The sequence below is a fragment of the Barbatula barbatula genome (genome assembly GCF_947034865.1).
Source record: "Barbatula barbatula genome assembly, chromosome: 17".
Lineage (NCBI taxonomy): Eukaryota > Metazoa > Chordata > Actinopteri > Cypriniformes > Nemacheilidae > Barbatula > Barbatula barbatula.
This window is the reverse complement of record NC_136780.1, coordinates 13239361-13383539: the sequence shown is the minus strand read 5'-3', so window position 1 is coordinate 13383539 and position 144179 is coordinate 13239361. Positions and strand designations below refer to the sequence as shown.

General features: G+C 38.7%; 2 protein-coding genes across 4 annotated transcripts in view; both read right to left on the bottom strand.

Annotated features, from left to right (window-relative positions):
* Window positions 1–41687, bottom strand: part of cntn3a.1 (contactin 3a, tandem duplicate 1) — a 60650-nt gene extending 18963 nt beyond the window's left edge. The window contains exons 1-10 of the mRNA XM_079479108.1: window positions 41395–41687; window positions 34656–34795; window positions 29422–29551; window positions 27034–27209; window positions 20743–20838; window positions 12893–13096; window positions 12706–12808; window positions 9934–10118; window positions 8501–8640; window positions 1702–1831 (exon numbers count right to left, since the gene is read on the bottom strand). Coding sequence (XP_079335234.1) covers window positions 1702–1831; window positions 8501–8640; window positions 9934–10118; window positions 12706–12808; window positions 12893–13096; window positions 20743–20838; window positions 27034–27209; window positions 29422–29551; window positions 34656–34710 — 1219 coding nt within the window. The 5' untranslated portion in view covers window positions 34711–34795; window positions 41395–41687. The remainder of the gene's footprint in view (window positions 1–1701; window positions 1832–8500; window positions 8641–9933; window positions 10119–12705; window positions 12809–12892; window positions 13097–20742; window positions 20839–27033; window positions 27210–29421; window positions 29552–34655; window positions 34796–41394) is intronic.
* A 51505-nt stretch (window positions 41688–93192) lies between these two features.
* Window positions 93193–142387, bottom strand: chl1a (cell adhesion molecule L1-like a). 3 transcript variants are annotated; one of them, XM_079478353.1, is made up of 29 exons: window positions 142342–142387; window positions 122505–122671; window positions 122186–122294; window positions 121480–121670; window positions 119451–119576; window positions 118718–118888; window positions 118344–118376; window positions 117830–117929; window positions 117581–117762; window positions 117166–117300; window positions 116294–116434; window positions 115709–115820; window positions 114250–114416; window positions 114010–114169; window positions 112865–112989; window positions 110344–110445; window positions 109905–110102; window positions 109560–109630; window positions 108195–108417; window positions 106063–106178; window positions 105598–105802; window positions 105217–105339; window positions 104394–104567; window positions 102702–102842; window positions 102455–102559; window positions 101077–101235; window positions 100636–100761; window positions 99385–99457; window positions 93193–95935 (listed from the first exon to the last, which is right to left on the bottom strand). In XM_079478353.1, exons 2-29 carry the CDS (start codon window positions 122611–122613, stop codon window positions 95740–95742), a joined length of 3873 nt encoding a protein of 1290 aa, XP_079334479.1. In that variant the 5' UTR covers window positions 122614–122671; window positions 142342–142387; the 3' UTR covers window positions 93193–95739. The 3 variants fall into 3 exon arrangements, with proteins under 3 accessions (XP_079334479.1, XP_079334480.1, XP_079334481.1); XM_079478354.1 differs by lacking the exon at window positions 142342–142387 and adding an exon at window positions 130452–130561; XM_079478355.1 differs by lacking the exons at window positions 101077–101235; window positions 102455–102559; window positions 102702–102842; window positions 142342–142387 and adding an exon at window positions 130452–130561.
* Between the last annotated feature and the right edge of the window lie 1792 nt (window positions 142388–144179).

Here is a 144179-nt window from a genome sequence, read left to right as displayed (position 1 = left end):
TCCATTTATTTATCATTTGAGTTTGGGTTCCTCGCCGTGTAGGCTTGCTCACCGGGAGACTGCTGATATTAGATTAGCTTAAAGGTCCGCTAAATTCTGTTAACATCTCTTTATTATAATGATCTTGCTTGTTCTATAAACAACATGCACTGTTCTGTGTTTTACCTTTTCTGTGTTTATCTTATTTTCTCTTATTTTCTGTAAAGATGCTTTGGAACAATGCACATTGTGAAAAGCGCTATATAAATTACATTGAATTGGGCGAACTATCCTTTTAAGATTTGTACATTTTGTTTATTTTTACCCCCCCAAAAATACAGATCATTTATAGGCCAGTGCTGCCTGGTTTTACATTTTGTATCTAATCCTACGAAATCCATTAATGTTTGTTGTTTAAGGGTCTGAATACTTTTTGCTTTGATGGTTTTTGGAAACACGTGAAAGGTATTTTCTTCCACACAGCCTGTCAAATTGCTTTATCTCCATCTCGCTCTCATTTTCACTAAATCTCATCGTCTGCTCACTTTCCACCGGCAGATGAGGAGGTAAAGTTTTTTAATGCGATATACTCACTTAAGAGCGTGCTCAAAGCTCCACGCTATCCCCCCACGCCGCTAAGTCAAACCGAGTCAAGCCAGCCAGCACAAACATAAAGGAACTGAAGTGCAAAGACTGTCTACCTCACATCTTCCCCAGGCAGCAATTTCAGCATACTAGACTTTCCCGCCTGTTTGGCATCCGTCTGCACTCAGCGCTGACAGCATCAAAGCAGCCATTATGCTGACAAATGACAAGAAGGGGAAACGGAGCATCCCCGCTTGTCTGATGCACGATGAAATGGCCTCGAACATCAGCTCCTTTAATCTTCGCCGCAGACATGGGTTTGATCATTGATCTGTCAAAAGTTATCCTGCTCCCCGAGATTTTGGGTCAACTGTTTTTAAATCCAGCGCAAAATGCCGTGGTAAGACTAATGTGGGTTTTAGCAAAAATGTCACTGGAATGAGAAACAAAACTGTGCGCTGCTGAACCAACAAAAACGACTTAGAATTCATGTCATTTGTCGTCTTCATACAAGTCATGCGCAATTCCATTTTATGACACTTGAGGGATGGGACATAATGTATTTTGTACGTATCTTTTCTAATTTTATCCGAATTTTGAAAATTTTTGACACTTGCTTGGATGCCAACTGTCAGAAAAAGTATTTCCAGCTGCTACCTGAAGATCTTCAAAGGTAGCTGGACAAACACCCACTGTGAAGATCTTTATTTCCCTTTCAAAATAAAAGTTAGCTGACATCTGCTTACAGTACATTTAATATATACAATTACAGCTACCGCATCCTAAAGAGATTTTTCATTATAAAAAACAATAACTGATTTTCTGTTTATTTGTAACAAAACAAATGTGCAGCTTTGAGTTAAGACATACATTTTTTGGCCTTTTTAGGGTTCAGTAGCTGTAATTTTTTATGTTCAATTGCACAAAAAACCTGTATTAAAACTGTCTCTTTACCTTACTTGGTTTACAACAATGAGCTTATGATAAGACACAACAGATTAGTCTTTGCATATAAAAACGTATCCGACCAACTACATACTGTGAGATCTGTTCGGCGACTGTCTTTATGGCATTCTTTCAAAGCAGATGCTTTCTTGGGCAAGCAACTATTAACTTAGTGAGCATGAAATCACTTACCGATGACTCTGAGTTCAGCGTTGGCAAACACTCGGCCGTGCCGGTTCTCAGCAATACACTGATACATCCCTGCATCTGACAGAGTCAGACTGTTGATGGACAACGCACCGTTCACCACCTGGATCCGGTCCTGGAAACATAACAACCACCACACAAGAATGCAATTGTGACATAAAAAACAAACCAGACTTCTGATTTTAATGTTTAGCATTTATCAGAGGAGTGATGCCTGCTCGCTCTGTCTGTATTGCCCATGAGTCATTTTATAATGATTTTGTCTATATTTTTTCACAGTACGTGCATGTCAATGTGTTCAAGTGGTTCTCCTCCACTTCCTGTCCACATATGAGGGCCCCTTCTTTGAATTTGGAAAAACACTTTTATTTGATTCATCTGTTTAGTTTTGAGACTCAAGGAATGTTTTTTATCGGAGTTAAAGCGCATTTCTTATCTGATAAAAAGAATATATGGATTACTTAAGCGCGTATATCTTTTAGGTGCATTTTTTGAATTGATGCCCACATTGGCGTTTCCATCAAACGTTTTATGCGATATCCTTTCATATAATATAATATAATAAAATGGAATAAGATGTAAAGATGGCTACTGTCACATAAAGGTTTGTAGGTGTCTACAACAAAACATGTGCAACAAAACCCACACTAGCCGTGGAGAGCCGCTGATGGGCGGCTTGTAATTTTTCACCCTGGCAAAACATTTACTCGTAAAGCTCGGTTACGCTGCTATTGTGCTCACTCGAGTGCGAACAATATGAACGGTGCATTCAGGTTGAATGAGCAGAGATTTAAATTGCTCAGATATCCACACTTACGCTCTGCGTGTTGGCACATCAGAGTTCTCCGCCCATGTGACCCGCTCTGACAAGGAGTGTGGTATAATCTAACCGATATCACACAGAGACAACTTCGTACAGCATGTGTGCTCTGTTGACAGGGGCAAGACAGAGAAGATCAGCACAGCCTCTGGCAGCGGAGACAAATGCTGGCATAAATCAGTTTTATGGGGGTAATTAATTAGGGGTGACATTCTACTGAAATCAGCACTTTCCCCCCTCGGCGGGGGAGCGGCGTGAGTGTGCTGTACTGCACCAGACTGATTAAGTTGCCCACCCGAATAGACATCGCAGAGATTGCCCTAACAATATGGATGTTGACTTGCATGAGTGGTACTGTTGCTGAGGTAAACATTTACACAAACGGAGGACGATTTGGCATATCAGCGAAAATAATATTTGTCATAAAGAAAAGTTTAAAATGTGCAGTCTTTCAATTACGATTAATACACTTCACTTTTGGTTTAATTATTTATTTTAGCGTTAGTTTTTTTATTAAAAATAGTTTTTTTAACAGTTGTTTGCACACAGAGTTTGTTCAGTTCTAGTATGCTTGTTGCGATAGTCGGTGACACCGGTGATACACGGTGTCCACCCGCCAACCGATTACGTACTTAGAGCTTTTATAGCAATAAATCACTTAGTTTACGTAAAGACCGGACTGCGAATCTGAACGCAGCTGCTGCATTCTGCGAATGCGGAACAAGTGTCGCAGCAAAGATCGGCAGCAGGAGTCAGATTTCATTCATCATGTGACAAGACGATGGCTGAGGCTTTTCTAACGCTAAGATTTTTATACTGGTAGTCTTATTTTTTGCATCATGTGTGCAATGGTTGTTCATTCTGTAAGGTCCGTGTTTAATAAAAGCAAATGTCATTCTTTACACGTGGATTAACCAGTGGGAAGATTTCATCACAACCACATCCCTACTACAGAGATTTCCAGAATAAAATTTCACTAAAGGCTGTATATTCTGTACAGTATACGTTATAAATACAAATCTTACTATAGTAATAACAAGTTTTCACATCTTCTCATTGGAAGATCAGAAAAGGACAAAAGAAAAACACAGTAGCTGGCTATACTATCTTTACATGTCTATACTGGTGGTGTACAGCTGAATCATGAGTTATGTTTTTATACATAGAAATGTGAATATTTAATTTATTTAAAAAACCCATACAGCTCATGCCATTTATTTATCGGGAACAAAAATGATCTTAATGGGGTATATGCACACGGAGCGATGATCAAAAAAATCTGCCCTCCGGTGCACGTGGCGTCCATTGAAAACTGTCGTGAAACAGGAGGAAGAACGCAATGTCATGATTCCGCCATCATGTCATGTTTATTCTTGGTCTTGCAGCGGAGTCATGGCATAGCCTTAGGTTTTGTGTGAGAAAGACATGGCTTTGTTATGATTCTGACATGCCATGTGCTTTCTCGTGTCTCGTCAGTGTTTCCCGCCCTTTTGTCTCGTTAGCCTTCCCATTAGTGTTTCATTACCTTCACCTGCCCCTTAGTAATTATCCTGTGTTTGTTCCCCTATTTAATGCCCTCTTGTCTATTGTCTTGTGCTCGTTCGTTGTACCTGTGTACGTGTTACCTTGGATGTACCTGTATACCTGTATGCTGTTCATGGTCCCTGTTCATGTTTCCGGTAAAGTTTATGGTCTTGTACACTGTTTGTTTAGTTCTTAGTTGTTTCTTTTTGCCCCCCTTGTGGGAAGTCTTTGTTTTTAGTTTTGGATAGTGTTTTCTCCCCATTGTGGGTGTTTGTTTTGTGTTTTATATTAAAGTCTCTGTTTAACCCCTTCATCATCCGTGTCTGCCTGCACTTGGGTTCTCCCCTCACAATCCGTGACAGAACGAACGAGCCAGAACTGAACCCAGTAGGCAGCAGCAGCATGGACAGCTCAGCATCGTTCCTGCGATCTCGCCTTGCCCACTTGCTGTTTGGGTTCCGTCAGGGGGATCATGGGACGCGGGAGTTCGCCAGGGCATTTTCTTCGGTGGCGAGGGATACGGAGTTCGGTGATGCAGAATTAAAGGTGATCTTTGATGGCTGCCTCACCAACCGTCTCACGCCATCGGAGAAGAGGATGCTTAAGCCCCTGGGATTCGACGATATGGTCAGGTTCGTGATCAACCGGGACGAGGCCAGAGTGCCAGTCGGGGTACCCGCCCCATTGGCTAGCGTCCCGGAGGATTGCGTCCTGACTGTCGCCGCCCCGGGGGACTCGGCTCCGCCCGGCTCGAGCTCCGCGGCTCATGTTCCGCCTGGCTGCATCCGCGGCGAGTGGGTGGGGGGAGATTCGGGGACGATGTCCGCTGACTCCTCGGGTCGCGGCCTGCAGGTTGGGGTTCTGGGCATCCCCACACCCTCTGCTCCACCACCTTCAGCCTCCCCACCCGTAGTCAGCCTGGGTGGCAAACGGGGAAGGCGTGAATCCTGGGGGTCCTCTTCGGAGGCCTCCAATCCGGAGCCAGACCTGCCCTTCGTCTCCTTCCTTCAGCCAACCACCGGACGGGTGGCCCGTTTGAGAAGGAAGAGGCAAAAGATGAGGGCACGGAAGCAAGCCCAGATGGCGCTGCAGCCCGTGTACAGTGCCCAGTCCAATCCTGCCCAGACGTCAAGTCCGGTGGTCCCGTCAAGTCCGGTGGTCCCGTCAAGTCCGGTGGTCCCGTCAAGTCCGGTGGTCCCGTCAAGTCCGGTGGTCCCGTCAAGTCCGGTGGTCCCGTCAAGTCCGGTGGTCCCAAGTCCACCCACCCCAAGGTCAAGTCCTGCCCTGCCGGCCTTCCTGCCGGCGTCAAGTCCTGCCCTGCCGGCCTTCCTGCCGGCGTCAAGTCCTGCCCTGCCGGCCTTCCTGCCGGCGTCAAGTCCTGCCCTGCCGGCCTTCCTGCCGGCGTCAAGTCCTGCCCTGCCGGCCTTCCTGCCGGCGTCAAGTCCTGCCCTGCCGGCCTTCCTGCCGGCGTCAAGTCCTGCCCTGCCGGCCTTCCTGCCGGCGTCAAGTCCTGCCCTGCCGGCCTTCCTGCCGGCGTCAAGTCCTGCCCTGCCGGCCTTCCTGCCGGCGTCAAGTCCTGCCCTGCCGGCCTTCCAGCCGGCGTCATGTCCTGCCCTGCCGGCCTTCCAGCCGGCGTCATGTCCTGCCCTGCCGGCCTTCCAGCCGGCGTCATGTCCTGCCCTGCCGGCCTTCCAGCCGGCGTCAAGTCCTGCCCTGCCGGCCTTCCAGCCGGCGTCAAGTCCTGCCCTGCCGGCCTTCCAGCCGGCGTCAAGTCCTGCCCTGCCGGCCTTCCAGCCGGCGTCAAGTCCTGCCCTGCCGGCCTTCCAGCCGGCGTCAAGTCCTGCCCTGCCGGCCTTCCAGCCGGCGTCAAGTCCTGCCCTGCCGGCCTTCCAGCCGGCGTCAAGTCCTGCCCTGCCGGCCTTCCAGCCGGCGTCAAGTCCTGCCCTGCCGGCCTTCCAGCCGGCGTCAAGTCCTGCCCTGCCGGCCTTCCAGCCGGCGTCAAGTCCTGCCCTGCCGGCCTTCCAGCCGGCGTCAAGTCCTGCCCTGCCGGCCTTCCAGCCGGCCACTCCGAGGGCCACTGGGACTTCGCGCTCTCGAGCGCCGCCCCCCAGGGTGTCCCCTAAGTCCCCTGGGACTCCGCGCTTTCGAGCGCCAGGGACAAGAACTGTTCCCCCTTGTCCCAATCCGTTTGGACTTCCCCCCATGAACTTTGTTGTTCCCCCTCCCCCCCTTCCTTGTTTGTTATTTTTATTATGTCACCCCAACCCCTTTGTAATTTATGCTTGTCTGCCCTTGATCTTGTTTACAGTGTTTTGCCTTGTCTTGTCATTGTCCCAGTCTGCCCTGTCTTGTTAGTCTACTCCTTGATGAACACCTGGTGGTGTTCATTTAAGGGGGGGGCTTATGTCATGATTCCGCCATCATGTCATGTTTATTCTTGGTCTTGCAGCGGAGTCATGGCATAGCCTTAGGTTTTGTGTGAGAAAGACATGGCTTTGTTTTGATTCTGACATGCCATGTGCTTTCTCGTGTCTCGTCAGTGTTTCCCGCCCTTTTGTCTCGTTAGCCTTCCCATTAGTGTTTCATTACCTTCACCTGCCCCTTAGTAATTATCCTGTGTTTGTTCCCCTATTTAATGCCCTCTTGTCTATTGTCTTGTGCTCGTTCGTTGTACCTGTGTACGTGTTACCTTGGATGTACCTGTATACCTGTATGCTGTTCATGGTCCCTGTTCATGTTTCCGGTAAAGTTTATGGTCTTGTACACTGTTTGTTTAGTTCTTAGTTGTTTCTTTTTGCCCCCCTTGTGGGAAGTCTTTGTTTTTAGTTTTGGATAGTGTTTTCTCCCCATTGTGGGTGTTTGTTTTGTGTTTTATATTAAAGTCTCTGTTTAACCCCTTCATCATCCGTGTCTGCCTGCACTTGGGTTCTCCCCTCACAATCCGTGACACGCAAGTGCAGGCAGCGGTGAAGGGGTTAAAAAGCCTTTAATCTATACACAACAAAACAAACACCCACGATGGGGGACAACACTAACAAAACTAAATACCAAAACAGAAAACAAACACTTCCCACAAGGGGAGCAAAAATGACATCAACAACCAAAAAGAAGCGCTTCAGGCTATCCATTTCAAGCTACATTCACAAATAAAAAAAGTCTACTTTTGCATTTACTCAAGGCATGTAGGAATGTTCAGTCGTAGTGTTGTCTGGTTTTTACAGATTTACTGGAATTTGAATGTTTTCTTTCTAAGCACATTGTTATCACGCAATTACCTTGAAGTGGCTTAGCTGGCTGAGATTTTAGCGGAAGTACGCCAATCGCCCCGTATGCATGAGGTGGATGGTATCAAACTATTACATCCATTTGTAATAAACCTACAACTAATAAAGCTAAACAAACCCAAATTTTTAAAGGGGAAATCATATTATTTAACATCAAACAGTATTTTACACAAGGTCAAACATAATATGCGCTAATGTCAGGTTGATGTCAATTGACCTAAAGGTAATTGTGTAACCTGTGAGTAATATGCAATTTTACGTTATTAACAAAGATCGCGATGCAGAGGCAAACGTTACAGACTGGAGCTTTCAGTAAGACATAACATTTTTAAAAAGCAGAATGTTATACAAAGCCAAGATTGCCACTTAAGGGATAACAGTCTAGGAAAATATGCAAACAGCATTGGCATGAACAAAATGTGCCCGCTCGGTGATGTAGTGTTTTGTCATAATACTTGCAGAAAAACCAGCTTGTTACTGGGTGTCTGGTAAGGAGATAAAGGGGCTTTGTCTGTTCATTGTAATCAAATAACAAACGACACCCCCCCCACTGCTCTCCCTCTGACTACATGGATGACCTTTGGTCTTGAGATTGATCAAATGCTGAGTTGGCTGATCGTGACATTTACAAAATGCTAACACCTCAGCTCATTAAGAGTGCAGCCCTCACACTGTGATTCTCTCCGAGTGATAAAACAAGCTGTGTTGTACATGATATTAAAATGCAGAACGGAACCGCTGTGAATCTTATGAAAGCTAAAAGGAACCTAGAACGCATCTTTTAAAAATAGAAAAATTGTTTTGCAAGATCAAACACTCCATGGTTTCAATTCATAGTTGGGTCAAATATGGACACACCCGAACTGTTGGCATTTCATACCCGTATAACTTTCTCTTGCAAAGCCCCAATTTACTTTAATTGTATAAAAAAAATCACAGAGACATTTCTCAAAATATCTTCTTTTGTGTTCCACAGGTTTTGAACGAGGTGATTAAACAATGACCTTTATTTTTGGGTGACCTGTCCCTTTAAGTCAAAGGTTGGGTTTTGTCAATTTGTAACTTTTAAACAACCATCAAAAATCCTTTATCACCTTCCGCCACATTAAACCTCAATACTCAGCAGACCTCTGGCTCTCCAACACGAATCACCCACCTCAAATGACTCCAGCGGTTCTCCGTTCTTCAGCCACCTGTAGGAAGGCTTCGGCTTGGCGCTCGCCTTACACTCCCACAGCAGAGATTCATCAATGGCTTTCTGCACATCCTGAGGCTTCTCCAGCAGATGAGGGGGAGCTGAGAGCCATCAACAAACAGACAACACACGCCCGTTGTCAAAAACACACAGAGCGCTGCGGATGAAAATGAATTTTTCAACAGCTCTCCTGACTACCAGACAGACTTCCAGTTGAGTATTGAATAACCCCTTGGAGAAATTGGTAAACCAAGCAAGGGGTTTATGAGCCAATTAATGAATAAATCCAGATGATCAACAAGGCATCGGAATGAAAAAATCATATTACCACATGAATAATTCATAAGGCTATTTATTTAGTCAATATTTATATCGCTTTATGGAACAACACCACCGAAAACACAAATCATTTTTTTATAGTACCAATGTTAACATAATGACTTGACTACTAATGTCTTACTAATAATTAATACTTTTACATAACTGCAGAACCTTCAGAACAGACAGAGAATCTGTCATAGCATGTGTATTGGAAGCATAGTTAAAGTTTATTGGGTATCATTCTCACTTTTGGACCTCATCATTTGGGTTCTAGCCATTATGTAATAAACAACAGTGGCTCATATTGATTATTCCATAGCCCCAACGGCAGTGATAGATGTCTTGTAAAGCAGAGACTATGGAAGATTATGGATTTTTGACAGCCAAATCATTGAAATGACAAATAATTACAACAGGATAGGATAATCATGAAAATCTGACATTAAGGTCATAAAACTTCATTGGGTAATGAATTAAACCACAATTATTGATTTGATCAATGATAAGACCATATATCAAAACATTCATAAACACCTCAACCATTACGGTGCAGAATAAAGAAAGAGAAAGCATAATTTACAGAAATAATTTCTGTGGCTTGTTAAAAACAAGACTGAACTGATAGTGTGGTTGTCTCAACGTACAAACCGTGCTTGACATATAACATGTGGATCACTTTCTACTTTATGCAAGAGCTCAAGCTCCAAGCATACCGGAGAAACGTTTGTTCTTTTATGTTTAATTTTGTGTTCTTTTGCGTTTACAAAAGAGAGAAAGTCAGGTGTGGATCTACACCATGGGATTTAAATGATGACAGATTTTTTATTCAGATTCAGTACTCAGAAATACGTTCGGAATGCGAATGTTTGGCATGTCTGCCCTGGCTCATTGCGTCTCATTCATTTTAATGTAGAAAAATAAATGTCCTATTTATTTGCATGGTGTAGTCGCTATATTGGTAATGGCGCTGTCATGTACTTTAAGGGGAAGATATAAAAGTTCAAAGTTGTTGGATTATTTTCTAATTACACATCAGGCATAAAATCTGCATAAAATCTGTATTTCAGATTTACCGTAGAATGAAAGGCGTCCCTTTACAGTGTTTCTGCCTCTGGAGTTTTCAGCCACGCATTCATACTGTCCTGCATCCTCCTGTTGGAAATGAGGGATCTCCAACACTCCACTGGATTGATTAACATCCACTTTTCTGGGAAATGGATTTTCATCGGATCTTCTCCAGCTGATCACAGGAACTGGACTGAAACCAAGTGAGAAATCTTATTGTTTGATGAGGCTTCAAACTAAATTCTACTGGATAAAGAGATTTTAAAACTAGTCGAATAATAGAAATTTCAGTATATCCAGAACAATTGTAGTTTCCTGAAGTGTGTCATTTAAACTAGGCTTGTTGCGATAGTCTGTGTCGCCGGTGATACATGGTGTCTTCCCCGCCTACCAATTAAATCACTTGTCCACCGCGGCAACGACCCCCACCGCCATTTAAATTTTTATAGTAATAAATCACTTTCTGTGAAAATATTCTGTGAAGCGGATCAAGTGTTGCCGAAAAGATCAGAATTCATTTCTTATTCGCTTCTTATTTATTTAGTTCAATTAAATTTTATTTATATAGCGCTTTTCACAATGTGCATTGTTCCAAAGCAGCTTTACAGGGGAAAATAGAAACCGAAAAACACAGAAAGGTCAAAAACAGTACATGGTGTTTATATAACAAGTTAATAGATTCTAGTAAATAATATCTAATAAATGCAGTCTCCCTGTGGTTTATATAACATATGAGTGAATACTTGGCTGAAAAGATGTGTCTTTAATCTAAATTTAAATTGGGTAAGTGTCTGACCCTCGAATAGTGTCGGTAAGTTAATTCCAGAGTTAAGGTGCTACGTATGAGAAAGCTCGACCCCCTTTGGTGGATAATTTGGCAAAAACATTTTGGTGGAAAAAGGCTGTTTTTGTGACATTTGAGATGTGATTTCGAAATGACAGGTTTCTGTCTAATATAACGCTGTGGTGAGGAAGGCGGGACGAGAGCCATGACGCGCGGCCGGTGGCGGGAGTGATAAGTGCAAGCAGCTGTGCGCGCACCGGTCCCGCATCTTATCACGGAGGAGATTGGGAGCTTAAAAGGACGATCGGCAGGACGGTTGACGAGAAAGGACCAGGCCCGGACATATGTTTAGTTTAGGTATGTTTTATGGCCGGCAGTCTACCGTGAGGTAGACTGAGGCATGCTGTCGAAGAGCCCTCGCTGCCGAGGGGCATCGCGGTGCCGAGGAGTTCGGGCAGCACGGACAAGGGACGTCCGCCAGTGGCTGCCCGAGGCGGTGGTGCTGTAGCAAGAGGAATCGGCTGGGACGGAGAACTCGCGGCGTGCGCCTGGGTCGAGGTGGGGTGGTTGCCGTTGGAGCCATCGCCGGCCGCCAGGGCACGAAGACCTCGCTGCCGTACCCTGGGCCTAGGTGGGGTGGCGGCCGTAGAAGAGGGAGCGGAGGAGTTCGGGCCGTTTGCCGTTGGCCGGAGCCTGCTGCCGTCCACCAAGGAAAGGGGAGGAGCAGGGAACGGAAAACTTCCTTCCGGCTGCCCTCAGCCAAAGAAGCCACCGCCAACCGCCAGGGGGCGGAGGAGGAGCGGACCTTCCCCCCGACGTCCAGCACTACCGCATTGCACCGCGAGGAAGAGCCTCTCGGCTGGGCTGAGGACCAAGCGACAGCATGTCAGGGAACCGGACAATTATTTTTTTCTTTTCCTCTCTCCCCTCTCTCGTCCCTGTCGCTCCGGGGGCTCCCGTCTCCGTTCTTTCGTCTCGCCGGTGCATACCCCCTGCCGACTTACTTTTACTGTATTTGTTGGAGTAACAGTACATCCTTCAACTTGCAGGTTATTATCCGAAATATTCGGTTTACATGTCTTTGGTCCGATAAGCAATAGTTTTATTCGAATTTAAAAGAAGGAAATTACAAGTCATCCAATGTTTTATATGTTCGATGCACTCTACTTATTTGGATAACTGGGAGCAATTATCTGGTCTTGATGAGATGTATAGCTGAGTATCATCTGCATAGCAGTGTAAGCTAATTCCATGATTTTTAATAATGTTTTCAAGGGGCAGCATGTATATGGAGAATAGCAAGGGTCCTAGAACCGATCCCTGAGGTAATCAATAATTGACTTACGTTAGATTTGATGACTCCCCATTTAAATGGAAAAACTGATGTCTGTCTGATAAGTAAGATCTATACCATTGTAGTGCTTGTCCCTCAATACCGCTATAATTGTGCAAGCGATCTAGAAGTATGTTATGGTCTACAGTATCGAACGCAGCACTAAGGTCAAGTAGGACTATGAGTGAATTTTAATACTGAAAGTAAAATGCGTCATTCGCACAGCCATAACTTCGACCACCCCACAGCAAACCCATCACCCCCTGTGTCACCAGTACAACCTGTGTTTTTACACATCGTATAACCGGAGGGAAAATTTCATCATTGCAAGATCCCAAATTTAAACTAGTATTTAAACTAGTAGGAACGTAGAAAAGAAACAATACCTCTCCATGATCTGAATATTTTGGATGATTACACACATTATCCTTGAAGTACTTTTAGAGCATTCAATCTTGTTACGACTCATCCCAGATTAGTCTAGAAATTCCTTTAGCTTTCTTTATACATAATAAATATAGCAAATTTAGAAGACAATTACTAAGGATGACATAATTTCTCACATGACGGTAATGAAGAATGCAGCAGAAGTCATTTAGCCCCTACTTGCATGTACAATTCATGAAAACACTCTTACAGAGACGACAACTGTAATGTACTTACTTTCCCAAAGCAAAGCACTCCAGTTTCACTGTTAACCCCTTAGCAACAGCCAAGACCTCAGGGAGCTGAACTTCAATTTTTGGCTCATATTCACCCATGATGCCTGAAACACAGCATCATTTTACATAAGAAATTTTACAACCACATAAAAGTCATTTTATAAGATGAATTCACAAATGGACATCACCATCGCTGCGGAGCACAAGTGGCGTAGGGGGTCCCTGTACTGTGGTATGGGTCACAGTGTTGGTGACAACACAAGTGTAGTTTCCAACGTCCGAGGGTTCGACTTTAGCGATGTACAGGTTGCCGGTTTTCTGAGAGACGAAGCGCCGCGTGTCCTGCTTCACAAATGAGGGATATTCATTGAAGATCCAAGAAAAGGTCAACTCTGTTGGAAAGACAGGAGACAAATATCAGCTTTTCTGAATGGGCTATACAGAACCATGTTACTTCAGAGATGTAAAAAAAAAGATAATATTAATACAGCTCAAAAACCTTTTGATGAGAATAACAAAGTCGCTTTAATGCAGTTGCTGCCCAAATTCACAATGGCAAAGAGCAGTGCCTGTATTCTCAATACAGCTGACAAAAAAGACTGGAATCTTGAAAACGAAGGGCAAGTTCACCCAAAAATGAAAATGCTGTCATCATCTGCTCACCCTCTTAAACGTTTCAAACCTCTTTGGCTTTAACTTTCTGCAAAACAAAAAAGCTGATATTTTGAAATAATTTTGGTAACTAGGGCTGTAAATTACAAACGATTCTTTTGATAATTGACTAATCTATCGATTATTAGGGGGATTACTCATCGATTAATAGGGGAGATTAATCATCGATTATTTCAATGACTAATCATTTGATTTTAAATGACTATTCAGCTTTAAAGCAAATAGTTAAAACTTTGAGTTATACATATTTTAACTGATAAACAAACACAGCCAATTACATCAGCTATTGAAATTGTTGTTTTAATAAACTTTGAACCAACTATACAGTTACACATTATCTTTTTGTCCAACTGAAATCACAGACAAATGCTCTATAAGCATTGTTTACTTTTTCGATCTCTTTCAGAGAAATAAATACAAACAAATGAATCTGCTGCATTACAGCAGTAACATTAAAATCACGGGAAACTGACAGTGTATTTACGTTGTTAAATCATTCGACTTTTAATACTGGTAGTACAATTTGATGGGGTATTGCACTGTAAATTAATCCTACATGTTTCTTTTATGTTGGAAGCACAATCTGACAGCGTATTTACGCTGTAAATTTATTTGATGTGTTTATTTTAAGCTGATATAGGACTATCTGACAAGGGTATTTTGCATTGTAAAATCATCCTTCTTGTTTATTTTGTTGAGATTATATTAAGTTTTGCCCTGCGGTAGGAAAATCTGACAGGGTAGGACAATTCACTCTATGCACATCTAGCTTCTGGCGTGCTTACAACCAATGCTTGTCTAACGTTTTAATGAGCTGCCGTTAGGACACAGCAATATTGAATTGTTTCCCATTCACGACGAAGGTATTTAAGCTTCTTGAACTCATTACTACAATGATGTATTGATAAAATATATAATACAGGTTTGCAACAAACGTTAATATATACTGTATATATAATATAATGTAATTAAATGGAATCGCTAGTTAATCAAAATATGTGAATATAATATGCGAATATGTGGGAAAAGACCACGCTAGGACCTTGTTTTGCTATGGGAGAATGCTATACCGGAAGCCTGCGTAAAACTGAGATATGGGTGGAAATGTGTAAGCAGCAGGACGCACATAGAGTGAATTCGACAGAAAATCAGGAAGTTTCCTCTTCAAGTCTTCCATGCACGTTGTGCTCCCATGAAATGCAAGTTCAGTCTTGCAAGTATTGCACACAACAGCATTCTTGGTTGTAAGATTTGTGAAACTTTCCCAAACCTTGCTATTTCGGAGTCGTTTGCACTCCATCATAATTCACGCTGTGTTTTCTTCTTCTGCAATCGCATTTGGGAAGGCTGCATTATACACAAGCGCGACAACGGCGTAGCGGTCAAATCACGATCATGCATTTAGTCACGACTCGACAACACAGAAATAAGTCGACAATATTTACTGTCGACAAATCGTTGCAGCCCAAACAGCGGTGGAACTGGAACCCATTGACTTTCATTGTTTGTTTTTTGTTCGTACAATAGAAGTGAATGGGTAGCTCTGTTTGGGTACAAACATTCTTCAAAATATCCTCTTTTGTTTTCTGCGGAAGAAAGATAGTCATAACAGTTTGAAATTACAGGATGGTGAATACATAATGACAAAAGTTCGATTTTGGGGTGTTTCTTTGACAAGCTCATTGGCTCTTTGTATTTTGGTATATTTCACTGTCACGGTTTGTGAGGAGAAGAACCCAATGGCAGGCAGACACGGCAAATACAGGGTAACACTAACTAGAGACAAGAAGCAAGGGTAATCCAAAAACGTATCCGACAAGGAAAGCAAACAAAGTACTGTATACAAAATGCAAGGTACAGCAAACACGACCAAGGTACAATATACAATGAACGAGCACAGGACAATGAACACGAGGATGTTTTATAGGGGAAACAAACACAGGATAATTGACAAGGGTCAGGTGCGGGTAATGAAACACTCAGGGAAGGTTAACGAGGAAACGAGATGGCGGGAACAAAGACACGGACCAGAGAGAGAGCATAGAAAGCCGATAGCCAACATCTCTCTCTCACATGAAACACAAGACTTTATCATGAATCTGCCTCAAGACCAAGAATAGACATGACATGAAGGCAGATTCATGACAGAAGCCCCCCCTTTAATGAACACCTCCAGGTGTTCATCAAGGGGTAGACTAACAAGACAAGGCAGACTGGGAACACGACAAGACAAGGCAAAACAAAGAAAACAAGATCAGGGGCAAACAAGCATGCAAAATCACAGGGTTGGGGTGAGACAATAAAAATAATAAACATGGGAGGGGGGGTGGGGGAACAACAAAGTTCACGGGAGGAAGTCCAATAGGGTAAGGATAAGGTGGGAAAGTCTTAGTTCCCGGGGGCGCTCGCGAGCGTGGAGTCCCCGGGGACTTGATGGGAGCAGTCCTGGGTGGAACTGTTCTTGTTCCCGGCTGAAAGGCCGGCTGAGCCGCCGGCTGGAAGGCCGGCTGAGCCACCGGCTGGAGGGCAGGACTTGACGCCGGCTGGAAGGCCGGCAGGGCAGGACTTGGTGCACGACTTGACGCCGGCTGGAAGGCCGGCAGGTCAGGACTTGGTGCAGGACTTGACGCCGGCTGGAAAGCCGGCAGGGCAGGACTTGGTGCAGGACTTGACGCCGGCTGGAAGGCCGATTCATGGCATACCTGATAAGGTCGGTGAAGCCCAGCGGTCTCAGCATTTGCATCTCCCACCCCGCTAGAGGTTGGTTGAGGCCGCCATTGAACAGGACCATCTGTTCCTGCTCACTGTGGACCATCTCCCCTGCCACCTCAAAGAAACGGTCCGCAAACTCCAATACGTCGGAGTGTCCCTGACGTAAACCCAGGAGGCGACGAGCCTGGATCCAGGCCAGCTGACAGTCTTGCCTGGGCCCGGGACAAGATAATCTTAGATGGGCCCCCCGTGCCCAGATCTCTCCTTTTCCCTTGCTCTTCCTCTCCTCTGCTCTCCCTCTCCTCTGCTCTTCCTCTCATGTTCCTCTCCTCTGCTGTTCCTCTCCTCTGCTGTTCCTCTCCTCTCATGTTCCTCTCCTCTGCTCTTCCTCTCCTGTTCCTCTCCTCTGCCCTTCCTCTCATGTTCCTCTCCTCTGCTCTTCCTCTCCTCTGCTCTCCCTCTCATGTTCCTCTCCTCTTCCTCTCCTCTGCTCTCCCTCTCCTCTGCTCTTCCTCTCCTCTCATGTTCCTCTCCTCTGCTGTTCCTCTCCTCTGCTGTTCCTCTCCTCTCATGTTCCTCTCCTCTGCTCTTCCTCTCCTGTTCCTCTCCTCTGCCCTTCCTCTCATGTTCCTCTCCTCTGCTCTTCCTCTCCTCTGCTCTCCCTCTCATGTTCCTCTCCTCTTCCTCTCCTCTGCTCTTCCTCTCCTCTCCTCACACCTTTCTCTGCAACCTATTTACAGACTATGTTGATCTTGGGAAATAATAAATAAGATTTAACAACGCTTTAACAAGGCTCAACAATTAACAATTCTGTTGTACTACAGCTGCTGATACTAAAACTTACTACAGCTGCTGAAACGTCCACTTTAGGAATGAATTAAACAATCAAGTTCAAAGGCAAGATTTGCAACAGAAAGCAAAATCCAAACCATTGAGGGTTATTTTAAGTTAAAAAAAACTAACCAAATGAGTTTCCAACCGAATGAGGCGTCAAGCGCGAGTGATTTACATGTTAAGTCAATGCAAAGACGCGATAGACGCGCTTGCAGACGCGCTTGCGGCGCGAATAGCGCAAATGAGGCGGCGCGAATGACGCGAATTTCACGCGCGAATGAAGCGAGTAAACACAAAATGTTCAAGCGTCCAACTACTCGCGAATAGCGCGTTTTCGACGCCTCTTTGGCGCTCGATGTGAACACACAGTCATTCGCGCTATTCGCGCCGCAAGCGCGTCTATCGCGTCTTTGCATTGACTTAACATGTAAATCACTCGCGCTTGACGCCTCATTCGCGCTCGATGTGAACACACAATGAGACCTGTAACTTGAGCAACAGCGCAAAGCCGCGAAACACGTTCTGAATATTTTAAAGGCGTAACAGCTGATGAAAAAGCAGAGACGATTGTAGACGAAAATGAAGAGAGATTTTATCTTAGTTTTTATTTTATGCAAAACATTTTCGTCTCGTCTTTTTTCGTCAACAATAATGCATGTTAATTTAGTCTTAGTCAGCGTTTTTGGACAGTGGTGCCGTCTTGTCATCGTCTCGTCTTAGTCATGAAAAAAAAGGTCGTTGACGAACATATTTCGTCTCGTCTCGTCTGACGAAATTAACACTGCAAAGCTCGTAAACGTTGGCTGCGCTGTTTCTTACCTTGCTCTACATTGACTTCACTAGTTCCAGCTTCACCGTCACCACCTTTTTTTAAATATTTGTTTAGAAAATCTCTAAGGCCTCTATTTTCTTCTTCTCTTCTTCTCTTTTCTTTCCTTTTCTGAGCACCGGACTTGTGCTGACCGGACATTTTGAGCGTACCGAACTTCAAATCTACTGACAACTTCAAGTTTTGATCAGTGGCCAAACCATTTTTGTGTTGGGGGTGGGGGGGTTCTTGACCACTATTTTAAGGACAATTAGGAAGAAAACAAATAAAAAGCTTTATACAAGTCAAATATATTTTTTTTTCCACAAATATGCCTATTTTAAAACATTTTTTTTTAATTATTCCATAATTTAATGAGGGCCCAGTTCTGGGCCCCCCCCCTATCCTGGGCCCGGGACAACAGACCCGTTTGTCCCCCCCTATCGGCGGGCGTGCCTGGATCGCTCGCCTTGCCTCCAATCTGTCTGCTGGGTTCAGTTTTGGCTCGTTCATTCTGTCACGGTTTGTGAGGAGAAGAACCCAATGGCAGGCAGACACGGCAAATACAGGGTAACACTAACTAGAGACAAGAAGCAAGGGTAATCCAAAAACGTATCCGACAAGGAAAGCAAACAAAGTACTGTATACAAAATGCAAGGTACAGCAAACACGACCAAGGTACAATATACAATGAACGAGCACAGGACAATGAACACGAGGATGTTTTATAGGGGAAACAAACACAGGATAATTGACAAGGGTCAGGTGCGGGTAATGAAACACTCAGGGAAGGTTAACGAGGAAACGAGATGGCGGGAACAAAGACACGGACCAGAGAGAGAGCATAGAAAGCCGATAGCCAACATCTCTCTCTCACATGAAACACAAGACTTTGTCATGAATCTGCCTCAAGACCAAGAATAGACATGACATGAAGGCAGATTCATGACATTTCACATTCAAAATTTCGATTGAGAATTTTCTCAATCGACTACAAAGCTAACTAAAAGCATAAACAAAAAGGTTACTAACTCAGAAATGTATAAAGAATACAGCAACAATCTAGCTGTCTCGTAAATCTAGTAAATTTGCAATAAATTTAGTAAATTCTAGTAAATTTACAATAATTTAACAAAAGGGTTTAGAAGCTATGACCTTTTTTCTTCCAACGACACAAGTGATTTTTAAAAGGACCAGAAGCATTAAAAGGAACCTTGGGTATAGAGAGATGTAAGGCTTAATATGTTTACAATGGCATTGACCTTATAAATGTGAAATTAAAAAGTGTAACTGTCACAGTATTCATAAACTTGTGCTGTACTCGGAGGCCGCCATTTTTTTGCATCAAAATCTGTGACGCCGAATGTTTGCATCCTAAACCCGTTCTCTTAACGCTACAGCAAAGCGCACACACTGTCCATATATAACAGTAAAATATGAGACGTCAAACATAAGATCAGATATATAAACACACAGGGAAAGTATGTGGCGGTATGTCTTATTGACACAAGCCAGTCTGCCTGCCATGACAGAAGAATGCGCATTCAGTAAGCATCTGTTCAAGGTAAACATGCATTAAATCATAAATCATAACTAGCATCTTTAAGACAGTAAAGACTATTTAAGACATCATCATCCACCATTATCGTACACTTTACTAGAATACGCCAGCAACCATTTTACGTCATTTGTTCCTTATAAAACAAGTGTTACATTTATTTTTATTTTTAAAGAAATACAAATATTTGATGTGTTTGCGACAAATGTTAGTAGTGTAAGGCTATTACAATTATTAAGCCATCCATCTCTCTATACCCAGGGATCCCTTTAAAGAAATAAGGTCTGATGTGTTAGGACTAACACTAAACACAGTTATTAAGCGCAGGCTCGACCAAAAGCACATCAAGGCAGCATTGCTCACCTTGACCAAGCTTTTCGATGACAAGTGACAGCCTTGATACGGTAGATTCCATATTATAAATTTTCTCTATGTTGTGTATTCTTTATGAATTTTCATCTGCTTAAACAGAAGTCTGTTGCAACAAGGCAAACCAAAAATACATCTAAAAAGAATAACAATATTTGACAGATTAAACACATTGTGTGGGAAAAGACACAAACTAAACGTCCTCCTTTTCACCATGCAAACAAATAGCGCTTGACCTTATTTTTGTTTTGCCTATGTACTTCGGCTAACAAGCTCTCCTTTGTAACTTCTTTTAATAGAACGTGTTTTTCAAAACTGCCCTATTTTTAAGATCTTAAAGGCAAAAAGTTCTCTGCTTAGAAAATGTAAACGATCTGAATCACGACAAAATTGCAACTAATCTTCGAACCACTTCCAAAGTAATAAAACGGACCAAGCCCCTCATAGAGTTAACAGCAAAAAGCAAGTGAAAATTTTTACCTCACATAACATTTTACTTGAGGTGTGTATAGTGTGCCACTTAAAAGCATTAAATCAAGAGGGTGCTGTGGGCAGTGAGGTTGAAAAACCTTTTATGCTTCGAGTTAATTACAGAGGACCATAATTGCTGGTTAGGGCAGAACGCAAGAACAAACGCAAAAAACTCATCATAGTTTTATTTCTGGCTTTGCGACCAGATAACATATGTACATATTATCATCGTACCTAAGGAGGACAAACTCGCACACGTACAGAACGCAGGGCATATTGCAAATTACACAAATTACATATTTCAAGCACATTAAATACCTCATTCGTCTCTGTTTTCATATTAATAAAGTGATAGTTTGTATTTCAACCATAATAACAAGACATACGTTTACTTCAAATTATAAAGTGAGAACTTAAGTTCTGAAATAATGTAAAGAAATAAAACTAGCACAGCTAGAAGTCAATAGTGTTTGGATCTGACCGCACAGTGGTTGATCAGCCATTGAGAATTGTGAACTGCAGTACTAAATATTGTCATTATATTGACGGTCAGCGCCTTGCTTTAAAAGCAATACAAAATCAACAGGCTGTTAATATACAATAAAATGCCTCACCTCCCATATGTGGTGGGGGACCACAGAGGAGGACCACACCTTGACCCTCTCTGACATTCACTGGACTTCTCCTCTGAGTTTTAAACTCCTCCAGATCTAGAATAAAGCAACAGAAACAAACAGAAACCTTTCTTAAAATATATCAATAATACATATTTTTCCATTGAATCAGAATTCACAAAATGTGGAAGTAGTAAAGACGGTTTCATCGGACTACGGCCTGGTCCGAGCGTAACTTCCGGTCTGTTTAGGTTATCTTTCATTAACATTAGTAAAAAAATATATAAATATTTGTATTGTATATACATTACAAAATAAGAGCACAAAATAAACAGCAGAACTCTGAAATGACTTTCTCTTTGCTTGGTTTTCAAAGCACATGAGGACATCTATACATGAATAATGAAAATAAATCAACAAATAAAATGAAAAAATGAGTGAATCTTTAGTAACAAATAGAGAACAATTGTTGAGAGGATGTCTGAGTTTCACCTGCATTGAATTCGGTGAGGGGGCTGCGTCTGGAGAACGAAAAACTCAAAAGGAATATTCATGAAAAACGCATCCACTCTCAGAACACGACAATCCCCTCACGCTCCATCCTCAAAGTGGGGGTTTTAAAGCATCTCTCTGGTAGGAAAAGGAACTTTTTGCAAATTTACACTCAAGTTCTGCTCAACTACCAGCATCAGGAAAACATTTCTTCCAGAATGTTCGGTCTGCAAAATGTTCACCTCACGTAACATCTCATTACAGAGTTGTTACAATGAGGCCAACATACATCAAATGACAGCTCTCTACCATACATATGCAATAAATGCGTCTTCTCTATTACATACTGTACATACAAAGCATTCATCAGTAGAAAGACACACTCCAGTGACTCTAATTGGCTTCTCAGTTATCAACTATACGTTGTGTTCTGTTCATGGCTCTCGGCAAAGTAAACACGCCCTTGTGAAGCCACAGTGACTGAATACAGTATTGTATTGTAAGTAATTACCTGTAAACCTGTAAAATATAATTCTATTTCTATCCTGAAATACAGTGTGTATCAAAAACAAACTTGATGGCAATTCAATCAAAATATTGCATTCGAAATAAACAAATAAATAGTATTTCGGGCACCAAGTTTTACACCACCTGTCCGCCGATTAGATGAAACTTCATGTCGTAATGTCTTAAACGGGGAGAATTACCTGCGAAACTATCAGGGTTGGAGTGCAGAAGGCACTAAAGAGACCCTTAAGACACATTTTTTATTAGAAACATGGCTTGAATTCCCCAAACGCTTGCTCTGTTCTGAATGTGGTATTTTTAATTTACTTGCTATGCAAATATTTGTTTAAAAGATATAAATGTTGCTGAAGGTATCTAAAACTGACTTATGTGTTGTTTAAACCGAATTTATAGAATCGTGTGTTGGGCAGGTATTTTTTCATGAAATATTTTAATTGTTTCGCAATTGCTTATTTAAATATTATACATCGAAAAGGTTTGTGTTTAAAAAGCATGTTGGGGCACAGTATACCCAAGACTGAAAATTATATCATCATGTATTTACCCTAACGTCATTTCATACCTGTATTATTATTTATTTCTGCAGAACACGAAAGCAGATATTTTAAGGAATGTTTGTTACCAAACAACATCGGACCCAATTGACTTCCACTGTATGTAAAGTACAAAACCACTAAAACATTTCACAATATATCTTCTTTTGTGTTCCACAGAAAACAAGAGTCATACATTTGCTGTATACAGATTTTGAATGAAATGCGCGTGAATAAATGATGACATTTCCAAATTAAATTCAGCTCTGTTCTTGTCATCACGCTGAAGGTTAGGCTAACAAACTACTTTTTGAAACATCAAGAATCCATATCTGTACACTAAAGTATTCCCTAAAGTTGCTTCGCTCCTCTGCATGTCCTCAGCTGTCTCCAAACCCCCCAAATAAATAGTGTTAAAAACACACCTGCTCTCTACCATGTGTAAAAGGTGTCGTTACCGTAGCCTTGCCGTTAATGAGCCTTGTCGTTATCGTAGCCTTGTCGTTACCGTAGCCTTGCCGTTAATAAGCTTTGCCATTAATGAGCCTTGTTGTTATTGTAGCCTTGTCGTTACCGTAGTCTTGCCGTTACCGTAGCCTTGTCGTTATCATTTTGTTAATTAAATCCGGTTATTCTATTTTCTTGTTTTGCCCCATCGTGGTAAGTCTTTTGTTTACTCCCCATCATGGGATTTTTTTTATATTATTAAAGTTATATTTATTTCACTGCTGCCTGCGCTTGGGTTCTTCTCCCACCCCACAACCCTGACAATAAATTGTTTTGTAGGCATATAGCCTGTTAGTCTTTAATTAATTTATGCAATATAACGTGCCAAACCTGAGAATGGATTCCAGAGGAATCCAGCATTCCTAGATAAGTAGTTTGTAGCTGTCATTTATAGGCGGGGATTATGCTAATTATGAATAAGTGTTCATGCACACATTATTTATTAATTATCGGAATTAATTAACATACACACATTTTACTACCAAATCTGACGTTTACGATTTATTTGTGAATCTGGAGGAGAGTTTTCAGGCAGGTCCGTTTTACACGCAAATCAATACTCGTATATGTACGATTGTTTCATAAATGAGACCGAAAGAGCGAACCAAATTAGTCAATATATATTTTGTTGCCAAATGTAAGTGAGTATCACAAGTTCAGCATTTAATAATAACTAGATTCACTACTGCACTTACAACATTACTGGCTTTTGCAATAAAAAGAAGGAAAAGTTCTTGGTTCTTACAATCATTATGAATAAATCTAAATCTAGTCTGTTTGTAGAAAACGCCTCAAGGTCTCTCAACAAATAAACAAACATCACAAAGATATACAATTCACCTCCCTTCTGAGTTTTAAAAAAAGGCTTTTGTTCTTTTGAAGCTTGAGACGGCAGGCACCATCCACGCCTACCGTAAGCCCCAAAACATATTTTAAAAAATCTGTTGAATTTTGAATCCAAACATCAAAGAAAGCCAGCAGGGTTTTCAATGTCACAAGGGTGAGTAAATAATAACAAAAATATATCGTTTTTAGATGAACTAACCCTATAATATTTTGTGTATTGAAGTTTATGCTGTTTATGCCGCAAATGCACACATACAGTATATGCCTAATATCACCAAGCACATGCACCAAATAATCATTAGCTTGTCAAACATGTAAGAACCTTGCTGGCAACTAGATACTATACTCAACTCAAATGAAGCAGAAAAGCAAAAGAGATCAACATGATATGTTAATAACAGAAAGTAAGCCATAAAAGGCTACAGTACACCAAGTGACTAAGAAGGCTTAAGATATCTAAGTAACATCAATGACTAGACTGTAAAACTTTGCTGTTGTTACTAACTGTAGATTGAATTGCCAATTTATTTTGAAACTTACCTAGTTATAATATTTAGTTATAATATTTTCTTTCATTAAACAAGACAAAATCTCTTGGGTTAATCTTCTTGTTATGTAAATGTATCTTAATTTATGAAGTTTTAAATATTTTTACTGTAAAACAAATAAAAAAGAATGAGACCAGTCTCTTCTTGCTCATTTTGAATATAAAAAGTCAGAGTGTTTTAAATCTGATTAAAGTAAAGTTTATTCAAATTAAAAAAGTACTTATAGACAAATATTAAGTAGTAGTCAAATCTACAGTAAGTTACTGTCTCTTAAACTTTGCTGCAGTTTTGCAGCAGGTTTGCTAGTAACGCACTGTAGATTTATTTTACAATTTTGTTTTAAACAAACTTACCTAGTTCTTATATTTTCTTTCATAAATCAAGACTAAATAGCTTAGGTCACTTTTCTGGTTATGTAAATGTATGGTAATTGATTCATGAACATTTTTACTGGAAAACAAAACAAAAGAACTTAGGAATAATGTCAATTTTTGCAGTGTTGCTGTGCTAATGACAGTAAGGAGATTAGTCTCTTCTTGCTCATTTTTATTCTCATAAAGTTAAGTTTAACTCAAATTGAAAACACTATTAATAGAAATGTAGTGTTAAGTAGTAATCAAATCTACAATAAGTTACTGGCAGACGTTTTACAGTATCATGTAGGTGGTTTGTATAAAACATAACATTTTCTTTAAAATGTGTCATTTGTAACAAATTGTGAAGTCCTATAAAATGATTATGTTTGATTTTTATTTCATTTTCATAATAGGATTCTAGGTGGAGATCCCTGGCTCTTTCAAGGTTAAAAAATCAAAACTCCCATTTCATACAACACTTGCAGGCTTTTTAAGGTCACACTTAAAAATGTATGAACGTCATTGCATGTCATTAGATAATAGAATATCAAATCAAGAAAACAAATAATGCTTGACATTCTCAACTTAAAACATTTATCGACGTTTAATACAGTATGTGTGTCATTAATCTATTTAGTGTGATGCATTTTGTTTGTCTGTATTGGGATCAATCTGAATCATTTACAAACACATCTGCAACAGCCCACATAATGATGCCATGATACAGTAAAGATAACTGCTCTCACGCAGCAACAAACATCTAAAAACAAAGCTTTCCTGTTGCTCAGTGGTAAGAGCATGGTGTTAACAACGTGGGTTCGATCCCAGGGGATTGCACTACTCAGAATTAAACGTATAGGAAGAATGCAATGTATGTCGCTTTGGATAACTTCGTAAATGTAAAAGGTTTCAAGCCAGCTTCTGAAAAAGCTCTCAGGTTTACAATTAGATCGTTGCAATATGAGAACGATCACTTTGGCAGCTATGGCAGGTTAGATCCAGGTAATTGAGAGAAAACGGTGAAGACATAAAGCCTAGGGACTGACATGTGTTCCACCCCTTAACTCCACAGAAGTGTTTTAAAGATCACACTGGGCTTGGCAGTAGGAAACGGATCTTTGAACTCAATCTCTACTTGCATCCATCACCATCACATCAAATAGAGAAGCACCAAGTTCAACTTGCCACCAGAGAGCCACCAGAAATCGAAGTTTTGTAGAAGAGACTAAATAAGTTGTGTAAAACAAGAGTTCCCAGAGCTTTTTAATGTTAAAGACGTCCTTTTGAATATACAGCAGCGGAATTCATTTAATTTCATTTAATCGGCATTTCTATGTATTGTGGCCATTTCAGACCAGTGTTTGCTGTATTTCTACAAAATCAAACCTCAGGAGTGACACAGAGTCTTCCAACAGCAATGTGAAAGACTGACAGCATGACAAGACACATGAACACTGTGATAAAAATCAAGGTTATCACATTTTAGAAATGAAACCGGAAACTGATATCCCAACATTGTAAAATATTTACCATGCCTGTACATTGAGAAACGTGTTTTTAATTCGGAGCTCACACACATAATGCAGATTTACCATCATATTATTACTAACGTCATAATACTTGACAGTCTCTAAATCATATACAGTATCTGACTTGCCGTCTGGGGACCTTGTGAAAACTCGAATAAAAAGAGACATATACTAGTAATAGTGATACAGTAACCCTGAGTATACAGTATCTGTCAATACTAATGTGATAGCGTTACTGTTAACAATGCAGTTGTCGTGATGCGATTTACCTAGCCATCTAAAAACATAACACTCGAACTGTGAAAGAAACATTTTACTTGCATCCAAATCTTTAAAACTTGCTTTTGTGGTTTGAGCCAAACAAAATCCTGGCGATATTTTATCAGGAATTACTTTTCTTTTCAAATCATGTTTTTTTTTACCATAAACAATGTACCTTTACTTTGTTGAGCTTGAGTGGCGTAGCACAAATAGACCCGCATGTCTACCTTCATTTCATTATAAAAATGAATGAATTGAATCATAACACAACATGTAAACAGGAGTTATGTTTACATGTTTCATGAGAGAGGGAAACTAATACATCATATTAGTTCCTTCTCTCCTGTGCCGGTTGACTGAATAAATCTAAATTCAGATCTCATTATTCAGAGCAACAGAAAAACTGCGATGACCCCTCGTCTGTAACTTGCATTACATGGACTACAAAGGGGACGTAAAAAATGCGGATAAAATGCAGTCGAAAATGTTAAGATTCTCATGATGTGACCCCTTTTATTTCTTGGTTTGTGTAGAGTTCCTTTTTATGCAATATACGGACCATCTGCCCTCTGCAGTGCTATTTGTAATATTAACTTGAACTATATTCAGAGCACATATATATCACCTTTTCAGTGGTATATCGCTTTCAAGTGATTTTTTCCAAGGCCAAAAAACTAAAACAGTGACTCACAGGCGATGTGGAGACTAGCCTCTCTGCTGAGAATGGTCCCGAAAGAGTTCGAGGCCAGACATTGGTAAATACCAGCATCTTCTTCTTTATTGAGCTGGCTGATTCGCAGGTTTCCTCCTGAGATGCTGTATCGAGAGCCAGGTTGAGGAGAAATGAAGCTGTCATTCATTTTCCACCTATAGAACACAAGGGGAAGTTAAAAGAGAAGTGGAGAGTGAATTGAGTCAGATTTTTCGTCTCTTTTTTGGACTGCAAACACAGCACAGCATACTTCACAGTGGTTTGGGATACTTGTATGAAAACTGAATTTCATTTACATTCATTTGTTACAATTCTGCCATGATTTACTCATCGAACAACGGCAGTACCCATTCACTTCTATTGCATGGACACAAAACCAATCGGTTATTTTGTGTTCTGCGGAAGAAAGAAAGTCATAAAGGTTTGAAATGACAAGTAAATGATGACAGAAGTTTCATTTTCGGTGAACTATCCCTTTAAGAAAAACATTTCTTATAACAAACTTTACTCGTAAAAGCCATTTTTGCGTTGACTTTGAATCAACTGATCTTTTGTTCATGTTTAGAAGATGTAGAAATGATAACCATGCTCCGAAAAGTTTTGTAATCAAATTGTCTCCCGACATTTTTTGTCTGGATCTACCAATGTTTTATAATGAATCTTTCTTTGAGAAATGTGTTACAAATACATTTTATGTCCTTTTTGAGCCAATGTATGTCACAAAAGATGGGACAGCAAAGGGTGGTAAGCAGAATTCAAAAACAGATCGGTGACCTAGTCCAGTCACCCCTGGCACATTTAAAGCCACAACACTTAAGAGAGACGGCGTAACACAGCTACTAAAGCCCAGTTTGTACGTCATTACACAATAAATCCATATAGTCGAGTAACATAATCACTGCCTTCCTTTTTATTAAACTGTAATCATTGGAAAAAAACAGACCTCCATGTCACAGAGAAATACAAATTAGAACAAATTAGTCTGCTTTGTGTACAACAAAGCAAATGAGAGTTGTTTTATTAAAGAAACTGATGTAAACGGTGAATGATTCTCCATCATACACTGGCCGTCCGGATTTAATTCAGACAGAGATGTGATCCATGTCAATTACCTGTCTGATTATAGGTACACTGAAAATCAATACAGCACTCATGAAACGGTTGATAGCATGAGGTCATGTCTCCTCGCCACACAAGCTGAAGAACACGTTACGACTTTTACATATCGATAGAAATACTGTGCTGCACCAGTTTATGCATCTGACTTGGGCGAGGTATATTTGCAGTCTACTGTTGGCTCTGCCTGTCACTCGGTGATGCTTCTTATAGAGAAATAGATTAGTGGACTAGAATGGCATTCTGGGATTGTGCTCTAGACATATTACATTATGAATATATTGAGTATGTTTGCCTGTCTCCTCAGATGAGTAAATGTCCAAGCATGGGTGCTAGAAACATTCCACTCTTTATTATTTCAACCAAAGCATGTATTCATATGCCAAAAATATAAACATTTATAATTTATCAGCTAAAGGGAATTAGAAAAATCCAAGGGCAGAGACACATATTTTGAACACGTCTTTATTAATATTCAAAAACTCTGCTTAAAAGAACGCAGTGTCTAGCATTTCAAGAATCATCTTTGACTTGAACAGGTATTTATTTTCAAATTTAAAGGGATAGTTCAGCCAAAATAAAAAATTCTGTCATCATTAATTCATGCTCGTGTTTTTTTAAAACTGTACAAGACTCTTTCTTCTGTGGGACACAATAGAAGATATCTTGAGAAGTGTCTTAGTGGTTTTGTGTTCCTAGAATGGAAGTCAATGGGGACCGATGTTGTTTGGTTACCAACATTCTTCAAAACATATTTTTAGTTTTTCTTTCGTTGTGCCCTCATCTATACGTTGTGGTCTGGTACACCATTGAGATGCTCTGTGATATAGCGTACTTAATTGCTATCAGTTGTACCATTGGCATTACCAACATGTCATCATGAAGTGGGCATTTGGATGGGAGGTGAGCCTCTTTAGTAAATAGCTAAATCTGCTTCGAAAAGGAAATTAAATCCAATTAGACTCAGCATGGGTCTCAAACCAAATAAATGAATGGACGACAAAGAAAGGCCAATCCATCTTGCTTAGATTGTTTTTGATTTCTAGATAAGATAAATCAATGACAAAATAAGTCTTGCTCTATGAGAAATGAATGCGTCCTTGGATTCTCTTCTTGGAAAGAAACATCCAACGTATACTGTATTCAATGCAGAGAAAAGTGAGGTTTTACAAAACGTAACAGAACATTAATCGATTCATATAGACAAAAGAAATGATCAAACCAAGCGTGTCTGTTGTTCGGGGGTCTCACCTGTAGGACGGGGGTGGATGTCCCTGGGCTTCACAGCTGAAGGTGACCTCCCGACTGGGCTCATTAAAATGGAGAGGGAAGACGACACTCCCCGGCTGTTTGGTGAATACGGGCCTCAGAGGACCGCTGCCTTCAAAGGTGAGGAAAAGAACTCTGAATTACCTTGCTAGTCAATGCTAATTTAAGTAGGATGTATGCTAGAGCTGGATAAATCTTTTTAGAGCAAAGGAGTTGTGGAAGGTATCTGTTTATTGGATGATAGCCTAGCTGTCAATCATGAGCTGTGGGCAGCAGAGCTTTGGGCTAATCGAAGTACACATGAGATTATTGTTGGCAGGATGCTTGTTATACTAGACTCAAGATGCTTATATCATAGAGATCTTTATGAGCAAATCACATGTTAAAATGCACAACACGTCAGCCTAATTTACAGTGCACGGAGTAAAAATACCTACATAGAGTAACATGTAGTTTTATACATACAGTAACAATCTGCAAGTAATGCATCAAGTCTCTAAATAACAAAAATACCAGAAAAAACACAAGGTCCCACTTAAGCTTGTAAATGCAATTTCCTCACACCACAGACACTGACTTGGAGGGGAGTAGCGTAATTATGTGGATTGTTAAAAGCGGAGAACTTTCGTGGTCTATTATTTTCTGTAATAACATGTTGATGGTTAAAGCAAAGCCCTTATTCTGTTGTATTAAGCACAAATGGCCTTCAGCGAGCTGAGACACTGACCAAACAATGAGCAGGACAAAGAGGTTTTATGCAGGAGTGAATGCAATTTGCATAATCTAAACCTCATTGTTTTATGCAGATTAATGCAGTGGAGCCTGACGTTTCTGCATTGTACTAAAACATCACAAATGTTTTGTTTAAAACAGAACATGTGCCAAAATGGATTTTGGGTAATATTAAATGAGGTGCAATTCTGAGTTGAGACTGTATTGTACTTCATCTGTATATCTATTTGGGTGCTCTGCAATCTCTAGTTAGCGGGTTTCAATTTTAGGACCCTCAGTTTAGACCCTCTGCTGGTCCCAAGGTCTGGACCAGCAGATGACTAGTTCAGGAACAGGTTAAACCAGCTGCCATGCCTCAAAATATACAAAATATTAATTATATACAAAATATATTAATATTTAAACAAGTTTAGTCCCTGTCTGACCCAATTCTGGGTTGAAAATAATCCAGATTAACCCAGCGTTGGGTAATAAAGGGACACGCCCAGTCGTTGGTGTAAATTAGCATATGGTTTAAATTTGACGTAACAATGGTTTAAAATAACCCAGCATTTTGGGTGAAAACAACCCAGCATGAGTACATTTACAAGAAAATTGTTGGGTCCATCCCTTTTGACCCAACGCTGGTTTGAAACTAAGACAACATTATTTAAAGTGTTTCTAGAATCAACATCGATTTGTGATTATTTCCTAAACTTCCGACCACAAAATTGTATTCTCATCTGACCTACTTGATCAACATCGAAAAGCTAAATTTAGATTAAAGGCATCCTCTGAGACATTTCTAAAACGAATCACACGCTGCATTTCAACATAACTTGTTTATTCACCTTCAGATACAAAGTTCTAGATGGGTGTGGGCATGAAATTAATGCATCTGAAAATAATTCAAAACAGTTTTTTCTGCACCACAAACACTAAATTGCTCTTCCTAGCGTTCAATTAGCATCTAACTTGAGCCGGAGAGGTGGAGTTCATCGTGTTCATCTGGATGATAATAGAGTACAGAAGAGCTCTCGGTGGAAGTGTTTGAAATCTATTGAAAGGGGAATAAACTGCACCAGGGCTAATTTCAATCTCGCTGTCAACAAGGGCTTTAACTCTTAAATGCTACTGGAAAAATGAGAAAATGAGAAAACGTAAGAACGAATGATAAAGTGATACTTCACAACCATAATATTGACTCAGATTTCCCATTAGCCACCAAAGTGCAAGTTGCATCATATTGCTAACAGCTTGGCTTCCCCCCATTGCATCCTCTTATATGATTTTGTTTTTATGCTAAAAATTGCCGTCTGCGCTAATCCTGTTACCGCTAACCGTACGGCTAAACAAAACATCTGCAGCACTTAATTTGATTATCAACATCCGTGTGTGCCGATGTTTAGAATCTACGCCTCATTTTTGTGTATGGGATTCACATGTAACCACCAAAATGATCTTATGCGGACTTATGATGCATGGGGATATTAAAGCTAGGAAACAGATCAATTGTCGAGTGACTCAGCCAAGCTAAACAAAGGCCGCATTTATAATTATGGCTCTTAAATGCGTCAGATGCTAAAGCGTCTGTTTACATAGGCGTCTGTTTAACGTAAGTTTTGCTTTTTAATGCAATGACTAAATGAGACATTTGGTACCAAATTCTGGACATGGGTGTTTAAATAAGACATATGTGGATTCTGGAACCAAAGGCTGAGCTCGGAGCTGATGCAAACCTGTGAAATTCCCCAGAGGTTCTGCTTTTATCATACAAGGAATTCATCTGGCAATTGAGGTTCATGTTTGCAATTTCGACAACACTGTGTAATTACAAGGTTTAGGGACACTGCAAACATTGCAAAACGTAATAAAAGCATTGATGGGTAGTAAACTAAAAAGCATGTCAATCCTTGGGATTTTATGTCACATTGTAAGAGTACAACTGTGGGCTGGCAGTGTGATTTCTCTCAATGTACCACAGCTGTCTAAAGAGAATGAGAAATAATTTTGTCGGGTTCAGAGCCGAATGCTAACAAGAACTTTACAAAAAGCCCAAAACCTTGGCGGACGGGGAGGTCATTATGGAGGAAGTTGAAGAAAGCAGGTCTCTCTCTCTCTCTAACTCTACCTGAGGGAAGAATATATGTTGTAACAGACAACAACAAACAGTGCTGAAGAAAGAGGCACGGAACAATTTAGGAGCCCAAATAAAAACTAATCTTAGATGCAATAACATCTGACAGGCGAATGAATTCGACCAGCTTACCTCAGCAGGGCGATAGGGGGAGAGGGAGGTTGTTTAAGTGTGGCCTGCAATCTATGTGATTCTGATTCAAGGGTTCATCACATAGAAAAGCCAGTCAATAAACACAACAAGCACTCACGTGTACACAAACAGCGGGCCATGGCGTTCAATGTGAAAAGAATCATGATTTTTAAGAATTAAGTGGGATGTTCAACTAAGAAGTTCCCTTAACCCATTTTCAGAAAGTTGATGATTATGAAATGTGTCTCTATGTAATTGTTAAGAAGGAACTTCACGATTGTTCTGCTAAATGTATTATTTAAGTGTCAATCAAGCTAAACATATATACGTGTACAATTTAAGTGTCAATCAATGTTTGATATAACTTCTATGCAACTATGTTCATTCCGGTTCATTTTCCTTACCGAGAAGCAACGCACGTTATCTGAACATTAGCCGTTAACTGATAAGATTTGAATATTAAATTGGCATTGAATAGGTTACTGAATGAGGGCCTTTACATTGAGTTGTATGAGCTGTAGGTTGGAATGCTACTTGAGACTTTTTTAGTAGTTTTCCTCTCTGGAAAACATATTGAACATGTTTTGCATATAGATATAATTTTTCTCAATCAAACCACATTAAATCTGTTTAAAAATGTGCGTCTATTTGTGTCAGGTTGCAGTTCCAATTACCTGATGCCATATTTTGAGTACATCAACATTACGAAACATTAAGAGTAAACTGTTTAAATTGATGTTTACAGTTTTCAGTTATCTTTTGAGAGAAGATGAGTTCAGGGCATTAGAGGCCTCTTATCGTCCAGACGTCATTTTGATACAAGCTACAGGTGTGCTAGTATTTTCTCTAAATGTAGTTAAGATATCAAATAATAATTTCGAGAAGGCCGGATGTTCAGTTGAGGATTTCTGTTTGTAATGTTTACAAATTGAATGCAATTAGTATTTAAGTGGAACAAATAAAACCTCTCTACATGCACCCATAAAAAATACAGTTGCTCTTTAAAAGTTCATACAATGTATAAAGGTCTCATTTATGTTTCATTAAGGTTTGGATTTTGTATCAGATGTTTAGTGGAAGAAATAAAAATATATAATTGTAGACATACCGTTGAAGAATAATAAGGCTTGCCACATTATTCAAATCGGTATGCGGAAATTACACTTACGCATTTGATGGACGCTTTTATCCAAAGCGACTTACATTGCATTGCCCTATACATTTTTTTTCTGACTATGTGCAATCCTTGGCGTTGCTAGCGTCATGCTCTAAGTCACAAGAAAGCTTTCTCTATTTGTATTTATAAATCTCCAACTTTGTAGTCCTTCCCAATTACTGTATTGCAAGATTACGCCCCAACCTCCTATATCTTCAATTCCTGAAAGGTTATGATACATTGTAACAATATCTAAGAATCACACTTGTCCTTAAATCCTGTACATCATGTAAAACAGCAAAGGGCAAACAATCGTTCTCAAAAGACTCAAAGACTTGAATGTCAAAAGGATTGACTTTGACCCTCCCTTTGATTGAAAGACAACTTTAACAGCTTCATCAGACAGAGATCAATAGAGGGCTTTTGTGCTTCCATTCAGATAAATGAGAGCATAAATTGGGTTCTCCAGTAATATAATGGCTGGCGGATCCATTTGCACATTAACCTTTTCATGCCATTCAAAGGCCTGTTAAATTACATCTTACTTTTTCCAACTTTGACAGACGTGCACAAAGCGAGAAGATTTTATATCAAGACGTATATAGGCTGCTTACTTTGACGCTTTTGCAATTGTGCACAGATCGGTGACATTGCAGCGTCAAATACTTCTTAAAGAGAGACATACAATATATAGGGAAAGTGTACATAAAGGTAAAGGTAAATTAATGTTATAATTTTTTTTATAATACAATAACATACAGTATTTTAAAACAATTTGCTTTTTTCTGTGTATCACTTTAATTTGATCAATTACATTTGTATCACTACTCCAGCTGTTGTGTACCTTTTTGGAACACCATCAAACAGATATACTTTAAAACAAAGGGCCTCTTTGATGACTGTCTTCGCACACTTTGTGTCACCTGGTGTTACAATTCACAAACCACATTGCACCTTTAATTGCTTCCAGGAGATAAGAGACCTGAATAGGGAGTCAGTCCTTAGTAGTAAATGACAAGGACAAATGTATGCCACGGAAACAGATTGGCAGTGTGTAGAGCAGGTTATTAGGATGCCTACCTGAAAGGCACCCCATGAATAATTGCAGCACCAGCAGTTTCCATGACAACCCCATTTTAAATATTGGAGGTCAGCAGGAGCTCACATTCAATGCAGGGTAAATAAAATGCCGCCTTTGTCCAGACTGGAAACTCCGTGCCCTGGAACCACAAGAAAAGACGAGAAGATTCAGGAGGGGTTAGTCGGTCTAAAGCAGATTAGTTAGTAACCCTTGCAAACAAAGAAAGACATCAAAGGTGGTGATGATGCAGTCCTTGATGTCATTCACATTTACATTTACATTTAGTCATTTAGCAGACACTTTTATCCAAAGCGACTTACAAAGAGTTCAGGGAGCAATAAGCGATATGTCATAAAAGAGCAATAGTACGATAGGTGCTAATACAAAGTTACTAGTTTTATCAAAAGCTAGACCACTTCCTGTTGAGAGAAGAGAGAGGGTTAGTGTACCCCATGCAGCGTTGGCGCACAAACCTAATACGCATGCGTCAAAGTGCTGTCGTCCAAGAAGAAGACGAAGAAGAAGTGCTCTCGTGAACACGCGCCACACACTGACAAGACAGAGGAGAATACGTATATAAATGAAAAAAAAATTTTTCGCACATTAAGCATTCTTGTCGCTTCTAAAAATTCAACTGGGCCACAATGCACAGATGGACCAATTTAACAATGTCTACTTTTCTGGACCTTGGCAAAAACTGACACCATGATGTTTCTCTGAGGAGGCCTGGAAATCTCTCGGATGTCACCTTAATATCTTCATTTGTGCTCCGAAGACACCGGAAGTTCATGTGGGTGAGTAAAAATTCACACAAAGTTGATTTTTGGGTGAACTTCCCCTTCAAGTGGAGATCTTAATTCTGCTCAATCTCCTCTTTCTGTCTGTTTTTTTTGTAAACTAGTCAATGTTTCTTGTTTCCAGCTCTTCGCAATGGGTGGCAGATCGTTCGGCGTCCGAACTCCGAAACTTTGAGCTGCTTTTTGTTATTCTCTGATTCTTCGATTTTCACATTCTGACATCTCAAAAATGTGTTTGTTCTTAGATTTTCCAACAAACCAAAGTCTGCCATCCAACTTGAGAAGCTTTATAAACACCAAATAATCTGAGCATTGCTATCTATTACACTATATTCATTATTTTAAAATAAAGTGAGGAGAAACATCTGAGATACTGTAGACTTCATTTCAATCCCCTGAAAGAGCAGCATATGACCTATAAATTTTTTCCTTGGGTGGGCACTTCTGTATGGCAATATGTCATCATAAAACTAAAGATTAAAACTACAGTACCTTCTCTGATGGATGAAAACATCAAAGACATAATTATAGTTTAATGAAAGTACTCCCAATGGATCCACTTCAATTTCGTCAATTTCACACAAGGCTTTTAGAGTAGTTGAGAACTCTGCCAAACATTAAAATCCCCTCATATCATTCACTGTCTTCCATGAGTCTGATTATCTAGACGGAACATTACACAAGATTACGCAATCCCTCAAACATGGATGTAAATTCAGAACTCATTTCTCTCTTTCCTTGCACACTTTCAAGTTAAAACTAAGATAACTTTAGTTTGAGGAATCATATTTATTTTCATATTTTTATGTAATACCTTGGCTACAAATATAAATCAATCTGACTAGTATCTTCACATTGCTGTCCAACACTGACATGTTTTATGAAAGCATGTTATTTCATCGCACGCACACTACTTTTTATATTTAATTGTATTTATATGAATACGTTATTGTATAAAAAGTGTATCAAATAAAAATATTTTTAAATTGTATTAAACAAACAATTTGTTAAAAAAAGGTTGTGTTACTTGGCAGCCAAGTAACGGATCTTCAGCTGGTACACTAAATGCTACTGGCTAGACATACTTGTAACTTGATTGCTAATGTAATAAAAATATTTATATATAAAGATTGGGTATGTTAAGCGTGCTGGCTTCTCATGCTTAACATGTTCAACATGTTAAAAAACGTTTGGACTTATGACGAAGTATTTCTGTACTTGATACACTCCCCAGCACTCCAACTTGTTTCGGAAAGTTTTTTATAATTCTGGATCCCTTTGTCATCCAAGGCATCCTATTCCTTTTATTGGCCATTTTCCCGGAAATGCACGGCAAGCGAAAGAAAGAGCCCTCCCACGAGCTAACCAAAGAGCGAGACCCACGTACCATCAAGATTATCGGGGTTGTGTATATAAACGGTGGATATAACACTGGATTTGGAGATCGTGCCGTGGTCCCTAGTGCTAAAAGATGCCAGACATGAACTGCACACGGTAAGTCAAACTGAGTCATACGTCTGTGTTTTGTTGGCAATCGGCATGTACGTTCATAATGTACAAACCACAAAGGGATTAATGTGATGATGAGTAGATTTGGTCGTGCTGTAGTTCCATCCCACTCTACCCACCAGTCTCACCTCTAGCAGCTTGTTTTTCCGGAAATAATCGCACCGCTGTATCTCTCTTTTATAAATTTGATCAAACTAAATACACTTCGAAGATGCAATAATACTGTTTACGCTCTCAAAATTAATATGAGATTGTCAGAAACTGACTGTGATACGCAATCTTCAACCGAATATTCTATTCTTTACTATTGAGTGCAAATTACAAAACCATTGATAAAATAATGTCTGTTTTTTCATACTTATCAGTAATGAAACACATGGTCAATTACATTTTTTATATAAATTCTACCAGATTGACATACAATATTTCATAAGGAGCATTTGGGTTAGGAGAGAGTGATAACAGAATTCCTGAGTGAAGAATTTTTTTTGAATTATCCCTTTTACTTTTTGTGGAGTTACAGACATAAGACATCGAATTACAAAAGTTCCAGACATTTAGGTTTTTATAAAGAATAGGGCAACTTAAAATAATATAGAAACAGAATTAAAGAACGAGAATTCATTTAAAAGAGATGCATTTGAATTATTTGCCTTCACTAGTTTTAAATGAGTTCTCGTTCTTTAATTCTGTTTCTATATTATTTTAAGTTGACATATTGGCAGTGGTGTTCGGTGTGGTGTTTACAGACTATTTTCCTTCAGAAAAGCGTCTTTTTGGGTAAACCTTAACTTTCAGTGAGTGGAAAAATGTCTCTCTTGGACATGTCTTCTCGGTTCAGTGAGCGGCAGAAGCAGCACATTCATGACCAGCTTACTTGTGAGTGAGTACAAAACACCTTTTACAAGCACTTGTCATTGTTACAGACTAGACAATTGAACATAAACATTGTCTGTAATTATTATTTTAACCGAAACATTAAATACATAACTGAATATGAACAACAACGGCTTTAATGGGCATTCAGTTGTATTAAAATACAGCTATTTTGGAGAGTCAATGCAAGTACAGCGTGATGACGTCACGGACATGCTAATTACCACGTAACGCCACCTTGCACCATAGTGATGGATAATAATACATTATGAGGGATTTTTTTACAAGCCTGTCCGTCAAAAAGTCTAGCACAACCTCTGACCGGAAGTAAAGTTTGGGCACATGCGCAGTTACGTTTGTTTATGTTGTTGCTTTGAACTTGCCTTTTCAGAACATGTGAACAGCTTTCTGGATTGTATACCCAACTGCCCGGGCCAGAATGACTTTCTGCGAATCAGATCATCGTCTGTACTAAAATACACGTGTGCCAGTTTTCATCTTTATTTAATCACGCCTGGTGCTACCCCATTCTAACCGGAGCTAAATAATAAATATTCTTCATGCAATGCTATGCATTACAGTATACTGCAAATGTACAATATAATACATGGTCAGGAGATTATATTAATAAGATTATCGACTTTGGTTAATCATTTGGTTGGCGTTTATTTGGCATTTGCTGGTTGGCTTTAATTTTATGTGAGATTTCAATGGGCTGTGGCACCCATATTTCAAATCTTCTGGATTGGCTTTGGTACCATATGGCAACTTTACTTCAAATCTAATGGACAAAAAGCTGTATACATGTGGTAAGAATAGAAAATGGTCATGTTTAATGGGGCCTTACTTCACGATGGTGATCCACCAAGAAAATAGTTTACCTTACACTACAATGTAGAAATCATTACCAATCACTATCAAATGCACGAATGCTCACCAATGGCAGACGCATTAACAAAGAATGAACAGATTGTAGTATCTATAAAGACTTTCCCTAACCCTGTAAGGTCTATGTGAAGGCAATAAATAATCCAGGCATCCACATGACAAATCTATACACACAAGCAAGAAACCTTCACCATTATCCCTGCCATCCACACGGGATCAATAAATGGATCTGACAAAATGAAAGCACACCTTTGCCTTCAGCATTACAACACATGCTTTCTAAGTCCTTTAAATGTTAGTTTCGCTTGTATGATTGGCAAAAAGATTATTTGTCCATTGTGTTGTGTGGATACGTTTCAAAGCTCAACACATGACATGCAATGTATGCCTCGCTTTAAATACCGCAGCCAAACACTCGCTGCCAACAAATTGAGCTGAAAATGAGCCCACAGAGGACTTCTTTGTTCTGCTCAATGCTGTAACACCGTTTGATGCTACAATAAAAGCCAATAAACTGTATGTTTTCTACTGCAAAAAATAGGAGCTGTCTGGAATATTTGCAAACGTCCACGTTCGCACCATGACTGGTCAAAAGGGAGGGTGAATGAAGAGCAGAAGGTACCTGAACTCGATTGCAGGCGCACAGTTTTACAGAAAGCGGCGGTGAGTTTGACCTTGGCACTGAAGTCCATCAATTTTTCAATGAAGTCTGTATTAAAAGACACTCTGCTTGATGGGATTCGCACGTACCGTAATGCATTGGTGCTCTCTTCCTTTTAATCACAAATGAGACAGACACCCACACTTTCCTGGCAGGATCTCGGGTAGAAAGTAAGACGCTAAATCTTTTATCTGGCTCTCCTGACTTTACAAACACCATCTTTAACAAGAGTTTCCCTGTTAAACCGAGACTGGGCTCACCTTGGCGCTGCCCCCGGTGTGCAAAATGAACTGTGGTAGCGGAAACCACAGCTGATATAAAGAGCAGCAGTGTGAAACTCTCCAGCTGATTCTTGCGCTCTCTCACTGAACTCTCATCCGCTGGGTGGGAATGAAAAATGTATGTTCGGATTCCGAATCAGGCAAGAAACCACAGTTACATGATTTATCAAACTAGATCTGTCTGAATGTTTAATAAGGCGCCACAGTAAAACCTGCGGGATTGTATTCACACATTCAATACTTATGGTGCAAGCTACTGCTAGAGTTCAAACCTATTCGGTTTCTTTTTCAAGTTTTATGAACTGGAACCAAATTCTGAAAGTTTTTTTTAAATAACAGGTGTGACATTCAGACCGAAACTATTTGTACATGTTGTTAATTGCCTGTGAAATTGATAGTGCCGAGGTCTAAAGCTTGCATCTGGTAGATATGGCATAACGCCTGAAACTAGAGCTGCGGGGATCATCTCAAAAATAAGCCTTCTACTGTATGACTCAAGGTTTACTTGGAGATGGGGAAAAACTTACACTGTTTGTCACATGAGACAAGCCTATCTTCTTGCATTTTCTCCTCAACTCAACACAGAGATGTGTGCAAATATGCCCTGATATCCCTAATGCGTTGAGTGTTTGTGGTCTTATGCGCCGACAAGCCAGCAGAGTGCAGCAAAAACTGCCTCTACTTTTTTCTCTATTAGTGCAATTTACTGCTGTATGTGGAAGAGTGTGCACTCCTCTTTATTCTGTTTGTTCTGCCTATATTGCCTTATTTAAACAAATACAGCCTTACATCTCCAGTCTCGGGAAATAGAAAAGCGAACGAAAACAAATGTGTCCTTCAGAACTCCGAACGGGGACATATGCCGTGGCATGAAATGAACAACTTGTTTTTAATGCAAAGAATGAGGTATGTTGTTTAGTGTGATTGCTTGGCTAGATTTAATGTCACCTCTTGTCTAATCTTCAGAATAATCATGGGAGCGCTGAATGAGAAACTGTAATAAAAATAAAAATCACCTGCATTGTGAATCAACACCATTGTCCAGCAAATGAAGTCTCAAACACAGTTGGACAGAACAATAATGTCAGAGATGCATCTAAATAGCATAAAGTGTGTTTACAACACAGAACATCTCAAACGATTTAAGTCATAATCACAGTCAAGGCAGTAAAATTAGTATTGCTAAAAAACAAAGTATTTATTTAAAGAGACAGTAGGCCTACACCTGAATCTGTCCAGGTCTCCAAGGCATCATAAACCCACCTGGGTTATAAATTTGGTATAAACTCGTTTAACAGTAAAAATAGGTATTTGATGGTTTATTTAGCCTGAAGATAATGCAGCATGATGTGTAGACAGATGTTGAGGTTGTTCGCTGGATAAAAGGAGCACGGTCACGCTTTAGAGAATAGATCCGTGCTAATGCACAGCAAGTGTTCAACCTGCATGTGATTTAACTGATAGATATGCCACGTAAAATGTGACTTTTCAGCAACAAATACATTTCTGTTCATTGTTTATAGACTTATTAAAGTCATATTTAAATAACGATACGGATAAAGAAAAAGCCGACAGGATTATCCTAGATAATATGATGAATGAAAAGTTTCAGATACCTCAGCTGTGCCAAATGTTTTGTACAATTTGTTTCCGCTAATCTCGGGTGACACATATACAAAACAACAAACAAAAAAACATATTTATTCGTAAAAGGACTCAAACTTACCCGTTTCACTTCACTCTGCGTTTAGCATCTTCGCTTTCGGCGCTGTAAAAGCAGCATCTTCTCTTCAGCCATTCCTCAACATCACAGTCCCTTAACCAGCGGGTCTCCTTTTTTTCTGCCTCCAGAAACCCAAGATACTCCACAGAACCTTTTCCGACGTCTACACCCCACTGGACTCTTAAAAAGCAAACGAGAAGTAGAGCAAACCCGTAAGGCGCCGATCCACTCCAAACACTGCGCCACGCGTAACGCGCGAGAACCCGCTCGGTGCCTTCACATCCCCACTGTGACGCAACGCGAACTTAACATCCACTTGCACAGAGGAAATACAACATCGCATCCCATGGTACAGTAGAGAAGTAGGGTGGTTCTGCGAAGACAGATTGCTTCTTGAGTCATAAAAAGTGCCGGAAGACCCCCAGGAATTTACATCAATAATGAAATAGCAGATTTATGCATATTCTTTATTTGGATAAGAGTTGGCTAAACCACTCTTGCTTAACTGAATATTATGTTTGTCTCATAACAGACATTTAGGATAGCCTATTCGTCTTAAAATATCTCATGAATTAATGAGGAAATTAAAATGTATCCCTCCAGCTCATATGCGAATAAGGCTGAGCTGAGCCTGAACACTCTCATAATCCATATGCATTGCCATCAGAGATTTAAATCAAAGGATTTATCATCCATATAGCGGCTGTAACTCCACTCTTCGCCTTTCAGTTCTCATTTGTGCTCGTGTATCAGCGTGCCATGTTTCATTACAGTGTCACAGGTTTTCATGCATTGTGTTGATTTGCAAGAAGTGTAAGGGAAAAACACACATCACAGTTGCTGCTTTAATTTCTTTACTTGCAAATGAGTCTGGATCCTTTTCCTCCTTGTGAAAGAAACAACTTTGCTGAAATAGCTGCTGGATATAGCCTATCAGATGTGTGATGAACAAACTAAAGGCTTTCTTGAGGATGGCACTTGAGATTTAAGAAGTCTAATGTGAAGAGACAGCACAAGGTTGGAGCTTTAGGTACGATAGCCACAATAAACACTTATACGTTGATATATTCTCCAGTATTATATGTTTGCGGCACGGTTGAGCGATGAAATTAGTTCTGTCCTCTACATGGATGAATACGATTCTTTAAGAACCAGTTTCCATTTTCCACCCAAACAGTTCTGGGTCACTACTGACTACCATAGTATAAAAAGAAACTACTACAGTAGTCAATGGTGCCCAAATACGTTTTGCTTTCCACATTCTTCAAATGTCCTTGAAAGCACTTCAGCAAATAGTGTAAAAGTGTTCTATTTGATTTAATCTTGCTCCCAATCGCAGAAAATAAGTATCTGCACTACGAGTATCATGTACACTCTCTTGCCAAGTTTACAGGGTTTTCGTGGCTTTTGTTTTGCTACTGTGTTTTTCACGTCGTGCCTTAAACTGCTTGAATTGTAACGTTCTTAATGACAATATTCTACTGCACATACCTATAACCTATCCGTCAATAAAATGCCTTGTGTTCCAGGAATCCGACAGGGGCCATATTGACTGGAAAGAAAATTATTCGTCCCCAGCATTATTGAAGAGTCAAAGTATCTGTGATGTATAAATCTGTACCAGGATCAAATAACTACCACAATTTTCAATAAACATCGCATTTTGTTAAACCAAGTGTTCACGTTTCAGGTTTGGGTTTGTTCCATCGTTCTCTCATCTGCATTTAGGGGTCATTTAGGGTCTGTCGGATAGTGGGATCCTCATAAAACAAATGAAAATTTGTTTTTAAGTTGATATGTTTTCATGTTTTTTTATACAAAACCACCCAAGGGAACATCTGGGATCTTTTCCGAGATGTATGACTACAAACTGAATTTTTTGTTAGTTAAACTGAAATCTCCTTTGAGAATAAAGAAAATGTCCAAATTAATTTTTACCTTAATTTTTTACACATAAAAAATAAAACTTTCAGGTGAGTAAATTATTACATCATTTTCCTTTTTTGTTAAACTAACCCTTAAAGGTCCATTGTATGACATTTAGCGGCATGTAGCGGTGACGTTGTGAAATACAACCAATGGCTCACTCCAACCCTCCCCCTTTCCTATCAGAGCACTACGGCGGCTGACACTGGGCAAAGATGTCATCATGTTTTCGCTTCTATGCTGAAAGAGATATCATATTTACAAAACGCGCTGTGTGGAGCAGTTTGTACGTGTAGGGCTACTGTAGAAACAACATGGTGAATTCCATGTGAGGGGACCCGTGGTGTATGTAGATAGAAGAATTTTCTAAGATAATAAAAACATGACGCTTCATTATGTAAGGTATTTATACACCTCTGAAGACATAGTTATGCATATGATATTGCATTTCTGTCAATAGATCCTTCAGAAAAATCACATATTGGACCTTTAATACAACTCTATTTAATGGCTGACTGGTTTAAGTCTCAAACTCACAAATATACCTAAATTCACTGACTCTTACATAGTTTCATTCTCATGGATTCTTGTACTTATGACACATTAGATATCTTTTATATCATCTTTATAGTCTAATTATTTTAAAATATGCTGTAATGACACGTATTAAGCTTGAAATTGAATGATTCCTGGAGATAATGAGAAATATAGAGTAGAGAGGATTACACTGGTAGACAATGAATTCCGTTCAATTTAATATAATTATCTAAATGAATATGACTTGAATTGCGTTTAGAGTCAAAAGATTTACTTGCATACATGCAAGTAATACCTGTACCACCCAGGTTTGTTTGGTACCTGTGTGGGGTCTTGCCACAAAAACCCTATCACATACAAACTACCTAAATGTGAAATGTTTTACTCCAGTTGCCATGGTACATCATTCTCTCTCTCACACACACTCTCCCTCTTTCTCTCTGTGCGTGTTTGTGTTTATCACTGATGTACAGTACACCCACAAGTTCACTTTTGCCAAATCTTTATTCAGCATCACTGTTTCAGATGTCTCTGTGGTTGTCGGATCACAGACCTTGATCTAGTATACTATCAGGACTAAATCCAAATATTGCAGGGTTGGAGCAGTGCTATGAGAGGCGGGGTGATAAGGCAGGGCAGGGCGTTGACAGTTCTGACCCCTCCTCCAGAGTGCATGTCTCTAACTGCCTTTGATAATTCACTCTGATAGACCCCTCAGCTCCTGCTGATAAAACCTCGCTCATCCCTGTTCAACAGCATTGATTTATTTTCTCTCTCTATCCATTCGTCTTCCTTATACACTGTGCAAAAGGATATAAAATTGTGAGACAGACAGACGGGTATTAGATTATAGAGATTGACTAAATCTGTTTAAATTGCTTAATAAATTGATTTTTGAATAAAAGAAATTGTCAAAAAGTCATGCATGAGTCTGCAAAGCATCATCAAAGCTCAGTTAGCCTTGAATCCAGCTCGCCCTGGTCGAGGGTGGAAGAAGTCAAGGTGAGTTAATATTCTTCATAATCTGAGACTCTCTGAATGTTCAAAGTGAGTGCTCCACAGCTCCTTTTTTAATAAGGGGATTCTTTGTGAAGAAATATTGAACAGATCCACTTTGAAATGCAGAGTTCTCTGCTTTTAAATCAGACGGTTATCAAACAGTGTCTCTTCGACGGAGGCGGGAGCTTTTACATATTCTTTACCTGCTCCTTGGATTCAGAAAGGTAAAGGCCACTTGACTGCTAAACCTCTGCTAGGACATTATATTGAAAGAATATTGAAAAACATGAACATCTTCACTTTCTTCATCTACACGACTGGTATTGCGAAATCATGTTGAGATCTTTTGTTATAACCATTAACCATGCTGCAATTTCTTGCTTTTCCTCTAATTTGTTTTTCGCTTTTCTGCTGACGTGTCTGAAATGTCTAATTGTTAAGATCTGACGGAAAATTCTGACGGAAGTTCACATCACAACTGTGAAAGTTCGGTTAAAGACTGAAATGAGTGAAATTGGAACAAACATTATTGCTAGCACATAAATACAGTTACCAAAACAAAAAAGCCAATACCAACACTCAAGACGTCATTTGATAGAAAACACACATTTAATTCGTTCCCCAATCACTAGAAAAACGACTGTTGGATGTTGACATTTTCAGTCAAAACTTGAATTATAACTTCTCAGAGAATGTATTTATTTTCATAATCATCTGTTTATATTTGACTAAACCCCTGGTGATATCAGAAAAGCATCAGTCTACATTTACATTTAGGCATTTGGCAGACGCTTTTATCCAAAGTGACTTACATTGCATTATCCTATACATTTATACATAGGTATCTGCAATCCCCTGTGATCAAACGTTGTTAACACAATGCTCTTACCACTGAGCTACAGGAAAGTCTACAAAGATTTCTATTATAAAAATCTGTGCATTATAGAATATGACGAAATCGACTCATGTTCATACTTTCTAGGATTTCTGCGAATTAAAATGCACAAACCGGAAGCAACAATACCCAACACATGGAGAAGAGATGACTCTTCATAGATCATAAAATCATTTTTTTATTTTATTTAAACCACCAAGCATCTCAGTATAGTGAAAACCTTTGGTAAAAACTTGTTCTATCATGTTAATGTTGACATTTGCATGGAATTGCCCCTGTCAGATGTAACCCATCCAAATCCTCGAAGGCCCTTTTAATAACATTTGTCAGCATAACTCACAGGTAGATTATATATAACACTTTGCACCTTGTGTAAACATTAATTCATTATGTTGAAAAACAGTAATAACCCCAAAGGGAACATCTCACCAAACATCAATTTAAATCAGAGCATGTGGATTGCAGAAAAGAAGATATTAAAACCATCTCCACTTAACAACAAAAAGGTTCCCATGCGTGTGACTCAATCCATTGTCACGTGTCAGCCCTTCAAAAATTACCCCCCAAATAATTTTCATTTTTTTTCTACAAAAAGTTAATTTCTCTAATCTTGCTGAGGTAAAAGTGCAATTTTGCAGATACTCCACATGTTAGACATAGAAAATGATTCTTAACGGGATGCAAAAGTATACTTGAAATGCACCATTAAGGTAAGAATGGACTGATCTGTGAAAACAGACCAGTAGTGTGTGTTGCTCGCCTAGAAGGTTAAAGCTATTTAGTCTTTGAAATAATATTTGGAGGAAATTGACGGTCATGTAGAGTACATTGGATAATTCATGGTAATATCCAAAGTTATTTTGCTCTGTATTGCCACGGAAAAGAATGTACCAATCTCGCATTACGCCATTACATAAAAACTCTGTGGTTTATGTAATGGCTTGTCGGTGGTAGGAGCACCAAGGATTTGTCCTTGATTTTTATATTGTGTTCTGTGCGCCTGAATATCGGAGGATTCACAGCACGATGGGGTTGGATGGGGCCGGAGTAAGGGCCGCAGCGGAGAGAGAGGGAAAAAGGATTATAGATGGCAAAGAAATTACATTTTCGGCCTTCTCTCCAACCGAAGCCACCATCTGCCGCTTATTTGACAATTTCAGATTGAATTAAAGCGAATCCCTTTTCCTAATTCACAACAGCTGAGAGTTGATTCAGACTGAGCCGGAGAAATCTAATGGCAGTGCTATTACGAACCCCCGTGTTTAAACAGAACAAAGAGATATGATGCAAACAATGATATCCACAGCATGATATATCAAAATTGCAGGCATGAACAAGCCCGAAAATGGATTGTTCTAATTGAAAAACATCTCAGTGTGAATCTAATTGTAGGTTTGAGACTGGTGGACGTATTTCAACTTGATGAAACGCCTCGTATCTTGTATGCGCTGTTATACCACTGGGCTGTTGAATGCTTCAATCTGATTGGTTGACAAACGTTCTTTGGGTATGCACTAACTTTCAGTAAATTCACCCATATGAAGGTGTTCCAGGTTGGATTTCCCAGCGGGCCACTGTCGTTTGGGGCCGTAGGCGATGTATTGGAATGCATGCAAGGCGAATGCAAACGACACGTATAAATGCCTATCCCACCCCCCTTTGACAGAATTAACCATTCTGTTTTGAGCTTTGACCTCCTCTTTCAAAAGTTTGCGTGATTGTTTTTTACTGCGGATGGTAGGAACAATACGAGGAATAAATAATTTATTGGTAATAAATTATGTGGTAACAGTGGTATAAGCAGAATAATTGACCTATAGTTAAACATCATAGGGAAACAAAATCTTAGTCCAATGTTTAATTCCCAAATCACTGTAAAATTACAGTGCAATCATTTCCTTTTTTTCGTCTAATGAGATGCTATAATTCACCCCTTAAAATGTGTGTGTGTTTGTTTTACACTGCATGAGCCAAGGAAGGACAACCAGCCTAAAGACAGTAATATGACAGCATTTTTCATCTCGGCTCTGGAACGAGAAAGAAAAATCAATATTTAATCAAAGCCAGATTTTGTAGACACAATATATGAAGAGTTTGGTTCCAGAATGAGATAAAATTTCAAACATCCTATTCTTTTATTTTGCAGTCCAATTAATATCGCTTAAACTGCAGTTGGTTTGTTTTGAGCCACATTAACTAAAAAAATGCATGTAACTGACACGTCAAAACACCCCAAAAACATGTTAACATAATAAAAAACATGATTTAATAATTTCATTATGAAACCAAAATCTTCGTATTTCCCTTCATTAACGCTTCAAAGCCACGTCTTAACTATGGGGTGTGTATATCTGCTACTAAGGCCTGTTGGCAACACAACATCAAGATTTAGCGAGTAAGCTCACCTCTGAAAATATTCACCAGAGCAATGACCGGTATCGTGATGAACTCTGCAGGAAAAGACAGTAATTACGTCTGCTCTCTCTCGCTTCTGTCTCCTGATGTGTCCCCTGTGTGATAACAGAGCCAGGGTAATGGTCTCAGTATGAGCTAATGGAGACTACACCACAGGATGTTCCGCTGGCAGGTAGCCTACCCCATTCTTCTCCGCTCCTTCAACCGCTTCAAGTGCATAGCATTCCGAAATGTTATAGATATCTGTTGAATGAGACTCCGTCTTCGTGCTGTAAGATATCTACATTTAAAGTAGAGGTGACAAGATCTTACCTCAACATGTTATTATAATGCAAATGTGAACACGCAACAGCGTATTATTTGCGACAATATATTCAAATTACTGTGGATCTCCGGGAGTCGCATAAATTACATTCTGAATTCAATTAAGTGTAATGGCTGATCGTCCGAGTGACCAGTGGCAATTGGTTATCGTTAAAGAAATAACGTCATCAATTTTTGCGCAAGAAGATTACAGGTCAGCATGCGTAATCATTTTAGTTTAGTAAGGTGCTAGATAAATTGTGTGTTTTAGGAATGGAAATTACTAAACGTGCATCCGAAATACGTGAAAGTCTTCATTTTAAAGTAATAAAGCCAGAGGGTTGCCAGATTTGCGTAACAAAACCAGTCCGAATTGACATTGAAAACTGTCAGGTCTCGGGTTTAGCACTCCCTATGTTGTCTGTGTTTTCTTGTCTTTTGTTTTCCTGGCACGTGATGCGGTTTCTGACAGCTGTCACGTGTCTGATCCTTGCGTGTTTTCCTTTTTCCCGCTAGTTTCACTTTAGTTGTTAATTAGATTATTCCCCTCACCTGGTCTCTCCTCTCCCTCACCATTCCACACGGGTGGTTTCCCCTTTACTCATTAGTTCCGTTTCCTTTATATACTGTGTATGTCCTCTTGCTCATTGTCAGACCTTTAGTGTTTTAGACCATACCTTGTCTTGCCCTTTGTCGTGAATAAAATTTATTACTTAGTTTTTTTAGCCTTCTGGATTTCCAAGCGCTTACCGTGTATCCTGTGACTCACCTTGTCCCGCCTTTGACTCCAGGTCCTAGCGCACTTCCGGGTTTTTGGGTACCTCTCTCTACTGTCCTCAGCGACCGTTGCCTCCTCTCCTGGCCGGATTATCCTTTTTCTGCTGTGTTCTCTCGGAGACGTGTATACCCTGGTGTTCGCGGGTGCGTCAATTCCGGAGAAGTCGACGGATCTTATGACAACGAACCTGACATCACTATCGCTGCTCTACGAACCACCGGAGGAAGCTTACTGGCTACAGACACCGACCTTACTGGATTTATACCACAGCGGGAGACTCTCCAGAACTTCTTACTCAACTCAGTGTGTGAATACCCACCATTGCGCTTCCGCCTTTGGTTCATTGGACTTTTCTGTATCCTGTCTACTGGGATTATCTTTCAGATCATTTGACCTACAGTCCCGGGACTTTTATCGAAAAGACAGGTGTGTGTCCTGAAGTGATATAAGCATGTGGAATACAGAGGCAGTTCTGTACAATATCAAAAAATGTGTGTCCTGAAGTGATATAAGCATCTGGAATACAGAGGCAGTTCTGTACAAGCTGAGCTTGACAGCCTCAGACGTTTGGACAATAATCGGTGTTTTACTTTCTATGCATGTGGTGTAATTTATTGCCGGTTGCAGTGTACTGGCCGAGCGCTCGAGCCCTTGTCTCTCCTGAGTTTTCCGCTACAACGGTCTGTTTCCCTGTATTGAATAAACCTGTCTAATCCTGCATTTGACTCCTGTATACTTCATGACAGAAAGGTCTGACCAACAGATGGAGTCTCAATGCCACTGAACAGGAGGTGGGTGAACTTAACAGGCAGATAACGCAGCTGCGTATTCAACTAGAGAGCCTACAGCTTGACCCAGGAAGGCATTCGAGACATGCCAACAACCCCCCGGTTTACAGTGGAGATTCTAATTCGTGTCGTGTCTTTCTCTCACAATGTGCTCTTGTTTTTGCTCTTCAACCCCGCCGGTATGCCACGGAGAATTCCAAGGTGGCCCACGTAACCACCCTGCTGTCAGGGACTGCTCGGGATTGGGCGGTCGCAGTTTGGGAGGCCGAGACAACTTTCTGTGCCAATTTTAAGGACTTTAGAATGGAGATGATCAGGTTGTTTGATCGGACGGCACAAGGAGATGAGGCGGCAGCGTTTCTGGCTCGCCTAACCCAGAAGGGAACTTCAGTGACTGAGTATACTATTCGTTTCAAGACCCTCGCAGTAGCCTGTGATTGAAATGAGAGTGCCCTAAGGGCCCGTTTTTTGGAGGGGCCCGACCATATCATTGCCGAAGAACTAGCCCCGCTCGACTTGCCAAGGGATTTGGATTCCCTCATTTCTCTCGCTGTTCGGGTCGAGAGCCGATTATCCCGCCGCTGTCAACGTCGGCCCTACAATCCCTTTGTGAATCAATTTCAGCCCCAGCCTCTGAGTCCTCCCACTCCAGTCCATGACAATCCTCCTGTGACGTCTGAACCCATGCAGTTGGGCCGCATGAAACTCATCCCACAACAGAAGCAGGCTCATCTGTCCCAGGGCCTGTGTCTTTATTGCGGAAAGCCGGGTCATTTTGCCGTTCATTGTCCACTAAAAGCCAGAGCCCACCCGTGAGATGGAGAGTCCGGGTGGGCGTGATAAGATCCTCAAACTCTCCTCTTCTCCGTACATTGCTGTCCTGTCAAGTCCGGTTCCAGGGAGTCCAGCACCAGGCTCAAGCCCTTCTAGACTCAGGAGCAGAGGGCAACTTCATCAGTGCCCAAACCGCCCAAGAGTGGGGAATACCAGCCCTGTCCCTCAAGGAGCCCTTGGATGCCAGATCGCTGGGGGACAGACCCCTTCCTCCTATTACTCACGTCACACCTAGTGTAAGTCTTTCGATTTCGGGAAATCATCAAGAGAGAATTGTGTTGTACATCCTCGATGCCCCTGGGAACCAGGTTGTTCTCGGCCATCCATGGCTTGTGCAACACAATCCTCACGTAGATTGGCAGTCTAGCTCTCTTCTAGCCTGGAGTCCTTCGTGTCATGTTTCTTGTCTTGGTCCTGCTTCTCCTCCTGTTTCTGTTTTTTGTCGCCCTCAGGTGCAACCTGCAGATTTGACCGGAGTCCCGGTGGAATACCACGATCTTGGTGAGGTTTTCAACAAGACCCGAGCCACTTCTCTTCCGCATCGCCCCACGATTGTGCCATAGATCTTCTCCCGGGCACTTCTCCGCCAAAGGGTCGTCTGTACTCCCTCTCCGGTCCAGAGAGAGAGGCCATGGACAAGTACATTCAGGAGTCCCTTTCGACTGGTCTTATTCGCCCCTCTTCTTCCCCGGCGGGCGCGGGGTTCTTCTTCGTTGGCAAGAAGGACGGCTCCCTCCGCCCTTGTATTGACTATCGAGGCTTGAATGACATTACTGTTAAGAACAGGTACCCCCTACCTCTCATGTCTTCTGCCTTTGAACTCTTACAGGGAGCCCAGGTCTTTACTAAGTTAGACCTCCGCAATGCCTATCATCTCGTCCGGATCCGGAAGGGCGATGAGTGGAAGACTGCGTTTAATACCCCTTCGGGACATTATGCGTATCGGGTTCTTCCTTTTGGTCTTACCAATGCTCCTGCTGTCTTCCAGGGCCTTGTCAATAACTGTCAGGTCTCGGGTTTAGCACTCCCTATGTTGCTGCGTCCCAATTCGCTTACTTTCTGTCCTTAATAGTATTCAAAAATAGAAGTAGTATATCCCAAATCATAGTAGTGTGAATCCATGGACACTTAATGGCTGATAGCCTATTCCCCACAACTCACATGAAAAATATTTAGTAGCAATAAAACATTACAAGAATTGGCTAATATTAAAAGAGCACCATTCCGTAAGTTATTTCCGGGTTGAAGTGGGAGTTATTGAATTTTGGAGAGCACTTGAAGGCAGCATAAAGCCTTCCACATTCAACCATTGGGAAAAAAGCACAGAAGCAGTTTGAAAAAAGCCTCAATCCTTCAAAAAGCTGTGGAATTGGAAACAAAACCCCAAATGTGGCCATGCCTGTGAAAAAAATGATCAAAGTATAAAAATTTAATAATTGACAACGAGCAATCATATTTTCACAATAATTTAAATCTTTGACGTGGCCTTGGTCAATAATAAAGATATCAAGGTTTTAATTTCACAGAATAATTTGTGTAGAAAGAAGTGACTTCCGCTTGGTTTTCATAAAGACAGGGTCACAAATGTGCATTAACTGAATCTAAAAGTGTTTGCTCAATGGATTCTAGCTGAACTCATTGAATAACATCAGTTATTTTAGTGAAAATCGTCTTTTGTGACCCCAAATTCTAAAACTTTTGATGGTTCCAGATGGTTTGAATAGACCGTTGGTGGCGTTTGGCTGAGGATGACACAGGCAGCTTGGCTCAGTGAGTTCTGGCAGAAACATCTTGTCAGACTAAAGGAAGGAAAGGTCATGACAGCAATATATGAGTAAGCATGTCTCCAGGAGCACGATGTGGGATTTCTAAACCATTTAACAGAGAGGAGCAAATAGCATTATTTGCCCACAGGTCGCGTCTTTGATGTCGTTTTTACACCTATTAACGAACAAAAGACATTTCTTTGGAACGGCATCGCAAATGTACAAGAGAAAGCAAATGAATTTTTTTTAACAATATGACGTCATCATCTGTTATGAAAATACTTTATTCACAGCTGTGCTCCTGTAGACAAACTGACTACATGTTCTAATAACAGTGAATTAATAATTCATGTATGTGATAGATGAAGTGGTTCAGACTGGAGACAAAGACTTAAGGGTGTGCAGATAAGTCCATGTTTCGTGTCTCAAATGTTTACGTAGTGTTTTTCACACTGCATAGCTTTATTGTTGCAATTGCATTTAAATGGAAAGCGGTTTCCAGTTATTTAAATAACACTCCAAACATAGATTACAATACAAGAGAAGCAAACAAACCAACACAAATAAATGAACTGTGTCTTTAGACTGGACCTCAACCTCAGCCAAACCATAAACTGGGCCAAGATACATGTGTATCAAACCCGTATCAAATATCATTTTACAGGGTTGGTGATGTGTCAAAAGCAAGGCATTTAAAGAGTTCAGATATGAGTCAAGTAAATCTCCTTAGGCAGTACAGAGCGTCTCCTGAGAAAGAGATTAGCTTGAGGCCACAGGCACTAAAGGAAAATGTTTCAGATATGCGGGACTCTGTCGGTTTCGGCAAATGAGACGTATGATAATGATTGTGACACTCAATGAGGCAAAGCTTCAGTAACTGGAGGAAAATACACAAAAAGCAAAAACCCCTGGAGCAAAGCAGAGAGAAAGACAAAGGCTATTTAGTAATAAGAGAAGCGGAGACGTGAAAGAGCAGTTCACTTTGGATGAACTGGACATTTTTAATACCATAATAAGGGCTGTACAGTATGTCACACAGGCTCAGATGCTTGTGTGCTGAATTATAAATCTGCGATAAATCAAAGCTGTTATATTTGAAGATCTTTAAAGGTCTATCTAGAATCTATTGACTTATCCAATATAATATACAAAACTGTCTTCAGAGATGTATTAAGAGCCTATGTTATGAACAGTCATGTTTTAGTTCCTTAGAATAAGCTATTTCTATCTTCATACAGTGCGGACCTACATACATGGAATTTGCCACATGTTGCGCCACCATGTTTAATACAGTAGACTTAAACGAATAAACAGCCCTACAAAGCGTGTTTTGTATATGTTGTTCTTCTTCGTGTGATTTTTTAGAGGCAGCTTGCATTGTCACCAAGCTGAAGATGCACGAGAGAAAAAGTTTAAATAGGAGAAGGAATAACTCTTAGTAGTAGTAGTCGTTGTTGTCTGGCTAAGAGGGGAGTTGTCCTCTGGCTCTGTGGGCAGAGAAGAGACTGGTGAGTCAAAGGGTTTGAGCAGTGACACATGGAAAGTGAGGTGGATCCTGTACTGTGGTGGGAGTCCTAACTCATAGGTGACGTCATTAATCTGGCGAGTGATGGGGAAGGGACCAAGGAACCTGGGACTCAGCTTCTTACAGGGCTGGCGCAGGTGGATGTCTCGGGTGGAGAGCCAGACCTGTTGACCCAGTTTGAAGGTAGGTGTGGGGTTTCTACAGGCATCCGCATGTAGTTATTGTCTACAAGTAGCTCTCTGTAGATGTTGTTAAACTGAGTCCCAGACCCTCTCGCTCTCCTGGAACTAGTGGGTGATGAAAGGGACTACCGCGGGCTCTCCAGACCATGGGAACAGGGGTGGCTGGTAGCTGAGTACGCATGGAAAAGGGGTAAGATTCGTGGAGGGCTGCCGGAGGGTCTTTCTATGGAGGTGGAGTTCAGAGGAATCACCGGGCTAGACTGGACAGGTCTGGGCATGCTCAATCCGTGAACAATTACAACATGAAGGCTCTATCAGGAGGGAATCTTGAGGGCGAGGGAGCATTGAAGCTGTTGCAATCCTCCGCCGAGCCAGAGTAAGATGCAGTGTTGACCATAGGACTGGCTTGAAGCCGATACAGTGACGGGTGATGGAGCTGGTGCTGGTGTTGGCCTCTGTCTGGGTGTGGGTGTAAGAACCCGTTGAAGAAAATCCACCAACTCCTGGAAGGGCTCCACATCTGCCTGTGCTCAGTATTGTGGTGAGTGAAGCTTGGCGTGTCCATGACAGTTAAATACCTATTTATGCATACACATTTAGTCTACTGTATATGACAAGGTCAAGAGTTACATTTTCAGTGAAGTGGCCCTTTTACTCTTTAACAGCTGTGTATTTAAAATCTGTCTAGAAAGAAAAGTATCTTGAGTATATTGACTAATACAATCTTTAGCCTAATGTCACTGGGGCTGTTTCAGGGTCTTTAGATGTTTCAGTTCAGAGGTTTGCATTAACCTTAATTTAAGAGCGAGTAAATACTGGTGATATTGAAGACAAGCTCACATACTCTGAAAGCGTGTGCAGCGTTAAATAAGAAACAACAACAGAATTGCTGAATTGACTGAATTGAAGTCTTAAGACAGTTCTTCAGGCAAAGAAGTCCAGATGCCTCTGTATTGAATTTCAGGATGATGTGAAAAAGAGTTACTTTACATTATTTGCTTGGATTTAAAAAGATCGTCCTCAGATGTTTACCATATACTTCTGTTTAATGTGATTATATTTTTGGTTTCATGTTGACACTACAGTATTTGTAAGCAATTGACACACTTGAAACAAAGGCAGAGATCAGTATTTGTATCTCAGATTAAATACAAATTATTTAATCTGCATACAACTGTACCTGTACTGTACATGTTAGACCAAATTATTTCACAACAAACCTAACAATGATCCGTTTGAACACTAATCTGGTGTTCCCTTTCTGTTGGTCTCTCAACATTGTATAAATACTGACAGAATGGGGTTTGACTCGAGAACCTATCATCTCGGATTATACTTTGAAAAGGCCAATGATTTTGGCGAATGGGATGGCACAAGTTCCTCAGCCCAAAAAGGTGAATGAATGGGCATGCCCATTCCCTTTTATACCCATACGTACAGGGCGGAATCAGGCATGCCGTCCCATTCGCCAAGTTCATTAGCCTTTTCAAAGTATAATCGGAGATGATAGGTTCTCAAATCAAACCCCATTCTGTCAGTCTCGACACAACGTCTTGTTCCCTCCATCAGGGAACTGGGTTACATACGTAACCGAGACGTTTGTGTGTGTTTGTCTCATCCCTTTTTGTTAGTGTTGTGCAGAGCTAAGCTTTTTTTAAATGATGTGCTAGCTGATCACAGTTCACAGTTTGTTCTCATCAAGTAAAATGTGTTAAATTGCTGCAAACTGTTGACAAATCTACTTATTGACAGAACTAAAACATCTCAATGCCTTGTCTTGCCTTGATTTTTTACTATTCGATTATTCAGTGCACAACGTTGGCCCAGAAAATAAGAGAAAATAAAAACATATTTAACTCTGGATGCCATGACACATCATTAATCGATTCTGTGTAAGTTAAAATGACTAGTTAAATTCACTTGATTGTATTAAAAAGTATTACATTTTTTGTTCCGACATATAAAAGAAAAAACACAATAAGGAAAAATCTATGAGATTTAGAGCACAGGAAAGATGAATTAATATGAACCAAATGTTAACCAATTTATCCAGATATCTTGCATTGCTCGTTCGATCAAGGTCTTGTCTTGATTTTCTCAGACACCCATGCAAATTCACCTTCTCACGCAAGCAAATGCTTTAAAATAGCACCTAACAGCTCTTATCAGAATAGTATGTTACATAAGCAGACAACAACCGAAGGTAAACCTGTTTCAAGGACTAAAATAATTCATTTGATTGCCATTAATTGTGGATTAGGTGTCACTCAACTGTGGCTTTATGTAAGGATTATATCTCTGCTTTTGTAAAATCCAGATATTGGAGAGATTCCACATTCTGTCCCTACAAATAACAGTAATAAAGCAAACGACTTAAAGAAGTTTTTCACAGTACTTACCACAAAGTGGAGATTTCAGCTGCTTCTAGTGGTGAGGTTGCAAACTGCAATCACTCCACCGCTCACCCTTCCCTTTCAAAGCACTACGGAGGCTGCCTCGTGACAATAATGTCGGTAGGGTCTCACATCTTTGCCAAAGCAGATAACATATTTAAGAGTCGCACTCTGTAGAGCAGTTTGTCCGTTTAGGGCAACTGTAGAAACAAAATGGGGAATTCAATGCAAGGGGCCCCGCAATGTATGTAGATAAAAATAGCTCATTCTAAGGTAATAAAAGAGTAATATGCATAACTCTGAAGTGTTATGCATATCATATTGCATTTCTGTCTTCTCCAAAAAACTACTGGACCTTTAACAAAGGTAAAATACTCAAAGGTCTCGCTCAATTGCAATTGTACAAAAACTACAAGGATTTGATTTTATAGTTAACATTTCTAAGGCATGTTTTTTAGCCAATTACAGTATGAAACAAACTTTGACAAGTATAAGTTCATTCTTAAACACACTGACCGTTTGTGACAACATGCACATATATATTTAGGGTAGTATGTCTCACCAACCATTAAACAACCAAATATGTGATGAAACTAATACGAAACACGAAACAATTTACAAAAGCTGCAAAAAAACGCAGGATAATAAAAACACTCTAGGTGTCCCTGTTTACTGTATGTGTAAAGAGAAGAACCACGGCTCAGTTTGAGCGGTGCCCTAAAGTACGACTGTGTGTGGAGTTCACATTTGATGTCTCTCAGAGCACTATGACAGTAAACTTTGATAGTGACAAGCCCGAATGATCCTCCTTCCACTGGGTGGCATGTGAGGAAGAGGCCATGATAAAAAGCTGACATGCAAACAATAAAAATGGCGATGGAGCTCAGGAATGCCAGAGATGACATAATGAGGACAATGGAGTTCATTTGCAATGCTGCTTTGGTGAGAGCATGAAGTACAGTGTAAAATGAAACATTACATTTTGTTGTTGTCAGTAGAGTAGGGTTTGAATACAGCAATGCAGAAATAAAGGGCTGTGATCAGTGACCAATGGTAACACATTTTGGTTTAGGCTCAAACATTACAAAATAGCCTATATGAGTTAGATTATTCATATTTTGACACAAGTAACAAGTTCATCCTAAGTGGTTTTTGAAAAAGGTTATTTCTATCGTTCTTCTCCCTTATGGTCCCTTATTAATAATGGTGTTTCACGTGCCATAGAAGAATCTTTTTGTTGTCTAAATGGTTCCATACAGAACCTTTAACATCTGAAGAACATTTTATGATAATTTGAAAAAGTCCCTCCCCTAAACCCAACATCAAAACAAATGTTTACATCGTAAAATGTACAACCCACAATATCCAACTCTAGCCCTCATACACCTGTTTGTCCATGTCATGCAAATATCCCTTGCAGTAGACCATCCTCTTAAAATGAAAAAATTAGCTGTTGAAATGATGAATGTCTGTCGATTTCCCAATAAAACATTTGTCTTATATTATTGGCCGCAGTATCATGAAAACATTTTGTTCTCCTTCACTGGTCAGCTACATGGTTAACATCACAAATCCTTTGATTTGTGCCGGTGGTCGGCTTGCTACATCTCCACAGAGAGAAGGAAGCAGAATCAAACTGTTTGTTCAGCGAAACCTCGCTGTGCTGTGCCAGCCCTCCTTATTCACCGCTCTGCTCTCCCCTCGGGTTTCTCTTAGATACAGATTCAGAATTACAGAGCCACACGCTCCAAAACAAGAACATTTGTACTGGGTTCCCCCTCCTATCGGACATTTACACATATTTACATACTTTATGAAGATATTGATATTCGTGTCATTGTGCCTGCTGTTGTTTTCTTTTATGTTGAATGTTTACGTCTTATTAACGCCACAGTATGATGGCTGCATTGTCCGTAAATGTTGAGACAGTCAAAGCATCTGCAAGGGATATTTAATAGTGTTCAAAGATATTGAAACAACAAAAATAATGAAAAACAGCACACGTTTGCTGAAAATGTGAAATGTCACTCAATTGTGTGAAGCCATTTTGTTTATCAATTAGCAGAGAGGTAAACAATTTAGCCTCTTGAGACGCACACGTTCGTGTGCGGTATTGATGTCACTATCTTCAACGTTGTTTTCAATGACAACATATAATGGTCTAAAAATATTACCAGGTTTCGCAAACTATACTTTGTTGTAAAGGTACAAGGGTTTTCTGTCAGTATATGGTCTCTGTTCGACGTTCCCGACGATTTCGCAACAGTAATATAGTTATTTCTGACGAAGTGCAAATAACAACATGCAGACTAAAAATGGGACTTCAAACCTTTGTTTTGATACAGCTATCATGAGTGGAACCATCAGAAGCATAAAAAGCACAGGCGAGAGCTTGTGAATGCATTTTTAGAGTAAGCATGAAACCTAGAATTGATGTAAACCAATTTTTTTCCACAGTGTGAGGAATGCTTTCAGAATACTTTGTTCTTCCAAGAGTGAAAAAATGTCTCCATCAAAAAAAGGAAAAAAGGAGAGAAAATTTAATTACCGAAGCTTTGCCCTACTTTTTTTGTGCAAGATTTGCTTTTAACTACTCAGTCTCAGCTTGAGACGGCACGCCTACGGGCCGCCCACAGTCTGTTCGCTATCCGTCTGATGCATATACTGCACACAAAACTGGACAAGACTTTCTCAGTTTTCTGTAAGTGCTGGTCAGATTTACTGATTTTTTCAATTTATTTTTGATAGGGTCACAATTTGTATTTGTTGTACTTAAGGCCTGTTTACACCGAGGACAACAATGATAAAGATGACTATATTGTTTTCAAAATTCTTCGCCCAAAGAAGACCTGTATGGGTATACCCAAAGATTAAACATCTGTATTTCACGCAGTCGATACTTAAAAGTCCAAATGTAGAAATGCTCATATACTGCAAAACTGAATTTCCAAAAAAGAAACAAAGCAAATATAAGAATTAAGTTTGTTTGAAATTAGGAAAATAATCAAATGTCCAATCTTTGGAGGATCTATTGACAGAAATGCAATATAATATACATAACTATGTGTTCAAAGGTGTTTAAAGACCTTTCAAAATGAAGCGTCATGTTATTATTACCTTGGAATGAGCAATTTCTATCTACACACACCATGGAATTCACTGTGTTGTTTCTACAGTAGCCCTAAACGGACAAACTGCTCTACAGAGCGTGTTTCTTAAATACTTTATCTCCTTCAGCAAAGAAGCGAAAACATGACGACATCTTAGTTCTGTGTCAGCCAACGCAGTGCTTTAAAAGGGAGGGGTGGAGGGAGCCATGATTTTTGATGCCACAACATTTCATACACTGGATCTTTAATTTGACATTTTTCTGAGGTACCCAATTTGTTCTTCTGATCCTATGGGAGAATTTAGATTGCTAGTTTTAACATAAACTTGATGAATTGGTATATTTTATATAATAAAATATCTTGGTTAATTTTCCTTGTCAAGTAGGCCTAAACGTAATTTTTAGGTAGTTGTGCCCCCAAAAAACAGACAAAATTCATTTTTGCAGTATATGGATAATATAATTCTGGTAAAAAAAGTTGAGTTATGATGAGAGGGAGTGAATGTTAAGCAAATTATGGAATTATGATTCTTTCTGATAGTTTAGTAATAACAATATAGCCAAAACCTTTATATTAAAAAAGTTAATTGCAATAAAATGCAACAAATAATGATCTGTCTGCCATTGATCAAAGAAACACGCAACCCAAACTCACTCCAATGGTTTAGCTCAAGATTCAAGATTCAACATTTGAAATTATTTTACAATGTAATGAAAAGCCTTCCAAGTTTCTATTGTTTACGCAATACAGCAAATTTCCTTCATATAAATGATTGTATGATGACACTCTGATTGGTGCTGTTGTTGACACTCATAAAGGGCCGACCGAGTGTAAAGTCTGGACCATTGAAACTGTGTCAGTGGCAGATGAAAGCTCACTTATCGCAATTATCAGGCAGTCACATTTCTTTGTCCCCTCTCCTTTATCTCACGCTCAGTTCACAAACTTATCAGATGTCTATATTGATCGTGCAAAAGTTAGATAACAGTCTGCAGGCTTCGTTCTGTCATAAAGTTCTCCATCTGACACCAGTGTTGACAGCACTGCTGTTACTGTTTGACATTTCATTTATGTTAGTCTGGAGGAGTTTCACAGACGATGTTAAAGTTTTTCTGTCATTCTCTGGTTTGTGTAGTTATCCATATTCTCGTCTTGTATGATTACCGACAAGAAAGCATATAATCCCCCTGTGTGACATAAAAATGCTTAAGTGTGTGTTTTACAGATCCAGGGACAAACAATCAGTGCCGATCCTAGACGTCTGGGGGCCCTAAGCAAACTTGTGAGGGGCCCTTGTACAAATAACTAAACTGTTAATAACAAATCATAAGATATAAAAAAAATCTTAACCGAATGCAGACTGAAAGGAAAAAAAACATGAAACTGAGGGTTAATCTAATACTTTAACAATTAGGTATAAAATTAAATAAAAATGTTGATTGACTTAACGTGTATCTCTGGAACCATCTAGCTGTTGAAAAAATATAACGCTCAAATACTGTGTTTTTACTACCAAATGAGTGATTTACTAACAAAAATAAAGGATGATAAATACAATTTTCTATATTTATAATCTGATGCAAAATACTGAATTTGTAAATCTGTACAGGAGAATTGTTTTGTAAGTAATTCATTGCATAATTTGGCAAAACTTAATAAGACTTTAAATAGTACAAAAACACATGCCGCTTTTTCTTCGCGCTGTTGCCATTTGTTTTCTCCACCCAGACGGATAGCTCCGTTTTAAAGCCATGGTCATATGTAAGGATGCATATAAGCAAATCATGCACATACCATTACCTGCCGCCCACTGCAAGATATCCGAGTATGTTACAGTAATTAAATAATTAAAAAGGAAATTTCAAAATAATTCCTCTAAAGTTGAATCCGCAAGTTATAAAAATTGTTGTTTCCAATAGTGTTTTTGATTCGGTACTCAAGGGGAGCCCTACACAACCTGCATAGTCTGCGTAAAGGATCGGCTCTGCAAACAATAAACACTATGGCTTTATAATTATTCAGTACTCAAATTATTAGGCGTTTCTCTACTATTGGGCATTTTCAAACCAGTGTAGCAATTTTTATAATCCCTTTAATTGACTTGAAACGCCCATAATTGAAAAAAACACAACTTCAGTGTTCTTACATTTAAAATTGTAAACAAATATCGTTTGCCCTTAAAGGACCATTACAGATTCCCGGAGAAAAGACTTCTGGGTTGAAGAGCTTGCAATTAGATGCATATTGAGTTGAAATGCAATGATAAAATTATTAAATTCTATTAATGTACTAACAAATTAACAAAGTTGACCTTTTTCTGGATAGTTACTTTTTACGAATATAGTCTAAATTGAAAATAACATTTTAGAAATTTAGGTTTCCAGGCTTTGAATTTATGGAAATTATGTGAACTCTCACTCCAGAAACCGTTAGAAAACCCAGTGTACTTTCATGTCTATAGAAAATCTCCTACTTAAATCCATGATCTGTTTGACTAAGCCTTCTTAGTGAAAAGTACGCTAAGCCTCCATCTGCATCTGCATGAGTACATTTTTTTAATCCATATGTCCATCATGTTTCTTTGAGGTAATGCATTATCTAGCAGCAAATGAGTCTTACCTGCAAGATGTGTCATCATTGCTCAGGCAAGTTTCATTTCTGCCCTAGACTGGTCTCATTTGTGAATGCTTTAGTGCATTGATTATAACACAGACGTCTTGTCATTCATAGCTATATGGATGGAGAAACTGAGACTGTCGTGAAATAGGTTCCTTTTTACAAATAATAAACAAATTTATGTTCAATCATTTAACAGCAATGCGCCACAAAGTTGCTAAAGCTGTCTTTTAAAATACATTATATAGATGTAAATAATCGAGAACATTGGGGTAAAATATGGACAAATCTATCCTTCGGGAGCCCTTGTAAGTTTGTTATGTAAATAATTTTTATTAAACCAAAGACATATTATGTTATACAATGCTGGAACATTGTGATGTTTGATTGCATAAAATGTGGGCTAAATTTCTATATTTCATAAAATGCATACTGGATCCAAACTGGGGTCACCCACGGGGCCACGGCCCCCAGTTTGAGATCCACTGCTCTAAAAAATGCTGGGTTATTTTCAAACCAGGCTAAAACGTCTACCTTTGGGTTATATATTAACCTGGATTGGTTGTTTTAACACAAAAAGCTGGGTTGTTACAATTTAATGTTGGGTTTAATAAAAACATTTTCTCAGTTATTTTACAACAACAGTCGGGTTTGTCCCTTTCTGTCCCACAGCTGGGTTGAAAATAACCCAGCTGAATTGTTTCCACCCAAAAAGAAGATATTTAGGAAAATGTTGGCAGTACAAATGTCTTGGATTGTTTTTGTGTCTGTCAATACAATAGAGGTCAAAGCGTACCGCCTTTTTTGGTTACCGACATTTTTTACGTTTATTTTTGGTGGAACTATCATTTCAATGCATCACATTTTATGATGATATTCCATACACGTTAAGCCATACTCCACCCATTGTGCTACAGGGAACCCAGAAACACTGGATAAAAAATCCAAAGGCTTTAGGAATTTAAGGCCAAGAAAAAGTGACTCTACTTTCAAGGTCTGACCAGCACATTTTATCAATAAAAAAGACTTTGAAACCAACCAAAGTGTTGTGTGGAAACATACCAGACTGTGAAACTCATGTCAAGGACTATACACTGCGAAAACACAAGGTTGTAATGTATTTGTACCTTCAATGTCACCATCTGTTCCTCACAATACTTCTAAAGCCATTCCCTTAAGACGGTGTGTTGAACATTATCTGGTCTAATTTTAGAAGGGCATTTTTCAGTGATATCCTCACATTCCCCTGTCATTACACGATTATCGCAACCTTGCAACCTACATTTAATTAGCTGCTGCAAGTCAATTAGTGTCCCGTAGACCACAACTGAAAGAAAAAATAGCCCACTAAAAGACAGATAATAGAAATAATTATGCTATAAATAAAGAGAAAAGGAAGGGGTTTTATATTCCTATAGTTTACGATGGTCGATAAATATTTAAAAAATATTATACTAGAGAGTTGCCAAAATCAGGATCAGCCCGTTTCCAAGCTCTCAGGGGAAGAAATTAAACAAACACTTCAATCATTTGCTCTACATAAAAACATCCAGACGTGTTGCGTAACAACGTACAATAATAGAACATTTCCAGACAACTTTGCCGGATGCAGCTGATCCTTTTCAAAACATTTTGTAGGACAAATGAACTGGGACAGATGGCTCTGGCTTGCAAAAAAGCACATTTCTGAAACAAGAATTATATGTTATTTTGTGCCGTGGGTTAAATGCAACGTGTGCTGAGTAGGCAGGTCAGAAAGCATCATAGACACACCATTAGTTCCATATGCAAAGTCTTTCTGAGTACTTAAAGGATTAGTTCAGCCCAAATGAAAATGTGTTCGTTAATTTCTCGCCCTTGTGGTGTTCTAAAGGCAAATCCTGCATTTTTCCAAAGAGACCGTTTAAAACATCTGTACACAACATGACAATTGATGGTGACTATGGATGGTAAGCTCCAAAAAATACCAAAAACACAACAAACATACTACCCCTGTTTGTCATACACAGATGGTCATTGGAACTTTTTTTAAGTTACACTGTAAAATACTGACAGATTTAAATGACAGATTTTCGATTGTGGTCGAAATGCAGAATGCAGTAATACATGTGAAATTATCAAAATAACCTGCACATTTACAAGTTGGGTGTATAATAAGACATTTTTTACTGTAGTTTTTTTCTGGTGACGGAATATTATCGGTTTTTATATTTTGTTAAGGTCCCCCTTTGTTTTCTTCACAGAAAAAAATGAATTTGCCGGTGAGTAATGTTGTAAACTATTCCTTCCATGATTTTAAAAATTGAAAATGTACCTTTACCGTATACATTGATGCATATGCTCCTTCTATCTCTCTGTGCTGTTTCGTTGTTATTTCTTTAAATCACGTCATTGTGTTGGAGAGGAGGACGAGGACACATCCCACATCAGAGGAAAGAGCAAACCCAGCACAGAAAGACCACGTGTTGGTGCTCAGACAACAACCTGCTCCTTAACACCTCCAAGACAAAGGAGATCATCGTGGACTTCAGGAAGGCGAAAGGAGGCACACACGACCCCATCCACATTAATGGGATGGCTGTTGAACGTGTTTCCAGTTTTAAGTTCCTGGGGACTCAAATTTCGAAGGACCTGTCCTGGACCACCAACACCTCATGACTGGTCAAGAAGGCTCACCAGCGTCTCTTCTTTCTGAGGACACTGAAGAAGAACCAACTGTCTCCAACTATCCTGGTGAACTTCTATCGCTGCATGATAGAGAGCATCCTGACCAACTGTGTCACAGTCCGTTACGGGAACTGTTCTGTTGCTGAGCGCAAGGCACTGCAGCGGGTGGTGAAAACAGCCCAGCGCATCACAGGGACTACACTTTCTGCTATTGAGGACATCCAGAAAAAACGCTGTCTGCGTCGAGCTCGCAGCATTCTCAAGGACTCCTCTCACCCCGCTCATAGACTGTTTACTCTCCTGCCTTCCGGTAGGCGCTTCCGGTGCCTCCGGACAAGAACCAGCAGACGAAGAAACAGCTTTTTTCCCAGAGCTGTTTCATTATTGAACTCTGCCCCCCACTGATTCCACTACCTCTCTTACCTTTAACTCCAATGCTGCTATAACATTGTTTACATTGCACTACAGGGCTGCATGCATGACTGAACTGTACACACCAGTACTTCATGTATCTGCTCTACCGGACTGTATACACACACACAGCATCATTTGCACTCTATACTGCTCACTTGCACACCATGAATATTTAACTGAATGCTCCTTTGCACTAATGGACCACTTCCATAACTGCACTAACCTATCTACTGCACTGAAATTCTATTAACTGCATCCATTCATCTATTGCACGGTAACTTCAATAACTGCATTAACTAATCTACTGCTCTGTAATTCTATTAACTGCATCTACTCATCTATTGCACTGTAACTTCAATAACTGCATTAACTAATCTACTGCTCTGTAACCTATAAACTGCATTAACTCATCTTCTGGACTGCAACCTATTAACTGCATTAACTCGTATACTCCACCGTAACTTTAATAACTGCATTAACTCATCCACTGCACTGTAACTTCAACAACTGCATTAACTCACCTATTGCACTGCAGCTTTAATAGCCAATGTCAATAATTTATGCATACCTAAGTCACTTGCACTATTTTAGTCTAAATTATTATCTGTTCATATCCACCTGTAGATTAATGTTCATATAATATAGCCATCTGTATATATTGTTCATAGTATATACCTTCTGTCATATTTTCATAGAACATTCCTACTGCAAAATATTTTTATAGTCCATGCCCACTGTATAATATTTTCTCAATATTGTATTCTGTATTTATTCTAACTGTATATCCTGCACTTGCTAACTGCACTTCTGGTTAGACCTAACTACATTTCGTTACACTGTACTTGTATATGTGTAATGACAATAAAGTTGAATCTAATCTAATCTAATCTAATCTAATCTAATCTAATCTAATCTAATCTAATCTAATCTAATCTAATCTAATCTAATCTAATCTAATCTAATCTAATCTAATCTAATCTAATTCAATTTATTACACTCACACGTGAAGTATTTTGGCCAGAGATAAAAAAAAATAACAACAGCACTTCACACTCTGCATGAACATGTTCCCGTTCCTCAGACAAAGGTTCTTTCATCAGCAGCGTTCCTCATTCCTTCATTTTTTTCCACGACGAGTTCTCGTATCAACGGCGCTGTAAAGCGCATCTAAATCACATCTATATTTCCACGGGAGTCCCAGCGAGGGTTGATCATCTGAGGTGTCCAGCTGTGCTCACACCCCCGCCCCACTCGCTCATTACCGGCCTTGCATCCATTACCCGAAGGCGGCGTGATTGTATGAAATATTCAAGTGAAGCAAAAAATCCCCTTTGCCCGTGTTTTCACAGCCTGCCCATTCAACTTCTTCAAAAAGGTTTGCTCTCAGAAGTGGTTATGCAGATTGCGCAAGTGGACGGCCGAGTGCTGATTAAATCTGATTGTACAAAGGTTTCTAAGCCGTTATTCATGAGTGCCACTGCTGCGGGTGCTAATTCAGAATCAGAAAATCAGTTTAACATATGAATAGTCGCACGCTTTGCTGTAAATAACAGCAACATGTGTGATAGATAACAAATGATATGGTTTTCACATGTTGGTTCTCACGGGGCAACGTTTCTCCAAACGAAATGAAAGGAGCATATTACGTGCAGAAAAACACCAACTATACCGCCTCATAGAAAGAATACCAAGCTATTTATCAGAGCAACAATGAAATTGATATACATTAAGTCTAAGTATTTGTTGTTAATGAAGGTTTAAAGACAGAAAAGGTCCTCGATGAGAAATAAGCAGCATGCCAAGTTGTCAAAAGAGACCCTGTAGGGTACACCTCCAGAGCAGGCGGCGTTTATATTTCACGATGTAATTATAGTACATGAGTAAGTTTAGCTCTTTCAGAAAAAAACTAAGTGTCATTGTTGGACTTCATTAACCTTTGGTTGCGTCGGCTCGCTGTAAATGTATCTCATTACGGGCAACAAACCTCGACAGCTTCCTTTTCTGATGGTGTTTCTAAAAGTCATTTTGTGTTTTTAGTGCTTTCTTGGCTAGTTTGGGTTTCTAATGAAGGTAATTCTCCGATCAAGCGACGTGATTTAGATTCCAAATCCGTTTTAAACTATTTGTGAGCCTGAAGCAAAATATCAGTTCTACATTATTAAAATTAACAGCTTTACAAAATACGAAAAAATGGAGCCACGAATTTAAGGTCACTGAAATATAACTTATTTTAAACTCCTGCCAACTTTCAGAAACTCTGGTAGCAGTTTGTCGTGTAGTTCTTCAGCGATCTTGTCATCTGTTCGACCTCACTCTGGCCGTCACTAGTGATAACCTTCCTTCCACCTTCTCTCGAGACCTTAGCTGCATCTGAATTTGCTCATTTGTTCACTCATGGCCTATTCCCTATATAGCGAATGCTAAAAAGTCCACTATATGGGGAAGAAGTTAATGAAAATGCGCGGACAATTTTAGACACTGACGTGATTTCATCCTGCGTCTGACAGTACTGTCACGTACATTCATGCATCATAACGCTTAAATTACACCTGTGTGACTTATGGATTGTCCTGTAAAATGGCAAAGTTCAATTTTACATTATTTGTCACTATATTGTGTTAGTTTTTAATAAAGAGAACAAAACAAATGTTTGCCACGTTATTTACTATTACATTTATTACGTTTAATAAAATTACTTAATATATTTAAAATAAAACACTGCCACATATAACATTAATTTAATCAGTTTATTCTGAAAATTTTTTTTTTGCATACGCAGCTTTGATACATGAGGCCCCTGGTAAGAGGTAAGAACAATCTAATATTTCATCATTCAATTCTTCACCAGATGGTGCAGGTGCCTTGTGTCCCTGTGAACTGTACTGTTTTTCTGCTGAATAATTGCAGTTTGGTAGAATATACCATCACTGTGTTAATGTTTATTCAGGCTAGTTCTAATAGCGGTTTAAACAGGATTATTCTGATTTGTTTACGAGTATTGTATATTTTCTCACATCCTATATCACTGTTCGCAGCCAGTGTATTGTGTGTGGCTTACCTTCTGAGCTAGGAGTGTTATGGCTTCTCAGTGCTGCAGGTCACTCAGCATCGGACCCTCGTGAGGGGCTTAGAGAATGTCCTTCATGATTGGGGGTTGCTCATTTAAAAGAGGATGTGGATAATCCCTGCTGTGCTGCTTTGACCTTCCTAGAGATCAACGAATTAATAAGGCATGCCGCTCTGTACCTGAGCGTGGTAGGGAGAAGGAACGTTCATAGCACAGGTGTGGTCATAAACGCCCACGCAAGCATTCATGCGATCAGCATGACTCCACACACAAATCAAGCCGTGAGATTGTAGCTGAGGCAGCTAAACGTCCAATGTAGGTGGTAACACAGACACTCATCTGCAGATCCTAACAACTATTTTATCAGGAAGAAATGGATCAGTTTGAAACTAGTCAGTCTTCCTCCTCATCTCTACCTTCCAAAGAGGAGGTTGGTGGGCAACACCTGGAGGAAGGTGCTAAGGATACTGTAACAGATTTAGATGGGATTTACAGCGCCATTGATACGAGAACTCGTCCTGGACAATGAGCGAATGCAAGCGAATGAACGCTGCTGATGTGTTATCACTTTTGGCTCCCCCTACTCTCTTTGATGATACTCAGCAGTCAGGAAAAGGAAGCCAAGATGAGGGAACTTTTTCGGATGCTACAGAAGTTGGGGACTAACCAACAATGAAAGAGCAGTTTCCTTCAAATACCCTCCAGGGAACACCTTACCATTACTTTAGTTCACCCAAAAATGAAAATTCTGTTATCTTCTACTCACCTCTTGTCATGTCAAACCTGTGTGACTTTCCTTCTTCCGCAAAACAGGAAAGAATATATATTTAAGAAAGCTGGTAACCGAACAGCAAGCAGGGTGCCAGTAAAAGACATTCTTCAAATTTGTGTTTGTTTTGCCGAAAAAAGAAAGTCATACAGGTTTGAAATGACAAGAGGGTGAATAAATGATGACAGAATTTTCACTTTTTTGCGTGAACTATCCCTTTAACCCCGGTGCCTTTTGCATCTCCTGTTTGGCCTCAGGGGAAGTGTCATATAGAGATCTACTGATCTTCCACAACATAAGAACCAGCATGGATGAAAAAACCCAGCATCCTCTTCTGCAGAGCTCCGAGAACAAATACACACACAAATCAAGCTGAATCAAACGAGGACCCCAGAGACTCATGAATCACGGGCTAACGGCAGGCCCGGGTCTCGTGTTTTCTCCTTGCCTGTAGCAACATTTGAGTTACTGAATAGAAGTCTTATTTTCTGTATCATAACATTACACAGCCTGTTCATCGCTCTTATTAGAATGACTGGAGTATAATAATAAGTTGTTGTGTCCAATAAACTGCAATCACGCCCCAGTTCTTAATGGGCTCTTCAGATAAGAGGTTATGGTAACTGGTGAGATTGGGCTGGATTAAAAGACCTCACTTCGGATGCAGTCGTGCACGTAGTGTGATACAGCGAGAGGTTCTAAATAAGCATTGAGAAGCAGATGCCGCACATTAGCCTCATAAATTGAAGGGCGGTAACGATGAGTTGATGGCGTTTGATGGACAGTGATGGCTCCCCAGCGAGACCGAGGCCTCCGCTGAGTTTTTTTGTTGGCTTGTATGGCAGTGATGGAGAGCGTATCGGCCCCTTTACTGTTAGAAGATCTCATGGTGATTGGACAGAATGGGAGCAGGGCTGAACATTGATAGCACTTAAGTAGCTTATCGCATCTGTGAAGCTTTTTAGCCCGTGCACACTGAAAGAGGGCCCAAGAGTAAACACTTATCTGGCGCTCCAGTGAAATATCAACGTAGTGTCTCACTCAAGTGCTTTCTTACAATAGATCACCCAGGTGCCTTCATTTCAGTTAGCTCGTATCATTGACTCAATGTAGTTATGAAGCGAATAATATAAAAACATGTTTCTTCCATTCACAAGGTCAAGTCTGTCCTTACAATTCTGTCTAAATTCTGAACTTCTGGTTTGTTCTGCAAACCATGACCCTGGAGGTCATAAGTTGCCCAGGTATAGTTGTAGCAACAGCCAAGAATACATCGTATGGGTCAACATAATTTCTTTTATGACAAAAATGATTAGAATATTAGGTAAAGATCATGTTCCAAGAAGATGTTTTGTAAAAACTTTCCTTTAAAAAAATATCACAAGTGCATTTTGAGACAAAACAAAGGCACTGATGTATTTTGAGATGTATCTACACAGGCTGTTGTTGTTGTTTGATGTCGAAATTAGCTGTTTTTCAGGAAATATAAGAAACACTTTACTTTTAAAATGATGAATTACTATGTTGTCAAATTAACAAGCGCTTTTTATTACTTTTTACATGTTAGATATTTCCAAAATCCATTGACAAACATACTGGGTGACTAATAATAATGAGTTATGGCTCGTGCCGGCACTGCCCATTAAAGCTTTCCATCGATTTCTCACTTGAAGTGACCAGATGCCAGTTCTCTTACAGCACAGCGATACAGAACTAAGTTCTCTAACACGTATTTTTGTGCGTTGTATATATACTGTATATATATATATATATATATATATATATATATGTTAAAATGCTACTGGTAAATATACCCACTGTACCTGATAGTAAAAAAATTGGGAAATAAGAATATGTTGTCCACACATACTTTGGCCTAAATGGTCTGTCATTCGTTCTTTCTTTTGCAGTAGAACACACATACCAATGAAGACAAGCAGCAAAAAACTCAACTTTAACTTCGTTTTATATATACACTATATTCAGTAGGGTAACATCGTCCAAGAAAATTGTGGCTGTGTTACTGTGAAAAGAAAGCAAAATAATAATAATAAATAAAACAAAAATGATTTCTAATTGAAAAGGGGAGTGGGGGACTCCATAACATTTAGCCTAGGGCCTCTAAATGTTTAGAACCAGCCATGTTTATGGCAAAAACACAAAATATGGAGATACAAGGTTTTAGAAGGACAGAAGCAATGTGTGCCACTTTGTTCTTCTATAGGGAGTCAAGATGCTTTATTCATGGTCAAGCAATGGTGAAGAAGCCTCACGTGTTGAATCTGTATGCATTAATATCATCCCTCACAGGAGCACTACATATACAACACTGATGTCCAAAATAAATACCTGCTTTGTTAGTTATGCCTGACACTTAAGATCTTGAAGGGATAGTTGACCCATAAATGAATATTCTGTCATCGTTTGTTCGATGTCAGCGCAGTACCGAAAAGAAAAAAGCATCTCCACGTAACAGACAGCTAAATACCAAATAAATATTGCAAAATGGCTCCATATAAGTTGTGTAATATACGGTATGTTTTACATAATTGCTTTGTATGTTAATGTAGGTTATTAGATTTTTTTTATGAATTGAATTAAGTCATACATTTTTCCTCCATAATCATATTTGTCTGATTATAAAAAGATAAAAGCTAATTTGGCTCATTTTGACACAGTGTGATGCGCCATAATTGAATACAGACAAATATAAAATGTGTTCCCCTGCTCAGTATTCCCTATTGTTGAACTTAAAAGAGCAGACATTCTACAAAACAGGACAGAATTTTCATTTTGAATGAACTGTTCCTTTAAGAGCCCGGCGACCATAACAGGAAATTACAATAAATGTCCATGATTTACAGCTTCAACACCATCATCGTATGACTGGTGCATTGTAGTACAATATGCAATGCAATGTGTCTTTGTTTACAGCTTAAAACCTTTTATGCTTTACTGAATCAACCGGTTTTAAATGCTTTTATAGACGTTTTAAAGACCAGAAGCCATTACGAGCATGTGTAGTGTATTTGTGCTGAGCTGTACATTTCATATAAGTCATATAACACTGCTCCACACCCCCGTTTGTGTCAGGGAACATCAGTCTTATTTGTATTTAGCTGCAGCTCACTCTCATTTACTCCGGCTCTAGGGAGCTGTGACTCAACCCCGACGGACAGCAAAGCTGACTTACTGTGAATGTGGGAAGGCACTTGTGGGCATACGTGCAGCATTTGTACTGCCGGTACCTGCACTATACTGTACATTCCTGCCCTCCTAAGAGTCCACTCATTCAGCCAATATAATTCTCGTGCACTGTATGGACAAAACTTTTTGAGACATCCATTTCTAATGGACTACTTTTTTGACTACTTTTATCATTCGTGTGAGCACAAAACTTAAAGGGATAGTTCACCCAGAAATGAAAATTCTGTCGGTTGGTAACAGAACAGCATACATTAACTTCAATTGTATGGACACAAAACCAATGCTAGTGAATGGGTGTGGAAAAAGTCCAGAACACCTTTGAATAAAACAAACCCATCAATGACTTGTACACTGCGGTCCAGTCATTTTAGAACAAAGGTCCTTCTAAAACTGTTGCACAAAATTAGGAAACAAAATTCTTTACTATTGTATGACACAGCGTGGAATTGGTATAAAACATCCTGTTACTTTGGTCCATAAAGTATACATCATTAATCGGTGTCCATTGTATTTTGCTTGGCAATGATGACTAACTGGAAGAGGAGTTGGGTTTTGCTGCACAGCCTGTTCAACATGCTGCTTTCCTCAAATTAGCTTTTCCAGTCCGACTGTACAAACATGTTTAATGGTGGATGCATTACACGGTTTCATGTAAATAGTTTTAATGAAGCTAGAAGTCCTGTCATTGCAATGCCCTCGACTACATCTATATTAGCTGCGGTGGGGTTATTTTCAATGCCTGTTTAGTGAAAGACAAATTATACAAACAAACACATTTTCCTGTTTGTTTGCGGTCATTTCATCCCGTAGAACGCTGGTCATCCACCACATACCTGCCAGGACTTTCCCAAGAACAAAAAGGCATAAACAGTATTCATGCATTTTCACAGAAATTAATTGAAGTCGTTATAATCATTGCACATTTCTCAGATTCCTTAAAGGGATAGTTCACTCAAAAATAAAAAATGTCATCATTATTCCTCTTTATGTCATTTAAAAGTCTTTCTCCAGGGGAACCCAAAAGAAGATATTTTGAGAAGTGGTTTTGTGTCCATACTATGAAAGTCAATGTTGGCCAGTGTTGTTTGGTAACTATCATTCTTCTTTATTTTGTGTTTCGCAGAAAGAAAGTCATAGAGGTTTAAAAAGACAAGAGCAGGAACAAAACATCATAGAATTTTAATATCTAGGTGAACTATTTCGTTCTCAAGAACATGTAAAGCTCAAAATCTGTTTGCGAATGTCAAAAAATATATTGGAACTGATCTCTCGACTAGTTCAAATCTTGCCCCAATGTAATCCACCTTCCTGAAGTTTCTCCAGTTTAAGAATAATCAATGAAAAAGGTTTGTTGTTTTCCTAAATGATACCTTCCTCCAAGGCGATGCGAACATAGGCATTACCATTTCGCTTGAAAGAATAAATCAAGGAACACTTGTACATTCTTTCCAATACTGCTGATGAATATTTCATGAATGAAATTGCACTTTCACTAAAATACAATTGTGCAACCACCTCACCGATCACGCTCACTAACACATCCTATGCTGCGTATGCAACAGTTTTCTTCAGATTGAGGCGCGTGTCCTTAAACTCTCAGTTTCATCATCTGATGCAGTTTCACTCCAGAACTTAAAGTCCGGGTAAAGAGGATTCAGAGAATTGTTTCTTAACACATTATAGACGTTAGAAATGTATTGCTCAAACACATTACAAAGACACAGAAGTATGTAGTACTGAATGGTGGGGTTGACCCTTCAAACTGATTTTCACCAATTCTCTGCTCAGGATTGTTTTGGGCGGGGGTTAAAACGGTGGATCGGTGACACAATGAAGCATCTGGGCATGCATTGCCCCTCCCCTATAACAAGAGCGCCTAGCACCAGGCGTCTTCTCAATCACAACCTCAGGGTTGCAAGCACTCACGCTTTTAGGCTCTTACTCTGCCCAACTGAATAAATCTCACGCCGAATAACAAACAAATGGTAACGCAGAGGCGAATGGACGGAGGGGAATAACGGTAAATGAAGGAGGATCACTGCGTGTGATTGCGACATGCTTCAGGGATTATCTACTGATAAATATTGACTCGCGCGTGTTTGAATTCAAATCCTCCCATAAAAATCTTCCCATATAGCCTACTGGGGGACTCAGGTTGAGTGGCCGTGGCTTCAGAGCCAACAGCGGACCCACCCCCAGCTTTTGAGAGCAGAGCTTCCTGCCTTTTTTTCCAAGATTCTCGATTTCAATTTGGCTGGGTGGTTAATGACACACTTTTCTGTTGTGTGACAAACTCAGAACACGTATTTCAATGTCATTTTACCCGGACTTTAATTCTTCTTGTACATACATTTTGGGACGTCAGATCTGATGTGTTATTGCAGACATCTAGAGCCTTATCAGTAATGTTCTTCTGAGTGAATGAAAGTAAATGCAGACAGTTTGTTAAGAAACTGCCCGGCTATTTTTCAATTTCTTTATTTAATCCATCAGACAATGTTGTTTAAATGTTTTGACAAAGATATACATTTATATTTGGCAGATACTTGTATTCAAAGTAACATACCATGCATTTAAAGGTTATCCAAACATGAAAATTCTGTTATCCTTTACTCACCCTCATGTGGTTCCAAATCTGTTTAAATGTGTTTGTTCTGATGAAGACAAAAACGAATATTTTGAAGGCGGCATGTAAACATTTCCTGGTAATTTTTTTTCGGTTCTGTTGAACACAAAATTAGATATTTTAAAGAATGTAGGACAGCAAACAGTTCTGCTGCACTTTTCCTAGTTACAAATATGGGTTGACTTGACTTGATAATGACAGAATTGTTGTTTTTGGGTGAACTGTCCCTTTAAGGTATACTTCTGTATATGTCCACCCTAAACATGAAACTCAATGTTAAAGCAACGCTCTACCAATGGAGCTACAGAAACACAAAACAAGCACATGTGTGAATCTGAAGACGATCCTAGGGCCCACGCTTGTGCTGCGGATAGAACCATCGCCAACAAGCAGCATCCTAATATAGATGTGTCACTTTTGGTGAGATGTTTGGCGAGAGCGACGTGCAGGGATGATGACATAATCAATGGTATAATACCGACAGAAAATCCATGTTCATAAAGTCGGTCTTCCCTAATAACATAAAATATTCAGATAACAAAGTATAACAAATAGTTGTTTCGCCGAACCTTTTATAGCTCTTGTTAATTATTGTGGTAATATTTATTTCCATGTAGCATCAATATTTTAGATTTAGCTCAAGTCAATTTTGAGTTTAGATCATTTCTGTCACAAATTGGTAAGGAAGAACCCAAGTGCAGGCAGCAAAACGGGGATGAAGGGGTTAACAAGGACTTTTAATAAATAACAAAACAGGAACAAAACAAAAACCCACGAGGGGGGTAACAAAACAGAGTACACAATAAACTGATGACTAAACACTTGACAAGAACTTCAACTACAAAAAACAGCTAGACTAACAGAACACTGACACTGACACTGACACTGACACTGACACTGACACTGACACTGACACTGACACTGACTAGACTAGACTAGACTAGACTAGACTAGACTAGACTAGACTAGACTAGACTATAATAACAGTGAATCCAAGACATGGCATTTGGCATTTGGCATAACGCATGAAAACAAGTACAACGAACGAGCATAGGACAATGAACACGAGGATGTTTTAAAGGGGAACAGACACAGGATAATTACTAAGGGGCAGGTGAAGGTAATGAAACACTAATGCGAAGGCTAACGAGACAAAAGGGCGGGGAACACCGACGGGACACGAGAAAGCACATGGCAAGTCAAAATCTAACCAAAGCCATGTCTTTCTCACACAAAACCTAAGGCTATGCCAAGACTCCGCTGCAAGACCAAGAAATAAACATGACATGATAGCGGAATCATGACAATTAATTACGATATATCGGTATATTGCAAATAAACAAAAACTGTAAACATTTTCACATATTTTAAAAAGTATATTCCAATTGACACTGTCAGAAAATTCGAGAAATTTCTGTAGCACAGGGGAGGTGGGATGAAGCGATGATGGGTGACTACGTCTGGAACTTGGTTTGTGAGGACAGTATTGGGCATAATAGACAAAAACGAAGTTGGAAGTCTGATGTTTTGGACGACTCACATGCCAGTACCCTGTTCATTTCTGAGTACAAGTAATAATACAGAAATGTATAAATGTGTCAGTCATATTTTTTATGTGTACCGTCGATGGTAAAAAAAATGATGTGATTTTATTATTCAGCATGTTAAACTTCATAAAGAAACAGTAACAATAAATGCGAAACTCAACCTAAAAAATTGTACAGTGTAAAAAATGATTTTGTGCCGAAGTAGATTTTATTAAATTAATTGAGTAAATGTTACTTAATACAATTGTGTTCTTGTTTTTAAACCAAAATATAAATTTAAATTATAGAAAGAATCTTGGAATTGAATGCACAAATTATGGGAGAGCTCATGATGTGTGCTTTTTAACTCAGTGAACAATAATGGTGCAAAGGCCAGGATTGAGACAACTCTTAACATACTTGTACTGTACATCATATATGTTGTAAACACTAATAAATGTTAAACTAAAGTGAAAAAAGCACTCAAACAGTGGAATGCACTTCCAGTTGCCGTAAAATCCTCTCCCTCGCTGGTCATTTTAAATCTAGATTGAAGACTCATCCTCTTGAGTTTATGGGGTTGCTTGAGAACATTGTGGTTTTACAGATCTACCTTGCAGGCATTTTTATTTGTATTTTAGGAGTTCTTATTTATTTCATGTTGTTTTTTTACATTGTACATTTTGTTTATACATTGTACAGCACTTTGGTACAACGCTTGTTGTTTCAAAATGTGCTTTATGAATAAACGTGAACTTGATTTTTTCTTGGGTTATTGCAATAAAACTATGCTTTAAAGTACTTTTGTGTAATATTGTTACCAATATTTGTAAGTAAATATCCGTGTCATTTTTTACACTGCTATAGTTAGTAGTTGAAGCTCTTTTTTAACAGAACACCCAAAAAGCTTAAAATGTAAAGTCACTGTAACATAAATAATGAAAAACATAACAAATGATTTTGGCACAACAATCTGGCATTGTGTTTGTCCCAGCTGTGCTTCAACTAAAGAATTCATCTCCGTGTAATTACACAGCATGAACTACATCTGATCCGATAAGACACACAAAATCTGACTTTTCATGAGTCTGTTAATTTGATACCTTTAAAACTTTGTCTTTTTTAGAAGTGACTGCCACTTACCACAGTGGGGTCTCTGTCGAGCGCTATGTGTAAGTAGCCTCATTCTCTTACAATATACAACAAACCTCACTTGACCTCTAACCAGCTTAATAAAGATCGCACGTGTGTGCGCTTTCTGAATCATCTCATTTCAGCGATGTGCACTGGCCAGGCTCTCAGTTAGAATCTCGCTCAAATGATTTGAACATGTTTTTGTGAAGGATAAATGTTTGACTTTTGTAAGCATTGCCGTTTTAGCTGTAATCCCAGAACATTAAGGCCCCGGGTTTGTTTAAGCTAGAATATGCCAATAGCAGAATCAAGCTGTGAGTGAGTGAGAGGAACAAAGTGCCAACGCGTGTAACAGACACACCGGTCAGCTCGAAAATGTGTGTCATTGTCACGCTTTGCCTCCTCTAGGCGAGAACATGACACGCATGAAGGATGACTTACAGCTAGAATGGGGCGAACTCTGTCCGCCCTAACACCGCAGTTGCTTAGAAGTGCTGAAATTGCCGCCAGAACGTCAGATTCGATTGTGACGTGGCATTTGCTCTTGTGTGTCTCATGACCGGTTGCGTCATCACGTTCGCTTATGTTATGAAAAACCATTGGCGGGTCCCCTTGCATGTAAGTCGCCATGTTCTCGTTTCGTGTTTCGAAAGGGAGAGTTGGAGTGAGCGGTTGGTTGCCAAGAACTGAGCGTGTTATGTTCACGCCAAGAGGAGTCAAAGAGTGACACGGACATGCATTTTCGAGAGGACCAGCTAGTCTGTTACACGCTTTGGTGTGATACCAGGTTGAAGGATCTGTAAATACTCCAGTCCGGATCCGGTCTGGGTTTTCTTCCTCCCACTCCTTCCTGCTCGCTGCACACTCACTAAGAGAAACCCAACTGTGAGCGGTCATGGAGCGAGGAACATCATAAACCGGCTCTGGCTTTATACAAGATCCCACATTTATGCTTCAGCTGCAAATATCTTCTTTTGTGTTTCACAGAAATAATGCATGTTTTACAGTTCATTAGTTGTGAACGTAAAATTAAACAAAAACGTATCTGCATTTGGATGTACTTAAAGGGATAGTTCACCCAAACAATTCTGTCATCATTTACTTCCGCAGAACACAAAAGGAGATATTTTGAAGAAAGACGGTAAAAGAAAGGCACCGGCTCCCTTTCACTTCCAATGTATGGACACAAAACCAATGCAAGTGAATGGGTGCCGGTTAACAACATTCTTCAAAATATCTTCCTTTGTGTTTTGCTGAAGTAAATGATGTCAGAATTTTCATTTTGCCGTGAACTATCGCTTTAAATGTATTTTTGTCATTGTATTCATTTTTTGTCTTACATTTACGGTTTGTTATTTATAAAAACTGCTGTTGTTAAGGTATCAGGGGTGTCTTGTCCTAAATGCGCCACGTTAATGACCAAAGCTTTCTCTGCAATGTCCAGGTTTTGCCTCAGGTTTGAAAGCTGAAGTTTAAAAACCCAGAGTGGCATAAATCCGCAAGAATATTTACATTCATCTGCCAGCTTTAAGAGCTTTCTTTCCGGACTCATTTCGTCTGACAGATGCTCTTTTAATTCCTGGCTCTATCTCTCCAGAACAGAGCGAATCCTTATGCTGCAGTCAGCGATTTTGGCACCTCATTTACACTTTGAACCCTGTGCTGTAAGTCTTGACAGGTCTTCGTCCCGTCCGCCCAGATAACCCTGTATGCTCAGCTATTGTCTACACATGACTTGTAACTGATTGGAAATCCTCTGCAGTGTATAAGCAAACACACCATGTATAGTCAGGACCACAGCCTCCTGAGAAAACTGTCTTGATGCTATAACTGAGTGGATGTTGAATAATACATGCATGTCCTGGATGTACGCACTGTAAACATTTCACCTATCTTGCAATCTGTCTTCTCAAAGCAAGTATTTATTCAATCGCAAACTAAGTAAGAAGCAGGAGACCTTTGCCCGTTTACAATCCTTGTGCTTTTAAGGCATCATCGGTGTGCTTCATTGTGATATTTTAGAAAGATTTTGTTTCATCAAACTCTAGGGAAATCCCATAATGAATTTTGAGTATTAAATGGCGTAATTTATATTAAAGTTTGGGGTTTTGAGTTGTTGTGGAAACAGTCTGTTAATAAGGACTGTAAAATGTGACCTAAAGATCAGGCATTTTGTGGGATGTGCTACAAAACGCATGAAATGAAAATTTAACCATCTGTGTTCCTATAGCTCAAATGACAGAGCACCGCCAAGGTCATGGTTTGCTTATCAGAGAGCACATGGACTGGTAAAAATATGACACTATGTTCCTTACAGTAGATTAAAGCATCTGGCAAATGCATACAGTAAATGCAAATCAGTTTCACCTTTCTAAAGCCTAATGAATACATAAATAACAAGATATCTATAGTTTTGCAGTTACTGGAACTTTTTATTTTAAAATATGTAATATCTGACTATGTAATATAAAAAAAATGTAAGAGATAAATTGTAATGTAGTGTTTGGCATGAAAAAGAACAGGTGACACATTTCGATAAGGTGCCATTTGTCTGGTTCTACTTTAGTTAAATCCAAAAAACATGGTTACGTAGTAAAACCATGACTAATTTTCATCAGGGAAAAAACAATAATATAAATATCATTTAATCCTCTTAGATAGTGCTGATATTAACATTTGGTTGTATGTGTTAAAGGTCGAATGTGTAATTTTTAGAATGAGCTATTTCTAAACCCGGGTCCCCTTACATGGAATTCACTGTGTTGTTTCTACAGTAGCCCTGAATGGACAAACTGCTCTACAGAGCGTGTTTCGTAAATACGTCATCTCCTTCGGCAAAGAAGCGAATACACAACGACATCTTAGTCCTGTGTCAGCCACCGCAGTGCTAACATGAGTACAGAATGAACAAACAAATAAACAGATGTAATGGATGTAATACACTTGCCGATTTTGTAAGTGGTCACAGAATGAAACCACCTACGCATTATACACGAAACAACTGAGGATCACACATTACCAGACTTTCAAATCTTTCACAAGCCCAGCAAACTCCACAGAAACATTATTTCTGAAGGTGCATAGAGGACACAAACATGGATGAACGGCAGATAAAAATGAGTCTAATGTATTTGGATGCAGTCTTGAGGTATTTGTTCTAAAATGGGCTCAAAATATCAAACGTACTCGTACTCAGACTGCCCAAAATATGCAGATTGCCACAGACTTTCCACAAATCAGGGCAATAATCTGCAGCAAACGTTGTGTAGTGTATTTATCAAATCATTAGATCAATAAATGCCGTAAAACTGTATTCATTGTTGGTTTGTGTTACCCAACACTGTTAAAAAAACTCTGTAGGTTGCCATTAACTTACTGCAAAGCATTCTGGGTTCCCGGAATGCTTTGCATGAGGATGTTATTTTATAGTATTTTTCTGTAAATATAAAGACTTGTTAATGTTAATTGAACAAACCATTGCCAGTAAATTACATACATTTAAATCTACAGTAAGTTACTGGCAGCCTGCTGCCAGTTAGACTGTAATTTCTGCAGAATATTTGAACAGAGAATTTTAGAGAAGCTTTAACTAACATTAATAGCACTTTAAAGTGTTATAAAAGAATATTTTGTATTATGTGTCAGCTCAAGGAAACTGTGAAAAGCATTGCACAGTGAAAGACTAAATCACTTTAAAGTTATAGGACATTGTGTTCAAAATAAAAATACAAATACAAATACAAATTGCACAAAAAAGTTTAAACCTCTGTCTATGTTGCGAGTCACGTGCAGTCATTAAAAGCGTACATGGCTCTCTATACATTCCTTAATGATGTAAATAATAGGCACTATGTTTCATGACTAGGTTTAAAAAATAACAGGTAGGGTGGTATCATGCAGCTGCGATTTGATTGCATTTTATTTTGAGAGATTCGCAATTTAAAAAGAAACATTACATTTAAGTAAAGTTAAAATAATTTCAAATACAAGATTTAGTTCCAGACAAAAATAGTCCTGTTACCTGGCAACCAAAGGTTTAGGTATCAGTGCTATGATGGCATAGAAAACAATGTACTCCTATCATAAAATCACAGCATGGCTTGAATGCTTTTTAGACAATCAAACTGTGTAGTGAGGTCAACCGAAATTGTGTATAAAATATGCCAAACACTTTTTAATTTCTTTCTGAGCACCACAACACAGACCAAGAACTCATAAGAGCCTTTAATTGATCGGTTCTGGCAAGCTCGGAGTGAATCTGCGAGAAATCGGTCCACGAGTTGGTATAGCAACCAAACACTGACCGTGTGACAATTGAACAAAATATTTCAGGTCTTGTTTGGTGGTAAGCATCATGTATTATGACTCTGTGATTACATCAGATAACAAACACTTGCCCACGTTTATGTTCATCTACAGACAGTTATGAAAATCTATAGTGTATTCATATAAAAGCCTGCAGCAAATGACACTGTGAAAAATAGCACCAGTGGGTTGATCGCCACTAACATCTTCTCACAAATGCATGACGGTTCTGCAGAGGAAGAACTGCATGCTTCCTCAAAACGCCTTTTTACTGGCAAACATGTCTGGTTCTGTTTCCTCAGGCCTTGATAAACATGGTAATCTTTTAACCAAACGTCAAAGCACTGAAAGTGAGTAAAGACATCGTTGAAATAGTCCAAGTCACTCCAGTGGTTCAGTTTTAATTATATAAAGCGACAAGGATACGTTTTGTGCGCAAACAAACAAACAAAATTACGTCTATGTTCAACATTATTCAGAAAGCTCCTGGACCTCTTCAAAACTGTCGTAATTTTCGTTCCGAAGACAAACAGAGATCCTAGGGTTGACGAACGATTCGAGGGTGAGTCATTTATAACAGAATTTTCATTTTCCAGCGTAGGTTCCTTCTTGAAGGTCTGGGAACTTTGGCCAATTTCATTGGTAAAGCAACCAAATCGCCTTTCGTTTTGTGCCGCATCATGCCTTGAGGCATGGACATGTACCAACAGACCGATGTACATTCACGAACGTGTCAAAAGTGAACAGCAACAACAATGTTATGAGTTGATGCGTTGATCTTCGCATACTTTGAGGAATTAACCGTTTAGTCGATCGTCATGAATTCTTATTCCAACCGATGTAAACACAACAGCTAACAACTTCGATTAGACGGCTTGGTTGTTTTCAGGCGGACTGTTAAAGAATGCGAAACTCACGTCTCATGGAAATCGTGTAAAATTCGACCAATCAGATGATGAATTTGAACATCCTGAAGTGTGCCTTGTGCATGGTGTTAAGCCAATGTTCCGTGGGCGTGGGACTAGGTTGACTTTAACCAAAGATGATAGATTTTTCTTTACAATGAACAGAGGAACACCACATTTTCAATAAGTCCCGCCTTGAAGTAAAAAGAGCCAATCGTCAATTGCTAAAGACTTCAACAAAACAAGAAATTACTAATAATTTAGTCCTTACGAATAATGCCTCATATTCCACATGTAACTCATACAACATGTAAAACCTTATAAAACTTATTCATCGATTTAAATGATTCAACTTACAATAAAGTCATAACATTTCTGCACACACTGTGTAGCTTTTAACACAATGTTTTCTTTATTGCTTGTGTAAGAAGGGAGACCTCCAGAGCTCGACACACATTAGAGAAAAGCATGTTCAGGTTTACTCCAGCACTTTGGTTTTTCCTTCCAGTGAAAATTAAATATTTATCACTACTGGCCCAGGGTCAGCCAACTCATTTACAGTAGTGGTGTAAGTCCAGAATATTTAAATCTAAGTTGTCAGATCCTTTTACAATGGTTTAAATCACTTCAAGAAAACGCTTTCAAGTTCAATGCAGCACCTCTTGAATGTATGAAACGGCACAGGAGCAGCATGTTTTTTTATTTCATGATAACAGCTCCTCGCTGGAACAAAATCAAATGTTTGAATAAGGCAAATGTATATGGAAAATTATTCAGTGGCCCTTTGAAAGTGCTTAAATTTGCCACATGTGTCATTCAGAAGTGATAAGACATGGGACTCAGTAACTGAAATAAAGTCACTGTATCTTAAATGAAAATGTGGTCTTATAATCAAGCTTTGGTTACTCTAAATCTGTCATAGAAATCTTGTAAACACAAAATATAAAAACCACAAAATCACACAAACAAGCATTCTACACAAAGGGGGCATTACAACTAAAAAGTTTGAGAACCCCTGCCTTACATAAAGCTCTCATGTGATTCCAAAAAACACCAATTAGAATACAGATACGGTACACCACATAATTTTTAACAAGATGTCTCTGCTCACAACTATCCCCTTTTAGACTGACACCAATTTATCCTTATTATATTTTTTAGCACACTATATAGGACAAGACAAGTGTTCTGGAGGATTTTCACACGGTAAATCCATCAGGTTATAATATAAAACAGCGGGAGAGCACTGAATTATTTATATGTGGTATTGTAATACTATAAATGCATTGTTTTAGTTTTGTGAAACAGGTATATGCTTTTTACAGAGAGATAGGGATGCGGGGAAGAGCCTACAGAAGCCCATTACTGTTTTTTAATGGGAGACAGTGGTGCAATTAACCACATTTTGTTCATTCTCAACATTACAAGCAGCGAATCCCCACGTCTCTGATCCAATTAAAACCGCCGGAGTGAAGTGGATTTAAACACGGACAGCCAATCTGTTATTTTTCTTTTTGATTAAATCTCAGCTTCGTTGTTTTCCTTCCCCGCTCTGATCGTAGTGACACTTCTCCAATATATAACAAATTATTCCGTAACTGTTCTGAACCCGAAGGTTCCACGGAAAAATAAACCTCGAGAAATTCTAGCGAGGTAGAGACCAAAGAGAGTACGTTTTGCAAGTAATGTACGCTCATAAAAAATAAAGATGCCCGAGTCAGCGTTTTAAAGCTCACATGAAATGCATCAGAATTATTTATTCGTCCATTTATATTTTCTACGCTACATTCGATCGGGCAATTTGGTTGTTTCCTGTGTTTATTTTTTACTCATTTGCATTTACTACTATAGCTAGCCAATGCTAAATCAAATAAAACGCAGTGATCAAACGTTCTGCTTCCTGTCGTATGTAAATATTCTAGCTTCCTGGTGCCTTCGTGAATTTTTTATGAATGTGTTACAGCGTCCAATGCACTGCATGAAATAAATCCGTAAACTTGAGTAAATAGAGACCTACGGCTGCTAACATCAGTAGTGTATATGGTAATATAATGTTCCTAGTCTCATTAGAAAGCACTTTAGCGTTAAACTGTTTTCTCTGTAACAACCTTTCCTCAGTCCATTTGATCCTGTTAAGAGTTACTGCGTTAAAATGGGACATTAGCTCTGTTAACTACTCTTAAATAGTGTAATAAGTTTGGGCAACTTTCTGTTTTCTTTCATTTGTTGGTTTGCTTGTTGTTTTTACATTAGAAATTCTAGATCTTTATTTGATTAGTTTTAACAAAATTTGGCAGGTTAGCTCTGGCCAGGCACTGTTTGTATGGTGGTACATTTTTGCTCACCTCCTTCTGAAGCAAATTCATCATTTATAAACGCTTACAGTGCATTCTTCCCCCTACACCACTGTAAATGATGTGGTCATGTGGGTTATACTGGAACATGTACTGTAAATGTTCTTGGTTGCACAACTACATGCAAATCTCAACATTGAGATGAAAAGAAAGAAAATGTGACACCTATAACGGCCCATTCCTCATAAATAAATAGAATTAGTTCTATAAAGAGCCATTCCATCTCCATTTGTTGGGTATTATTGCTTTTGGTTTGTACATTTTAATGCACCGCAATCCCACAAAGTATGTTGTCTCTCAAAAGCGTGCATCCTTTTTTGTCACATCACTGTACACCCAAATTCTCACAAAATAATCAAACGGATTAAGCAATGTCAACTTAATTTTATAAAAAAAGTTCGACATGAATATTTTAAGTTTCTGAAACACATTTTTACTCTCGAATAAAGTATGATGATCATTTTTGATTAACTTGAAGTTCAGATTACTTCATTTAAAAAAGTTTATTGAACACTATTAGTTGAGAAGGATTTAAATCAATTTTAAAATATGATCATTGTACCTGTTTTTCAGTAAAGTTCAGTAAAGACTTGTTGGTGTTTAATGTTCACTTAGATATTTAAAAGACTGAAATATGTTTCAGTTTGTGGTTACCGTTGTTCAGAAGAGGGGTGTGTGTGCTTATGCTATGGGAGGCTATGCAACCTGTTACATGTGTTATGTCACCAGTAAGCAATGCCAGTTCTGAGATTAGTCTCTTCTTGCTCAGTTTGGGTTGCATAAGTCAAGGTGTTTGATTTATGCAAAATAAGACTTAAGAAATAGATACACAATGTTTTCTCAGTCTCTTTATTTGACCTATTTCTAAGTTCTTTCTATTTAATTTCATGAGAATAATAAATTAATTCTTGAAGTCACACTAAGATTGGTTAAGAACTTTAAATTAAACAGATTTGAAGGTTCTGCTTATTTAAACCAAGAACCTCTAAAACAGTATCTGCATTTGCGGTTAACATTTTCATTTACATTTAGACATTTAGCAGACGCTTAAGGCATTTATTTTTCTCTTTTTTTAAATAGAAAACTTCTGCATAGACTGATATTCTTCTGATATCTGGACTCATCAGGGGTTTATTAAAATAACCAGATGGTTCAATATATTGGTAATAAACACATTCTTTGAAACTTTATATTGCAAGTTTTGGTTGAAAATGTCACATCCATTACGCTTGAATTTTTTAAATCAGGGATGCTCAATAAAAATGAGTTATGTTTAATATGTGTAATAACGCTGTAATTTTTTATATCAGGGATACTCAATAGAAATGACATATGTTTTTTATTTTAAAATACTATCAAAAGTCCAGAAGCCACCATTGAAAGATTCAGAGTGTGTGCTTGTGTGGTATCTCATGAATACCAAATGAGCGATAAACAGCGGAGGTTCTCACTCCATTAGCCAGTCGTGCAATGTAAGCTTATTAACGCTGCTCGACTCTCATTATTTCTTTCATGGCTGAGAGTTTTCTTGTTCCTGCTGATGCCACAGCATTTGCTCTGATTGGCTCGCTGACATGTGCGATCAGGCAGTCACTATCTAAAGCGTTGTACCACAAGTAATGGACTTCTAACAGACGTCTTTGCGTAATTGCCTTTCCAGTGAAACAAATCAAGTTCTGCACTAATGTGAGAACAAGTCCAACACAAGACCACACTCCCCTCAAAGCCAAAGGAATTTTTTTAAAGGCGCAGTATGTAATTTTGGAGATGATCTTTTGATTTAGAAATGCAATATAAAGCGTTGTGTTTTTATTACCTTAGAATGAGAATTTTCTATCTACATACACCGCGGGTCCCCTTGCATCTAATTCGCCATGTTCTGTCAGCCGTCGTAGTGTTGCGAAAGGGAGGGGGAGTGGTGGAGTGAGCCGTTGGTTGCAACCTTGCTGCTAGATATTACTGACTGGACCTTTAATTCCAAAAAACTTTTTTCTTTCTATCTTCAAAAATGTCACCTACATCTCGAATGGCCTTAGGAGTAAATAAACAGCAAATTTGAGTTTATGGGTGAACTATCCCTTTAAGTGCATTTTTGGGGAAACGCACGTGAAACGATGACGAACGTTCGCAAAGTGGCTCATAGAAACGCTCCTAAGGGCTAAGATCCATCGTTACCGGGAATTGCAGACCTGGTCATTTTCAATTCCAAGAAAACCTGCCGTTGTAGCAGACACTGTAGCAAGTTTTGTAGCAAAGCCATAGAGTTCATCCCGCTCTATATATCTTTTCTTTCACCTGTCATAATTTCTGTCACCAGTATCTCAATAATAGATTTTTCACTATAAAGAGACATTGCACTATACAGGTTCAGTCATCGGCTGTGAATGAAATACTTTCAGATCTATTATTTTCATATCTTTTGAAAAGAATTATGGTGCCAAGGGAACACAGAATGAAATATGCTTTGTTATAATGACGTGCTTCCTTTTAGATCCTCAGTAATATACTAAGGCTGTGTTCAAAGTAATATATTGTGAATATTCGTTTTTGAAGTATACAATACAATATTATTTCGTATTTCTAATGAAATATTAGATTTTTTGTTATTTATTTTCTCCTTTTTTCTCTATGGCTGATTTCAATACAGTGGTTCATGCTGTATGAATGCAAAAGGGACTAAAGAAATTTTACCAGAAAGATGGTAAAAAAACTGATGTTACATTTTGAAAAATTCATAACATGGTAAAAGAAAACTGGTTGTGCAGGGCTGTATATATGCCAATATATGGATTTTTGAAGGTCTCTGATACTATTCGAGGGTCTGACACCATCTACCAGTTTAAAATATAACACATCTTTTCAGCAAAGCATATATGATGCACACAAGTATTATCTCTTGTTTATTAGCAAATGAACAGCAGCTACGCTAATTGTTCTTTCTCTGCCCCTTCCTCAGGATACCCATCCCGAGGTAACAGATTATCAAGTAGGACCACCTGGTGTCATCCTCCTGTAAGAGCCTGTGAATTTAAGTGATCATCCCAGCTCCAGCCCAGGGAATCTCCATAAACAATCAAGAGCAAAGATGGACCCGTATAATAATTTTAATACTAATACAAACTTGTGTTTTTTTGTGTCTTTCTTCCTGTAAAGCTGCTTTTCAACTATGAAACATTGTGAAAAGCTCTATACTGAGTATTGAATTGAGGCCCAAACATTTACTTTCTTCATTTTCATGTGTGCGTTCTAGGACGTTTTGTGTACAAATTAGATGACATTAGCTAAAACCATGTCTGTCTTTTCATGTTTATCAGTGAGAGGTAAACACAGGGTCAATTGAAATTTTCATACAAATATTACCAGAATGAAATACAATCTATCTTTCATGAAAGAGCATTTGGGTTTGGAATGATATATAGGTAAGCGAGTAATAGCAGAATTCCCATCACTTTAACTTTGAGTAGCTAGAGACATTTTATGAACGAGATTTTATTTAAAAGTGAATTGTATATAATATTGTTCTTGTAATAGAGCAACCACAACCGTTTTCTACAATATTGGCGACACGACTTTTATATTACACACCATGGAAAAACTACAGCGATCTGGACCTCGGGGACATCAATTGCTTTGGTCATCTTTACAATGACAAACTATACGTGACGAAACGATAAAATTGTGCATCCCTATTCCCAACATCGTTTACGAATCATGCTGTTGCGCTTTTTATGATCAATAGTAAACATAATACACAGTATAAAACACAGTAAGTAGCATTCCATTCCATATGTTTTGCTCAGGGAAAAGTCAACTTGACTGCTGTGGTTGAGGAACGTAACCTTACAACCACCCTACGATTTACAAAGCAACAATGAATCCTACAAAACTGTCATATTTCACCTCGCCGTGAACTAAACGTTTATTATTTATGAAAACTTCTTAGCGCACGTCCTCCACCTTCATGAACGCTCAGCGGCAGAATCACTGCTCTCCAGAATAATGGGCAGATGAAACCTCATCTACAAGAGACCCAGTGTGTTTATTTACAAGGTCTTTCTTTATTAAAGAATCGAAAGCTGGAGCATCAATTCCTGCAGAGGGTTGGGGTCAGGGTGTGTGTTTATGTTAGTTGAGTGAAAACAATTTTTGCGTTGACCCAGAAGAGGGTCATCCCGCAGTGGTGTGGATCACCCGCTTGGGTACTTCGGAAAGCACTTTAATCGTGGCTTTACGTGAGGTAAAAATAACCCCTCGTACCTGATGCTGCTATAAGACATGCACACAGCAGTGAGTCACAGTGGATCTTCTTTTTGTTTCAAGGTGTTGCTATAGCTTCATGTTCTCGTTTATAGATCTCTTGAGTGAGAGCAGCGAGAATGCCTTGTTGAAAAGTCGTGTCACACTTTTGAGAACGGTTCCTATTTGTGACAGCCATGGAGGAAAAAATCGAATTAGCACTGGATATAGCATTATAGCAATGTACCTTTACAAAGTTTCATGTGTCATTCACAATCCATCATATTACAGAAGGGGATAGAGCAAAGGAGTACTTTGTTGTTGAGAATGAAGATTCTTACTTGAAAGGACTTGTTTATTAGGTCCAAAAACCAAAAATGTATGTCTGTAGGAGAATGTAAAGGGAATTGGGTCTATAGCCATAACGCAAAAAAATCATTGCACAGGTGAATTTTGTTTGAGAACTTTCCTCTTGTTTCTGTGAGCAAACAAACACCTATTTCACATGTTTTACCATCAACCATCCAAGCAAATATGCCAAACATTACATTTTTCAAATGCAAAAAAACACCCAAGATATACTACGTTTGCGTACTCTTTCACAAAAGGATAAAAAGTATCAAAATTATTTTCAGTTTTTATGAATTTGTTATTTATAGGTATATATTAGGGTAAAATGATCATGTTTGTTTAATTCTGTGAACTACTATCCATATTTCTCCCAAATTTCAAATAATTATATTGTTTCTATTTCCATTTATTAGCAGAAAATAAAAACTGGAGAAACAGGTCAAAATAACGAAAAAGGTGCTCTGTGTTTTTTAGACCTCAAATACTGCAAAGAAAACAAGTTCATATTCACTTTCAACCAATACAACATTCATATTTGAACATGGATTAAGGTAAAGTTCAAAATTATTTGTATCACAGTTTTCATGCGTCTTGTTATGCTGTCAGTCTTTCGCATTGCTTTCGGATGACTAAGTCACGCCTCAGGTTTGATCTTGGTGAAATTCAACAGAAACTGGACTTGACCGGTCACAACACATCACAATACAATTATACTGTACATGAAATATACAGTAAATGCTTTAAAAGTGTAAACTAGGGACAAGCAAATTTGTCTTTCATCTCCTTTGGCCGTGATAGATGTGATATTGCTTAATTTTATCAATTGTTATAATATGGAAAAACAATGTCTATAAGACTGTTGTGCACTTTTGTAAACAAATCTTCACAGCCATTAAAGAGATATATGATTTATGCACTGCACACTGAAATCGCCCCTCTCTCTCTCTCTCTCTCTCTCTCTCTCTCTCTCTAGTAATGTATAATTCACATGAATTGACTCCTGACACAATGTAAACACGTTCACTAGAGCCAATATGGCCTCTATCTAAATGTGTACATGTTGCATTTGATAGCCATAGACCAGACTTGCTCCATTCAACACTTTTGACAAAGACAAGGTCTGTCGACGGGAAAGCTTGATGGCGGGTTAATCTTTTGTTGTTGTTTAGGGGGTTTACTGATCTACAGAGAAAGCAATTTTAGAAAGGATAAAAGAATAGTCCGCCATGATACAGGGATTATCACTGAGGTTGACCTTTATTTCGGTGCTTAGCATGGGGTGCTTTTCAAGAGCTTTTGCCATGGATTTATATGATTATAGAATGGCTATTTAATCTTGAAGAGATTTGGATGAAAGAATGGCAATTCACCTGTAAAATCTGCATGAACTCAAAGAGTGACTGATATTGCGAGAAAGCATCTCACACGAAAGCTACAACCAACAATTCAGTCTTTCATTACTTTCAGTCTTGTGTAGGTGTATTTTTCTGTGCAACAGAAAGGTAAAAAAAGTTTAATGTATTTTATATAAATAGTTGGTACCTTCTAAGAAACTTTTAAAAGCACATTAAACTACCAATGTATTTTGTCCTACTATGCTAGTCAATGGTATCCCAGATTCCTAAAAATTTTCCAAATATATTTCTTTGTGTTCATCAGAAAAAATACATTTATACAGCTTTGCAACAACTTGAAGGTGAAGATATTAAATTTCTTTGGCAGTGTTTCCCTTTAAATCTTACTCCGGCGTGACTATAAAAACAGATGGGTACATTCACTGTTGACCTCTTCCTTGTGTGCACCAGCATATCCAATTTGTTAGAGAAATGACTCACTTTATGAGTCGTATGAACACTGCAAAGTTGGTCTTGAAATGGCCATTTCTATGATCGTAAAACCAGTTGCGCATTGGGACAATTTGCCATAATTTTGTTGACATCTCAACATTCAGAGGTTACCATGATAGGTGGATACATTACGTCAAAAGTATTGTTAGAAGTTTGTTTGCTTTGATTTAGCCATTTCTTTTGTGTAATATGACGAATCTTTGTATTCCTACGTATTAAAGGAACAGTTCACCCAAAAATACTTATCCTGTCATAATATACCGACCCTCAAGTTGTTCCAAATCTTTATAAATTTAGTTGTTCTGCAACACAGATGTTTGGAGGAATGTTTGTAATATGGGGCACGATTGACTACTACATTATAGTACGAAAAAATCTACTATGGTAGTCAAATGTCCCCCAGAACTGTGAAGTTACCAGTGTTGTAAATAATGTCGCTGTATATGCTTCGCTGTGGACACCGTAATACACATGAATTTGTTTACTAAGGGACCGAAACATTGTTTGGAAACCATGTGGCACTCTTCCGCATTGCTTTTGTGGACAGACCAGAACACAGAACTTACAGAGTGTAGTTGTAGCCGCTATGAGGCAGTTGAATCAGTCCGGATAAGCATCGTTCTACCAGTTAAATAATTTTAGAAACATTATTTTTAGTTAAAAAAACTACATAGTGTTGTTTAATGCAACAGTTTACATGGTCAGAGCACATAATATACTGAATGTATGATTCATATTAGTCCATGCAATATACCGTATTGTGTATTGTATTTCAAATGATTCAGGATCTTGAAAGATTTGTAAAAGAGTATCAATGTCCCCATAATTTACGGTCTAATTTCATAGACTGGTGTGCTTTATACACTACATGTTGTGCACGTGTGATTTTGATCTATTGACCTTATGCTCGTTGTAGTACTGTGGGACATGCGGAGGGTCATGCGGACCGGCTGTAATTGTAGAGGTTGTGCCCTCAGAAGCTCAGTGTGTGCTGTAATTGGTTCACCTCTGTATTGTGGAAACGCACTGCGCACAAAGGTCATTGGTCAAAAGGCACTCTTAACAAGAGCTTGTATCATACACTGAAAAGCTTTTAACATTACCACAGCACTATAAAAATTTTGAATATCATCTGGATTTCTGCAATGCATTTACATTTACCCAAAGCGAATGAATTCAATGAGTTTCTTTACTGCATGTGTGCTCTGTGGATATCAAACCCACAACCAAATAATTGGAAAATATGAAACATGAGTATAATGAAAAATATATAATAATGATTAAATAGAAAGTGCACCTAAAGAGAAGACTTAAAAGAACACTAGGAAATGTAAAAACTGTTTATTTAGCCGTAACGTTTCTGGGGTGAAAACTGAAATCATCCAGGTTAAGAGTCACATAATGTCATGATAGACTTCACTTTACAACATTTCAGAGCAATAATGTGCTGGAATACAAAACATAGGAATTGAGAAGGTAAACAGGATTTTTGACAAATGACATGCATAATACCATAAGAATGAATCTTTTACACAGAATATTCTACAATAAAATCTCCTGAGTACAAGCAAAAATATTTTCAGGCAGAATAAAATGCACCAAACACAAATGCAAAAAAGAGAAATTGAAAAGATAAAAAAAATCTCTTATCTACATAAGGTGGAGTGCAAAACATATATATTTTTAAATAGCAGAAATCGTACAAAATAATCCTCATTTCATATATGGGCTGAAGGGTTATTTTCAATAATAAATACGTGTTGTGGGATTTACAGGCTGGATTGAGACCCTAGTCTTATAGACATGCGGAATTTACATTAATTGTCATGTAATAACTATCTTTCGGAAACATCTTATTTTGGACCGGATACAGAATAATAAAAGGCAAAATCCTGCTTAAAACAACAAAAGTATATTGAGGGATATGACCGTACTTGCAGGATGCAAAAATCGAATAAGGCAATCTTGAATCTCACATTATTTATAGAACTCTGTCGGTTGCATAAACCTCAAGCTGAATGTAGTTCATGAGAGTTCAGAAGTACATTCTGTGGAATGAAAATATCAAATGCTGACCCTTTGCATCAAACATTTCTGTCTCGCCTTACAGTTTTAATCAAATGTTTAAACAGAACGATTATGTTTAGATGCTTCTATATATCCTAAAAACATATTGTTTCTGTCTCATCGTGTCAGTATTTCGCTGAAAGGTGAACAGAGAGATTATGCGATTACCCACACAAGGAAACATATATGCGGAAATTGCGGTGTCAAGATATCATTTCTGTGACAGACCATGAATTATTTATTTTTATGGTGCAGAAAATGTGAAAACGTTACCTAATCCAGCCGTAAGATTGTGGTCCACATTCATTCTAAGGTGCACAAAGCAGTGTGCTTGTTTTGTTGTCAGACAAGCCTGCAAATAAGGTTTTTATCAAGGCAAAAATTGAAGGTATAACTTTACAATAAGGTCGTATTTACAATAAACATTATAGATTTTTAGCCTTTTTTTAATGAAATTGCTCATGTTAGTATACTGTGCATAACTTATCTATTACACTCTCAAAAATGTGACTGATTTTACGTGAAAATATTTGCACTCAATTTGAAAGCTGTGAAATAAATTAAATGCTGTTTAAATTGCGCAAATGTAAGTAAAAAAAATAAGTAAATCTGAGTAGAATTCCCCAAAAATATAAAGTGTATATTAAAAATAAAATTAGTTAATAATTAAAGTTGATAGTTTATATAGATCATTTAAGTGTATTTAATGAATAAACTGAGAAATTAAGTGTTGGATTTTTAATTATTAAAGTTAATTGTTTTTTCATTAAATAAACTTAAATAGGTATGTAATCTGAGAAATGAACTGATTTGTAATAATTTTTTTAAATCACCGTGCAATCATGCAGGAAAACTAAGTGTTTTACACAGTGTTGCAGTGAATATTATCAATTATTTATCCGTGCGCACCATTCATATTTTTTTAATTCATCTGCACTTGTAATCTTTAATCAAAGACGTTAAGCTCCTCTCAACAACAACTCTTCCCCACATGACGTCAGCAACAAAAAATAGGTAGGACTCTACTGACTGTCCAATGGCATGGCATTTTCAGCCCTCCCCTGCAGGCCCAACTTACAACAAACCAATCAAAAGGGGAAGGGCAAAATAAAGCCCCGCCCTACATTTTTTTCTAATTTCAGAAGCCGTTTCACTTGGACGCATGTCACGATATGGAATAGAAGTCGATGCAACTTCCGTTTCATGGTGACTTTAAATATGTCCATCAATAAAAATAGTTAAATGATGTAAAGGAAATGTAAGTTAATATAGCTATAATATAATATTTTTTTAAGATGAATAAATGCTGTAGAAGTATTGTTCATTGTTAGTTTGTGTTAGCTAATGCATTTACGACTGTAAACAACTACAACCTTATTGCAAAGTTTTACCAAATTATCTTTATTGGATAGTTTACCCCAAAAATAAAAATTCTGTTCATGTTGATTAAATCTTATACTGTATCATTTTCTTTCCTCCATAGATATTCAGCATTGGCATGTCTTGATGTGCCATACATGCACATGTGGAATGCAAATACTGTATATGCAAAATGTTTGTCTTTTGTACACACAGAACTACAGTATGGCTTCAGAAAAATAACGTGTATCGGGTCAAAGAGGGTGAGTAAACAATGACTGAACGTTTATTTTTGGGTGAACCGTTTAACCTTTATATTAACACTGTAAAAAAATCCCATTCACACATAAGCAACCTCGTAAAAAAGCACGTGCACGTGACACACGAACACACACATGTCTTTCTCCCTGCAAATTGTATAAAAGTCCGTAAGGTTGCACCAGCATCTCAAGAAGTAAACGCAGGGTGTCCGTTGGCCTCCACCGACGCCCTGCGTCTGTAACCTGCGTACTCGCCGATGAACGAGCCGTCTTCGTTAAACTCACAGTCGCTGTCCTCTGATACTATAGACCCGTCTTCGCTGCTGTCGTCCTCTTTGATGCCTCCAAACAATTGCTGGCTGCTCTTCAGAGGTTTTTCATCACTGTCAAAAACCAAATAAAAGTAGTCAAAGTAGTAGAGTGACAGAGATCAGACTGAGTCAGAGCGGGGAAGGAGGGGCAGAGGGGAAGGATGCAATCACTGCTTTCTGCTAATTACTAATTGCAAAGGCTTCAAGAGCCGACGGCAATTGGAAAAGCTCTCAAAACTAGAATGAGGGAAAATTGCAGAGTGCCAGCCGACGAGAGAGCAGAGTCGAGAGACGTCGCGCGTGTATGTCTGTAGACAAACAGTCTGTCAGGTTACTTTAGTCCCAGAGGAATGATGGGACAAACCAAAATTAGCTGCCAATTTGAGAGCGGGCACACTGCCAGAGAGCCGGTGTCTCTGGGAAGACAGGGGGGTCACCTCATAAGCTCCCAATTACGGAGACACCGCAATGTCTCGGAGAGCGTGAACATAAAAGGTGACAGAAAATTTATTAGGATAAACTGACGATTCTCCCCCTTTTATTTTGTAATTAATAGCGCTGCTCACCAGAGGAAAACATTTTATGGGGGGGGACTGCATTGTAGGGTTTTTCAGGGACATCGGCTCTGTCTACACAGCAGCACGACAACAACCTGATCTCACTCCTGACTCATCACATATTGACGCTCGGTCAGCGCCCCTTGGCCTCACTTTCGTACGGGCAGGGGACCCCTTTGGCGTCTTTTTTCAACGAGAGGGGAACTGCGTTGTTGTTCGCTTAATGCGCCAGACCGAGAGGCGTGCAATTCTTAGCGTTTCATAATTATTTGTGGTTTTAATATTTTGGAGCAAGGAACCAACACCGCTGAAAAATGCTACAATGTATGATTTTTTTGCTGTTGGTCCAAATGAACCGAACTAAAGGTGAGAAAGCGCCCTTTGGCTAGTGGCTACCTATATTTTATTTTATTTACACTAATATTATTTATATTGTTACTTAATTGTATAATCATTGTATTAAACAAACAATTTGTAGAATGGGTCCTGTATGTTTGGTCGCATTTAAAGAAACTGGTACCTTGACATCTAGTGGTTGAACTTGGAATCGCAGTCTAAATTCTTAATATTGGAAAGACAAGTTTAGACAAGTAACGGTTCTTCTTGGTTTCTTTTGAAATAATCTACGGGCACTCATTTATTTGCGAATGTGAACCGGAAGTTAAGGGGAGCCCACGCACTACGTATAACACTACGTTGTTGCTTTAAAACTGTCTATAGGTCACCTATAGGTCACACTTACAGTACAGTTCATTAAAAATGTCAAACAACAGTAAAACTAAGGTTTGTACTTGTACTTTTATTTTTATTCCTAATTGGTTCGTTTTTTTAATCAGTCGTATCAAGCATTTCACTACATGTATGCATGAAGTGTGTAGTGTATGTGACCGATAAAACATGAAACAACTAATATTGTAAATGCACAAGCTTTGCAGTTTGTCCTTTCCTCGAAATGATTCATGTTGGGTTTATTGATCTCACTACGGTTACAGGCATTACTCACGGGTTAGAGAAGGGGATTGACTTCAGTTAACTGTCCACACAGGCTTTATTCCATCCACAGGACATTTCGAGAGTCTCACCTGTTAGTAAATTACCCTGTCAAACACCGTGTGAATGAAGCCATACATCTTTAACTTCCTAGAATTCAGCGCAATCCACCATATTTCACTACAGTACATCACATAAATGATATCAATGCTGTAACATGATAAAGCAGCTATTCTATTGCCAAAAGCATAATAAATCAGCAGCCTTCTTGTGTGGGCCGTTTTAAGACCCTGGGGGTTACTGTCATACACCGAGGGTGTTGCGGTACACACTTCCCTATCTGGCTTCTTCTGTCAGCAGATGTTGGAGCGTGTCTGGTGCTGTAACTCCCTAAACAAGGGCAGAGTACAGATCACACTCCGAGCCTCTGCTGAAACTGCATATCTTTCCTGAGGGAGGAATAAAACAGGGATTTCTGTGTCGAAGTGTAATGAGATGGAAACACATTTACGCATCCGAGCTGCTCAGCATGCACGTATAGTTAAGTTAACCGCACACGCCCCCTTCTCTTGCCCGTTTTCCTTCCAGGTTTTTAATGCGCTCTCGAAATGAGATGGATCAGGTGGTGTTGAGATCAGCGCTGTGTTGAGAGTCTCTCAAGATAAAGATTTGTTTTAAAGGCACAGAGGCTTAAGCTGTACAGCAAACAATCGTGCCATCTGTGTCTTGTGACAGACTCTGGTAAGCATAGGAAAGATCTAACAAATGAGAATAATACACATGACCGTGTGCAATAGTGTACTGTCTTCAGATGTACCAGGTTTATATTGCAACTGGATTGATAACTGATTTCTATCAACCAATCACTGCCATCTCCACTAAGATATCTGTGAATGAATCTATATTTTGGGGTTATACAACGTATTGTTCATAGTGAAATCTCATTGGACGAAAATTCTGCTTCACAAAACTGTGCATAAAGCATCAAATATGTTATTTAAATTCAAACTTTGTACACATTTCGGTTGGTTGAAATTAAATAAAATATTGGCCTAAGATTATTGGAACATCTTAAACTGAAGGAAAAATGTATAGGTTGCACCGGAATTAACTGAAATTAGTTTAAGGCACTAAAATTATAATAATCAACAAAACTAAAATAAAAACAAATTCATCTTACATAGCAACATACTAAATAAACTGTTAAATAATAAAATGACGAAATCATGTTACACAATTGCTAAAAATGTTAATAAATTAACAGAAAAATCAAATTATAAAAGCTAATTTAAAATATTAATAAAACTTAATAAGCTACAAACAAAACTGGTTCTGATTTGCTGTGATAATGTCACATGACACCGAATAATTATTTTCACGGCACTTTAAAATCTTCTTTTAAAAAAGGCCCAATATACTCTAATAATATAAAATTATTATTATATCAAAATTTTGTATATGCGTTTCGACTATACTTAGAATTTTGTCCTGTTTGGCATACAGAAATGTCTCTAAAATAACAGATAGTTTAACTTTTTTTTACATTGTGGACCCGTTGCATCACACCTGGCAAGGTCACCAGGTATAAACCGATTACATTTCACATGGTTACAAAATTTTTCCCATTTCATTTGTGACTACTGGTTAATGGTTTTATATTAATAATTGCTGGAAATTACAAGTTTAAAATTCCCTGATACTTCCAATGCTCCTAGTATTACAAACAAACTATAGACTGAACATAACACTTAACAAAACTACCAACACAAATCCCTAACGCTATAAACTAAACAACAGTCTGGTCCATGGCTGCCATTCAATACCTGTATAATGTTTTTTGTGTCACTCCAGGTAAGTGTCATGCATGTAAGGTTTGCAGGAGATAAAAGCATTAACAGGAAACGCATGGAAACTCAATGATGTGAAGAACATGCGTCAAGATCTGTATCAGAATTTTCACTTAATCTCTCTGACCTGTAGTCAATTGGAGCGTCTTCATTCATGCCACGAGATTCCGGATCAGATGGAATTTCCTCCTTTTCCTTCACTGCAATGAAAAATGAAAGAGATTATTTATTTGTAAAATAGGATGTGTTTGAATACAGTGGAATTACTTCAAATAGACAGTTTTGTTCAAAAGGTCTTCTCAAGTGACCATCCTTGATGTCATTTGAAATACAAAAATGTTATTATAAGAAATATGAATGTCCACCTGAATGCATTTTGTAGCCGATGATAGACGGATACATTTGCGCAGGAAAGACTAAAGGAATCTCGCTCAGTGGATGCAAATCAAGGACGCTGTCTGCCGACGGAAAACGCTTTGAATACTGAATGGTGATAAAAAGAAACTGCTTCACAAAGGCAAAAACTTGTGAATAGCTTGAGGCATTTATTCTTCATAATTTGGCAAGACAGTATGGCTAATAGGCACAGTGGTGTAAGAACGGGGGAATTTAATATTTTCTGATCATGCATTTGACTCGGTTTTACTTTGAAACAAGGACAAAAAGTCTTTGCATTGTTATGCGCAGAAGAATCTGTCATGGTTATGCATGCGTCTGACTCTTTAGAGGACACAACACACTTTTCGTAAATTAAATAAATCAATTTAATATTGAATAGAAGTTGACATAAAACACACAAACTCAGAGGCTAATGTAAAAAATACTGTTGTGATGTAACAAAATAATATCAAGAGTGAATTGTAAATTTAAGCATTTAGAGCAGCTTGAGGGACTATTATTAAACGTTAATTGCATATATAATATGGAATAAAAATGGTTAATGAACAGTCGTTTAGTTCTTTTTCAAGAAATGTAAGCATAAAGTTGACCAGCAGGAGGAGCAAATATTGGGGGAAATAAAACCCACGTGAGCATCTTTTAAGGATGCACGTTATGTAAGATATACAAGCATGGATTACATAATATCATTGATAACACTTTAGAGATAAGGTCGGATTCGTATTTACATTAGTCAATACACGAACAATCCTACGTCATGTAGTAACAGCGAATCGATAGTCACTTGCCGTGAGGGTAGGACATGCGAAACAGGCTTTAGGCGGTGCCAGCAGGTGTGGACAGAACCGCGCAACACAAAGGCACCGAGCTAAGGTCAAGACGTCGTGACCACAGCAAGTAGCTCACACAATTGTTGCTCATTCTGAATATACGTAGCCGTAGGAGCTTGCTGTGACCTTTGAAGCTATTTGTGTCTTACCTGCGTACTTGCCGCCTTTTTTCCTGAACACAAAACAGCCGATGATGGCAAGCAGAGTCAGCATAGCCGTCACACACATCAGTACCACAATCCACTGCTGGGATGGCTCCAGTTGCTTACTAGTAGCTGCAAGGACAAAACAGAGTTACCATCTAATATTATGAAAAAATGCAATCGATATCAACTTAAAATCTTGAAAATTGCATTGGGTTAGCGGGCAGATGAGATGAGTCCTCAAATGTTGTTTCAAATATTGTTTCTTAAGCAACCTGCTTTACATATAACCTTTAATAGTGTTATTTAAAGTCACCCATCCATCCTAGTTTGGATACAAAATTGAATATCCAATGAGATGGAACATATCCTGTTAAATTGTTCAATGGGATTTTAGATTGATACAGTATACTAACTCAACCTCCGTCGCTGTTCTCAACTTCTCACCTTTCTTCGTCTTGAAAACCTCCTCAAAAATACTCAAGTCATCAAGCCTGCGTGAACCCAGCAGGCGAACTTTGTACACAGTTCCTGGGCTGAGCCCTTCAATGAGGTGAAAACCTTTAGATGTGTTTACAGCTTCGGAAATCTGCCAGACACCACCACCTGAAGGAATAACCATATGACCCTTTACAGTACAACCCTCCAGCAAAATCCACAGGAGGGAGAAGCGAACGATTAGAAAAGCTTACAGAAAAGTACGATGCACTATATAGTCAAAGGTGTGTGAGGACTTTTAATTTGACATGTAGAAGTGATTAAAACGTATACAATTGTAAAAAAGGACAAACCCTGGACCACAAAATCAATCATATGTAGCAATACCCAACAAAACATTGTATGGGTCAAAATAAAATAAAAATGTATGCCAAAAACTATTAGGATATAACGTTCTGATCATATTCTATGAAGATATTTAGTAATTTTCCTACCCTAAATATATCAAAACTATGTTTTGAGTGGATGTACATGAATGGCGGAAAACACAACGCATTAAATAAAATAATTATTGAAATAATTGTTTTTTCAAAATATTTGTAGTTAAATTGTTTAGAATCAATGTAAATTTGCTAATTGTGACAACCATTCGATTTAATCAGTTATAAGTTATGTGAATTGTTTAAATATCGCTAGCTGTGGAACAAGCCAGATCGAATTAGTTGAAATAAGCGGAAATATTGAAATATTGTCCCTTTATGATATAGCTTGCATAAAACAGTATCAGATTATTTAGCAGTAAGTGATATTTTTTCTTTTGTTTTTAGCACAGATTGTGAATGTGGCCTTGTAAAGTGTGTGACGCTCCATTCCCGGTACTAGTTGTTGAAACATTTCCAAAACGGTCGCAACTGCAGGTATCTGCGTCTACCAACTTTACTCGCTGCTACCCGCTCTTTGTGAATTACCCACTTAAATTTATTATCTATGTAACTCTAAGCTTTCGGGTTCATCTACTCTCCACAACATCATCACAGCGGTAGGCCAATAGACAGTGTTAAAACAAACCTATTTCTTCCTTGCAAAGGCCTGTTACAGCGTCTCTGAAGGACAATTTCAAAAGCGATAAATAGTGTATTGTCCTATCCCAACAAACATGATGAATAGCTTATTTATTCAGCTTTCCGATTATGTATAAATCTCAATTTCAGAAAAGTTACCCTTATGGTTGGTTTTGTGGTCCAGGGTCACATTTGTCTACAGGTAAATTGAGGGCCACACCAAGCCTGGTTATTAAAAAGGTAGTCCAAAAGTACGCCATCTGTGCAACGTGTAAGGCATTTAATAGTAATTAAAACTGATGGTGTGGTGGAGAAAAGTATCTTACGTTGATTCATTATCGCAACATAGAGCTCTGAATCAGAGTCATCTCCTGTGGTGCTCCAGTGGATTCTTGCAAAGGTGTCACTTATAGAGGTGGATACGTTGAGCACTGACAGAGAAATCAGAACAACAAAATAGAGATAGAGAAGATAGAGAAGGTCAGAGAGCACAGAAGAAACCCAATACAGTCCTTCAACCAACAGGAAGAAATAAAATAATGTCTAACTGTAGATAGATGAATGTATGGATACCCAAGTTAGGAGAGTTTTCGACGACAGTAGGGATACCCATGTTAGGAAAGGTTTCGACGACAGTAGGGATACCCATGTTAGGAAAGGTTTCGATGACAGGTGAAGTGCCCAAAGTAGATGAGGTGAAAGAGAAATGTTGCCCTGCAAGAAAAAGAGAATTCAGACCTTGTGCATTTCCCTGTGTTGTGTGGTGTGTAGAACTGGAATATAAAAACTCAACATATTTTATATTCTTGTGTAGAGCCTCTGTGCCAAATACTGTACACGCTGCATTATTGATCATCGCCCTGCATTATTAAATGGTTACAATTTTGCTTGATCAAAATCTAACGTAAAACTGGTGAAATAAATACAAGTATTGCTCCAAAACAACTTGGAAAAAAAACGAATGTAAGTAAGGTAAGCACTTATTTTTGGAGTGATTTTGTTACACATGTTAGATGTACTTTCTATAGTTTCTATAACAGGTCTGTTCCATCACATTTATGGAAAGTACTGTATATCGCCACTAAAAAAAGAGAGAACATTGCACAATTACCATTGCACAATTTTGCACAAAATAACCTTTGTTTAATTCTCCAATAATATTTCTCCTAAATTTTAAATAAATGTTGATTTTCAACATGCGTTCATTTGCTGAAAAGTAAAACTGGATAAACAGGTCAAAATAACAGAAAAGATGCTCTGTATTATTTCAGATCTCCAATACTGCAAAGAAAACAAGTTCATATTCACTTTAAAGCAATGCAACAGTCATATTAGTAAAAGCATTTAGGAAAAGATAAGAAATATTTTTAATGTGATAACCTGGATTTTTATCACAGTTTTCATGACTTTATGTCACTCCTAAGGTTTGATTTGATGGAAATCCAACAGATTCTTGACTGGAACGGCCACAATACATCAAGTCACTGTCACTAAGTTGTGTGATATACGTTCATGGACAAAATGAACCAAAAGAATATTACCAATAAAAAAAATTATTGCAATCAAATATTGGCCATAAAGAATAACAACTGAAAATGTGTAAACCAGAACCACTCCTTCAAAATTCTTGTGACCATAAGCTAATGCTGAGAAGTTTTCCTGATATAGTAGCTTTGAAGATTAGCATTAGGTTGCATTTAAAGGTCACAAGAATGAAAGAAAAAATGCAGATGTCATGGCAGAAGCCATTTTCGTGCTCGCAAAGGTTACATTTGCAAAAAAGGGCAACACATGGCCTACAAACTAAGCTGCAAAAGCTACGCACGTCGGTATGTCACACTTAGACATCTCTGTTGAGGTCTCAGCTGAGATTGGAGAAACTTCTGGAAATGCACGCTCGGGCAAAGTGACTAGTTCACGAGTGATAAGAAGAAAAAAATAGGAGCATATAAAGAAATGTGCAATTCTTATCAACACTGTGGCCTATAAATCAATCTTTAGTAATATATTTCATTTTTCTGAGGCAAAGCTACTATATGTCTGGCCAATAACGCGGAACATGATTCCAGGGGTGCAGATAACGCACCCTTTCGTTTATCGGATCGCTGCGAATTGCGCATTTTAGAGCAAGTCATTTTTGAAAGAACACCTTGCGACTGTGTCAAATGTAACAGGGCTAACTTCTTTCACTTGTTTACTGTATTGGTCTGCATTGACACTTTTCCATAGACTTCTGAAATGGAGTCTGACACCAGCTCAACTCACATGCTTCAGGGACGGTTCCTCCCTCCTCACCGGCAGCCGAACCACAGCCCATCCGCGTGCACGCACTCAGATAGAACTTATACTGGTGGTCTTCCTGCAGATCTTGCAAGACCCACTGTGTCGTGTCTGGTGAGCTGATGTTCACGGAGTTAAGCTCGCCCAGCGTCTCGCCAACTTTAAAAATAAAACATTGTGCATTCATCAATTTTAATGAATATATAAAAAATACTAAATTCTAAGAATTTGTAACAAAAACATCTGTCTTTATGTCCTATCTTATTTATATAATATTCTAATGATATACTACAAGATAATATTAAAATGTCAAACATTTCTTTGTTCTGTTTAACACAAAAGAAGATATTTTGAAGAATGTAGGAAAGCAAACAGTTCTGGGGTACTTTTGACCACCGTTGTAATTTTCCTGTGGTGACCAAGAACAGTTTAGTTATAAGCATTTTTCCATATATCTTTCTCTGTGTTTATCAAAACAAAGAAATGTATAGAGGTATGTAACAACTCGAAGGTGAGTAAATAAAGAACTGTCCCTTTAAGTCGATATTGAATAAAATGTAATCAAAAACATAATAAATCTTCGAGTGGTTCACAAATTGGACTAAATCATTTATTTAAATGTAACTGAATGTCATTCAATAAAAAGCATGAGTCATATGGACGAATTTTAGTCTGGTGTCCCACGGTAAAAAAATTCTAGCCAATCGTTTTATGTGATCTTTCATCTATGGATGAGCTATTTCATTACGCAACATGGATTGTCAAATTCAGTGAGGTACATGATGTAACATAATAAATGTGCTCTTACCTGTCTGGTATTGCAGCAGGTAACCCGTGAGAAAGCCGTTGGCCTCGTGCGGAGGCGCCCACACCAGAGTGATGGAGTTTTTCTGAAAGTTTGTGGCTCTCAGTATATGAGGTTTGTCAGGAACTGTGGGAAGATGTCAGACGCTACAAGTCAAGAGACGCCTAAAAAAAGTCTGTTCAACCTCTCCCCCAAGACTATATAAGTTAACAAAGGAAAAGATTTAACCTTTTTAAAAAATAAACAAGTGAAACGCTTGAAAGCAGTAAATTTAGCACGAAAACTAACAGTTTAAATATAAACTCAAACTTCGCTGGAACTTAGCAAAGCCTCAGCAAGCTGAATTTGAAGGTTTAAAGTGTCTAGTGCCAAAGCTCTGCTTGCCTCCCTGTGGAGTTGTGAAAGAGATGGCGCTGCTGCTGGGCCCGTTCCCTTTCCTGTTGAAGACGTTGACAGTCAGGTTATATTCAGAGAAAGGCTTCAGTCCAGGCACCATGGTGTGACTACTGTTTCCAAGGATGGTGAGAGACTGCTTCTCTGTGGGGAATCTCTTAGAGGTCAGAAGACTTTGAGTCTGCCACCAGTGCACCTGGGAGCGAGAGATGAAGTGGAAGAAAGAGAATGAATGCAGGAGAGGAGGAGATATTTAATGAGAAGATACAGCGTGTAAAGAGAGAATCAGAGACAAGGGGAGGAAGATAAAGAGCAATTATAAAAGAATAACTCTGCACAAGGGCATAAACTAAAGAGGGAGTCTGAAATAGCTTTCAATATTTTGCTTGTGGCTGACTGAAGATCCACAGGAACTTTATCTGAGGTGCTGAGATGGCAGAAGGGTCAAAAACTAACCATGTATCCTATAGGATGACCCATGAGAGCGGCATGAGGCACCGGGGACCAGCTGACCTTCATCAGTGTGGAGCTCAAAACCTCCACAGATACGTTCTCTGGAGCTGCTAAGGGCACTAGAAAGGACAACAGAACAAAGGTCAAGGTTATGCTCTATAAATAAGTGCGCCACAAGATTTCATACATGACTAACATTTCTAAAGTCCCACTGTGTTGAAAATCAGCATTGGTTTATATTAGTTATGCATCGAAATTTAAGCTGTCGAAACATTTCGTCCGAAACTAGCTGTTATTATAGGATGATCATGTAAGCCCGCCGTAAAAAAGGCTAGCAACTAATACAAAGAACGAGACAAGCTCAAAAGAAGTGGACAGAAAATGACACGCAGTGACTCTGTGATGTGTTTCTGCGCGTGCCCGCCTTTTTGATTATTATAGGTTGGAGAGCACGCGCAATGTCTCGTGCGCATTGTAAAGCCGAGCTTTAGACGGAGAAGAATCTTCACATATACATGTTAATGATCAGCAGAACGATCGATCAGTAACTGATGATGTAGCTCCGGGGACTATAATATCTCTGAACCTCATTTAAAGCCTGTTTACATGAACAGACTCACTGTGTTCTGCCTGTTGTTTTCATCATTCAAATCATTTTTGGTATCGGCTCTGCCCAGAATTTTCACTTCCGTGCATCACTAGTCTGTGTGATGTTTTTAAAGTCCCCCTGTGGCCAATAAGATTATCCCTTAAAACTAATCTTGGACCATCAAAATTATATATTTAAACTTTTTTTCCTGTGAAAATAAATTCTCCTGCATTAAAATTACTTCATTAAGTATACACAATCACATGACTATGCAAATTAGCCCCGCCTCCAGTCAATAGGCAGTCCAGACGCTGCTAAAAGTGAAAGTGAAACTAAAAGCTGACTCAGCAATGCAGCGATTGTTTCAGCCCGAATCTATGTACCATCTTTGCATATTTATGCGAGTTGAAACGAGGTTTTGACTTCATTCATCGGAGCAGTTTCAAACCGCATTATTTAAACTGTCTTTGGTAAACTGCAGTTTTCTGGAGAAAATACTTACCAATGCCTTAAAATGATAAATCTACACGTGGGTTGATATAAAATACCATAAACACAAAACAACATTAAAAAACTTGGTTTTCACCACAGGGGGTCTTTAAAGGGGTTATTTTACAGTATGAAGAAATGATTTCCACATGAAGAAAAATATGTTTCAATATGTGTTTTAAGGCACAGAAGGATCAACTACAGAGGGACGGGTAACTAGGGCAAAAATGTATTGTAGTTAACCCTTGTGTATTGTTTTGGCCGGCCCGTTTACCATAAAATAATATAGTTTTTTCAGACTTTTACTGTATATTTATTCATGATAAACATGTTTCTTTCACTCATATCAGGTTTTGTTCAACCGCATTTTCATAAATGTAATTCAACATGAGTAGATGACAAATACAGTATTACCTAGTGTTTATGGTGGCTATGTTGCTTGCAATTTCGATAAAAACCTGTCAAGTATTTTTTACATGAATTTTCAGTCTGTATTGAATCAAAGACCAAATGTTGTGGGTCCACAACAGCTGTTAGCATCAAAAACATGAACACCACACAAGGGTTAAGTGAAACGAGGATTGTTTTTGGGAAAAGCACTACAGTAAAATAATGCAGTGAAAGACTTTTTTTGCAACCGAAGCAAGCAGAACTGTCAAGATGTAACCTACAGTACAGCTACACAAACCATGCGTATGTGTACATACTGCACTGTACAATACTACAAGAATAACAGGGACATCATTAGGTCTCATACAGAAACAAAACCAGCCCAACCTGTTGCATCATCCTCAGGACAATGCCAAATGTCAACTAGAGACAAGGGGAGAGTTGGGAAAGGAAAAACAAAAAATGGTATCGCAGTGAGTACTTGGGCAAAGAATGTGCCAATCCACAAAGCACAAGCTAAAAGCTCAGCAGAAAAGATTGATCCCTGTTAATAGTGGATTCATTCCCTCTCCTGTCCTGACTAATCTCTTAATCTGAAGAGTTTAAATTGTTGGCTGATACTGTACGTGCCAGACTGGCTAATGCGTTAATATAATGCCATACTCACGGTCTTCCCCCGAATAACCTGTCACAACTCTGGGTTCTGGTGCCCACCCGTGCTTGTTGTGGGCCTGGATCTTGATCTCGAACGGGACGAACGTAGGGGTGTTTTCCACCAGAAATGAATGTCTCTTCACCATCTGCTCTTTCCAACTGTCCTCGACCCCCAGGAGCCTGTAGCTCAGTTTATATTCCAAATCGGGACCGTTGTGCTCCACGGGCAAGAGAGGCTGGTGATTAAAAGAAGAACTGGGTCGATACACTTGCAAACATTACTGTGCATTTGGATCATTGAACATTTGGGAAACGTGGAGGAGAATGTGTGCCGTTTGCTGATGGGTTTATCAAATTTGTCATGGGAACTTCTTTTCTTGGGTGCCTCTCTTGGCTTTCCTTCAAAGGACAAGCCTGAAGGCATCAAGACGATGCTGGAGGAGGTTTGATTTAATAATTGAGCAAAACTGGCCCACGATTAAAGAATCGCTCGTAAATGTGACTGCCAATGACAAGTAGATTTTTATCTTTCAATTAATACACCAACTGTTCCAAGAGAAGAACTGCTCAGAGGTTGTTATTTCATAACTACAAATTAAATAAAGTAAGTTTGTTGACTGGACCAACAATTTAACATTAAACATGGGTTTGGAAGTTCCCGGCAATTCAGCATTTAAAAAAAGATGATGCTTTGAGAGTTTTCTGGCTATGTATTTTATTTTATTTATGGGTAGTTGAAAAAGAAACCGTACCACATGTCCTTTGGTGTGACAGCAAACATTTAGAAAACAAACTGTTAATAATGTATTATTTTATATTATTTATATAAGGGAGATTTATCTTCATTGTTTCTTTTTCTAATTTAACTATAGGACTCATACAGTATTTCATACATTGTACGGTTTATTCGTCCACTACCCAAATGTTATTGTGGTCACTGCTGGTTGTAATATTTATTGGTTTTGTGATGTTTGATGATTGTCACCACGATTAAGGCCTTACTCCAAAAGGACAGTGGAGAGAGAGACAGGAAGGCACATATGAGACAAAAGTTGACATGCAGTCTACAATGATAAATGTTTAAATGCAAATTAAAATTGCAGATTTTGGCTTCTTTGTAAATCTAAGCACAGTCTGAGACACAACTGAGATCTTAACTCCAGAACAGACCCGTGTGAGACCCTTGCTACCTTTTGGTAGACTTTCAAGCCAAAATCTCAACTTGTTTTCCATTTAATCTCATTATGGGTAGTTTTAAAACTTCAACATTTCATGCCTGCTTGCCTGATGTCATTTGTTTTATTCTTGCTCCTAACCCATGCATATATGCATACGTATTAAAATAATTTAACAACGCTGTTCACATTCATATTATTACCTCCCAGTTGATGTACATTTGATGTGGCAGGTGACCCTCAATCCTAATGTTTTCCGGGTTCCTGTCAGGAGCTGTACAAATGTGAATATGAATAATTGAACATCTGTCTCAGTCCACGATATCATTTCAATCTAACGCTGTCGACGTGCATCACGCGTGACCACGTCCGAGCATTCATTGATAGTCCAAGAGAGTGCTCGCTTAAGGAGCATTCAAATTGATAGAGCTTTTACAGACATCTGTATAATTTTCTAAGAGTAAAATCTAACAAAGACTTCAAATAACTGCAAGGTAAACCAAAGAGAGCTTGAAGATGGTATTCCACCAGTAACACCGAAGCCCTACCGCAAGGAGGAGTTCTGTATCTTTCAGAGGGCATGCTGGGATGGCTTCTTCCGACAGCGTTGACGGCAATCACTCTGAACTGGTAGTTAATGTGGCAGTATAGTGTCAGGGGGGCTGAGGCCTGACTGCTGGCGACTCGTAGAAGGTCCTTCCACTTCTCCGGCTCCCAGTAGTTCTCTTCATACTGGATGATGAACTCTGCTCGCAGACAGAGAGCGCGACGGTCATTGAATGTACAGATTATGTGCTCTCAATACACAGTCTGACGGTCCCAACGGGAGCCCACTTAAGATGAGGGGTATGAGCAGTGGCTTTCACACCAATAATTTATTAAAATACGCTTAAAGCCAGAAGTGTGGAAATTGTTAAGTTATACGTGAAGGGTACATTAATGGAAAAAGTTTTCTTTGGGCAAGTGTATTTATAAGGTCTGATGTACCTGTGACAGGGCTGTTGTGATCAAAGGCGGCTTCCCAATGGAGCTTCACGCTTCGCTCCTTCAGGTTAGAGAGCGTCAGCTGGACCGGTGGATCAGGGACATCTAAATAACATTAAAAACATTACAATGAGTTTTTGTATTAAGGTTAATATCATAATTACAACATTTAAAGGGAAAAAAATGAAAATCCTCAAACTTCTTAAGCGGTGTCTCCCTTTTTTCAGCTAAAGACAAACAATGGACTTAAATAAATAAATCCAAAATATCCAGCAGGGTTGGCAGGGATACTTTAAAAATGTATTCCTGTACAGTTACAAAAGGATTGCAATATAAAAGTAATGTAGTCCGCATGCATTTGGATTTGGAAAACAGAAAAGAAACATGTTTTAAAAAATATTTTCATTTACATAGAAGAAAAGGAGCATCAGGATTGTCTTGAGATCACTCAAATAAGAATATACAGTAAAAAAAATTATATACAGTAAAAAACAGGAACTTATTAGAGTGGGCTGCAAGATAAAAATTAAGTCATTATTGACTTTGATATTGTAATCATGGTTATAAATAACATAACACAATATAAGTGGCATATTTTTATAAGCTATGTAGATGAAACAAGCTGAGAAGCATTTAGGAATATAACCGAGGTTATAGTCTTTGGCCCCCATGACAACTTTAATAGCAGTAATATTGATCTGGATTACCTTTCTCCAACTTCGCCCTGCACTAAGAACCTAGGTGTTCTCTGGGATCACAATCTCAAATTTGAAATAGAAATAAATGCGGTGATTAGTTCTTGTTTTTTCCAGCTATGTCTTCTCTCTAAGGTTAGATCCACCCTCTCTGACAAAACCTTAGAGATTGCTATCCATGCACTCATTACATCGCGGTTGGACTATTGCAACTCTCTCTACTCTGGCATATCGAAACACTCTATTGCTCGTCTTCAACTAGTACAGAATGCTGCTGCTAAGTTCCTCAAACAAAAACGTAAATTTGATCATGTTTCACCGATCTTAAAATCACTGCATTGGCTACCTGTGCATTTTAGAATCGAGTTTAAAATTCTTCTCTTTGTTTTTTAGTCAGTACACAATCTGGCACCAAGCTATCTGTCCGATCTTCTCTGTCCACACGATTCCTCACGAACTTCTGTCTGTCCCCAGATCACGGCTCAAGAAAAGAGGAGACAGAGCCTTTGCGATAGCCGGGCCTAGGCTGTGGAATCGCCTTCCGGCTTATATCCGAACTGCCCAATCTCTAAATGTTTTTAAATCCTCTCTCAAAACCTACTTTTTTTCTTTACCTTTTAATTCATTTTTATCTCTTGTAATTGAAAGTATGTTTTGTCCCTGTTATCGCATGTATTGTTCAGCACTTTGGTCAGCCCTGGTTGCTGTTTTTAAATGTGCTATATAAATAAATACAAACTTGAAACTTGAGGAATGTTTCACTTTCAAAACACAAAATTCTAACTCAACATAAAGACTTCTCACAAGGGTGCAAAGAGAAACAAAAACTTGAATAACACGAAATCTCAGCTATAACAAGGGCAGGGCAGGAGCAGGACAACCAGACACGGGCATAACCAAAACGTACCAGCATAGGACAATGGCATAAAATAGGGGAAACAAACAAAGGATAATAACAATGGGCAGGTGCAGGGAATGAAACACTAACAGGTAGATAGACGGGGAAACGCTTAGACTTGTGACAGGAGAGCACATGGCAAACAAAACAAAGGCCATGTGCATCAGGATCATGACACAGGCACTCTATTATTTGCGAATGTGTACCGGAAATGAAGGGCAGTCAACGAACACGCACATGCGCAGTAATGTTTGATAATATCATTGCTTTGAAACTGTCAATAAAGTGAAATATTTTTAAATAAAAAATTGCTCAACTTAAATTATTTTAAAACAAATTCTTTCTTTTTAGATCTTCATAAGTAAGTGAGTGAATATAAGATAACTTTTAATATTTCTGGTGCAGGAGGACATCCGATAGTCTATCAGCATTTCTGCTTGTATAGATAAGGGTGAAAATGGCTACATGACTGATATTAAGGATTTAAATGACATTTTACTCCAATATGCTGACTGCTTGATGCACATACGCCATACAAAACTCAAAAGCTCAAGAAACTCTGATAAACTCTAATCTGATTGGCTGCCTTTATGAAACTTTTGAGTGTAAGCAGTTTTTTATTATCTCACCCGAAACCACGTCGTAATTTCAAGGCGTCTAATTATTGCTTTTGAGGACGAACTAATAACTGGATTAGTACACCATGTTCAGTGTCATCAAAACTCTGAAATCCCTTTGAAGTTTTCTTTGAGCCATTTACAGTAGCAGAAAGCAACAAAGATCCACATGTGACGTTGCGTGTTCGAAATGATCTATACTTACTGTAAACACATTGTAACTGAAAATTCTAAATGTAAATATGATAAAAATCTAGAAAAGCGTTTTTATTTAGTCACTGCAGTTCTTTTTATATGATTTCAGAGAGTCTTACCGAACACAGTAACATATGCAGAAGCCTGGTTTTGGTCCAGCGATGTTCGAACAATGCAGGTATAATTTCCATCATCCCTATGGCTCACGTTGGTAATCCGGAGAGTCCCGTGATGTATGGTATATCTGCAAATGATAACAATTGTATAATAAGTTATTTCTGGCATTAGAAACGGAATCATATTCACATTTCTTTATGTAGTATTCCTAGTGTTTACTATAGAGGGTATGCATTTACGTCACTTTCCCACGTGAACACTCTGGGACACGCAGCCTTGCGTGCCAGGACACGTAGCAAAATTGCTGCTTTTAATAGTAGAAACAAAGAATACCTGGGACCAAACTCCCAATTTTTTGCTTAAATTAAAAGCAGTTGAACTCAGGGTTAATGCTTACGACTTACAAAGGAACCAGGTGTCCTTGGACACTGATATGTTGCATGGAATTGCATTTCCTGATATTGTAAGCAGCCTTTTTGCTGAGTATTTTGCAACTCAATTATTTTGGCATGTTCACGTGGGAAAGTCACGTGCATACACTGTAAACAAAAATCATTAAAAAACACTGGAAATTTCAGTCAGCTGGATTTACAGAAATATGCCGTAAAGTAATAGTTTTTGACCGTAATTCTAAAAATTTTATTGGATAAAATAAAAAATTAAATTACACGTTTTCCCGTTTTTCTTGTAAACTACAATAAAAATCTAGTTTTTCTACAGTGTACCTTCTATACCGATGTGACTGTCAGGTCATAGGATATAGATTGACACAAAATCACAGGACAATAGTCTAGAAGATCCTTTTGAAAAAGAAATGAGGTTACAACCACTAGCCACTTACTTTAAATTGATATTTCACCCAAAAAAAGACAATGTTTGATCATTTCTTCACCCTCGTTTCATTTCAAACGTGTATGACTTTTTCTTTCTTCTGCAGAATACAAAAGAAGATATTTTGAAGAATGTAACCGAAAAAACATTGACCCCCATTGACATTTCTAAAATATCTTCTTTTGTGTTCCACAGAAGAAAGAGTGCCTACAGGTTTGGAACCACATGAGGTTGAATAAACGACAGAATGTTTGGCTCAACTTAAATGCATTAATTCCCACATGAGAATATACAACTACTCAAAAAGTTCACCAACCCTCCCGAGAGGTTAGAGTTGATTTGTATCCCATCCTTCACCCACAGGACCTCCAGCTCTCTGCTCAGGGTGGGGTCGCACTCCACCTGGCATTCCAGTTCTGCCATAGATCCTCTTTCCACCCTCATATCCTGAGGAGCTTCTACAATTCTGGTTGAATCTATAAACAGCAAAACTTCTTTTTCAATACCGTCAATGAATCTTCCAGAACATTTTTAGAAAGAAAATTAACTTGCTAGCCTTTGATGAAGAGTTCAGTGAAGATGCTGTCCGTGCCCTCCGAGTTATTTGCGAAACATTTGTACTGGCCCATGTCTTCCTTCTCGGCACTGTGAATCTGCAGGGAGCCGTTCTTTAGGAGAGAAAATCTCTCCCCATCTACCGAGCCCTCTGGGTCTTCTCTTCTCCTACAAAACAAACATTGAACCCTTCACAGTTCTCTCAGAAATAGGTGCCCATGGGAAAGGCCTTTACCGCCGTGACTGCAGATGCTCTGTTGATAAGACCGAACCCGGCGTAGCCTAGTTTTTAGCTATAAACTTGACTTTCAAAATGGACCAAAGGTTTTTGAAAGAAAACTTTCTAGGAGAAAAGGGGTAAGAATACGAGTGCAAAAGAGGGATCCCCAGAGAGCGCAGGTATCTCAAAAGGGCTATAGATCTTTCTGTGTCCATTTTCCTTTATTTAATGCACTTGACCCCACTGGACCTGCAGTGCGCATTTGTGTCTACTGTCATTCAGCCATTATCTGACAACTATTTCATGTAATACCCTTCTAAAAAAAGACCCGCAGTTGATCGACCGGCATAGCCACACGTTTAAATCTATGCTGGACCATCAGCCCGCTCTTTCTCTTGATGCTGTTAGCTGGCCACTGCTGGTAGATCTCACAACTACGTATCTAAGAGCAAACATCATCCTTTTAATACTGAAGTCAAAGGTTCACAAAAAAGATAACAGCAGTAAATGGATGAACTAACAATGAGCATCAGATGTATTTCAGCATTTATTATTCCTTGTTAATGTTAATACAGGTTTCGTGTTAGTTCATGGTGCATTCACTCATGTTAACATTGACAATGTTTGATTTTCAAAATGTCTTACTAAAAGCGCATTTTTTTTTAACTAAGAATAATAAAAGCTGTCGAGATATTGTTATTTCTCAGTTCCTGTTAGCTAATGCAATAAACTAATTCTTTACAAATAGCACCTTATTGTAAAGTGTTACCAATTAGACCACAAATAAAGGACAGGTGAATACATTTCTATTAACAACTAATACTTAACTTTAGAAGTAAATATATTTGGATTTTGGTGGTGTGTGTGTGTATATATTACACTGATATCTCAAAAAGATAAAATAGTTTGTGCTCAATAATTCATTTGTGTAAATCTCGTGCTTCTCTGCGTCGAGTTCAATTTCTGAACAAAACAGCAGCTTTTCTAGATCCAGTCGACATGCGGTGGCAAAATGAGCTTCTATTTTTAGCCTTTGATTGTCTAGGAAATTAGTCACAAGTTGATCATGACCTCTAGCCCACGGGGACTATCTCTCGAGAGGAAAAGTCGGGACATTTTAAACATCCCGGTGGAAGGTTAAAATATCCCGCTATTTATCAAACTGCTCAACGTGTGCATGATGTACCATCAAAAGATTTCACGAACGCTCTCGCAATTTCTCTCCAGTGACTAAACTCACCAGTGAATGGTGGCGGGCGGAGAGCTGAAGACTTTACAGTCCATAATCACACTCTTCCCAGACATGGTGGCGTACTCCAGATAATTCCGTGTCAAATGCAAAGGTGGGTGATCTGAGGGAAAGCCAGAACATTAGTCAAAACATTTACGCGCACGGACACATCAAACAGCCCGGGCGGCATATGGCTCACTTTAGTGTTGTGGTTTGAAACAGAGGCACCCAGAAAACTCCCGGATTCACAATTAAACTTTAAAAAAGCTATTTGCATATAAAAGAGCTCTATTTTCCTGCCAGCCACAAACAGAAAAAATGTGGCAAAGTGATTTACACACGCGGTAGTGTTCTTCTACAGTATGCAATTACAAATGAACAGCTGTTTCACACCCTTAAGCCACGACACGCGCGTCATATCATAATCAAAGCCAGAAAAACTTCTACGAGAACCTCCATCTTCCCTTATGCTGCTATGATGAAGTGATGCATGTAAATGAGGTGTGTTGCTCGCCATTATTGCCCTCAAAACATCACTATACCATATCCGCTGACTCCAGATTGACTCATAACAGTGTGGAAAGAAGCACTCACTCATAACCAGGATATTAGCATTGTTGATGAGGGTCCCGTGTCTGTTGGAGGCCTCGCATTGGTATACCGCACTGTCGCTCTTCTGGGCTCCCAGTAAGATTACTCTGTCATCCAGCACTCGGTGATTTGTGGAGGGGAAATCTAGGAAGCAAGCGAGTTTGAATTGGCACCCATAAAGTGTTATAGACTGGGACTAAAAAGAGCCCTTGGGCTATCGCAGCCAACAGTAGATCGAGGCTCTCAGAGACATGAAGACAGATCTCTTAATTCCTTTAATCTATATGTATCAAGTTTTCAAATCGGTGTTTAATACATCCAGTCCATCCCTGGTTTATATTTTGTTTAATCACATAATTCTTATAGCAATAAGATACATGCAAGGTGACCCCACATGTGACCCCGTCTGCGAAATCCAGGCTCTAGACGCATAGTCAAATTATGATATTATGAGCCATGAAAGTGATGAAAAGAGCTAATGTGTGTTTATATTACTGTTGGTTATATAGTAATAGATTTCGGGATACAGTCATCAATTATTCATACTGTATATATAATATAATAGTGAAATTGATAATATTATTGGCATTTTTACAGAGTGTTATGTTTACATTGGCAAAATTGCAAAATTGTTTTTACAGACTCGGTCACAGACACATCACTGTGTTTTCACCTAACATCAATACATTATTTCACCACGGCATGTCAACTGTGCCTACATACAATATTTATTGCAGTTAATTTTGTTTAAATCATAGAAACTGAAAAAAAGAAGAAACAACAGACCATTCAGTAACACATTCTGCGTTGGCTCTAAGCCGACAGATTCAATTGAATATCCATGATAAGCATGGGAGAGAGAGGTTAAAACACACCATCCAGAGGCCAGCCGTTTCGTTTCCAGGTGATTGAAGGTTGTGGTTTTCCTGTAGCCAAACACTTGATGTGGATGTCAGATCCAATCTCTGCTAAGAGATTCTTCACTGGCTCCTCCTGCCAGCTGGGGGGCTCTGAGAAACACAACATATATGGGGATTAACCCAGCCTCTTGTTAAGGACAGTAGTGCCCCCTAGTGTTTGAAATCGATATGGTTTTACAAATTTTCATGTTTTTTTTAACAACCTGGAGGTTTGTCATTTAAATAAACGTGTGTTTCGTGGGCAAATATACTTTATAATAAACAAATACCACAGTAGTGAGATACTTGCAAGGAGCTATCAAAAAATACTGTAACTTTTCCAGGCTTGAACAAGTCACATGACCATAAGATCTAGAGAACGACCACATACCCTCCATAACAACATGGAAATGCCGAACATCTTCTCCAACAGAATTCACTGCCGTGCACGTGTATTTGCCATCGTCCTCTGGCTTGATGTCCGGTATGAACAAAAGCTTCCCGAAGTTGTTTACAACTGCATGCTCCGGTAAGGTGCCCCCCATCTTAGTCCACTGTATTATTGGTGTTGGCCTGAAAAAACACTGTTACTCGTGGAAGTGCTTCTTTCTTCTATGTGGTCACAGAGAAGCGAACTTACAGTCCTTCTGCGATACACTCCAGCTGAAGCTCGTCTCCTTTTTTAACATGGCTTGTTGAATGACCTAATGGCTCTATAATGTTCGGCTTCCATTCTGGAGCTGAATAAAAGAGGATTGACATGCTTACAAACTATGATGGACACAATGTAATGAACTTCCTATATACAATTTGACAGAAGAGATGTGTTATTTAGATTTTATTTCACATGTTTGACACTTTATTTTTAATGACACATACTATAGAAGAAAACAGAACACTTTTTTAAGTGCACAAAATATATGTTTGTAATCTGTTGTTAACTGGCCCCCATTCACTTGCATTGGTTTTGTATCCATATAGAAGTGAATGGGGTCCAGTGCTGTTCAGTTACCAACTTTGTTAAACAACTTTGTTGTTTTGTGTTCTGCGCAAAATAGAAATTCATAAAGATTTGAATTGACAAGAGGGTGAGTAAACAATGACAGAATTTTCATATTTGATATGTTTTACTAAATGTGTGACATGTGACTCACCCAATATAATGTGATCATCCTCGCTTGAATTTACTGAAACAAAAGAAGCGTTTGCATTTTTAGCTCATTTAAATGATAGTGAATGACACACACACAAAGAAAAATATAAACCAACGCAAATAGAGTTAATACAAATAATTTGCACATCTAAGCTTGAAATCTTCAACGCAGCAGACAAAAAATATTTAAGAGGCCTCTTTGAGGAAGTGAGTTTTAAACTTGACTAATAATTAACTTCACTTATTTGAGCCACGATATTATTTTGAGCCACTCCGACAATTACTTTAACCCAAAGGGATTTTGTAGATGTACAGTATGAAATCATCGAGTTCAACATCTTCTTTTTCATTTCCTCAGAGAACCCTGCCACATACTTCTCTTGACCCTCACAGCCATGCGTGGTTTCTGAACAATGGTGCGTATCTTGGGAAAGGAGGCAAAACAGCAGTAGTCGCTGTGGCTGTCCGACGCCAGCGTATTAGAGAAGTACAGGTTCCCGTTGAGTCCCATGGACACCCTCTCGTTCTGCTCGATGTGCTTCAGATCTGAGAACAATACAAAGGGGATGGTTGGACTAACATGAGCAGCAGGGCATTGGAGAAGGCAACCATCCAAACATCCCAGAAATAGCCTCTTCTGACAGACATCACAACAGATAACAAGCAGCGTGAGAACAGCTTTGAATGTTCCTGCGCCCCCCCTGGAAAATGTAGAAGGTTCAACACGATCCTTTAAAGCTCAAGTGTGTATGGTGTAATAAGGCCTTTCGTATGGTAAAAACACCAAACGGGATCGAAGACCCAACACATACGGAGCAGTTTTGCTGAAAAATAAGTCTTATCTGCTGTTGTACTGATGGTTTGCCTCAAGGGATGGCACAATTAGAACCCAAACAAATGTTTACCATCATTGGCCTGTTATTAGTTGAGGTGTTTTTCAAATCCCAGTCTGGCGCCACTAAAATGGGAGTTTGTTGAATCATATGCATGCACAATTGTTTTTGGACTACAATCACAGACAAAGAGACGATTGACACAATAACAGAGGTTGTTGTTTACATGTAGGTTCACATCATGAGACGGATTTAAGAGGTTTGAACTACAGTACCGGTACAGTTCATCCAGTACAGTTGCCGAGGTGGAACACCTGTTGGTGGGTTACACTCCAAGAGCGCTGAGTCTCCTTCATTAACATCCACTGGCTCCATCCTCACTCTGGGGAACTTGGGCACCGCTGTAAGCAAACACAAAATCAACACAAGATACGCCAACACAGCTCACCGAAGAAGTTACAGGCAAACTCTAGGGCACCAAAATGGAAATGAATGATGCCTGCAAAGCTTTGTAAAGTTCTTAATAATATATAATCCATATTACCCATCTCTGAAATATGACTGGTTAATATTAATAGTGTTCCTATTGAAATGTTCACAGAACATAAAAGTAAACAAGAAAATTCAGGCGTGGAATAAAAGACACAAATTTGTACAAATTACGTAAATGTCCTAATTTAAAGGAGCAATGTGGATATTTTAGCACCTGCTAGTGGTGAGGTTGTGAATTGCAACCAACAGCACTACAGTGGCTGCACAGGACTAAGATGTCGTCATGTTTATGCTTCTTTGCGGAAACAGATAAAGTATTTATGAAACACGCTCTGTAGAGCAGTTTGTCCGTTTAGGGCTACTGTAGAAACAACACGGTGTATTCCATGTTTATGTAGATAGAAATTTTCCACGGTAATAAAAACATAAAGCTTCATTATGTAAGGTCTCTATACACCTATATGTATATACCTTATGTACAGTCTATTATATTGCATTTGTGTCATTAGATTCTGCAAACCATTCCGCATTTTACCTTTAACTAAGGCCTAGTCCTGGATTACTCTAATCCATGTCCTGCAAACCGCCCCTCAATGTTTGCATTAAAGTACAATACAATACATCTTTATTGTCAACCAAGGTTGAAATGAAACTGAAAACGAAGTCATATTCCTTTTTAAACAACACAATACTACCGTTTCACAGTACATGTATTTTAGGATGGAATGAGCCTGATGTTTTTCAGTTTCCATGTGTCTTTGCGTTCTCTCCTTGCTGTTGGGAACATTTTATGTCACGGCACAACACCTAGACTGGAAATGAGGGGGACGCGGGGGACGGAGCGCAGTGAGTGAATTTCAATGTGGGACAGAGTTCCGTCTCAAAATGGGAAATCCCTTCATTTTTATCAATGATATAGCCTCCATACACAATGCACATTTCATACATACGTACCGTGGCTTACTGTACAAGTACTGTACAAGTTGACTTGCAGAAATGCTTACAGGAAAAACTGGAGTTGTACACGGCTGTACATACATGTGTGTGCATGTATGAATTGAGAAATTAGTACAAATTTTATTGATTTAAAGTTCGGAACAAGAATTGTTATCCACAGTATATGACGGGAATGAAGGAAACTGCTGGATGAGCAGACGTGGCTGATGATAGGACATTGGTGTATTGTTTGCTGAAGGATATACTATAAAGCTAGACCAGCTGTTGGGAGTGTCTTGAACTGAATTAAAACCGAAAAACATGTGAGGTAAACATGTAACAATGACCAAACTTGGTTAGCAGCATCATTTTGGACTTATTCAAAGCGACACATTATGCAAACTTCTTTGATATTTTATTTTTAGATATTATTTTGCTATTCCATAATCTGGAAAGTTTTTCTTCGCTAAAAGTTACTATCCTAAGCCATTCGGCATGCTTACACTATATTTTACAACGTGGTGCTAAAAAGCAGTCAATTCGGACAAATGTGTCCTCCAGTCTTAGATGTTTCACCTGACAAGTTTTCCTGTTATTTGAATATATTAGAATTAGATTGTATTTACTTTTAATGCAATATTAACACAACTGCGAACTACTATGAAACCACTGCATTGCCATGGCAACTTACAAGTGACTAATCATGACGTAGTTACCTAACCATACCAATAAATCCAGTGTGGGAACAGTTTGTACTAGTATACTGTATGTTGAACTGAGTTAAACCGCAACTGGAACTATAACCCATTGTTTTCAAAAACAACTTTTGCTTCATGACAGCAGTTGAAATGAAGATATATATGAAGAATGACTTACATGGCACGATAAATTCAGTTTCCTCTGATATTGCAGTTCCAAGCTTGTTTGATGCGTAACATCTGTACTTTCCCTGGTATTTCACTTTATCTTTAGTGTTCGGTATCACAAAAGTCCCATTAGTCTCTTCTGTTGTGGGTCGAGGGTCTTTATGGGGGTTAAAATCCATTCCATCCTTTTTCCAACGGTAGCTGTTCGAGAAAAATCACATCGTCAGCAAAAACAAGTGAGCAATGCTAATATCCCAACCATGAAATATGAGTTATTCTTAGCAAAATGACATCAAGTTGGATACAAACATCAATCCGTCCACCAACTCGAGATTTCACCCCAAAATAACAACTCACTATTCATTCAACTCCATATCATTCCATACTTCCATCAACTTCTTTAATCTAAGAGAATATTTGAGGTGATTGCTCATACATACTCCCTTCCAAGTATAATAGCATTATGTTAATTCTAGTCTTGCATGTTGCCATTTCACATTTTTTGGTCTATTTTAGAGCAAACAGTAGCAGCCATTGTCTCTAAACTGTTGTGTCTTAAATGATAGGATCCACCGAAAGAAAAAACAAGTCAAACAGGATACAGGTATGTAAATTACACATGTGAATAGATAATGACACAGTTTTAAATGTCAAACCAAAGCTAATGACTGAACAGGAAATGCACTACATGCATAAGTACATGAGTTCTGACTCACGTTGGTCTTGGGTTGCCTTTGGCCTCACACTTGAGGATGTAGCTGTCATCATACGGTAAAGCAATGAGAGAGCCTGAGGTCTGAACGGTGATGGTCGGCAGCTGCTCCACTATATCAAACAGGTCAAAAGATAGAAGAGCCTTACTATTTAAATGCAAATTTGTACCAAACAGGAATCTTGGAGGAGTTCAATCTTCAGTAACAAGTAATACTGTTGGATAATGACTTGGAAGAACTGTCATGGAAATGAGCTTGCATAGTTTTTGTCTATAGTTCATTTAAAAACATCTGAGAGTAATTTATCCGTCCTGCTACTTACTTTGAGGAGGAAAGTAAACACCAAAGACGCTGGAGAAGATGATCAACAGAAGCCAGAGCCTCCCGAGCCACCTCATTCCAGCCAGCAGATGCCGCACAGAACGGCGCATATCCCTTGGAAATTTCCTCTTCGATTCAGCTCTCCACAGACTCCTCCAAGGCAAAGATCTTAAGAGCCATAAAAGAGTACAAGAACAGAGAAGTAATTACAATAAATCCTTCTACAGCAAAACCAAGAGAGGGATTTGAGGCGTTCTCTGTGATTCGATACTGGAGGTGTTTCACATCCTAGTGGATTTACAGCAGACGAGATGCTTTTAAAAACATTACACCTCAGGCAGGAGGGAGAGCCACATGTTAGCACTAAAACACAGGTACTGACAAAAACTTTTGAGTTGTGGATCGTAGGAATGTGTCAGTCTTGAGTCAAGATGGTCGTTCTTTAAACATCACATGACAAGCAGTTTTCCCCTGTATTGATGGTTTTTGTAAGTAGGAACCTTGCTAACAAAAATATGTATTAAGAAAGTTTTGCTAACATTTCCATTACGTTATGAAAGTGTTATTTCCGAACATTTTAAACAGTTTAAGAACAACAAGTTATACCATCGTTTTTAGAACGTTTAGCACTTTCAACATTTCTATCGATTACGTTGAAAGAAAAGTTAGAAAACGTTAGTTTGAAATTAGTTTGGGACGCCAAAATGTTTGTCAATGCCGTGTAGTCTGTTATATGTCACAGCCAGGAACCATTGATGTCACATTCTACATCAACTTAGCAACAGAATCGAAGTTTTTTATTTAGATATTTTGATTTCTTTTTTGCATGTCTTGATCAAGTAAATCCCCTCAAAGCAAATAGACATGCAAATCTGACTTGAGTCATAATTCTGGAGAGCCATCTAGAACAAATCTTTAAAAAAAAGACCTGAAATACAACTTCTGCAAAGTCTGTAAACGGCGATGCTTAAATTACAGACGTACCGTCTGGGATGAGAATGTCTCGTTGTTCATTTCACTCTGTGCTGTTTGCCATCACGCCTCCACAAAAGGCTGATGAACCGTGAGCGTGTTCACGCAAGAGGCTCATTCCTCGCATAATCGCTCACACTCGCAAGCAGCACCGAGTCAAGCCCGCCTGAGCAATTTAAAAGCATTAACCTAAGATTAGCTCTCCTTATCCAGGAGTGGCCAGAGGAGATGGATTCTCTCGCTCTTGCCCCGGCACACGCTTTGGACGTTGGGTGATTAAGGCTTTAGAACTCTTAAGCAACTCTTTAGATATCAAAACACCTGGAAGGACTCGAGGAATCAGCACGTCAAATGCACTGCCCGAAGCAATGCCCAGAAATCCCGACATGCTGTAAAAATGTCTCTATGGGATGATAGCAGCTCTTTACAAAATGTAAATGCAAATTTCCGGGCCAAAACTGATTATTTATCCATGTCAAATTGGATTATGAAATTTATGAGATTCATATGAGATTTTTCTTGAATAAGATTTTATTCAGAAGTAAGATCATAAAAAGCATTGATAAAATTCCAATTTATTTCTTTGGTAACAGTGCAACAAAGATCCACGAGTTCTTGTGATCATGAACAATAGTTCTTTCAGTGTTGATGTATTTCCTATCGAATCAAGTAGGAGCAGGACATATTGCAGAGCTTGTCTATTTATAACGGCCAAATAAGCTTTACAATCTACCCATGAAATATGATTTGATGCTTGAATAAAACATTTAAATACACCCTTGAGTGCATGATGAGTTATTGATATTTTGCCTCCGTTTTCTTGGAAAAAAAGATATGTGTACACCTGCCAAAAAGAAAAATGCACAAAAACTGACCGTCTAGCGCCGGGCTTAGAAATAGAGATGTTATCGCTTCTCATTTGGTTCTCTGGCTTAGAGGATCTGGTGACCTTTGAAGACCTTAACAAGTGAGTGAGCCTTTTTAAAATAACATGGAGGAAACCATGACCTTTGACCTCAGTCACAAACATATACACATCCATGAAACCACAATGCAAAGAATGAGCTTTGAAACAGAAGAAAAGAATAAGAAAATCTTCTACTTACTTCAATGCATCTGCAAGTACACGCTCGCAGTCGAACAGTAATTCCTATTTACAGAGCGAGCAGGAGGAAAGCGGTCATAGTATTGAACCGCGTTCAGACTGAGCATCCGAGCTCTCGGCATGCTCCTCACACTCACAGTTCATACACACACCTTAAACTTGCCCAACCCTGGAGGGAAGCACTGAAGTAGATTCAGTGATGAGACTTATGTCGGCAAAGCCCATTAACAGGTTATGAATATTTGACGATGACGATTTAGACGAAGACTGATTTGTCCGGATATTCACAAACTTTTAGAGGAATGGACTGGAAAGTGCTTGAATGTGTGGCTTCGACCGCCAAGACCTTAACTGGACAAAGCAGCAGTCGGGAGACTTTTAAAAAACTTTTGTTGTGGATGTATTTGCTCGAATAGCACAGTCAAATATACTGTATTTGGGATGTTTGCATGCTTTTCATTGATTTGCAAGCGAAAATTGGAAAAGCAGACACGGTGGCAGTCAAGCCGGAAACAGATTTGATTAGCGATAGACTGTCAACAGCACAAATCCTCTTTACACAAGGAAGCCTATTGTCTTAATGCCTAATGCTTTATTATCGCTAAACAGATGCGAGTAGATTTCATTGTGATGTGACTGAAGCACAAATTGCTGTTAACACAAAAAGGCATATTTTGACAATGGCATTTATAAAGCTCATGTAAATATAAAGTTGTGCGAGTTTTTTAAGGACAGCGCGCTGTGCTTTGTCATGTTCATGGCCTGTGAGACCGGCTTTTTGTACTTAATGCTTTCTGGCACCATATGGCACATGTACAAACATAGTGAAGGACAGGCTCACTTTAAATCTGGCCACAGCTGAACACACATAAACTTACGCATGATACTGGAGTGTGAACTGTGCACACAGTGTAGGGAATAAGTCCCTTAACTGTGCACACAGCGCAAACATATTTTAAATATAAAAACAAGATACTGAAAACGTAGCCTACTGAAATACTTGTGGGCACTTCTCTGAAATGAACTGTGTTATTTGTTTGTGTGAACAGTTAAATTCATCGTATGAACTTAAAAACCGTCTTTAAGAAGAAGCGCACTGATGGCGAGGACGAGGAAATCGATAGAAAAAGTGAGGTGAGATAAAAGTCTATATTGTTGTAGTGTTTACTGCCTTATTTTTTATTCATTCATTTACATAATGTATTGAATATATTTATTCAGAGCTTTCTTTCGGTGTTAAGGCCATCGGCTTGATAATTTCCACGAATATTTTTTTCCTTTAAGTGGTTCAGTTTGCTTTATTTTTATTTACCATTTATTTCATAATCTATGAAACAAATACTTGTTTTTCACATTATAGGCTATTTTTGCAGTCTGATGCAAAGAGAGATTGTTTTTAGTTATGTTTTCGTAGTCTTTTTTATTTAAGTTTTGGTTCGTTTGCCTAAAATGTATTTAATCTTTTTATTTTTTATTTTCACTAGTTGAGTGGAATACTACATTGAGACATATAATCATGACTTGTTAGACATTAAAAGGTCTCATGTGACACCGCTTTTCATCTCTCTCCACTGGCCGGTAGAAGCCCGTATCAGATTCAAGTCGCTAAAGCTTTGGATAAAAACGTCTGCTAAATGACTCAATGTAAACTTGTGGCGGTCACAGCGAATTGCATTATGTGTAGGCATAATACAATTCGCTCATTGTAATGGTTTTGTATCTGTAACAAAGAGCAAGGATGAGAAACATCTTTCTCATCCATGAAGCTTAAACCATCATCTGATGGCTTTCCTCTGCAGAACACAAATAAAGATATTTTGAAGAATGTTGGTAACCAAATAGCCTTTTCCCATTATATGGACACAAAAGCACTGAGACGTTTCTCAAAATATCATATTTTGTGTTCCAGTGACGACATGAATGACATGAGGGTGAATGACCAGTGAGAGAATTTATATTTTGGGTAAACTGTCCCTCTAAGACCTTTATAACTGATTTACAGGCATCATTGCTTATGTGTTAATAAATAATACCTGAATACTTTCTCATACTGTACTATAGCGACACTAAGGTCTTGAACCTAAGCCATGGCACGGTGACTGTGATTTTACGAAGTAAAACCTGGATTGACATTGTTTTAAATACATTTCAGACACCCTAATAGATTTTAGGTATGGTAAAAGGTTTTGAGTAAAACAACATTTTATTAATATTGTTAATTGTTTACATCTGATTGTTTTAAGGTCACCCATGGATAGAATTGGAGTTTGGGATAAGAAAATTACTAAGATTCTATGACTGAAATGTGGTTCCAGGACAATCAAAAGATATGAATCCAACATTAAACTTTACTTCTAGTTTTTAATGTTGTTTATATGTCTGTGTGGTGTTTTAAAGGTGCCGCTTCCTGCGATGCCTAACTTTAGTAAGTGTGTAATGTTGCTGTTAGAGCATAAATAATACCATATGATAAAGTGATAAAGCTCAAAGTTCAATGCCAAGCGAGATATTGTCTTTAGCATAATTCGCTTTTCAAGGACTACAGAGAACGGCTGGAATCGGACTACAGCCATATACTTCCTGGGTAAATGATGTCACTATTCCGAGTTTTTGAATAACCTCCGCCCCAAAGGAATACGCCATAAAAGGGCGAGGCCAATTCCTTAGAGTAGAGGAAAAGCCGCTGGAATAGTGTTTGGTTATCAGAGATTGTAAACATTTAGCTTAATTACATTTACATTTAGCAGACGCCTTTATCCAAAGTGACTAACAGAGAGTTCAGGGAGCAGTACAGAGATATGTCATACAGGAGCAATACTACAATAGGTTTTAATACCAAGCTACTAGTTTCAACAAAAGCCAGAACAATACCTGTTTTTTACCTAATTACTTTCACTTTCTTCACAGTCCGACAGCTGGTAATAAGAATTCAGCTTCACACATTCTAAGATAACCAACGGTCAAATAACAGCATCCGTGACCATCGGTTGTAAATCGTTGTGTGTAATACACTAACTTGTGTGCGGGAGCAAAACACTTTTATGAAATGTCCTTGGAAGTCCTGCTTGCATATGTCTTCTGCTTTTTTTATTTTCCAACTTAGGTTCAATATAAAAAGGTAAAACTAAAGCTTTTGTTATTAGTGTTAGTATAACCGATCTGACGGCAAACGGTCCGGAGTCATTTCCCTCGCTATAATAGAAAAAAATTGCGATCTCTAACAAAGATTGAGGTTTGCACGTGCACTAGCAGACCTCGGTTGCACTTCAATCGATCCACATGTTTTCAACTGATATACTGAAGTTGATGCTATTGTTACTGTTTATTGCTTAAAGCCAAAGCTTATAAATACAGCTTGCTGATATGGTATGGGTGGGAAATCTTCACACACACGCTCTAAGTGGGGAACCAATCATGGTCAGTTTTACCAATCAGAGCGTTTCGGAAGGAGGGGCTTTATAGAAACCGTAAAAAATCTGATGGTTTTGTGAGAAGAAGGACAGCGGTTAACAGTAGATTTTAAATTTGTGAAATAAAAAGTGTTTTTTTAAACTAGAAACATGAACATCCATTGTTAAACCGCCAAAAAAACATAATCAAAGCTTTGAAAACAACCAAACAACAGCACCTTTTATATGCTTTAAGACAAACCTTGTGCACATTTATCATTTTAAACCATTACAGAGTATTTTCTCCATAAAAACTGCAGTTTATCAAAGACAGTGTAAAAAATGTGGTTTGAAACGGTCATAACCCTGTAACCAATCACGTAAAGAGATTTGAGCCATAGATATGTAAGGATGGCGCATAGATTCAGCACTTAAACGATCGCTGCTATTTTAGCTTTAGGACTCCCACTGCTCACACTACGAATGAAGCATCTATGTTCCTATGATCAACGGTCCGAGCTCACGCGATGAAAAGGAGGCAGGGAATAATTTGCATATTTATGAATATAAATTTAAATGTATTTACGAATATAATTAAAGCGCCCATGAACCAGAAGATGCGATCGTTTTTATTTCCTTATTTTATAGCATTTTACGATTAAACAGAATTTAGAATGAGCTTGATTTTTCACTGCGATTTGATCGGATGTATAAAAACAAAGATAAGATTTTTTGAATGCAGTGGGACTTTAATGCAGTGGGACTGCAGCGGGGCAAAATTACCATTATGCTCAACTTTAGAGAACTAAACTTTGACACTACTCAAAGTTCAACCTTATACCGGACAAAACAATTTTGACGCATTCAATATCACTTCATTCCTTCAAACAAGCTGTCAATCTTTCCAAAGCTACAAATTCAGGAAAAAATGCAAAAAACTTCAGGCAGGTGCCCGGTCAAACAGATCACTTCAATGAAAATCGGCACATTGCCACGACTAAAATTCACAACATTCCGACTCAAACAATCTTTATCAGGCAAGCTTTCAAAAGCTATCAGATAATTCATCAAATCATAAATCTAAGAAGCAAGGCGCGTGTGTCAAGCAGCGAGCATGCCTTTACTCTGCATGCAACTTACATGTGTCTGTATTTCTATGTAAAGCCTATGTTCTATGTTCAAAACATAGCCTCCGCCTGCTGTGACTTGAGCCTCTTGACCTCTGAATCAAACCTGCTCATTGGTTTAGCCATCATCTACCTTACTGCAGAAGTAACTCTTTTTGTTTGAACAGGAGGCTTTGTGGCATCGTAAAAATATTTTGTCAAAACAAACAAAGCTTTTTAGGGCAGAAAGGAAGTGGAGAAAATCCCAACAGGCTGGAAGAACAAATAAATCGTCAGTGTCAGAAAAACATTCATTCACGCTTAATGCCACAGCACAAAAGCACCTGTAATTAGAAGCAGGTACGTTGGCCCATTGATGTAGCTCTTTTCAGCCAGCGCATAATTCTTGTAAAATCAATGTTACAAGTACATCCGAGCACCTCTCGTGTGAAACCAACAACTTGAGAAATCAAAGCAGGTGGTTGCATGTGTTGGCTTCTTATGCATGTGAATTTGTTTTTTAGACAAGTCCCAACCCGTGTGTTTATTTCCCCTAAACTTTCTCTCCCACCATTACTTTTCTTTCTATGTGTCACGCATATAAAACCCCTTCAAAAGACAACTGCCACAATTAAAAATGTGATAGTAAGAATACATAGACAGTAAGGAACTTTACCATTGTTTGTTTGCAGATGACACTTGAAATTTTGTTATCTGGTGTCGTGAATATTATGCATTTTTATCAGTAGATATTTGGGTTGATAACAAATAAACCATAAATGTGTCCTGTGATGTGCCCGGAAAACTTTAGAAACTAAAAATAAAGACAAATCTCTAAGGTACTATTTTATATATTATAAATATAGATATTAATAACAGTTTTCTATATTTTTGCTGTCACACCATAGAACACATGTATGGCGGATTTGTCAAGTGTTTTGTTCAATTTTATTTATATTTTGTATTATTTTAAATATCAATGCAAATCAGTCTCAAATATAATGTCACAAATTTAGCATCCAACCCAGACACTCCAAATGCACTAAATGACTCTTAATATGGACCAGAAAGGTTTAGATGCATTGTTTACACAAAAACATGTATGTGTATATGTCATTAATGTGTGCATGTTTTCTCATGCAAATGACACAAATTCAACAGAACATTTTCTGCATTTTCCGCAAACCGTTTGAGTTATTCTCACATCTACTGTACCTATCCCAACTAGTACAGCACAGCTGTTTTACTATCAACTCTGACAGGTCACTAAGCTTCACTGAGGAGGACACTTTCACTACCGTAAGTGGTTAAAACCAAGACTAACTAGACGTTCCAAGAATAACGCAGACAGCATATGCACATACAGATACCCTTACCTCTGTCAATGCTGTGACGCCTGTGTCCTTTTCACCTGTACCACCACACTGGGACCAAACACATGAAGTGAACCACTCTTTGGAAAACAAAACTTTGACAGACCTTTGACAACTCACAGAAAGCTAGAACCAGTAATACCAGAAGTAGGGAGGTGACTTGAGGGCTAAGCAAACACAGAATCAAGTCAGGTTTACATATAGCATGCGACTACCTGTCCCATTTCTAGAAAGCCCATTTCAAAAGCATACTTATTTATCACGAGAGCTATAGTTAGTTCAATAATAGTGCTGGCTGGAAAATCATTTAGAAAACAAAAGTCCATTCATGTTTTTTCAGCCTGCCCTGTAATGTCCACAGAAATGAGGTAGATGTCTCATACGGGAGAGTTAATGTTATTTTATGAAAGGACATTTAGAAGGGCTCCCTCCTTTTTCTAGTCTTCTAACAATTCCTCGGTTTAAGACGGTTTCGTCAGACGCACACACCTGGCCCCATGTTAACTTTCGATCTTTGTTTGGTTTCAATGTAACTATTTATTTGGTATTTCATTTATATTAATATTTTATTGTATATAATTGTATTCAATTCAATTAAAACTACTCCACAGTTATTGATCATTTATAAAGGTCTACCGGAAGTTAAGTTTGAGTCACATGACGTAAGTTTTTGTTGTTGCCGTTAAAAAGTTTTGGTAATAGGTAACTGATTTTTATTTAATTATTTGGTGATAAGATTGAATGATAGCGAATGGAATGTAAGAAAAAGTTGTTAAGAAAACCCTCAAGGTTTATATGAAACAGGCTCTAAAGCAGCTTCCGATTTTTGTTAATAACAAAATAAAAAATACTGCAGTATATATGCTTTACTATAGTAAAATGTAGTAGAATTCCTATGGTGTTTATAGTAAATACTATAGTATAAAATAATATTTTTTCATATGGGTCATAAAAGTACATTTATATTTAGTAAACATACTAGCTGAGCTGCAAATGGGTGGTTGACAAATGAAAAAGATTTACAGAATAAAAATTTAAAAAACAATCAAGATAAATCTATCCTATTTTATATTATACACATATTAATTATATAACAGAATATATTACAATAACAGTTTGTTTTAAAATATTTGCTGTCCATAGGACAGATTTGTCAATTACCCAAATGACATGTGACAGATTAGAACAACATAAGTGTAACACAAGTTTTGATATAAAGAATACTGAAAAGGCACTTATGACACATCTCAAGATATTTTAGGACATGTGTTTGTGTGTGTACGCGCGTGTAAACGGATCTGTATTACTAAAGTCTTTTAGGTCATGCTATATTTTTGCATCTGTGTAGTCCTTCACATAGATGTTCAGTCGCACAACTTTCACATACAATTTTACACATACAAACACTTCCATTCATAATTCTGTTAAAAAAGCATCAAAGCCACTTTCCTATCAGTTTGCAGTAATTTGGGATGGAGGAAATGAGCTGACCCTCGCAGCAACGCAGTCAAAGATTTGAAATATTTGGGACAAACAGGAAGTGCATGACAGATCATCTTCCCATTCATCTTCATTTCGTTCAGAAAACATCCCAGTGCATCAGCAGTCTTGTGGCTGCTTAAATCATGTTTTAACTACACAGCCAGAGAAGACAAAACTCTTTAATACAGTAAGCCTGTTTCTTAAGTCTTCTTAAGTCCGCTTGCTTTCAAATCGCTCTCACTTTTTTTATGATGTCACTCGCCGATCGGTCTGCGCGGCATAGCATGAAGTCAAAGAAGCTATTTTTCGCCACTGTTAAGCCTTAGAACCCGTAAATAAACAAGGAACCAAAGAATATTAGATATGATTCTATAAGTACAGTAAATATAAGCACAGTATAACCTTGTTTCATGATCAATTTGATGTCTCTAGTTGAAATGTATAGAAGTATATTTAAAAAAATAAGCAAAACTATATAAAAAAATCTATATGTAGACCTTTCCCAAAACTGGAAAATGTGGCTGGGTTGGCGTGAATTCAAATGTAAGACTTTGATAGCAAGGAAGCAGCTGGTCATGCGCCCTGAGGCTACACTGTAAACAATTCTGTAGAAATTACAGCATTACTGGCAGCAGTTGCCAGTAACTTACTGTAGATTTACATTTATGTAAATTACTTGTAACAGTATGTTCAAAGATAAATTAAAAAGTCTTTATCCTTACAGACAAAATCTATAAAATAACAGCCTCATGCAAAGCACTCTGGGAACCAAAATTAGAAAAGAATTGAAAAAGGTTTATGTGGATTTCTGGTTGCATGAGGCTGTTATTTTATCGTTTTTTCTGTAAGAATAAAGGCTTGTTAATGTTTAATATTAATTTATCTTTGAACAAACTGTTGCCAATAAATTTTATAAATATAAATCTACGGTAAGTTACTGGCAACTAACTGCATAACCACAGCCAAAAAGTTCACAGTGTACGTTTACACTACACATTTGAGGTATCTAAAATCTATTTACTTGTAACTTTTCTATCTGATTTGGCCAACTTTCAAATATAATTCTGAAGCAACCTTGACGTTAACTATTCCATTGGAATGTTGTATGTTTTTCCTCGTATGTAAATCCCTGTTCTTTTTATTTGATTTAGCATACGTAGCTTCTTAAAAAGGAGAAACTGATTTGATACTACTGGGACAGATACTTTGTTCAAGCGAAACATTAAAGAAAGATATCCCAGAAATATTATTGGCAGATTTGTTTAGAAAAAAGTTTTTACTTTATATTTAGCTATAAATCTTACAAATCCAATGATTTTCAAATATTTCTAATATTAAGCATAATTCTTCGGGTTTTAAAGGTTATTATTTTTTGCAGGAGAACTGTCTTCAGTGGTATTTAAAGACCTTAAATTATTAGACCTTTAAAGACCTTAAATTACCTTAAACTATGTTTTTATTACCTTAATGAGCTATTTATCTACAAACATCACAGGTCCCCTTACATTGAATTCACCGTGTTGTTTCTGCAGTAGCCTAAACGGACAAACTGCTCTACAGAGCGCGTTTCGTCAATAAGTTATCTGTTTCAGCGAAGAAGCGAAAATGTGACGATGTTCTGTGTCAGCCACCGTAGTGTTTCGAAAGACTGGGGAAGTGGTAGAGTGAGCCGTTGGTTGGAATTCACAACCTCAACTCTAGATGGTGCTAAATTGAATACACCAGACCTTTAAAAATCAACTGGACTTTAAAATAAACACAAATGTGAACAGTCGAAGCAGAAATACTGGAACTGGCTCAAGGCTGAGGAACCCGACTCATTATTAGACCCTCTATGTTTTCTTTTGTCATTTCACATCTCTTCAAAGACTCTACTCTCTGTTAACACAGAACAGGACAGAGTTGTGCAATACATTTTTCCAAAGGATCAGGAGGCCAAAAAGCGAACGACAAAACACATTGAACGCTGCCCTTCATAAGTGCTCAAATGCTTTAACCGCTCTTTGGTTATGTTCCTGATAAGATTTAAAGAACACAAAACTATGATAATATCACTGGATAACAGTAGACCTAAGACGATCACTTGTGCAAATCTGAACACCTTAGCTGGCGTTCTGAGGCCTGCTGAGCATGTTGTGGTTGATTCATCCCAAACATTTTCCAATGATTATCATCACAACATGTTATGACAGAACCAAGCTGAAAAACAGGAAAGCACTGTATGTCACACATTTTCTCAGGCTCATGAGTAGAACTGTATTACTGCAGTCCCATTGTTACCATATGGGAACATTTTTCCATTATGGCACGGATTGTCACACACAGAAGACAACGGAGACAGTTGTTAACTCGAAACTTGTACGGTTTATTTACAGTATGATAATATCTGGAAAATGAGAGATGAATGGGAGTCCAGGGAAAAGGCCACAGGCACACAGACACACTCCAGAGCCACTAGATGTTGACAGGGAAATGGTATTCCAAAGTATCCATTTGATGACGACAACAAAAGATTCCTCCAAGAGACACGAGAATGTTCTGGCTGGATACGTGCCTGCGCCTCGTATACAACGTTATATATAAAGCTTGCAGGACAACTTGGTTGGCATTGCCTTTGAGGCGTGAGAAATACACAGTGTGTCGTGTGAACTGGTTGAATTGCGTTTGTGTTGAATTGCGTTTGTCTCACGGCCAATGCGTGAGACTTGAGAACCCTTCCAGACAGTGTCTGTGTGTTTGTGGCTGGTTTTAATAGAGAGTGCATGATGATGAGTAACAGGTGCTGCAAAAAATGCATTTAACATGCATTTTTTATTTAGATTTAAACATATATATACTGTAGTATGGGTCAAAATGACTTACAGTACCTGAACGAGTCTTTTTTCTTTTTGGGGAAAAACATATCTCAAAATGTCGTGACTGACCTGTCTGAATCAAGTATTCCAGAAATCCGTATAACACATGTCTATATATCCTGTTAGGTGTTCTTTAAGAGAAGACCAAATACCTTAAAGACAAAATGATTGGTATCTATAACAATACATTTTCTTCTGAATTTAAAGAAGGTTAAGAAAAATAATGGGTTGCTCAATGGATAAATCATCATACCAAACGTTTAAGTAGTCCCTGCCAGCCCAAAACTCTCAATGGGGTGTTCTTGCCGGATGCTGGCACGATACCATGCAGCTGCTAAAGTGTTTTCTGAATGGCTGCTTTCTTCAAAAGAATCCACACCCAAGTCTCTAATATACTGATCATGCATATGGCCCAGGTCATGCCTCATACCATAAAATCATAAAATATTAATTCTGATCACTAAGGACAGATATAGCAGTCAACAAAAGATGGTTTCATCGCCCTGGCCCGAAGTTAACTGCCGGTCTATTTTTTATTACAATATAACAATTATTCTATATTTAACTTATATTATTAACCTTAATCTAAATTAAATTTATTTTGTATATTCTCTGCTTTAGCATTACAAATGATCTTCCAAACTACACCTTGAATCTTTGTTTCATTTTATAACAGAATTGCCTTTCAACAACACAGCCAAGCTGTGATTCCATTCATACAATAGAAGAAATTGTGCTTCACATTAGCAAAACAGCTATTTCTCAAAATACTGTATCCGCTGAATGTGTATGTGCGCACGGAGGTGCATCTGCATGCATTGTGTATGCAAGGGTGTGTGCGCCTGTGTGTGTGTCCTATAGCGTGCATGCGAGTTTGTGGAAGAGAATGAGAGTGGTGAGTAGTCAGAAATCCCTTAGGCTTTTACAGAAGTGTTATCATTTCTGCCACATGTAACAGCTTGTTAAAGAACTCTGGGATTGTGGAGACACCCAGCCCGGCAACCGAAGGTTGAAGCGCACTTCACCTAAAGAGGACGACTTATCTTCAAAGAAACAAAAACAACTGTGCATACAGTAAAGCCATCAGCAATTATTGTGTAATGTTGTTTCAAAGTTTCATATGAATGTATCTTTACTGAGAAGGTTCAAATTAATTTCTAGTTTTTGGAATTAAAGGGATAGTTCACCCAAAAATACAGTCATAATTTATTCACCCCCAGGCAGTTTAAAATCTATGACTATATCTTTGAGAAGTGGTGACAGAACGCTCATTTGTAAGTGATATGGCCCTTTTGCGTTTTTATTCGTGAAGGTAATCCAAAAGTGTGTCTTTAGGATGTGTGGTCTTATTACGTTTATTACATTGTAAAAAGGATCAAAGTTCAGCCTTCAGTCTTAATATAATGCGGAAATGGGAAAGGATATCAACTTCTTATGTGTGCTTCTTTCTCAAACAGTTTAAGCGTGTTGTTAGTCTTGTTTTGTTCCATTAGTTCCGATGGATATGGCAATATCTGCACAGCTGTGTCTGCACATCAGTAAACACACCTGTCTGACAAGTGTACACTTTTGTCCCCAGGTTACTGTATTTGTAAAAGGTCTATACGTAATCTTACTTGACAGTTGAATTGAATTAATATATATTTTTTGCCTTGAAACACATGGCTTCATATTGAGTTCGGACACGTTTGAAACAGCAAAGCATATTTTCCAATGAAAATAGATGTGAATGTGGTGTTGTGGTGCTAAGATTTGAATTTACTGCATGAAAAGTTTGTTAAAGGTCCAGTGTGTAATTTTTGGGATGCTCTAATGATAGAAATGCAATATAATATTCATAGCTATGTCTTAAGAGGTGTATAAAGAGCGCACACATGAAGCATTGTGTTTTTATTACCTTAGAATGAGCTATTTCTATCTAAATACCTCACATGATTCACCATGAAAAAGAGGGAGAGGGGTGGAGTTAGCCCACCTTTACCTTGCCTCTAGATATTACTGACTGGACCTCGCTCTGAAATCCGCTCCGCTGAGTCAATTAACTACTTTCTGGCAAGGGAGCTGTCAATACAGATCTTAGATGTGAGGTTGTGCCAGAAAAGTGAATGTATACTTAAAGAGAGTAAACAAAAAGTCCAGCCTGAATAACACCTAACTCCGCCCCTAACGCCGTGTCTACACCTGATGCAAAATTTTAATTTATAATGGATATAGACACGGTGTAACCCTAATATCACTGTCGCGAAAGCAAATCGTACTACAATGTACGAATGAGATCCAACAAATTCATACGAATTTGCAACAATTACCCACATCGTAAATATTTTTGTTTTTGCTGTGAGATTGTGTTGACAATTCTAAAGGTGCAAGGGGAAACTCTAGCAGCGAATTCATAAACCATGAAGCAAAAAGGAAAATAAGAAAACTGTAAAGAAAAAAGTAAGTTTATTATATGCAGTTTCAACTGAGTGTATTGATTTCCTTATCAGAGGGTTTTCTTCTCTCCTTTTATATTTGTGTTGGTTTCTTAAAAGTTTGTTCATTTTTATTGGCACAAAAAGCATACCATAATACTGTGGATGAGACAAAATCAATTTGCTGAAGTGGTGCCATTACGCTGCATGTTTTCCAAAGACATGAGCTATTGAGCAAATCTTTTTGTAGCTGTAAAATGACTGTATAGAGCAGGGGTCTCCAACCTTTTTGTAAGCGAGGGCTACCAAAATACCACGTTGGAGACCCCTGGTATAGAGCATAGATATAATGCAAACGTTAAAGCTTAATAAATGCACACAACGAGTGGTCACATGAGAGTGTAGTGTAGGGCACAGAGTGATTAACTTATTACTGTACACTGTAATTGAAGTAAATTGTATTTTAGCGTCACTGGGGTGTATTTCACAAAATGTTTTTGAATTGCGAAAATGCAAGCAGTCAGGTTTTTCCACCAAGTTGCACTGTATACAATTTCAGCTAAATATTTTTGGGTTGCTTGTTAAGTGAAAATGACTACAGGTGTTGGTGCTGTGAGGGATGTGACTTGGTTGAAAAGAAGGACCCAAGTAGAGGGCAACCTTCATTTATTAATCTTATTTACATTAATACAAATCAGAGGATCAAACCCAAAATGAGGCAGCCAGATCCTTTTTTTGTGATGAGTAATCTCTTGTTGTTCCCATTTGGCACCAACTAGCATTTAGTCTTCGAACCAGAGTGTAACTTTTAAACAATCCTCTCTTTAGCCTCAATGGAAAACACTGAGTCATACCGCGAGAACCATGCCAAACAGTAGAGTTGGAGGAACTCCCTTTGACAACTAGAAAACTTATTTACTCCATGTTTAGCTGTAAAAGGGTCATTGTCAATAAGTTCAGGTAGGCGGTTGTGGAAGGGGGTGATCAGAGTGAAGTGAGCGTGAAGAGGTTATTCTATATCGGGACACATGGTTGGCGTTCTGTCGAGCTGTCTGAGACGAGCTGAATTGGAATGAAGTATGCTACAAGTGCCAGCACACCATGTCCATGCGCACTCGGAGGAATGTGGGCCATTGTGCTTGTCAATAGGCACGACATTTTCCAAGTGGGCAGCAAAGAGAAAACAGGATGGTGCGACTGTGTGTTTTTGCGTTGCTTGTGTGTTTCTGTACAAGTTTCAAGACAGAACAAGCCAGATCTTACTCGGTGGGTGGCATCATTATAGAATATTGTTTCCTCTTTTCAGCAGTCCCATGGAAGGCCGTGGTAACCATGTGAGATGGTAATTACATTCGCTCCGGCCAGCAGAAATCATGACCTCCATATCTTCCGAATTGGATGACAGAAAATCAGTGTAATGCCAAGGAGTTACATAGCAAAGGGACTGTTGGTACACTAAAAGCGAAAGAGATAATTTTAGCTGAGAAAGAAGTTACACGGTTTCAGATCCGAGCTAAAAATCTAGCAGAACACTAAATGGTAGCCAAACATTTTTTTGACATGAGCGAAGCATCCCCAGATTTTCTGTCATTGATCTACAATGGACGCAAACCAGGCCAAATCACTCATTCTAACAGTTCTCAAACAACCTGGAAAAGCAGCTTTTAAATGATTCATATTCATCTCTAAAAAATAAAAAATAGATATCTTTCTATATTTACTAAGAGTTTCCTAACAGGCCAAAGAGTTGTTTCAGTGTTGCTCATGGGCAGTAGTGTAAGACATCTCCAGTTCATACTTAAGGAACATAAATCCTAATCCTAATGGCAGTAATGTTCATTTGAAAAAGGGAGATTTATGTGGGACACATGCTGTACGTAACATTTTTATTCAAAATATTTAGCGAAAGCTACTGTGTTTGGAATGTGGTGGTGGATGTGGCACGTACGATGGTTGTAATATTACCGCCCCTTGGTTGGCACATAACTGTGCTTCTGGTTCAACTTTGCATGCGGAAAATAGAAAAGGCAGCGAACTATGAAGTTCACACTATTGAGCTCCCCAAGTGAAAAAAGAAATGTACTCAAATGTTAAATGTTCATGCTAAGTACACTGCAAATGCATTTACATATTTATGCAATCAATAAAAATACCCTGCGATCATACTTTTGGCAGACTAAATTTGTATACTGAACAGGACTGGATACCGGCTGGGGTGCCAGCAGGACAGGAGCTACTCAGTGTATCCAGTTGGCTGCTTCAGAGGCATAAGGTATACGACCATAAAACAATGCACCACTGACATACGGGAAATTTACTTTTAACACTGTACTTGTACTTAAGAATCTGTCTTTACAACTTTAACTTGTAGTGGAGTAATATTTGACCAGAAGTATCTGTACTTTCACTCAAGTAAGGATGTTGTGTACTTCGTCCACCTCTGCTTAAATTCATAAAGTTGAGTGCATGGTTTAAGTGCACAGTGTATAGTGTGTAATTTAGACAACACAGACATGGTCACATGGTCACGAAATGTAATCTATTTATTCGTGATCTTAGACACAAATTTCCCCTTTTTTCGTGTCACTCGGCACGACTTTTTTTCATGTCACCCTTTTTCATGCCACGACTTTTAATCTAACGCATGTTAATATCCTTAAATATGAATGACTTCCTTTGATATCAAATTATAAATTTACATTGTAAACGATTTCCTGTGGCTCAGTGGTTAGACCATGGCGCTAGCAATGCCTGGGTTCGATCCCAGGGATTTCACATACTTAGAAACAAATGTATAATACAATGCAATTTATAAAACAGTCAGTTCTGGTGCTTGATTCTGATTGGCTGAGCCGAATTCAAAGCCGTTATAAAATACCCTCTGACCATATTACATAGCCTAAATATCACTTGCTTTACTTTATATTATGAAACCATGCTACACATATGGAAAAACAGTTTTATAAAAAGCAAGAAGCCCCACGAAGCAGTGGGTTACAATAAAGGGAGACATTCGTGCCCATGAACACGAATCAATAGGTTGTAAATTGCTTATGACACAGACTGCCTAAAGACTGGGTTGCAATTTAGGACACAACTAGAGTCAATGAGATTCTGTAGATTGTGCCAGTAACCAACCAACAAACCACCTAGCAACAACCCATAACTCCTTAGCAACACTCTTTCAACTTCCCAAGACACACTAGCAACTGCCTAGCAACACATTTATGGCGGTTTTGCACTGGCATACACATGTTCCAGGTTAGAGTGAAGAAAAAACATGAGTAAAACTATTGAGAAAGACTGTTAGGCCAAAATAAACAGCCGGTGGCTTTGGAGACTAATTAATTGATTTAGATGAATTGGGTACTTAATCCAAGTGCCTCATGGGATTAGCTGTGTGCTTACTGAGAACAGCACTGCCCACTGACGTTTAGTAAAATCACCCTAAATCCATTCTCACCACAGCAGGAATCACACAAAGGAGTTTATCCCTGAGACAGCGCAATAATCCAAACGCAGACATTACCTTGGAGAAAATCTGGAGGTGGCAGCCACTGAAGAGAAATACGTGGAATTTAGATAGATGTTGAAAAATTGGATTAAGAGTTTATTTAGTCATTATGTGCACAGTGCTCCAATGCAGAGCAATCTGGGAGCTTCTGGACAAAATGACAGAGATTCACCAGGACTGATCGACGAAGCTTCTCTTCGTCTTCGATTTAGTTCGCCCAAATGAACTGAAAGTTCTGCACTTGATTACTCATGCTCATGTTATTCTAATCAACAATGCTTAGCTTAATCCAGGACGTTGCCTTTGTTAAATTAAGATATTTAAGTCGCTTTTTATGAAATGCCTTAAGCATTAATAGTGTGCATCTTGAGACAAACAATGGAAATGACATATTTAAAGATATGGTACGGCAATTTTTTGTTAAAACAGCTCAAACTTTCATTTTTGTCTGGGACTAAACCCTGTCTGTGAAACTGGGCATTTGAGTTACTTTTTTTTACATAAAACACATGAAACTACAGTATATGTGCATTGCTTTGCACATCATGTTTGGGCAGCTGGTTGTTCCAAATATGTTTCTTGTGGTATCCTGACGTCTCTAAGTCGCAATCACGGATGCTGATCGAGCACTTCCACAGAGAGAAAGATGCCATCTCTACCACCCTATAACTCTGTCACGTGCTGTCTTATAATACATGTGATATGGGTCCACACACTAAAAGCTTCCAAACAAAAGCAAAATAACCATCCGGTGCTGCATGAAAATGAACCCTCTCACATCTGTGTTTATGCAGTTTGTGCACTACAACATGTTTGCGGTGTTCATGTAAAGGCTGAGTTTGATATTAGCGTCCCAGCAGGGCTTCTGAGTATCTCTGGATTTGCCAATTATCCGCTCCCAGTCAAGTTGGGTCGGAATGAAAGAGCTTCGACCCATTTCCCTGTGAAAAGCTGCAGCAGACTGAATAGACAGGCATCAAAGAACAAACCACAGCCCCTGCCCTGAGCGACCTCTTCTTTATGCTGTGCCTGAGAAGAGCCCAAAGTTTTACAATGCACTCATTGCTTTGCTCATCCAGCCAGGATGGTTAACACGCGATATGTCATAAAAAATACAGTTTAATTAAATTATTTGCTCTAACTGACTGAGCCGTGCTGCCATATGTTATGTGCTGTCTGGGAGAGACATATTTGGCAAGTTTTGCATGATTATCGTCATATTTATATTATAACTATTTTGAATAGGCTAATTCTAACACATGCTTGATCATTCTACTGATGGAAAAACTGGCGATGTGCAGTTAAGGAGATTTGACACAAACCTTCAATGAATGTTCGATCACATTAAATAACATGATTTACTTTAAACTGTAGTTAAGAAGATTTCCTAACAAACTTTTACAGCAACGAAAGGTCAGTCTCACTTTATGCACATTGTCAGTTTCTATTTTGTTAAATCAATGCTAAATCAAATAAGCCAACAATATCAGCTTAGTGACATGAACTTTTCGGTGTCAATTAAACTCATTGCGTGACTGACTATACATGTAAACCCTGCAACAAATGATGAATCAAGGATTATTCATTGTGCTTTGCCCGTTCGTTCAGATAAATGAAACGTTTCTTACCCTATTCACGTTATCCACGTTAAGATCCAGCGGGTTTGTGTCTCGATCGAAGGGGCAGAGATGAACAAGTGACACTCACGCCAAAGTTTTGCGCACATTCCATCACCCTCCCCATCCTGACGCGCTGAGCGCGCCTGCCCTGTCCGGACCCATCAATGTAAAACAAACACCTTTTGTCACTGTCCAACAGTTTAAGAGACAGATTATTATTTCAAAAGAAACTTCATCGACACTTTTAACCTTGCGTCTGCGGGTTGGCTAACATATTTATATAAGGCTAAGAGATTACACGCAGGTTCATTTCTTTATTTAAAAGATATTGAATCATTTTGGCGTCTTAAAAAGCATCAAAAAAGTAAATATTTATTGTTTGCGTAAACAACCACTTCTGAAACGCAATAACAAGACTGTTTGTATTTTCAAGCCCCAAAACAGCTTATTTGTAGTAAAGGTTTAGGCACCTGTGTGACAACTTGCCCCGTTTTATCACCAATACCTAAAAAAATTAGAATTATTATCTCGTTTCACAGCAAGTGCACTTATTTGACTCAACTTTCATTGTTTTAAACACTCTTGACTCGATATGACCGCACATCCTCCAGCGCAGACCATGTAAAGCGCTGGGTATCACCCCGACACTCGCAGCGAGTCCCGCTCTCCTCCACCGCATCTCAAACTCATTATTACCGCACTTGCAGCTAGTCGCGGGTCTCTCTGAGTGCTCACTCGAAGTCCTTTAAACCGAATCCATTTCAAATGATGCGTTTATATGAGATTGTTAGGGATTGTTAGCGTACAGCCATGCACGTAATAGGTCATTCTGCTGCCTCTTAGTTTTTACAAAAAAAGTTGTCTTGATTCATAAAGAGGTTTGCAAAACCAAACTGGAGGATCAACTTAAGTGTAACTCTAATTTCTACATCTAGAAAATGTGATCAAAATGCATGAGGACTAACCCTGACATTCTGTCTCTGAGTGTAACGTGACCCCAAATGTGTTCCTTGGAATCAATACATAGGGGTTTATTTACCACTTGATCACAGTCAATTCTTGTCTACATCCATAAAATAATACATTGGGGAACATTTAGGATTTGTTTACGAGGCTGTAGTTTTTGTAGTTTGCAGATTATGGTCTGCATGCAGAGAGAGTTGCTTTAGAAGGATCATAGTGCACACATGGGATGCTCAGAAAGCTCATTTACTGCCTAGGCCGCTATTGTTCTTTAAAATGTCTTTTTTGTTGTCATGGTGACGTTAACTGTGGAATGTGCGAAGTCACTTAAAGAGCTGTGCTTTTTTCTCACTCCATTGAAAGTCATGGCTGATGTGTATATTTTAAGATGGCACTCGGGACAAATATTGATAGGAGTTATCAGGACGCATCAATCGCAGCTTTCGGAAAACATTTTTGTTTTTAGCGAAACCTTGTCTTTCGGCATTTCTGTGTTTGGAATGACCTAGGTCAGACTGCTTTGTTTCTTTGAACTTTGAACTTTTGAGAGTCACGACTCTTTCCTGAGATAAAAGACTGAAAAGAAAGAAAAGTGAATGTCCTTTTTTACATTTGATTAAGTATTTACATTTTCATATCTTAACCAAAACATGCATTTTTAAAACTAAACACAGGACGGAAAATGTAACAATATTTTTGGACTCTTGCATGACATGTCTTGTCTCCAGTAATATGTAGTAGTACTGCCCTCTGGTGTAAGTGTAAGAAACAAACCACACACAGAGACGACGCAAGAGCACTGGAGCATATACTTTGGTAATATTGCACAATTCTCCTATATACTTCAAGCGCCCAATGTTTTGTTAAGAGCAGGAAGCTGTTGT

Excerpts from the sequence above, each read along its gene's own strand:
- chl1a (XM_079478353.1), bottom strand. The coding sequence starts at position 122,613 with ATGCGCCGTTCTGTGCGGCATCTGCTGGCTGGAATGAGGTGGCTCGGG. Across the intron at positions 122,295-122,504 it reads TGTTTACTTTCCTCCTCAAA|TGGAGCAGCTGCCGACCATC; the intron begins GTAAGTAGCAGG and ends TGTTTGATATAG. Across the intron at positions 105,340-105,597 it reads TTTCACAACTCCACAGGGAG|TTCCTGACAAACCTCATATA; the intron begins GCAAGCAGAGCT and ends ATCTTCCCACAG.